The sequence below is a fragment of the Nomascus leucogenys genome, chromosome 14 (genome assembly GCF_006542625.1).
Source record: "Nomascus leucogenys isolate Asia chromosome 14, Asia_NLE_v1, whole genome shotgun sequence".
Lineage (NCBI taxonomy): Eukaryota > Metazoa > Chordata > Mammalia > Primates > Hylobatidae > Nomascus > Nomascus leucogenys.
In genome coordinates this window covers 9398006-9542184 of record NC_044394.1, presented here as the reverse complement: position 1 = coordinate 9542184, position 144179 = coordinate 9398006, and the positions used below count along the sequence as shown (strand labels likewise).

The 144179-nt window shown below is 42.1% G+C and overlaps 2 protein-coding genes and 3 pseudogenes across 4 annotated transcripts; 3 read left to right on the top strand and 2 right to left on the bottom strand.

The window, feature by feature from the left end:
• Nucleotides 1-23940: 23940 nt before the first annotated feature.
• On the top strand, nt 23941-105634 carry APPBP2 (amyloid beta precursor protein binding protein 2). Of its 2 annotated transcripts, XM_030828144.1 has the most exons (14): nt 24241-24385; nt 47972-48060; nt 52073-52101; nt 53835-53986; nt 69164-69287; nt 82075-82243; nt 84405-84494; nt 86443-86510; nt 86589-86694; nt 87725-87849; nt 92423-92508; nt 94320-94510; nt 96771-96936; nt 100951-105634. In XM_030828144.1, the coding sequence occupies exons 4-14, from the start codon at nt 53866-53868 to the stop codon at nt 101202-101204; spliced, it is 1500 nt and encodes a 499-aa protein (XP_030684004.1). In that variant the 5' UTR covers nt 24241-24385; nt 47972-48060; nt 52073-52101; nt 53835-53865; the 3' UTR covers nt 101205-105634. The 2 variants fall into 2 exon arrangements, with proteins under 2 accessions (XP_003278515.1, XP_030684004.1); XM_003278467.3 differs by lacking the exon at nt 52073-52101 and having other exon boundaries at nt 23941-24385.
• Nucleotides 27172-36905, bottom strand: LOC105739052 (annotated as a pseudogene).
• Nucleotides 105635-113102: 7468 nt separating the features above from the next.
• Nucleotides 113103-113462, top strand: LOC105739069 (annotated as a pseudogene).
• An 809-nt stretch (nt 113463-114271) lies between these two features.
• On the top strand, nt 114272-115041 carry LOC100589016 (annotated as a pseudogene). The gene has a single exon (XR_001114933.2). The product of XR_001114933.2 is annotated as a 60S ribosomal protein L12 pseudogene (transcript).
• Nucleotides 115042-117215: 2174 nt separating this feature from the next.
• C14H17orf64 (chromosome 14 C17orf64 homolog) lies at nt 117216-126192 on the bottom strand. Its single transcript, XM_030828143.1, has 6 exons — nt 126050-126192; nt 122796-122897; nt 122344-122519; nt 121842-121941; nt 119084-119279; nt 117216-117456 (listed from the first exon to the last, which is right to left on the bottom strand). Exons 1-6 carry the CDS (start codon nt 126098-126100, stop codon nt 117371-117373), a joined length of 711 nt encoding a protein of 236 aa, XP_030684003.1. The 5' UTR covers nt 126101-126192; the 3' UTR covers nt 117216-117370.
• Nucleotides 126193-144179: the final 17987 nt, after the last annotated feature.

Genomic DNA, 144179 nt, shown 5'->3' with positions numbered 1-144179 from the left:
GCCAGGCATGGTGGCACGTGCCTATAGTCCCAACTACTCAGGAGGCTGAGGCAGGAGAATAGCTTGAACCTGGGAAGCAGAGGTTGCAGTAAGCAGAGATCACGCCACTGCTCTCCAGCCTGGGCGATAGAGCAAGACTCTGTCTCAAAAAAACAAAATGAAGCAAAAACAAAAATTGGCTGGGGATGGTAGTGTGCACCTGTAATCCCAGCTACTCAGGAGGCTGAAGCAAAGAGAATCACTTGAACCTGGGAGGCGGAGGTTGCAGTGAGCCAAGATCGTGCCATTGCACTCCAGCCTGGGCGACAGTGCGAGACTCTGTCTGACAAAAAAAAAAAAAAAGGCGGGGGGGATACGGTACTTCTAATCCCAGCATTTTGGAAGGCTGAGGCAGGAGGATCACTTGAGGTCAGGAGTTCCAGGCTGCAGTGAGCTTTTTTTTTTTTTTTCTTGAGACAGTCTCCCTCTGTCACCAAGGCTGGAGGGCAAAGGCACAATCTTGGTTCACTGCAACCTTTGCCTTCTGGGCTCAAGTGTTCCTCCCATCTCAGCCTCCCGAGTAGCTGGGACTACAGGCATATGCCACCACACCTGGCTAAATTTTTTGGTATTTTTTGTAGAGATGGGGTTTTGCCATGTTGCCCAGGCTGGTCTTGAACTCCTGAGCTCAAGCGATCCGCCTGCCTTGGCCTCTCAAAGTGCTGGGATTACCGGCGTGAGCCACCACGCCCGGCCTGGAAGTGAGCTTTGACAGTGGCGCAGCAATCTAGCATGGGCGACAAGAGCAAGACCCTCTCTCTTTAAAGAAAGAAAAAAAAATCCACTTAGTCAAAGTCAAAGACTTTTCTTTCCAAGGAAAAGAAAGAAAGCAAGACTATACAATGAGTGGAAAGTGTAAACCATGATGGCCGAAAGTGTAAACATGGCTGAAGCAAAATCAGATATACCAATTATTAATACATGGAAGAGTTTAATACTTTTATTAAATGGCAACAACTGTCAGATTTAGCATTTGCCAAAAAAAGATACAACTATATGCTGTTTTGACCACAAAAATGAGTGGAATTGTTGAGAGTAGAAACAATTCTACTCTCAATCGAAGTCAAAATTTTACAATATTGTCTTTCTGGGAACAAAGCATGTCCCTCCTTTCATTAAAATCCTCTTTTACCTCCCCGTTGTCTTGTAGCTTTTCCACACAGGTCCATTGCATTTTTTTGTTGGCTTTATTCTTCCACATTTTATGTTTTTATTGCTTTTATAATCTTTCCTTCCATTATATTTTTAACTTGTCTATATGTTTTATATATAGTATATATACTGTGTGCTTATATATGGATGTGTTTGTATATAGGAAAATTACTGCCACTACTGGAAGAAATGTAAATGAGTAGAGTACAACATACTAAGATAAAAATTTGGTCAAAAATGATTGTATCTTTCCATATAATTAGATCTATAGGAAGAAAGGTAAGAGTATCAGCTGTTGTAAATAATTGCTAACGCTGGACACAGTGGCGGTGGCTCACGCCTGTAATCATAGCACTTTGGGAGGCTGAGGTGGGTGGATCACCTGAGATAAGGAGTTTGAGACAAGCCTGGCCAACATGGTCTCTACTAAAAATAAAAATTAGGTGGGCATGATCGTGCACACCTGTAATCCCAGCTACTCAGGAGGTTGAGGCAGGAGAATAACTTGAACCTTGGAGATGGAGGTTGCAGTGAGTCGAGATTGTGCCATTGCACTCCAGCCTGGGCGACAGAGCAAGGCTCCATCTAAAAAAAAAAAAAAAGAAAGAAAGAAAGACAAAAGAAAAAAAATTGCTAAATATACAAGATTCTGTGGCAGGGCGTGGTGGCTCACGCCTGTAATCCCAGCACTTTGGGAGGCCGAGGCAGGTGGATTATCTGAGGTCAACAGTTCAAGACCAGCATCGCCAACATGGTGAAATCCCATCTCTACTAAGAATACAAAAACTAGCTGGGTATAGTGGCAGGCCCCTGTAGCCCCAGCTACTTGGGAGGCTGAGGCAGGAGAATTGCTTGAACTTGCGAAGCAGATGTTGCAGTGAGCCGATCATGCCACTGCACTCCAGCCTGGGCACAGAGCGAGACTCTGTCTCAAAAAAAAAGAAAAGATTGTGTTCTTTCTTGTGATTTACTTAAAAGGCGATGATTCTTTAAAGAAAAGAAAAAACAAAATACTGTAAGAGGAGCTTATAATAAATGTAGAAATAAAAGATATGACAATAGTCATACAATCATACAAAATACAGGAAGGCAGATAAATGTATTTGTAAATTTTTTATTTGTTGTAAAGGTATTTCATTGTGCAGCAGAAAGTGTGAGATAAGTAGAAGGGGGCTTGTATAGAAACTGGGAAGTGTTAATTGTAAAGAGACAGTATTGACTGAATAGAGTCTCTTAAGTTAAGGACACACATTGTTAGCCATGGGGCAGTCTCCAAAAAATAATTTTTAAAAGGTACAACTAAAAAGCTAATAGGAAATAAAATGGAATACTAAAAGTATTAGACCATTACCCATTTAGACAAAATTCTACAACAGGCAAAACTAATCAATAGTACCAGAAATCACATCAGTGGTTGCCTGGGCTGGGGCATTTGTGACAAAAAACTGCACAGGATCACCAGGGAACTTCTTGGGAGATGGGAATGTCCACCTTGACTGGGGGTGGTGGTTACATACGTGTGTACATCTGTCAAAAGTCATCAATGTGTACACTTAAAATGTATCACTTTTATTGTATGTAAATTATGCCTTAAAAGTTGATTTTTTTTTATAGCCGGGCGTGATGGCGTGCCTTGCACCCTGTAGTCCCAGCTACTCAGGAGGCTAAGGCGGAGGATTGCTTGAGCCCAGGAGTTGTAGTCTATAGTGAGCTAGCCTGGGAGATAGAGTGAGACCCTGTCTAAAAAAAAAAAAAAAAAAAAAAAATTTGATTAAAAAAAAAATACTGGCCGGGTGCGGTGGTTCAGACCTGTAATCCCAGCACTTTGGGAGGCTGAGGCGGGTGGATCACTTGAGGTCAGGAGTTCAGGACCAGCCTGACCAACATGGCAAAACCCTGTCTCTAATAAAAAAATACAAAATTAGCCGGGCATGGTGGCGCATACCTGTAATTCCAGCTACTTGGGAGGCTGAGGCAGGAGAATTGCTTGAACCCAGGAGGCGGAGGTTGCCGAGATCATGCCATTGCACTCCAGGCTGGGCAACAAGAGTGAAACTCTGCCCCCAAAACAAAACAAAACAAAAAAACTATCATATCTTTACTTGCAGATAGTTTTTTGGGAAGAAAAACAAAAACCCAACAAGCTATTTTACCTTTGACACTGTAAGTCCCTGTGGTGAATTCAGATATTCGTAGTTTTTGCTTGCCAGACATTCCTGATCCCATCTTTTGGTAACATCCCCTGATTGTTTTCTTAGGTTATTACCCTTTTTCTAGCTGATGTAGTTTTGGTGAACAATTATATTGACCTGTCCTCTGGCCAAAAGTGGACATGTGACCAAGAGAGCCAAACAGCCTTTCTATCCCTGGAATTTTAATTTTGAGTCGTGTGATCTAAGGACCAAAAAATGCTTAGAGCTGTTTCATCCTGCTAGTGATCAGCATCTGCAAGATGGCCAATGTCTATTTCACCCTTGGCCATGGTCTGTGCCCATCACTGCTGTGCTTTCCTCCTTCTGGATCAGAGAGCTTCTTGACAGGCAGATTTCTCTCTCCTTTCTCCAGGGCACCTTGGAATTGTCAACCCCTGTAACAGGCTGCCAGTGGCCAGTTCGGGAGGCTGCCTAAATTTCCTAAACACACGGAAATCGTTCTGTTTTTCGGAGCAACTCTTGAGTTACCCAAAACACTTCACGGATGCTAGTTACCACCAGATAATTCAAGAGCATCATTGTACAACTCCCATATCATGCTGGGGGGCCCGGAGATGTTGTCTAAGGCCTATCAGCCTGGGCATATCAGGCAGCTGTTCCACTTTGGGTTCCTACTGCCTTTCTCAAATCTTCCTGTGAAAGTAGGTCCTCTGTACTCAGATGCCACAGATCTTTAGTTTTTGATTCCTACTCTGGGATCCATGAGTGGAGGTAGTGGTGGGGTGGTGAGGGGACAGGGTACAGGGTACTTTCTACATAATAAGATTCCTATGCTTTCTACTTTGGGCTTTCTCTCCTTTTCCTTTCTCCTCTCCAGGGAAACTGGCTGGTCTAAGGGATGCAGAAGCTGTATTCATCAAGTTGCTCCCAAATCTACTGCTGTGTCTATGCATATTAGCACTTTCTATTTCCCTGCAGGGGCTAGACTTTTAAACAAAAGGCTCCTGCTTCTCTCTTCTGTGCCCTCTCACTTAAAACAAGTAAACATAGAACAACAATAGCTGTTGTCTCAAAGCGGGGGAGGGGTTGCAGAGTAACTTCAGTTCACAATTAAAATGGTTATGTTAATCGGGCATGGTGGTGCACACCTGTGGTCCCAGCTCCTCAGGAGGCTGAGGTGGGAGGATCAACTGAGCCCAGGGAGGTTGAGGCTATAGTGGGCCGTGATTGTGCCACTGTGCTCCAGCCTGGGAAACAGAGTGAGACCCCGTCTCAAAAACAAACAAACATACAAACTGGTATCTTACCACACAAACAAACTGTATAAACAGCCTCATACATAATCTATTTGAAGATGTGAGAAAACATCTATAAAACCAGTTGAACATTTTTAAGTTTCCTAATATGTTTGCCTAAACATTTTCTAATGTAACTTTAGTGTCTTCAATTCTAAACTTAATAGGCTTTTCTTATTAGGCTAGCTCACCCTTCTGTGGATTTTGTGAGACAAAATTTTAAAAATGTATTTTAATTAATTAGAGACAGGGTTTTGCTCTGTCACCCTGGCTGAAGTGCTGTGGTGCAATCACCACTCACAAGTGCAGTCTTGACCTCCCAGGCTCAAGCGATCCTCTCACCTCAGTCTCCCAAGTAGCTGGGATCAAAAGCATGCACTACCGCAACTGGCTACTTTTTAAAATTTTTTAAAAAATTCTGTAGAGATAGGGTCACTATGTTGCCCAGGCTGGTCTTCAACTCCTGGGTTCAAGTGATCATGAGCCACTACCCAGCCTTTTTTTTAAGAGACAGAGTCTCTGTTGCCCAGTTGCCCAGACTGGAGCACAATGGTGCAATTCTACCTCACTGCTGCTCTGAACTTCTGGGCTCAAGTGATTCTCTCTCACTGGCCTCCCAAAGTGCTGGGATTACAGGCATGAGCCACTGCACCTGGCTAGAAAAATATTTTAATACCACTTCACACCCATTAGAATATTATTTTATTTATTTATTTTTATTTTTATTTTCTTTTTTTAAATTTATTTTTGAGAAAGAGTCTTGCTCTGTTGCCCAGGCTGGAGTGCAGTGGCCTGATCCTAGCTCACTGCAACCTCTGCCTGTTGGGTTCCAGCGATTCCCCTGCCTCAGCCTCCTGAGTAGCTGGGATTATAGGCATGCACCAACATGCCTGGCTAATTTTTATATTTTTAGTAGAGATGGGGTTTCACCATGTTGGGCAGGCTGGTTTTGAACTCCTGACCTCAAGTGATCCACCCTCCTCAGCTTCCCAAAGTGCTGGGATTACAGGCATGAGCCACGGACCCAGCTTTTTTTTTTTTTTTGAGATGGAGTCTCGCTCTGTCGCCCAGCTGGCATGATCTTGGCTCACTGCAACTTCCACCTCCAGGGATCAAGAGATTCTCCTGTCTCAATCTCCCAAGCAGCTGGGATTACAGGCACTCGCCACCACACTTGGCTAATTTTTGTATTTTTAGTAGAGACAAGGTTTCACCATTTTGGCCAGGCTGGTCTCAAACTTCTGACCTCAAGTGATCCACCCGCCTTGGCCTCCCAAAGTGATGGGATTACAGGCGCGAGCCATCGTTCCCAGCCAGAATAACTATTATTTTAAAAAAGGAAAATAACAAGTGTTGGTGAGGATGCTGAGAAACTGGAACACTTGCACATGGCTAGGGGGAATATAAAATGATGCACATGCTGTAAAACAGTTTGCCAGTTCCTCAAAAAGTTAAACATAGAATTACCATATGGTCCAGCAATTCTACTCCTAGATATATTCCCCAAAGAATTAAAAACAGGGACACAAACAAACACTGTACACTGATGTTCACTGCAGCATTATTCACATTTGCCAAAAGACGAAAATAACCCAAATGTCCATTGACCAATGAATGAATAAATGAAATGTGGTATGTACATACAATGGAATATTAAGCCTTAAAAAGGAGTGCAATTCTGATACATGCTACAGCATGGATGAACTTGAAAACATTATGCTAAGTGAAATAAGCCAGACACAAAAGGGCAAATATTGTATAATTCTACTACATTAGGTACCTAAATAGGCAAATTCAGAGACAGACAGTAGAAAGGTGGTTGCCAGGGCCTGACTGTGAGGACAGGGGAATGAGGAGTTATTGTTTAATAGGTACAGGCTTTTTGTTTGGGATGATGAAAATTTTCTAGAAATAGATAGTCGTGATGGTTGCACAACATTGTAAATATACTTAATGGCAATGAATTGTACATTTAAAAATTGTTAAAATGGGCTGGATGTGGTGGCTCACACCTATAATTCCAGCACTTTGGGAGGCTGAGGCAGGTGAATCACTTGAGTCCAGGAGTTTGAGACCAGCCTGGCCAACATGACGAAACCCCATCTCTACTAAAAATACAAAAATTATCCAGGTGCAGTGGCGCACACCTGTAGACCCAGCTACTCAGGAGGCCGAGGCACAAGAATTGCTTGAGCCCAGGAAGCGGAGGTTGCAGTGAGCCATGATCGTACCACTGCACTCCAGCCTGGGTGACAGAGCAAGACTCTGTCTCAAAAACAAAACAAAACAAAACAAACAAACAAAAAGATTAAAATGGTACATTTTATGTTATAGTACAATTTTTTTAAAAAGGGAAGAAAATTATTTTTCTTTTTTTTTTAAGAGATGAGGTCTTGCTGTGTTACCCAGGCCAGAGTACAGTGGCTATTCACAGGTGCAATCACAACTAACTAGAGCCTCGAACTCCTGGGCTCAAGTGATCCTCCTGCCTCAGCCTCCTGAGTGGCTGGGATTACTGTTGTGCACCACCACATCCAGCAGGAAAAAATATTTTAAAGTGTATGTTTTTGCTACTTTGGGTTTTACAGAAAGCAAATGTTTTGCGATGCAGCAAACACCTACATAAACACCTATGTGCAAAATGTGCTTTTCCCCCCTAGAGAAAAATAAGAAGGATCTTTCCTTTTCATCCAGTTATTAAATACTCATCCTATATCTGCACTATGCTTGGTACCTGAAATACATATTTATGTTTCTGTCCTCAAGATGCTTATGAGGGCTGGGCACGGTGGCTCATGCCTGTAATCCCAGCACTTTGGGAGGCCAAGGCAGGCAGATCACCGAGGTCAGGAGTTCAAGACCAGCCTAGCCAACATGGTAAAACCCTATCTCTACTAAAAATACAAAAATTTGCCGGGTGTGGTGACACACGCCTGTAATCCCAGCTACTCAGGAGGCTAAGGCAGGAGAATTGCTTGAACCTGGGAGGCGGAGGTTGCAGTGAGCCGAGATTGTGCCACTGCACTCTACCCTGGGGGACAGAGCGAGGCTCCATCTCAAAAAAAACCCAAAAAACTTATGGACCAGTTTGGGAGATAAGGCATCCATATATAGCAGTCCCTCCTTTTCCGTGGCGGATACATTCCACGACTCTCAGTGGATGCCTGAAACCTCAGATAGCATCAAACCCTATATATAGCATATTTTTTGATATACAGTAATGGGTGTATACAATGTAGACATACTGTACAAAAAGATGATTCATGTCCTGGGCAGGACAGAGCAGAATGGAGTGGGACCATGTGAGATTTTTTTCACACTACTCAGAATGATGGGCAATTTAAAACTTATGAATTTATTTCTGGAATTTTCCATTTAATATTTTTGGACCCCAGTTGACTGTGAGTAACTGAAACTGCAGAAAGTGAAATAGCAGATAAGGGGTGACTACTGTATATTACACTATAATATAAATTATAACATCATTATAAGAGATCTTGGGGGCAGATTATAATGTGATCTCTTTTTCTTTTCTCTTGAATTACACATTTGTCTTTGTCCATTTTCTGTTGCTACAACTTAATATCTGAGATGGGGTAATTTATAAGAAAAATAAATTTACTTTGTACAGCTCTGGAGGCTGGGAAGTCCAAGGTTGAAGGCTACATCTGGTGAGGGTCTTCTCGCTGGTGGGGGCTCTCTGCAGAGTCCTGAGGCAGCACAGGGCAGCATGTGGCTAGGGAGCTCAGGAGAGAGAGTCAACCTGGCTTTTTATAACAGACCCACTCTCATGATAACTAACCCACTCCCATGATAATTCATTAATATATTAACACATGAATAGATTAATCTATTCATGAGGTCAGAGCCTTCATGACCCAATCACCTTTTAAAGGCACCACCTCCCAACACTGTTACACTATGGATTAAGTTTCTTTTCATTTTTTTTCCATTGAGACAGTCACTCTATCATTCAGGCTGGAGTGCAATGGCATGATCACAGCTCACTGCCGCTGCAAACTCTTGGGCTCAAGTGATTCTCTCACCTCAGGCTTCCAAGTAGCTGGGACTACAGGTTTGTGCCACCACACTCAGCAAATTTTTAAAATTTTTTGTAGAGACAGGGTCTTACTATGTTGCCTAGGGTGATATTGAACTCCTGGGCTCAAGAGATCCTCTCACCTTGGCCTTCCAAAGTGCTGGGATTACAGGCATGAGCCACTGCCCAGCCTAAGTTTCAACATGAGTTTCAGAGGGGACAAACATTCAAACCATAGCAATATTCTTTCTCTCTTTTGATATACTATACTTTCTTATCTGTACCTGTCAACAATTATCAGGTTATTTTCCTAGTCTTAAAGTTTTTTCCCATGTCTTCCTGAACATATATATGTGTGTGGGTATATGTATACATAATATATATTTTGTATATATTATAATGTATTATACATAATGTTATATATTATGTATTATGTATATGTAATTGCATATATTATATGCATACACACATATATATCATGTATAATACATATTATATATTATGTATAATACATAATATATGCATACACACATATATTATGATGTATAGTACATATATTATATATAATGTATCACATATAATATATATGTGTGTGTGTGTGTGTATGTATGTATTTATTTATTTATTTTAAGAGATGGGGTCTTGCTGTTTCCCAGGCTGGATTAAAACAATTCAGCTCAAGAAATCCTCCTACCTCTGCCCAGCTTCCAGAGTAGCTGGGGCTAGAGCTACCTGAACATCTTATAGATACATCTACCTTAATAAATAAAAAGTTGGACCCAAATTCTTATTTGTTAAGCTCAGTAGACGGCCTCACCATATATGTTGCATTCTAAGTTAAAAATGTGTCATTTGCACATTTTAAATAAAATGTTTGGTGGGAGGTTGGCGGTATATGGGATCACTTAGGATAATGGTATTTCTACCAGATGGCTCAAGAGTTATCATTATTATATGACTATATTATATTGCCTATAGTTTTCCTTGTTCTTATTTTTTCTTTTCTTTCTTTTTTCTTTCCTTTTTGTTTTTTTTAAGACAGGGTCTCACTCTGCTGCCCAGGCTGGAGTGCAGTGGCACAATTATGGCTCACTGCAGCCTTGAACTCCTGGGCCCAAGCAATCCTCCTGCCTCAGCCTTCCAAGTAGCTGGGACTACAGATGCACACTACCATGCCTGGCTAATTTTATTTTTCTTTTGTAGAGATAGGGTATCACTATGTTGGCCAGGCTCATTTTGAACTCCTTTTAAATTTTTTTCCTGATGCATGATCTTTGCTATTTTCTATCTCATTGAAAAAGTCATAACTTTTCACCATCACAAATAAAGAACTACAATTTTTTTTTTTTTTTTTTTTTTTTTTTTTTGGAGACAAGGACTCACTGTGTCACCCAGGCTGAAGTACAGTGGCGTGATCTTCGCTCACGGCAACCTCTGCCTCCCAGGTTCAAGGGATTCTCCCCTCAGCCTCCTGAACAGCTGGGATCATAGGTGCACACCACCATGCCTGGCTAATGTTTAAAAAATTTTTCAAAGAGACAAGGTTTCACATGTTGCCCAGGCTGGTCTCAAACTCCTGAGCCTGAGCAATCTAGCCACCTCAGCCTCCCAAAGCATTGAGATTACAGGTGTGAGCTCCCACAGCCAGCCAAGAACCACAACTTTGATTCACAAACTTCTATGTATTTTATACATTCTGATAATTAGAAAAGATTCCAGAAAATTTTACTAGGTGCAATGTCAAGGTGAAAATGAACCCACATTAAAAAAAAAAAGAAAGAAAATGAACGCACTTATAATTGCCCAAGTAAATCTGTTCCATTGTTATTTTCCTATGAGTTTCATTGCAACTAAAAATACTTGAGCAATGACCTATATTGGAACTGTTACAGCATTATTACAACCCAAAACAAGTCATTATCTCCTCCTCTGTGTTCCCGTAAGATTTTGTGCAAACCCTATCACAGACTTTTCACAATGAATTATCATTGGTTACATATCTGTCTTTCCATATATGATCCTTAAGCCTTTATTCCATACATTAAAGCAGCCTTGGCAGCACAAATCCAGAACTACTCAGTCCTTCTATGCTGGGTTTCTACTTAAGATTATCAAGTAGGCAGACTGTGTGTGCACAATCTTACCTCCCAGGCTCAAGCAATCCTCCTGTTTCAGCCTCAGGTAGACTTCTTCAAAATAAGGCCTGGCATAATCAGAGGCTATACCCTGTTTTGCTTCTTAGAGCAAAATAGGGATGATGGTTTTTTTTGTTTTGTTTTGTTTTGTTTGAGATGGAGTCTTGTTCTGTCGCCTAGGCTGAAGTGCAATGGCACGATCTCAGCTCACTGCAACCTCCGACTCCCGAGTTCAAGCGATTCTCCTGTCTCAGCCTCCCAAGCAGCTGGGATTACAGGGGTGCACAACCATACCCGGCTAATTTTTGTATTTTTAGTACAGTCGGGGTTTTGCCATGTTGGCCAGGCTGGTCTCGTTCTGGCCTCAAGTGATCCACCCTCCTTGGACTACCAAAGTGCTGGGATTACAGGCGTGAGTCACCGTGACCGGCCTGTTTTTTTTTTTTTTTGGGGGGGGGGCGGGGAGGTCTTGTTCCATCACCCAGGCTGCAGTTCCATCACCCAGGCGCAATCACAGCTCGCTGTAACCTTGAACTCCCAGGCTCAGGTGATCCTCCCACGTCAGCCTCCCAAGTAGCTGAGCCTACAGGTACGCCACCACACCCAGTTTATTTTTGTATTTTTTTGTAGAGATGGGGTTTCACCATGTTGCCCAGGCTGGTCTCGAACTCTGGAGCTCAAGTAATACCCCTCTCCTCTGCCTCCCAAAGTGGTGCAATTACAGGTGTGTGCCACGGCAGCTGGCAGGGATAGTTTTTTTTTTTTTTTTTTTTGAGACAGGGTCTGCTCTGTCACCCAGGCTGGAGTGCAGTGGCACGATCTCGGCTAACTGCAACCTCTGCCACCTCCAGAGTTCAAGCGATTCTCCTGCCTCAGCCTCCCAAGTAGCTGGGATTACAGGCATACGCCACCACGCCCGACTAATTTTGTATTTTTAGTAGACATGAGGTTTCACTGTGTTGGTCAGGCTGGTCTCGAACTCCTGACCTCGTGATCCGCCTGCCTCAGCCTCCCAAAGTGCTGGGATTACAGGCATAAGCCACCGCGCCCAGCCAGGGATAGGATTTTTTTGAGACAGGTTCTCGCTCAGTTGCCCAGGCTGGAATGCAATGGTGTGAACCCTGCTCACTGCAGCTCTGATCTCCCGGGCTTCAAGCAATTCTCCTGCATCAGCCTCAGCAAAGTAGCTGGATGCACCCCACCACATTTGCGTAATGTTTTACAAAAATTTTTTGTAGAGATTGTGTCTTGCCATGTTGCCCAGGCTGGTCTCTAACTCTTGGGCTCAAGTGATCCTCCTGCCTCAGCCTCCCAAAATGCTGGGATTACAGATGTGAGCCAACACACCCAGCAGGGAGGTGTTTATGTTAGTGGAGACGGTAAAGATGAAGAACAAGGGAACAGCCTAGCAGGTAGCAGTTTGGATTAATTTTGGCCATAGGATCTATGTCTAACAAGCAGGGTGAATTTAAAGGGGCCAAGACAAGATGGATGGTAACTGTGAACATGTTCAGAAAACTCTTTAGTTTTCTGCAGATATGGGTGATGAGGGATGATGAGAATTAGGCTGGATTTAGGCCAGGTGTGGTGTTGCACACCTGTCATCCCAAGACTTTGGGAGGCTGGCAGATTGCTTGAGACCAGGAGTTTGAGATCAATCTGGGAAACATGGCAAAACCCTCTGCCTACAAATATATATATTTAGCTGGGCTAGTGTCATGTGCCTGTAATCCCAGCTACTCAGGAGGCTGAGGTGGGAGGATCACTTGAGCCCAGGAGGTCAAGGTTGCAGTGAGCTGTGATGGTGCCACTACCCTTCAGTCTGGGCAACAGAGCAAGACCTTGTCTCAAGACAAGCAAACAAAAAATAATTAGGCTGGATTTCTTATCTGCATTGTTTTCTTGGATGACCACAACTTGCTGACAAAGACTTGCTTTGATTTTTGGTAGTTTCAAGTTACATGAGTCATTACAGAATGACCTAGTCATTTAACTTATATGATGTGTGGTGCCATAGGTGTGCCATGACAAGACCCTATTTATTTGATGGGCAACGAATACATGCATTTTAGACTTGGAGGGCTCTGAAAAAGACTTCAGATTTAGGACAAAAATTGTTGTCTCCATTTTCACACTCTGTGACTAGGCAGTTCACTTTTTTTTTTTTTAGATGGAGTCTTGCTCTGTCACCTAGGCTAGAGTGCAGTGGCACGATCTCGGCTCACTGCAAGCTCTGCCTCCCGGGTTCACGCCATTCTCCTGCCTCAGCCTCCCAAGTAGCTGGGACTACAGGCGCCCGCCACCATGCCCGGCTAATTTTTTTGTATTTTTTTAGTAGAGATGGGGTTTCACTGTGTTAGCCAGGATGTTCTCCATCTCCTGACCTCGTGATCCGCCCACCTCGGCCTCCCAAAGTGCTGGGATTACAGGCATGAGCCACTGCGCCTGGCCCAGTTCACTCTTTAAAGTGTAGCAGAGTCATAGTCTGTAAATTATGAAAGTTGTCTAGTATAGGCTACGAATCCTATCATTTTCTTTTCTTTTCTTTTTTTGAGATGGAGTCTCACTTTGTTACCCAGGCTGGAGTGCAGTGGTGCGATCTCAACTCACTGCAACCTCCGCCTCCCAGGCTCAAGCGATTCTCCTGCCTCAGCCTCCCAAGTAGCTGGGATTACAGGCATGTGCCACCATGACTGGCTGATTTTTATATTTTTAGTAGAGACAGGGTCTCACTATGTTGGCCAAGCTGGTCTTGAACTCCTGACCTTGAATGATCCACCTGCCTCAGCCTCCCAAAGTGCTGGGATTACAGGTGTAAGCCACTGCACCCGGCCTGAATTTTCATTTTCTTGAATGTATCCACATGCTTAGTGACATGTATCCCTGAAAATGAATAGGTTATTATGGAGTCTAAGACAATGAGTTCCTGGGAACTTTAGAGGATTGGGATAGGGTGTTCCAGTTATCTATTTTGGCATAACAAACCACCCCCAACATTAGTGATATAAATGAACCACCATTTTATTATGCTTTTGTGAGTAAGGAATTCAAACAGAGGACAGCAGAGATGCTTGTTTCAGCTCCATGATGCTAGGCCCTCATCTAGGAAGACTGAAGGTATAGGGTCTCCCAGTTTCCCCCACTTTCTGTGTCCTGACCAAAATCAGAGTTCCTTGACCGCTCTGTGACTCTGCCAGCTGTATGTTTTTCCCAGCAAGCTTGAATTCAAACTGGGGCCTTGAATGTCCCCAGGTCCTGATAAAGGTATTTAGGTTTACTAGAAAGAAACTGGCCCCAGCACTGAGTCAAATTCCTTAAACCCTCATGTAAACTCTATGCTTTGACCCCTTTGCTGCAGACATACCCGGGTAGAACATTCTTTTTCTCTTGCCCTCTGTCATGAGGATATGAGGCAGCACTCTGCATCTAAGTTCCACTAATAAATGCTTTGGACTGATCACCCTGGCATTTTGTGCTTCTTTCTTGTGAATCCCAACCAGCCCCATCTTGAGACGGTTTGGAGCACTTCGTGGGAACATTCTTGCCTCCACTTTTGGGGTGACCCAAGCTATAGGTTCGGTGGGACAAAATAAAGGGTGACTCAAATGTCTTACAGTTGGAATCGTCTGAAGGTTCTTTACTTAAACATCTGGTAGCTGGGCTGGGATGACTCAAGGGCTGTACTCTGGAGCTGTTGACCAGAGTGTTTACATGTAGCTTTCCACGAGGCTTGGGCTTTGTCAGGGTATGTATGAGTAGAAAAACAAACTTAGTTTTTCCTACTATACCCTCATAACATGCTTGTGACACCAGCATGTGTGGATTTTTTCCCCCTACACATCAAGCAATCAATCAATTCTGCAGCAGACACCAGCTGGGTATCCTCCAGGTATCTACTTGGAGAAAGCATTAGATCCCACACGTTGAAAGCTCAGTCCCACAAGACTGCCCCCAACTTTTGACGCCAACAAATGCCAATTGCAAGCCCCAGGCTGTTTTACCTGTGCTTCTGATGGACTGGCTATAAATCAGGGTCTTCATGTCGCTCTTCTTGGGTTTGATTAATTTGCTAGAGTGGCTCACAGCTCAGGGGAATGCTTACTTACATTTACCAGTTTATTATAAAGGAATTTTTTTTTTTTTTAATTGAGACAGTCTCACTCTTGTTGCCCAGGCTGGAGTGCAATGGCACGATCTTGGTTCACTGCAACCTCCAACTCCCTGGTTTAAGCAATTCTCCTACCTTAGCCTCCCGAGTAGCTGGGATTACAGGTGCCTGCCACCATGCCCAGCTAATTTTTGTATTTTTTTTTAGTAGAGATGGGGTTTCGCCATGTTGTCAGGCTGGTCTCAAACTCCTGACCTCATGTTGTCCACCTGCCTTAGCCTCCCAAAGTGCTAGGATTACAGGCATGAGTCACCGTGCCTGGCCAGGATATTTTAAAGGGTACATATTGTAAAAGAAAATAAAAACAAGACCCTGTAAATTTATTATGCCACGTAAAAACTCCTGGAGGCTGAGTCACATGGCATGTTTGCAAGTTCTGCTTCTTAGATTACAGATTAACTCTCTTCCCCATTGTTCTTGTTTTATAAATGACTAAGGGAGACCACAGCCCCTTCCCTTCCAATCACTCATCTTTGTTATAGATTAACTGCCTCCTTTATTGTTGTGTACCTAACTCAGAACAGAGGGCACAAAAGACCCCACAACTGCTACATCTTCAGTGTGCAGTGTTAAATATACCTTTCCTGAAAGAAAAAGACCACCTGACTAATCAGATTGTTGTAACTATGCATTAAGCCTTATATAGAGCTGGATGTAGTGGTTGGCACCTGTAATCCCAGATACTCAGGAGGCTGAGGTAGGAGGATCCCTTGAGCCCAGCAGTTAGAAGCTGCAGCGAGCTATGATTGTACCACTGGACTACAGCCTACACAAAAAATAAGACGCTGGAGAGAGATGTTGAAATTCTGTTAAGCTTCCCCAATCCCTGTCTATATAAACAGTCCAAACTTCACATTCACAAAACACTGACTTCCATCCTTTGGAATCTGTGTTTCCCAGGAGGCTGTCCTCAAACTTTGTGCTTGAATAAACTCTCTTTAAACCAGACTCTGGCTGGGTGAGGTGGGTCACACCTGTAATCCCAGTGCTTTGGGAGGTCAAAGTGGGAGGATTGCTTGAGCACTCCAGCCTGGACGACACAGCAAGACCCTGTCTCAATAAATACATAAATAAACTAGATTCTCACCCTTTTGACAATTTTAGGTTGACAAAATGAACAGCCAGATTAAGAGATACATAGGGTGAGGAGGTCTGGAAGGGTCTCAAGTATAAAAACTTCCATCCTCATGAAGTTGGGGTGAACTGCCTTCAGACACGTAGATGTATTTTTCTTCAACTTCTTGGAAGCCCACTGCACTCAATCCTTCTGGTTTTTATGGAGGCCTCATTACACAGTCACGACTGATTAAGTCATTGGCCATTGGTGGCCTTTAGTCCCTCTTCTCTCCCTGGAAGTGGAGGGTAGGGCTATGAGTTCCAACCCTCTGGGCACTTGGTTCACGTTTGGTTTATTTAACCAATGCCCTCTTTGGCTATTATATCCAAAATTGCTGCTTTCCCTTCAAAGTTAACCTGTCTCTGGTGATACCCTTTCACTTATTCCCCACTTCACCCAGTAATAATCTTGTCTGGGCACTTCTTCAGAATATCTGCGAGCTTTAGGGCAGGAAGGTACTCTGATCTGATCTGATTGATGACTTAGAAAGAAAAACTGACATGTAGTGTGAGACTGTTTTGGGACTAGAGGCTGTAAATGAGGGTTATTCTTTAGAATTGCTTCCCTATCATTCTCCCATTTTAAATAAGCATCCCTTGATGTGGAAATATATATATATTTTAGACAGAGTCTCACTCTGGAGTCTCCCAGGCTGGATTGCAGTGGCACCATCTTGGCTCACCGCAACCTCTGCCTCCGAGGTTCAAGCAATTCTCCTGTCTCAGCCTTCCAAGTAGCTGGGATTACAGGCATGAGCCACTGCGCCTGGCCCAAAAAAAAGATTTAAATTTTTAATTTTTGTGGGTACATAGTATATATGCTTTTATGGGGTACATGAGATGCTTTGATACAGGTATGCAATGTGAAACAATCACATCATGGAGAATGGGGTATTCATCTCCTCAAGCATTTATCCTTTGTGTTACAAACAATCCAATTACGATCTTCTGGTTATTTAAAAATGTACAATTGTTATTATTGACTACAGTCACCCTGTTGTGCTATCAAATAGTAGGCTTTACTCATTCTTTCTAGTTTTTGGTAGCCTTTAACCATCCCCATCTCCCTCCCAACCCCCCACTAACATTCCCAGCCTGTGGTAACTATCCTTCTACACTCTGTGACCATGAGTTCAATTGTTTTGATTTTTAGATCTGACAAATAAGTGAGAACACGTAATGTTTGTCCTTCTGTGCGTGGTTTATTTCAGTTAACACTAATGATTTCCTGTTCCATCCATGTTGCTGAAAATGACAGGATTTTTTGTTGTTGTTGTTGTTGTTTTTGAGATGGAGTCTCCCTCTGTCACCAGGCTGGAGCCCAGTGGCGCAATCTCAGCTCACTGCAACCTCTGCCTCCCACGTTCAAGTGATTCTCCTGCCTCAGCCTCCCAAATAGCTGGGACTAGAGGCGTGTACCACCACGACCAGCTAATTTTTGTATTTTTAGTAGAGACGGGGTTTTACCATGTTGGCCAGGATGGTCTTGATCTCTTGACCTTGTGATCCGCCCACCTCGGCCTCCCAAAGTGCTGGGATTACAGGTGGGAGCCACTGCGCCTGGCCTGGATCTTTTTTAAGGCTAAATAGTACTCTATTGTGTATATGTACCACATTTTCTTTATCCATTCATTTGTTGATGAACACTTAGGTTGCTTCTAAATCTTAGCTATTGTGAATAGTGCTGCAACAAACATGGGAGTGCAGGTATCTCTTTGAAATACTGATTTCCGTTCTTTTGAGTCTATACCCAGCAATGGGATTGCTGGATCACATGGTAGCTCTAGTTGTAGTTTTCTGAGGAACCTCCAAACCATTCTCCATAGTGGTTGTACTAATTTACTTTCCCACCAACAGTGTATGAGGGTTCCCTTTTCTCTACATCCTTGCCAGCATTTGTTATTGTCTGTCTTTTGGATAGAAGCCATTTTAACTGGAGTGAGATGATATCCCATTGACTACTCCTGCTCTTTTTTTGGTTTCCATTGGCATGGAATATCTTTCTCCAACCCTTTATTTTTAGTTTATGTGTGTCTTTATAGGTGTAGTGTGTTTCTTGTAGGCAACAGATCAATGGGTCTTGTTTTTCCACCCATTCAGCCACTCTTATGTCTTTTTATTGAAGAGTTTAGTCCATCTACATTTGATATTACCATTGATAAGAACTTATTCTTGCCAGGAGCGGTGGCTCACGCCTGTAATCCCAGCACTTTGGGAGGTCAAGACAGGTGGATCATGAGGTCAGGAGTTCGAGACTGGCCTGGCCAACATGGTGAAACCCTGTCTCTACTAAAAATACAAAATTAGCTGGGCTTGCTGGTGCATGGCTGTAATTCCAGCTATTCAGGAGGCTCAGGCAGGAGAATCGCTTGAACCCAGGAGGTAAAGGTTGCAGTGAGCTGAGACTGTGCCACTGTACTCCAGCCTGGGCAACAAGAGTGAAATTCTGTCTCAATAAAAAAAAAAAAAAGAACTTATTCCTGTCATTTTATTTGTTTTCTAATTGTTTTGTGGTCTTGTTTCCTTCCTGTGTTTTCCTCTACTAAAAGTGATTTTCTCTGATATTATTTAGTTTCTTGCCTTTTATTTTTTGTGTATCCACTGTATGTTTTTTGGTTTGAGGCTACCATGAGGCTTGCAAATACTATCTTATAACCCATTATTATAACCTGATAACAATTTAACACTATTTATATAAACAAACATGCAAAAAAAAAAACTAATAAAAACTCTGTCTTAACTTCATCCCTGTTTTTTAACTTTTTGCTATTTTCTTATATAGTCTATGTCTTGAAAAGTTGTCACAGTTATTTTTGATTGGTTCGTCATGTAGTTTTTCTGCTTAGAATAAGTAGTCTCTACACCACGGTTATAGTGTTATAATGTTCTGTGTTCTTCTGTTTACGTCCTATTACCAGTGATTTTGTACCTTCAGATGATTTATTGCTCATTAATATCTTTTTCTTTCTCATTGAAGTACTCCCTTTAGTATTTCTTGAAGGACAGGTCTGGTGTTGAAATTCCTCAGCTTGTGTCAGGGAAACCTCTATTTATCCTTGACCTTTGGGAGTTTGATTATTGAATGCTTTGAGGTAGTCTTCTTTGGGTTAAATCTGTTTGGTGTTCTATAACCTTCTTATACTTGGATATTGGTATCTTTCTCTAAGTTTGAGAAGTTCTCAGTTATTATCCCTTTGAATAAACTTTCTACACCAATCTCTTTTTCTACCTCCTCTGTAAGGTCAATAATTCTTAGATTTGCCCTTTTTAGGCTATTTTCTAGATCCTGTAGGCATGCTTCATTATTTTTTATTCCTTTTTCTTTTGTCTCCTCTGATCATGATTTTCAAATAGCCTGTCTTCAAGCTCACTAATTCTTTCTTCCGCTTGAACAATTCTGCTATTAAAAGAGATGAGGCTGGGTGTGGTGGCTCACACCTGTAATCCTAGAACTTTGACAGGCTGAAGCAGATACATCACTTGAGCCCAGGAGTTCAAGACCAGCCTGGGCAACATAGCAAAACTATATCTCCACAAAAAAACACAAGCCAAGCATGGTGGTACACACCTGTAGTCTCAGCTACTCAGGGGACTGAGGCAGGAAGACTGCTTGAGCCTGTGAGGCTGAGGCTGTGGTGAGCTGATATCCTGCCACTGCACTCCAGCCTGGGTAACAGACTATGGTCTTGCCTCAAAAAAAAACAAACAAAAAAAGATTCTGATGCTTTCTTCAGTATGCTAATTACATTTTTCAGCTCCAGAATTTCTGCTTCTTTTTAATAATTTCAACTTATTTGTTAAGTTTATCTGATAGAATTCTGAATTCCTTCTTTCTGTTATCTTGAATTTCTTTGAGTTTCTTCAACATGGCTATTTTGAATTCTCTGTCTGAAAGGTCTCATATCTCTGTTTCTCTAGGACTGGTTTCTGGTAGTTTCTTTAGTTCATTTGGTGAGGTCATGCTTTCCTGGATGGTGCTGATGCTAGAGGTTCTTCAGTGTCTGGGCATTGAAGAGTTGGACATTATCAGAATCTCCAGTGTCTGGGCTTGTTTGTACTCGTCCTTCTTGGGAAGGCTTTCCAGATATTTCAAAGGACTTCACTACTGTGATCTAAGCTGTATCTGCTTTAGGGGGCACCCCAAGCCTAGTAATGCTGTGGTTCTTGCAGACTTGTAGAGGTACCACCTTGGTGTTCGTGGGTAAGATCCAAGGGAATTCCCTGGATTACCAGGCAGAAACTCTTGTTCTCTTCCCTTACATTCCTTAAACACACAAAGTCTCGCTCTCTGTGCTGAGCTGCCTGGAGCTGGGGGAGGGATTACCCCAAACCCAATAACACTGTAGTTCTCTGAAGTTCTTGCAGACTCTTAGAGGTACCACCTTGATGGTCAAGGACAGCATCTGGGAGAAATTCTCTGGATTACCAGGCAGAGACTCTTGTTCTCTTACCTTACTTTCTCCCAAACAAATGGAATTTCTCTCTCCGTTCTGAGCCACATAAAGCTGGGAGTCGAGTGAGAGAAGTACCCCTGTGGCCACCACCACTATAACTGGACTGGGTTAGAGATGAAGCCAACATAGCATTGGGTCTCACCCAAGACCTGCTGTAATCACTCCTTGGCTACTGCTTATGTTCACTCAGGGCCCTGGGGCTCTACAATTAGCAGGTGGCAAAGCTATCCAGGCATGTGTCCTTCCCTTCAGGGTAGCGAGTTCCCCCAGGCCCTGGGTAGGTCCAGATGTACACTCCACGAGTCAGGGACTAGAGTAAAAAAATCTCAGAAGTCTACCTGGTGTTCTACTGTACTGCAGCTGAGCTGGCTCTCAAACCATAAGACACAGTCCTTCCTACTCTTCCCTTTCCTTTCCCAATGGAGACTAGCCTCACTCTGTAACCACCATCACCACGGGCCACAGGGAGTACTGCCAGACTACCACTGATGTTTCCTTAAGGCCCAGGGGCTCTCAAGTCAGTGTGTGGTGAATGCTGTCTGGCCAGAGACTCCACCGTCAGGGCAGCAGGCTCTACTCTGGACCAGGGCAGGTCAGAAATGCCGTTTAGGAGTCAAGTCCTGGAATCAGGAACCCCAAGGGCCCACTTGGTGCTCTACCCCTCTGTGGCCATGCTGGCACCTGAAGCCAGCAAGTCTCAGAGGTTCACCCAAGGTCCTCAACATAGCATCTGGGTATATCTGCCGGTCATTTAGGGCCCAAGGGTTCTTCAGTTAGAAGGTGATGAATACTGCCAGAACTAAGTCCTTCTCAGGGGACTTATCCTTTCTGGCAGTTTATCTGCCCTTGGTCAGGACCTCCTAGTCCATCCTACACATCTGAATAACTTTCAGTCTGAAAGCAGTGAAGAAGGGATCAAGAGGCCCTTCCATCCAGAGTCCTTTGTGACTATATACATTTTTTAATGTCTAACTCAGTCTTATGGTTTGGCTGTGTCCCCACCCAAATCTCATCTTGAATTGTACTCTGATAATTCCCACATGTTGTGGGAGGGACCCAGTGGGAGATCACCGAATCATGGGGGCGGTTTCTCCCACACTGTTCTTGTGGTAGTCTCATGAGATCTAATGGTTTTATAAGGAGAAACCCTTTTTGGTTGTCTCTTTTTGCCTGCTGCCATCCACATAAGATGTGACTTGCTCCTCCTTGCTTTCCACCATGCTTGTGAGGCCTCTTCAGCCATGTGGAACTGTAAACCCAATAAACCTCTTTCTTTTATAAATTGCCCAGTCGCAGCTATGTCTTTATCAGCAGCATGTAAACGGACTAATACACTCAGCATCTAAGGTCCATAAAGCAATCAATATGTGTGTCTGACACACCTTTACCTGTTTACAGGACTTTAATACAGGTCCTGATTAGCCAAAATGTCCAAGAACATGTGCATTCAATTTTAGGGGATTCATGGATCCCTTCAGGTATGATTGCTGGATAAAATACAGGTGTCCAGTTAAATGTGAATTTCAGATGAACAACAAAGTTTTTTGTTGTTGTTGTTTTTTGAGACAGGGTCTCACTCTGTCACCCAGGCTGGAGTGCAGTGGCATGATCATGGCTCACTCAACATCCTGGGCTCAAGTAATCCTCCTGCCTCAGCCTCCTGAGTAGCTAGGACTACTGGTGCACACCACCACACGTGGCTATTTTTGTAGAGATGCGGTCTTGCTATGTTGCCCAGGCTGGTCACAAATAAGTTTTTAGTATAAGTATGTCCCCTGCCATATTTGCAGAGATACTAATTATTCTTTTATGTGGGGCAGGGATCCTGAGCTTCAAAAGCGCCAGTGTCTAAGAAGTGATGAAGGATTTGCTGAATGAACTGATACACTTGAGTGGCTCCGAAGGCATGAGCAAAACTATTGCATGGAACATACTTACATTTCAAAACCATTTGTTGTTTATCTGACATTAAGATGTGACTGGCATTTGTATTTTTTTTTTTTTTTTTTGAGAAGGAGTCTCACTCTGTTGCCCGGGCTGGAGTGCAGTGGTGCGATCTTGGCTCACTGCAAGCTCCACCTCCCGGGTTCATGCCATTCTCCTGCCTCAGCCTCCTGAGTAGCTGGACTACAGGCGCCCGCCACCACGCCTGGCTAATTTTTTGTATTTTTAGTAGAAACGGGGTTTCACCGTGTTAGCCAGGATGGTCTCGATCTCCTGACCTCGTGATCCACCCACCTTGGCCTCCCAAAGTGCTGAGACTACAGGTGTGAGCCACCGCGCCCAGCCTTGTATTTTTTTACTTGCTAAATCTGGCAATCTGATCTTGAGGTCATCCCCAGCTTTCCTAGGTTCATAGTACAGAGTAAGAATTTATATAGACTGAAGAAGATTAAGAGTGTTTCTTTATTTTTTGTGGAATTATTTAACCACTTAACACTGAAGTACCAGGTGAAGGGTAAATTGAAAGAACTCTTTCCACTTCTTTCAGCTCTAAATATCAATCAGGACATTATTATTATTGCTGTTTTCTGGACTTACATCGTTATAGAGTGACTATGAGTTTGATAGTGTCACCAACAATTATAGCCAATAATTTCCATGTTAAATTCCTAGAACAGAAATATGTTGCATCAAATTCTTGAAATCGCAGACTTAGGAAATTAAGTTACATAAACTGCAGATGTTCAGGCTGAGGAAGGAAAGAAGCTGAAACAAGTACTCTCAATTATTTAACAATTCCTTGAAGCCGCCACTGTAACTCTGGGAATTGAAATACCACTAAGTCCTATCACGGCCACCACTTAGACTTTTTTCTCTTACTATTATTTGTAATTCCATAATCAAGCTAGTTTTCCTACGAAGTTCTGGGGCAGGAGTTTTCTTTTTTCGGAAATTTCATTTGGATAAAGAAACATGGTCAAAAAGTTACAACGGTGCAAATGGTTATACAAAGAAAAACAAGTCTCTCTTCTATCGTTACCCCTAGTTCCTGGACCGCGGGTTCTTAACTTGGGTTAGGAACTGCAGTCTAAGGGTTTCTAGCGTAATGTGAATTTTCTCAATGCATAATTTTCAATGTACAGATAATTTTGCTCGTTTGTAGGGAGAGGATCCAAACTTTTACCTGAGCCTCAAAAGGGTCCATGATGCAGAGAACCTGCTGAAGTAACCGATGCGCCCGAGTGACTCGGAAAGGGGGTGGTGCAGATATCCTGTAATAATTTGTCCCCGTGTGAAAAGTCTACCCCTATCCACTCCGCTCCACTCCGGGGCCGCTTGGAAGCGACGCTCTCCGTGGGGTGCAACCAGCTCTTCCTAAGTTTTCCTCCTGCCGCATTCCTCCCCTCCGGCGCGTCGGCGTGCGCTTACGTCATGACGCCGCACACGCAGCCCCGCCCCTGCAGAGATCGGCGCTGGGACGGAACCCGGGTTCCTCTCAAACCGGGTTTGCGACGCTTTGGCCTGGCTGGCCGTTGTTCTCCGTCCCACTTTTTATTCGGGCCTGCGTCCGCTGCCGCCGTCCCTCAGTTTGCCCCCGGAGGAGGCAGGGCGGCCCTGCGTTCTGCCGTGCGCCCGCGTGGCTGCCACCGCCCCTCCGAATCCTCCGGGGCCGCAGAGGGGTTCGCTACGGAGGGAGGCGGGGGCCTTCGGGAGGAGGAGGCGGAGGAGGCGGAGGAGGAGGAGGGAAGGAAGATGGCGGCCGTGGAACTAGAGTGGATCCCGGAGACTCTCTATAACACCGCCATCTCCGCTGTGGTGGACAACTACATCCGCTCCCGCCGAGACATCCGCTCCTTGCCCGAGAACATCCAGTTTGATGTTTACTACAAGGTATGCGCCGTGGGCCTGCTCTCTGCTCTCCTCCAGCAGCCCCGGGGCCGCACCCCCTTCCACGTCTGCGAACCCCTGCAGTTAACCCCTCACCCTTCGCAGCAGGCTTGCCTCTCGAAACGTCTGGTGCGGTGTCTGCATTGCCAGTGGAGAAGCACCGCGTCTCTCTGTGCCCTGTCTCTTAAGCTTTGGGGCCTTGAAATAATCTTCCTGAGGAGTCTTGCCCCCTGTTGGTGTTCGTTCCACACAGTGGCCCTCTTGGGTAGGCCTTTTGCGTGGACTTCCTCTATCGCGCACCTGTCCCACCTAGTCCTTTCCTTCTAGCCCGTATCTTCAGGATATTTTCCATCCTCTCCTTCCAATTAAGTGTCAGCATCAGCTGGACTTTTTTCCGTGCTCCTCCCACCACCCCTTCCTACTTTCTCATCTCGCCGCCTTCCTTCCCCGGGTGTTTTGGGGTTTTTGCTTCGTGTTTCTTCGTTTCTCCTTTCTTTTCTCAATTGCGAAGGAGTTAGGGATTATTGGAAATAATCTGTGTTTTATTTGCATATTCTTTAAAGCTTTGATTTTTTTGTGGGAGAGGAGGGGCTCTGTACTTGATTTAGGGATTTTGTGAAAATGGGAGTGCTGATCAACTGTTTGAAGAGGACAGGGAGAGATCTTTACTGAAAGAAAAAAATACTTTAGATTATGTTCCTGTGTTTGAAAGTTGCAATCTTGCAGCATTCTTAAATCACTCCCCCTCAAAAATCTGAACAGCAAGTCTCCCAAGCCACTCTCCAAGGAGTTTCAAGGGTAAGTGTCCTTAGATGTGGACTATTTTTGCAGTGTTTTCAGAGTGTGGAGAACTTTATGGACTCAGAGCCTGCCTTTTTCTCTCCCCCACATTTGAATGTGAACACTGGATTTATTATTCAGTCCTCCTTGTCTTGAATCCGCGTCGATAACTCCTAGTGTCCAGTAGCCACCCATGCAAAATGTGATTAGAAGTAGAATGTAATTTATTTTTTAGACCTTAAATACTTCCTCTTGATCTGTAAGTTGGCTGGAACAGTGTAAACTGATATTTTAACAGATGTTTATGTTCTTATGTATGTACGGTGTTTTATGGCAGTTTTATTGGGAAGATTGCCTGCTTTCTCCACCCCTAGAATTTTTTCTTTTTTTTCAGAGTTAGCAGTTGATGGGCTGCATTCTACTAAATCCAGCTGCTTTGCACCAATTCTAACAATTAAAGTGGGGTTCCCCCTTAAATATTTGGAGAAGATTCATTTAGGTCATGCGTATTATTATTTTGGATTTCGAGAAAAAGCTCCCTTTATTCCTAATCCCTTTGATACATTGATTTACTTTTGTGTATTCTAAGGAAATTTTGTTCACTTAAGATACATTCCTCCCCAGGAAGGACAAATTAGATTTGTCTTTCTCAGCCTGGGAAACTGCAGCTTTGTGTGTGCTCTCTGTCCATTTTATTAAATCATATGTAATCTTGTACCTCATATGTAATCTCTCAGAGGAAATCATTGGGAATGTAATCCAAGTGTATTTACTAGTTGAATTCGTTCAAAATGCTTGAATATCTTCTAGTAACTTTCACTTGTAATTGAAACTTTTCATTTGAAGATTATTAATATGAATAGATGGTGCTTTTGTCAGAATTTCTGTTTCACATAATTCACACAGTTTTAATATTGCTCCTTTTTGGTAAACTTTTACTTCTTAATAGTTGTATGCTTATTGGGAGTATGGCACTGTGCTAAGATGAGGGAAGTGTTAAACATGTGCCTGTAACTATGTTAAGTGCTTTTCAGTGTTATCTTGTTTAATCTTCAGAATTAAACTGTGAAGTGGAGTACAGTATAACCCTGCTTTATTGGTGAGAAAGTTAAGTAGTTTAATTAAGGTCTCAAACCTGATATTTAGTTCCTGAGTTCCTTGCTCTTTTCCTTAGATGTCTATCTTAAGATAGTAGGTTATTTTAATGAAAGATATTATAACACTAATTTTTTTATTAGCTTCTATAGGAGTGGAGTGAAAGTCAGTCCCTGGACTCTATTTTAGTCTTTAATGGAGATATAAGAAGAAATTATTCTTTTTATTAAAATTAAAAAAAAAATAGAGATGGGGTCTCGCTGTTTTGCCCAAGCTGGTCTTGAACTCCTGGGCTCAAGCTATCCTCCTGCCTCAGCCTACTGAGTAGCTGAGACTACAGGCATATGCCACCGCACCTGGCTTTTCTTCCTTTTAAACACTATTAGCATATACATATAAGAAACTTTTTTTGTGGAGACAGGATCTTGCTCTGTTGCCCAGGCTGGAGGGCGGTCGTGATCATAGCTCACTGCAACCTTGAACCCCTGGGCTTAAGCAATCTTTCCATCTCAGCCTCCTGAGCAGCTGGAACTACAGGTGCATGCCACCCATGCCTAGCTAATTTTTTTTTTTTAATTTTTAGTATAGATGAGGTCTTGATATATTGCCCAGGCTGGAAAAACTTTTTAAAGCAATATAAGTGCACACATAAATCTAAGATACCTCCCGCCCAGCTTGTGAAAATTTTAGGAAGCTTACTGTTTACAATTTCCAATTTTCTGCACTTTAAAGCCAAGGAGAATCTCGTAATTACAGCTCTCTTGCAGTCCAAATTACCATCAGTAGGCATAGTCATAGACAAAATTGTAGTATTTGTGGAATCATAAATTTCCCCATTCTGCTTGTTTGGTGTAGTACAGTATGACTGTGTTAATTTTTGTAATAGCTTCAGATAAAGGCACAATCGTAAAGCATTAGGAGATGGGGTTATGAAATGAGTGGAAGGTAAAGAAGTAGGAATGTTGACTGCTCCCTAAGCAGGGAAGGGAGAGCATAGAAAGGGTAAAATATGAAATGTTTTTTGTTTTCTTTTTTTAAAAAGAATGGAAGACATTAGAATATATTTGTTGGCTGAGTGGCGGAAACCGAGAGAGTGAGGTTGAGTATCCAAGTGTGGTGGGAAATAAGTTACGGAGCAAGGTCCCTCAGCAGGAACATGAGTTGATGAGTCTTGCCTGTTTTTGGTCTTTCCTCCTTCACCGTGCATAAATTAAGGTATTATCCTTATATTGGAGTTGGGGAAAGAACTCTTCTTCTAAGATCGGAACAAAAGAATTAAAGATGTAAAGGTGCAGGGCTCACACCCATAATTCCAACACTTTGGGAAGCTGAAGCAGGCGGATTGCATGAGCACAGGAGTTCGAGACCAGCCTGGGCAACATAGTGAGACCCCTTCTCTACAAAAAGTAGAAAAAATTATCCAGGCATGGTGGTGCATGCCTGTCATCCCAGCTACTCGGGAGGCTGAGGTGAGAGGATTGCTTGAGATCAGGAGGTCAGAGCCTGCAGTGAGCTGTGAATGTGCCACTGCACTCCAGCCTGGGCAACAGAGGGAGATCCTTTCTCAAAACAAAGCAAGTCGTTAATATAGGTAGGTTTGTAAGAATGATTGTCACGAATTAGGAGGTGAGTTCATTTGCTGAGGGTAAGTGATAGGAGTGGTAGCTTTTATATAGGAAGTCTAAACAGAAGTTGGGAATGTCTACTGAGGTGTATGAGAAGGGAAGATGACTAAAAATAAGTAAAAGAATAGACAGTTCAATAAAAATCAGAACCCTACACAATACAGACATGTGTTGCTTAATGACGGGGATATGTTCTGAGAAATGCATTGTTAGGCAATTTCATGCTTGTGGGAACATCAGAGAGTATATTTACACAAGCCTAGATGGTATAGTCTACTACACACCTAGGTTATATGGGATAGCCTATTGCTCTTAGGCTACAAACTCATATAGCATGTTACTTTACTGAGTACCGTAGGCAGTTGTAACACAATAGTGAGTGCTCGTGTATCTAAACCAGGGGCGTCCAATCTTTTGGCTTCCCTGAGCCACATTGGAAGAAGATAAATCGTCTTGGGCCACACATAAAATACACTAACGATAGCTGATAAGCTGAGGAAAAAAAAAATCTCATAATGTTTTAAGTTAACGAATTTCTTTCGGGTCTCATTCAAAGCTGTCCTGGGGGCCAGGTGCGATGGCTCATGCCTGTAATCCCAGCTCTTAGGGAGACAGAAATGGGAGGATAGCTTGAACTCAGGAGTTCGAGACCTGCCTGGGCAATAAAGCGAGACCCCATTCTTCACAAAAAGAAAAAAAAAGTGTAACTCAAAGCTGACCTGGGCCACATGCAGCCCGCTGGCTGTGCATTGGGCAAGCTTCATCTAAACATAGAAAAGGTACAGTATAAAAGATAAGAAATGGTACATCTGTATAGGGCACTTACCGTGAATGGAGCTTTTAGGACTGGAAGTTGCTCTGGTAAGTCAGTGAGTGAGTGGTGAGTGAATGTGAAAGCCTAAGACATCACTGTACACTACTGTAGATGTTATAAACAGTGTATACTTAGACTACTCTAAATTAATGTTAAAAAATAAAGTAATTGGACTACAATGTCACTAGGCAATAGGAACTTTTCAGCTCTATTATAATCTTCTGGGGCCACCTTTTTGTTTGCAGTTGGTTGTTGACTGAAACTTTATGTGGCATGTGATCGTAATGCTTGGATTCTGAAAGTTTTCTCTCCAAGGGCGTGCAACCATTTTGGTATAAAAGCGGGTAAGATGAAGTGAAAGAATTGTAAGGCAGATGGAGTGATATATGCCTGTAGTCCCATCCTAGCTACACAGGAATCTGAGGCAGGAAGATGGTTTGAGCCCAGAAGTTGGAGGTTGTAGTGTGCTAGCTGCGGTCGTGCCTGTGAATACTGCACTCCAGCCTGGGCAACACGATTATCTCTTAAAAGAAAATTCTAGAACTCTATACAGAGTGAAAGGAAATAGAGACAGGGCTGTGTTCTTATTCTAAAGAATGAAGTTTATGGCCAGGCGTGGTAGCTCACATCTGTAATCCCAACAGTTTGGGAGGCTGAGCCGGGAGGGTCTCTTGAGTCCAGGAGTTCAAGGCTGGCCTGGGCAATGTAGTGAGACTCCATCTCTTTAAAAAAATGAAGTTTATGATCTTTTTATTTTAACTATTGAAGGTCTATTTTGTGCTTTTTCCAAATACAAAGTGTGCCATAGAGTTAAACTTTGTCTGGGTGAAGTGTTTCAGCAATGTGTTCTATGTATTGTTTTCACAATCTTAATTTTTTTTTTTTTTTTTTTTAAACAGAGTCTTGTTCTGTTGCCTGGGCTGGAGTGCATAGGCACAATCTCGGCTCACTGCATCCTCTGCCTCCCAGGTTCAAGTGATTCTCCTGCCTCAGCCTCCCAAGTAGCTGGAATTACAGGCGCCTGCCACCACATCCAGCTAATTTTTGTATTTTTAGTAGAGATGGGGTTTTACCATGTTGGCCAGGCTGGTCTTGAACTCCTGACCGCAGGTGATCCGCCTGCCTGAGCCTCTCAAAGTGCTGGGATTACAGGAGTGAGCCACTGCGCCCAGCCTCCTTAATGATTTTTTTAAAAATTAAAGTATTATGCTGAAAAGAAAAAACAAAATAAAAATAAATACCATGCTGAAAACCATACTAATTAGGTTCTGATTTAGGATCAGAGTTAATTTTTTCTTTTTCTCTGTGTATTTCAGTTGTATAGCTACATACAGCCTGAACTAACATTCAGTTTTCTGAGAATTTAAAAAAATTCACTGATGGCCAGGCATGGTAGCTCATGTCTGTAATCTCAGCACTTTGGGGCCATGGTGGGAGGATTTTTTTTGAGTCCAGGAGTTTGAGACCAGCCTGGGCAACATAGTGAGATCCCATCTCTAGAACAAAGAAAGAATTAGCCATGTGTGGTGTTGCGTGCCTATAGTCTCAGCTACTCAGGAGGCTGAGGCAGGAGGATTGCTTGAGGGGAGGCTGAGGTTGCAGTGAGCTGTCATTGCATCACTGTACTCCAGCCTGGGTGACAGGGTGAGACCTTGTCTCAAAAAAGAAAAAAAATTAAATTTGGCTACTAAAATTATAAAAGTATCAGAATAAATTATTGGGTCAATATTCTGCAATGGGAAATGACCAAAATTTCTTCTTTAAAGAAATTGTTTTTCTTTCTTTTTTAAGAGACAAGGCCTCCCTCTGTCTCCCAGGCTGTAGTACAGTGGCATAATCATATCTCACTGCATCCTTGGACTCTTGGCCCCAAGTGATCCTCCTGCCTCATCGTCCCTTGTAGCTAGGACTACAGATGCATGCCACCACACCTGGTTAATTAAAAAAAAAATTTTCTCCTTCCTGTAGGAGATAACAACAAAAAAAACCTTAAAATTTTTTTTTTTTGTAGAGACCGACCGTATCTCACTGTGTTGCCCAAGCTGGTTTTGAACCTTAGCCTCAAGCAGTCTTCCCACCTCAGCCCTGCAAAGTGCTGGGATTACAGGTGTGAGTCACTGTGCCTAGCCTAAAAAAATATTTTTAAGGTAATGTACAAATTATGAAAATGTCAAACACTATAAAAATAAGTGGCCAGGAGCAGTGGCTCATGCGTGTAATCCCAGCACTTTGGGAGACCAAGGCGGGAGGATTGCTTGAGCCCAAGAGTTTGAGACCAGCCTGGGCAACATAGGGAGACACTGTCTTTACCAGAAAAAAAAAAAAAAAATTTATTCAGGCATGGTGGTGCATGCCTGTGGTCCCAGTTGCTTGGGAGGCTGAGGTGGAAGGATCATTTGAAGCTTGGCAAGTCGAGGCCACTCAGTGAGCTGTGATTGTGCCACTGCACACTAGCCTGGGCAACACAGTGAGAACTTGTCTCAAAGGGAAAAGAAAAAAAGTAATATAAAAATAATTTAAAAATCTATCTTTACCTCTTGTCTTATCTTGCCAACACTGTAATGCCATCTTGGCATGAAGAAGGCATTTCTAGGAATGAAACCAAAGCCCAGAAGGAAAAAAAAGAGATTGATGTGTTGGAATGCATTAAAAAGTAGAGCAGGGAGCAGTGTCTCACTCTTGTAATCTGAGAACTTTGGGAGGCCAAGGTGGGAGGATGGCTTGAGCCTAAGAGTTCTAGACCTACCTGGGCAACATAGGGAGACCCTGTCTCTACAAAAAAATTAAAAATTAGCCAGGCATCGTGGCACATGCCTGCGGTCCCAGCTACTCAGGAGGATCGCTTGGGCCTGGGAGATTCAAGGCTGCAGTGAGTGGTTATCATGACACTGCACTCTGAACCTCCAGAGTGAGACCCTCTCTCTCTCTCTCTCTCTCTCACACCACCACACACACACACACACACACACACACACACACACACAAAAAGCTGGGCATGATAGCTCATGCCTATAATCCCAGCACTTTGAGAGGCCAAGGCAGGCAGATTGCTTAAGCCTAAGAGTTCAAGACTAGCCTGGGTAACATGGCAAAATGGTGTCTCTACCAAAAACAATAAAAAATTAGCTAGGCATGGTGACATACACCTGTAGTGCCAGTTACTTGGGAGAATTGCTTGAGCCCAGGATGCGGAGGTTGCAGTGAGCCAAGATCATGCTACTGCACTGAGAATGAGACTGTCTCAAAAAAAAAAAAAAAAAAAAAGGAAATTGTAAGCACACTTTAAAAAAACACTATGCAGATGACAGCATTTGACAGATGAAGGGCATGTTTTCTAATACAGAAAGATCTAATGCTAATCAGTTTGAAAAAGGCAGCTAAGGCAACTAATTCATGTCCCAAAAACCAGCTTACAGAAGAGGAAATATGAATGGCCAATGAACATTAAAAGATACTCAACCGAAATACAAATTCAAATGCAAGATGAAGCCAGATGCAAGGTAATCATGATGATGAAGAAAGAAAATCTGGAGGAATTCAACTTGTTACCTGGCTATAACAATTAAGGTAATATGATATTGGCACATGGATTGACAAACAGACCAATGGATCGAAATGGACAGTCCGGAAACAGACTGACACATATACTATCACTTGTATTATGATAAAAGTGACACAGCACTATGATAGGGAAAGTCAAAGTAATGGTATTGGTTAATTAATTTCTGTATCAGGGAAGAAAGTATCTTGACTTTACCTCACACCACACACAAAAGTCATTTCCAGATAAATTGCTGACCTAAATATGAAAAAAGTTTTTTAGAAAAGAATTTTCTTTATGTCAGCAAAGATTAATTTGGATCTCAAAGTGGTTAAATATAAAGGAAGTGTGATAAATTGGTGCTATATTAAGATCAAGAACATCTCATCAAAAGATATCATTAAGCAAGTGAAGAGTCAAGCCACAGAGTGGGAGAAGATATTTGCAGTACCTGTATCTGACAAAGGACTCATTGTACACCTAAAGAACTGTACGTTAATAGCAGAGAAAAGGCCGAGCATGGTGGCTCACGCCTGTAATCCCAGCACTTTGGGAGGCCAAGGCAGGTGGATCACCTGAGGTCAGGAGTTCAAGACCAGCCTGGCCAACATGGTGAAACCCCATCTCCACTAAAAATAAAAAAATTAGCCAGGCATGGTGACAGGCACTTGTAATCCCAGCTATTTGGGAGTCTGAGGCAGGAGAATTGCTTGAACCCAGGAAACGGAGGCTGCAGCGAGCTGAGATTGCGCCATTGCACTCCAGACTGGGCGACACAGTGAGAAAAATACTCAGTTTTTTTTTCGTTTGTTTGTTTTTTGAAGAGAATTTGAATAGGCATCCCAAAAGAGAATTTTCAAAAGGCCAAACATTTAGAAAGAAACTCAACCTTATTTTGTCTTCAGAGAAGTACTGTTTTACTGTATACCCATCACAGTGACTCAGTGAAAATGTTAGCAAGGATATGGAGAAATAAAAAACTCTTCATACATTGTTAATGGGAATATAAGTTGATATGCCGTTTTGGAAAAGTAGCATTATCTACTAAAACTGATCATAATAAACATACCCTGTAATCCAGTAATGCTACTTCAAGATATATACACTTGTGAATGTTCATAGCACTGCTATTCATAATAGCCCAAAGGTGGAAACTGTCCAAATACCCATCAATAGAAGAATATTAATAAGTAGTGGGATAGTCATGTAGTAGAATATTACACAATGAAAATGAATGAACAGCAGCTACTTGAAATAATATGAATGAATTTTGCAAATGATAATTAGTGAAATAAACCAGTCACAGGAATATATACCAGAGGTTCCTAAACTTTCTCCCTTTATAACCCTTGGTTCATGGCAACCCCAGGCCAAAAGAAATACCTGACAGTTCTGTTTATTAAGTAGTTAGATCCAAAAAAACTTCGTATTATTTATGTCCTAACAACTTAAGATCTGTTTTTTAAAATGCACAAAAATTGAAAGAAAAAAACTTTCATTCTTAGACAACCACATTAACTGATGGGATGTTTGTTTGTTGGGCACTGTACAGCATCTCAAACCTTGGAATCAGATTGGATACCACCACTCTCATCTTTTTTTTTTTTTTTTTTTTTTTTTTTTTTTTTTTTTTGAGAGGGAGTCTCACTCTTTTGCCGAGGCAGGAGTGCAGTGGCATGATCTCTGCTCACTGCAACCTCTGCCTTCTGGGTTCAAGCAGTGCTGCCTCAGCCTCCCCAGTAGCTGGGATTACAGGTGTGCACCACCACACCTGGGTAATTTTTTATATTTTTGGTAGAGACGGGTTTTCACCATGTTGGCCAGGCTGGTCTCCAACACCTGACCTCAAGTGATCTGCCTGTCTCGGCCTCCCAGAGTGTTGGGATTACAGGCGTGAGCCACCGCGCCCAGCTTCATCTGATGTTCCATATTGACTTTTGCATATTACTCTTTTTATCACAGCAACCACTGAAAACACAGCTTCATAAAGATGTCATTGAAAGCAATGTAGTATACCAGTCTAGTAGTTGGTATAGTGCATTGCAGATGTTGAATGTTGTTTCTCTCAAATTAAGAATATCTTGCAGTGCCTCAGGGCACCTTGGTGCACAGTTTGGAAACTGGATGTATAATATATGATCCCATTTATATGAAGTTCAAAACAGGCAAAATTTAGTTGTTGGAAGTTGGGAGACGCTATTCTTGGACAGGAGTGGCGAGGCAGGGAGAGATGTGAGGGGAGGCTTCTGAGATTCTGGTTATACTTTTTTTATTATCTGAATGCTGGTTACAAGTGAAAAATTTATCAAGCTTCACATTTAAAATATGAGTTGTTCGCTCTTCTGTATGCGTGTTATACTTTGATTTAAAAATGTTAAAATGGGCTGGGCGTGGTGGCTCATGCCTGTAATCCCAGCACTTTGGAAGGCCAGGGTGGGTGGATGGCTTGAGTTCAGGAGTTCGAGACCAGGCTTGCCAACATGGTGAAACCCCGGGTCTACTAAAAGTACAAAAATTAGCCAGGCATGGTGGCTGGTGCCTGTAATCCCAGCTACTTGAAAGGCTGAGGCAGGAGATCTGCTTGAACCTGGGAGATGGAGGTTGCAGTGAGCCAAGATCGCGCCACTGCACTCCATCCTGGGTGACAGGGTGAGACTCTGTCTCAAAAAAAAAAAAAAAATTAAAATAGGCCAGGCGCAGTAGTTCATGCCTGTAATCCCAGCACTTTGGGAGGCCGAGGTGGGTGGATTACTTGAGGTCAGGAATTCGACACCAGCCTGGACAACATAGTGAAACCCCATCTCTACTAAACATACAAAAATTAGCTGGGCATGGTGGCGGGTACCTGTAATCCCAGCTACTTGGGAGGCTAAGGCAGAAGAATCACTTGAACCTGGGAGGTGGCAGTTGCAATGAGCTGAGATTGCACTGCTGCACCCCAGCCTAGGCGACAGAGTGAGACCCTGTCTCAAATAAAAAATTAAAAAAAAAAAAGTTTTAAAATGACATCAGCCTTCACCTATCAGATCGTCATGCTTTAAAAATTCAAATCACTCATACCTTTTAACCAACAATACAATTTAAGGAATTTTTCCTGCAGGAATACTTGTTGAATGTGTGGAAAATCCTATTAGAGGATATTCAGTGTTTGTTCATAAACACCGTTGTTTATGATGGCAAAAATTGAAAACAACCATATGCTAATCAGGAATGGAATATCATAGTGCATTTATAAAGAACGAGTATTCTATATGTACTGGAGTAGAGATGCCAGAACATAGAGCAAGTAGGGAGAATAAAAAGTTTGTTACAAAGTAGTGTGAATAGAATCATCTTATGTGTGTGTTTTGTTTTTGGTTTTTTTGGTAGAAACGGGATCTGGCTCTGTTGCCCAGGCTGGTCTTGAGTTCCTGGCGTTAGGCGGTCTTCCTGCCTTGGCTTCCTAAAGTGCTGGCATTATAGGTATGAGCCACCTTGCCTAGCCTCCACTGTGGGTTTTTTTTTTGTTTGTTTTGAGACAGGGTCTTGCTCTGTTACCCAGGCTGGAATGCAGTGGTGCAATCACCACTTACTACGACCTCTACCTCCTAGGCCCAAGTGATCCTCCCTAGTAGCTGGGACTTACAGGTGTGTACTGCATGCTCAGCTACTTTTTGTATTTTTTGTAGAGATAAGGTTTTGCCGTGTTGTTCAGGCTGGTGTTGAACTCCTGGGTTCAAGTGATCTTCCTGCCACAGCCTTCCAAAGTGTTGGGATTATAATGGTGTGAGCCACCATGCCTGGCTGTGTGTGTGTGTGTTTTTTTTTTTAATGTGGGGAAAATATGTATATTTATGTGTTTGCATTGAAAGAAGAATATAGGGGAACACAACAAAATTTTAATGGTGTTTACTCAAGGGGTAGGATTGCAGTTGCTTTTTACTTTGTACATATATGCTCTATTTTTTTTTTTTTTTTTTTTTTCTGAGACGGAGTTTCACTCTTCTTGCCCAAGCTGGAGTGCAGTGGCATCTGCAACCTCTGCTTCCCAGGTTCAAGCGATTCTCCCACCTCAGCCTCCCGAGTAGCTGGGATTACAGGCGCCTCCTACCATGCCCGGCTAATTTTTTGTATTTTTAGTAGAAATGGGGTTTCACCATGTTAGCCAGGCTGGTCTCGAACTCCTGACCTCAGCTGATCCTCCCGCTTCGGCCTCTCAAAGTGCTGGGATTACAGATGTGAGCCACCGCACCCGCCCTCAAAATAAAAATGTAGAAAACATTGATTTTGGTGGATCTATCTTGACAACCATATTTCTCCATGAGAAGCTTCAGCTGTTCCTCCTTCTTTGTGTCCGTCTTCTGAAATGCCCTGTTGGCATTATAGTACAAAACTACAAGTTATCTGTCACAAAAATTGAATCCCGATAGGTGATCACAAGCATTCTTGGCAACAAAAATGTCTTCATAGACCACATAAGCCGTTCCTCTAGTTTCAGGTGTGTTCTCCACTCTGATTTGATGAATAGTTCCATATTTCCCAAATATACATTGATGCAGCTGTGATTGTGTATGGCAAATTTCTTATATATAATATCTGATTTACTTCAGGTGGAAGTTGAATGCTTGCCCTCTTGGCCGCTTGCATTGCTGTCTTGGCAGGCTGATGAGGTTACTGTAGCAAAAACTGAAATTCTTCTGGACACCTTCCGAGCTCGCTGGGCTTTAGGCGCTGCACGGCGTCAGGGGCAGGATGTCAACACCCAAGCCCAGCTAATTTTTGTATTTTTAGTAGAGACGGGGTTTCACCATGTTGGCCAGATGGTCTCGATCTCCTAACCTCATGATCCACCCACCTCGGCCTCCCAAAGTCCTGGGATTACAGGCGTGAGCCACCGCGCCCAGCAGAAAGTGTTTTCTTATAGCTATACTGCCCTCTCCTTCTGTCTCATGGAAACACTTCTGATTTTCACCACATATTGATAGTGAAGCTTCAAGAAGAGAAGCTGAGAAACTTATCCCAAATATAGAGATTGCTGGTATATATTGTGTTATGTATGACTGGTTATTGCTGGCTAGGCCTTACATCTAACTAGATTTTTGTTTTGAACTTCCATTTGTGCTGTGGTAACATCTCCTACCACTAACAAAATCATACTATCTTGAAAATTATGCCATTGACCTATAAAGTGAGGTATAGAGTTGGAGCATCTGGGTAAATACACATAAGTTCATTCTTTTAACCATTGGGGGGAAAAAACTCTTAATTTCTTGTTTCATTGATGATTGACCTAGTGACACCACCATCATAAATGGACAGCATATGTAAGTTTTAGTAAAGGGTTGCCCTTTTATTTGAATATTATCTGAAATGACACTTTAATGAAGCAACAGATAAAGGACATTAAATGTAAGGTATAAAGTACAAAGAAAAGGAATATCAGTATTCTAATATAATTTTTTTCAGAGTACATTTCAGATGATTTTTTTTCCCCCAGAAACAGGATCTCACTTTGTCGCCCAGGCTCTGGTGTAGTGGAGCAATTATGGCTCACTGCAGCCTCAACCTCCCAGGCTCAGGCAAACCTCCCACCTCAGCCTCCCAAGTACCTGGGGCACATGCCACCATGCTTGGCTAATTTTTTTATTTTTTGTAGCGATGGGGGTCTCCCTACGTTGTCCAGGCTGGCCTTAAACTCCTGGGCTCAAGCAGTCCTCCCACCTTGGCCTCCCAGAGTGCTGGGATTACAGGTGTGACCCACCACGCCCAACATCAGATGAGTTTTTTACTTTTTAAAATTATTTGTTTTGAGACAGGATTTTGCTGTGTTGTCCAGGCTGGAGTGCAGTGGTATAATCATGACTCACTGCAGCCTCGACCTTCAGGGCTCAAGTGATCCTTCCACCTCAGCCACCCAAGTAGTTGGGACTACAGGTATGTACTACCACGTCTGGCTAATTTTTTATTTTTTGTGGAGATGAGGGTCTCACTACATTGCCCAGGCTGGTCTCAAACTCCTGGTCTCAAGCAATCCTCTCATCTCGGCTTGCCAAATTGCTGGGATTACAGGTGTGAACCACTGTGCCAGCCTTCAGATGAGTTTTGAGATCAGAGGATAATGATAAATGAATCATGTAAATGATGATAACTCATGTGTGTCAAATGAAACATATTCTTTTATGTTAGAGGTAAAGGATACATTTACAAGACTTTCTTTTTTAAAAAATTAAATACATACAAAAATGGAATAGAATAATGGATTCCTATGTCTATCACCTAGCTTTAACAGTTACCGATTCTTGGCCAGTCTTGTTACTGAATCTGTTCTCCCATTCATTTTCCCCTTCCATGTGATATTTGGAAGCAAATCTAGACATCAGATGATTTCTTTTTTGTTGTTGTTTTTTGTGTTTTTTAAGACAGAGTTTCACTGTTGTTGCCCAGGCTGGAGTGCAATGGTCCAATCTTGGCTCACCACAACCTCTGCCTCCTGGGTTCAAGCAATTCTTCTGCCTCAGCCCCCCGGGTAGCTGGGATTACAGGCATGCGCCACCATGCTCAGCTAATTTTGTATTTTTAGTAGAGATGGGGTTTCTCTGTGTTAGTCAGGCTGGTCTCAAACTCCCAACCTCAGGTGATCCACCTGCCTAGGCCTCCTAAAGTGCTGGGATTACAGGCGTGAGCCACCACGCCTGGCCAGGTCATTTCATCTAGAAATGTTTTAGTAACTACCTTACTATTATAACACCTGAGGAAAATGAATGGTAATTCCTTAATGTTCTTAAATGTACAGTCACTGTTCAAATTTTCAGTTATTTCAAACGTGTATTTTTTTTTTTTTTTTTTTTTGAGACGGAGTCTCGCTCTGTCGCCCAGGTTGGAGTGCAGTGGCGCAATCTCGGCTCACTACAACCTCCGCCTCCCAGGTTCAAGCAATTCTCCTGCCTTAGCCTCCTGGTAGCCGGGACTACAGGCACGCACCACCATGCCTGGCCAATTTTTGTATTTTTAGTAAAGACAGGGTTTCACCGTGCTGGCCAAGTTCGTCTTGAACTCCTGACCTTGTGATCCACCTGCCTCAGCCTCCCAAAGTGCTGGGATTACAGCCATGAGCCACCATGCCTGGCCTCAAATGTGTATATTTTTATAGTTTGCTTGTTTGGATCAGGATGCAGGTAAGTTCCACATGTTAGCATTTTCTCAATACACCTCTTGAGTCTCTCTTGATCTATAGTTTACCTTTCCTTCTGTTTTATTTTCTTTGCAATTTACTTGTTAAGAAACAGATTCATTTGTCCTGTAGACTTTAAAGAGTTTCCTGAAGTCTAGATTTTGCTGATCAGTATATACAGCATTTTCATCTCCCCTCAGAAACACTTCGATGTTTTTGCATTTGTCTGTCTGGGGACTTCATGGGTTTCACTGGTTTCAGGCCAGTTTTTAATGCCAGATTCTGAGTTTGGGGTCTGTAAATCATCTAGGTAGTATCAATTTGGACTAGGTACCCATGTGTGTCCTGGGCTGGAGGTTTCAGTTTTTCATAGGAGACTTGCTAGGGCTAGAGGAGATATTCTAGACTTCTTTAGGCAGGTAGTTAGACTTCTTTAGGCAGGTAATTAATCTCCACGTCTCTTTGCTTACAGGATATGCTGCCTCAGCTCCTTTCTGGTCTTTGATACTCTAGCTTGAAAGTATTCAGAGGTATAAACTACTCTGTTTTCCTTCTTTCCTAGCTGCTTTCAAGTTTGTGTTTTCTTAATTTTTGGCAACTGTGGAGTTTCTATGCTTGGTTTCAATTTAGCTATTTATCCAAAAGTTATTTTGTGATTTTTTTTTTAATATATATCCAGCCTTTCTGTGTCCGAAAAAGGGTCAAAAGGTTAGCATCTTTGTCAGTGCTATGTGCCATATTGCTAGAAGTGTTACTAGGAATTCCTCTGCATCTGAAGTTGTTGGAGTGGATATTTTATCTGTATTCTTAAAGCAGTTTGCCTGCCTTCATCATATAATCTGTGAACATTGTTTTTCTGTTCTGAAAGATTCTAAATTTTTTGAAATCAGAGAACAGTTCTACCAAAAAATACACAAATTAGCCAGGCATTGGTGGCTCGCACCTGTAGTCCCAGCTACTCCGGAGGCTGAGGCTGGAGAATCGCTTGAGCCCAGGAAGCAGAGGCTGCAGTGAGCTGGGATTGCACCACTGCACTCCAGCCTGGGTGACAGAGTGAGACCCTGTCTCAAAAAAAAGAAAAAAACAACTTGGCTGGGTGTAGCAGGGTGTGTCTTTAGTTGTAGCTACTTGGGAGGTTGAGGTAGGAGAATCTCTTGAGCCCAGGAGTTGGAGGCTGCAGTGAGCTATGATCACGCCACTGCACTCCAGCCAAGGTGACAGTGAGACCCTGATTCAAAAAAATGAAAATGAAAGGTGCTTATAGTCTGATTGGAGAGGCAGTAGTCAACTGTGTGAAACTGAGGTTTTTCCCAAAGTATCAAATTTACCAACCGGATTAATCTGGACAATTTCAGTAAATAAGGATGTAATATAATAACAATACTAAATAATTGATTCCCTAATTATAAACTCCAGAGTAGAGACTGTGTCTTGAATTTTTTTGTGTCTTCTGAGGTTCTGAGTTCCATCCAAAGTAAGTAAGTACCAATTTGGGTTATTCATTTAGAAAATATTTAATGGGGCCAGGCATGGTGGCTCATGCTTGTAATCCCAGCACTTTGGGAGGCTGAGGTGGGCAGCTCACTTGAGGTCAGGAGTTCTAGACCAGCCTAGCCAACATGGCAAAATCCCATCTCTACTAAAAGTATAAAAATTAGCCAGGTGTGGTGGTACACGCCTGTAATCCCAGCTATTCAGGAGATTGAGGCACGAGAACCACTTGAACCCAGGACGCGGAGGTTGAAGTGAGCCAAGATTTTGCCACTGCACTCTAGCCTGGGTGACGGAATGAGACTCTGTCTCAAAAAAAAGAAAAAAGAAAAATATTTAATGGGGCAAGGGTTGAAAAACTACTTACTGGGTACTGTTTCGCTACTTGGGTGTGGGTTCAGTTGAAGCCCACACCCCAGCATTATGCAATATAACTCTGTAACAAGCCTGCACATGTACCCCTGAATCTAAAATTTTTGAAAAGAGAGGAAAGAAATTTTTTTTTTTTTTTTTTTTTTTTTTTGAGATGGAGTCTCACTCTGTCGCCAGGTTGGAGTGCAGTGGTGTGATTTCAGCTCACTGCAACCTCTGCCTCCCAGGTTCAAGAGATTCTCCTGCCTCAGCTTCCCGAGTAGCTGGGACTACAGGCACCCGCCGTCACGCCCAGCTAATTTTTGTATTTTTAGTAGAAACGGGGTTTCACCATGTTGGCCAGGATGGTCTCGATCTCGACCTCGTGATCTGCTCGCCTCGGCCTCCCAAAGTGCTGGGATTACAGGCGCGAGTCACTGCGCCCAGCTGAAAATATTTTTTTTTTTTTAAATATTGAATGTATATCTTGTACTAGGCACTGTGCTAGATATTGGGAATATAATGGTGACTGTAGTCACCTCATAGAATGTAGAGTGTAATGGAATAATATATTTAACAAATCACTGTTTAAGTGAATGCATGCATGTCTTAATGCTACTGTGGAGGTAAAAAAACAGTGTGTCATGAGAAAGTTTAACAGGACACAATTTAGATTGCCGAGTCAGGGGAAGAGCTCTGTGAGGAAGTGACATAGTGTAGTTGAGAGGATTTGGATGGGTTATAAACTAACCAGGCAAAGAATTATGTTACCAGTGTTTCATGTAAAGGTAGTAGCATATGTGTGCAAAAGTTATGAGCCAAAAGAAAGCTAAGGTAGCAGGAGTGTAGGAGACAGGGAGAAACAGTAGTAAACGATGAAGTCAGAAATGTAGGCAGGCGTCAAGGCCAGGGGCAGTGGCCCAGGCCTGTAATCCCAGCACTTTGGGAGGCCTAGATGGGAGTATCTCTTGAGCCCAAGAGTTTGTAGACCAGGCTAGGCAACATAGTGTGACCCCATCTCTACAAAAAAATGGAAAAATTAGCCAGGCATGGTTGTGCATACCTGTAGTACCAGCTCTATCTGGGGCTGAGGTGGGTGGATTGCTTGAGCCCAGGAAGGAGATTGAGGCTCCATTGAGTCATGATCATGCCACTGCCCTCCAGCTTGTGAGACAGAGGCCAGACTGTCTCCCAGAGAAAAAAAAAAAAAAAAAAAAGACCAGGCATGGTGGCTCACACCTGTAATCCCAGCACTTTGGGAGGCTGAGGCAGGTGGATCACCTAGGTCAGGAGTTTGAGAACAGCCTGGCCAACATGGTGAAACCCCATCTCTACTAAAAATACAGAAATTAGCTGGGCATGGTGGCGGGCACCTGTAATCCCAGCTACTCGAGAGACTGAGGCATGAGAATTGCTTGAACCCGGGAGGCAGAGGTAGTGAGCTCAAGTGGCACCACTACACTCCAGCCTGGGTGACAAGAGTGAAACTCCATCTCAAAAAAAAAAAAAAAAAAAAAAAAAAAAAACACAAGGGTCAGGTGGCTTTTAGGATCTCAGAGGTAACATTAAAGATTTTGGATTATGGGCCGGGCACGGTGGCTCACACCTGTAATCCCAGCACTTTGGGAGGCCGGCGGATCACAAGGTCAGGAGATCAAAACTATCCTGGCTAACATGGTGAAACCCCGTCTCTACGAAAAATACAAAAAATTAGCCGGGCATGGTGGCAGGCGCCTATAGTCCTAGCTACTCGGGAGGCTGAGGCAGGAGAATGGCGTGAACCCAGGAGGCGGAGCTTGCAGTGAGCCGAGATCGTGCCACTGCACTCCAACCTGGGCGACAGAGCGAGACTCCATCTCAAAAAAAAAAAAAAAGATTTGGATTATGTTCTACATTGGGGGTGCCATTTAAATAAAGGTTTTAAACAAGAGAATGGCATGATATGAGTTACTTTTTTACAAGATTATTCTGGTTACTGTGTGGACAGTAATTTTGAGGGAGACAAGAGTGGTAATAGAGAGACTAATTCTATCAAACCTTTACAGTAATCTAGGTGAAATATTTGAGATATAAATCCTATACCATATATATAAACGTTGTATTATTTCAGATTTTTATATGGATGCATATATAATGTAGATATACAATTTAGAAGCAAAAGTGGAATTTTATTACACTTTTCAGGAACTTGTTCACTTCATATAACATAGTCATTTTTCCTTGATAACAACCCCTTTTCATTTCTGAAGTTTTTTAAAGACTCTCTGAGAAAGTTCCAAACATGAATGAGATGCACAGGTTTCATTGGTATATGTGAGTGTGTGCATGCAATTATGTGCCTTCAGTTTTTCTTAGAAAATGGTGTTTTTTGGTTGGTTGGTTGGTTTTGAGACAGAGTCTCAGTGTCACCCAGGCTGGAGTGCAGTGCACAATATCAGCTCATTGCAACCTCCACCTCCTGACTTTGAGCAATTCTTGTGCCTCAGCTTCCCAAGTAGCTGGGACACATAACCATGCCGGGGCTAATTTTTATATTTTTGGTATAGTCAAGGTTTCGCCATGTTGGCCAGGCTGATCTTGAATTTTACCTGTGATGTAATGCTTAGGAAAGCAATGTTAGCAGGTAGCTTTTAATACTGCTATGATATAATTTTTTTTACCATTTAAAACTTTGATAAATCTGGAATTCATGTTTGTTACATTTTATCAGGTAGGCATCTTTGTTTACCCATTTTTATGCACTCTTTATTAAGTAATTTTTTTCTTTCCTCAGTGATCTTAAAATGCTTCTTTTGTCATACGTTGATTTTTATATACACTAAGGTCTGTTTTTGAACTTTGCATTTTATTCTGTTGGTTGGTCTATCTTCATAACTGTATAATACTGTTTTAATTGTATTTTATTATCTGTTTTTATATCTGGTGGGAGGTAATTTGCCTACATCTAGAAATAAGCTTGTTTTCCCTTTCTTTAAGGTACCAACAGCTAAAAGTAGTTGATATAGCCCTTTAATAGCTTCATTATGCTACGGGTACATAATATAAACACTGTAATGAACTAAAATAAGTTTTAAAAATCTTATATGAGAATCATTACCGGAATAAAAAGCATCAGTTTCCTCTCTTCTAAGCTCTGTTTCATAAGATGTATGAATCTATGAGGGGAGTAACCTTTAAATCTATCATTTCTATAAAAATATATTAAATTGTCCATTTAATGCTTTTAAAAATTTCCTTTTATATTATCTTCAAGAGGCAATATAGGTTAAGTTGTTAAGAACATGAATGTAGGGACAGACTGCCTGGGTCAGATTCGTGCTTTGCCCATCCTAATTGTGTGATTTTGAGAAGGTTATTTAACTGTATATGACTCAGTTTCCTCATCTGTAAAAGGATAAAATGAATAATTTATGAAAAGCACTGAGAACAGTGCCTGACACATAAAAGATCTCTGTATGATTAGAAGTTATTTTTATTCTGGATTGGTATCCAAAAACCCCTTTAATTCATAAGATGTATTAATTTCAGGCCGGGCATGGTGGCAGACACCTATAATCCCAGCACATTGGGAGGCTGAGGCAGGCAGATCACCTGAGGTCAGGAGTTCAAGACCAGCCTGGCCAACATGGTGAAACCCCATCTCTACTAAAAATACAAAAATAAGCTGGGCGTGGTGGCGGGCGCCTGTAATCCCAGCTACTCCAGAGGCTGAAGCAAGGGAATCACTTGAACCTGAGAGGTGGAGTTTGCAGTGAGTCAAGGTCACGCCACCATACTCTAGCCTGGGCAACAAGAGCAAAACTCTGCCTCAAAAAAAAAAAAAAAAAAAAATTACTTTGCATTTTTTAGATAAACTTGGTAAGGATGAGTTGAAACGAATTACCCTTTCCCAACAATTTAAATGTGAGTGCATTTTAACTAGAGAAACTCATGCCTGTAATCCCAGCACTTTGGAAGGCTGAGGCGGGCGGATCATGAGGTCGAGAAATCCAGACCATCCTGGCTAACATGGTGAAACCTTGTTGCCACTAAAAATACAAAAATTACCTGGGCTTGGTGGCCCGCGCCTGTAGTCCAGGCTATTTGGGAGGCTGAGGCAGGAGAATCACTTGAACCCGGGAGGTGGAGGTTACATTGAGCTGAGATCATGCCACTGCACTCCAGCCTGGCAACAGAGTGAGAGACTCTGTCCCAAAAAAAAAAAAAAGAAAAAATTTAAACGGCCAAATATAGACTCTCATTTAGTAGGATACACCAGTTTCAGTCATTAAAGGAATACAGTGAGTTGTAAGATAACATAAAATTTTGTTTTTAGGCAGAGTAGTTGTGTAACTTGTTTTTGTTTATTCTTTTTTTGTTTTTTTTTGAGACAGAGTTTTGCTCCGTCACCCAGGCTGGAGTGCAGTGGCGCGATCTTGGCTCCTTGCAACCTCTGTCTTACGAGTTCAAGCGATTCTCTCCCAGCCTCCCGAGTAGCTGGGATTACAGGTGCCTGCCACCATGGGCCTGTTTAATTTTTATATTTTTAGTAGAGACAGGATTTCTCCATGTTGGCCAGTCTGGTCTCGAACTGTTGACCTCAGCTGATCCACCCCCCTTGGCCTCCCAAAGTGCTGTGATTACAGGCGTGAGCCACCATGCCCAGCCTGTTTATTCTGTTTTTAAAAAGAAATTCTAAGCCTTAAGTTTGATAATGAAGAGTCAGTCATTTTGGTAAGAAGCTAAGATTGTTGTCTTAGTGTTTTTGGAGTGTGTGTTTGTATTTATTTTGATAACTGTTCTGTCGCAAATCAGAAATTTATCACCTTAAGCCCATGTTATAAGAATGTGGTCGTAAGTTCTCAGCTTTATTTTCCCTGAGTTATTCTGTTTTGGTTGTCAAGTAAATAAGACAGCAGTTAATAGGAGTGAATTTTACAGCATGCATTCCCAGAAGCTCTTACTTTTCTATAGCAGAAAACAGAGTCCTCTATAAGGATAGCAAATATAGGCTGAACGCAGTGGCTCACACCTGTAACCCCAGCACTCAGAGAGGCTGAGGCAGGAAGATCACTTGAGCCCAGGAGTTTGAGACCGAGTGCTGCATTGAGCTATAATTGTGCCACTGTACTGCAGCCTGGGTGACAGAGTAAGCTTAACCATTAAAAAATAAATAAATTAAATAAATAAATAGAAATAACAAATCTTTCCTGATGAAGGTTTTAATGTCAACATAAATGTCTAACTATTACATGAAGATAACATTTCCTCCTTTCCTTCCTGAGCATGTGGTGGCCCCTGTCCCCTCTCCTGTCCAGCAGTTACAGATTTTTTTGAAGCAGTCATTATGGATTTGGGTTAATATATTTACCTAATTTGACCTGACCTCCATTGTGACTAGTGATTTATGCCCAGGAGTGTGCTGAGGTTTTATTATGTTTTCCATGCACCAAGTAAACTAGCCCATTTGGAGAGTGACCTTGTCTTCTTTATGAAACCCATGTTCTCATCAACTGAGCTGTGAAGTGCCTGTAATATAGAGTCAAATAAATCCTGCTTTCTAAGGCACTGTATTATTTATATAGCATATGTAAATTCAGAAGCATTTGGTCTTGAGGTCAGGAGTTCAAGACCAGCCTGGCCAACATGGTGAAACCCCTTCTCTACTAAAAATACAAAAAAAAATTAGGCATGGTGATGCATGTCTGTAATCTTAGCTACTAGGGATACTGAGGTGGGAGGATTGCTTGAACCCGGGAGGCAGAGGTTGCAGTGGGCCGAGATCGCACCACTACACACTCCTGGGTATTGTATCGCCTGGGCAACAGAGCAAGACTGTGTCTCAAAAAGCATTTGGTGACATTGAGGCGGGGTTGCAGGGAGGGACAATAGTATTTGTCATTCTGTTTATTTATTTATAATCTTTTTGAGACAGGTTCTCACTCTCACCCAGGCTGTATTGTTGAGAGAGGGTGTCACTATGTTGCCCAGGCTGGTCTCCAGCTCCTGGGCTCAAGCAATCCCCTTGCCTCAACTTCCCAAATAGCTGAGACTACAGGTGCATGCCACTACACCTAGCGAATTTATTTATATTTTATAAATAGGGTCTTGCTATGTTGCCCAGGCCTGTCTCAAACTCCGGCCTCAAGCAATACTCCCTCCTTCGCCTCCTTAGTAGCTGGAATGACAGGATCAAACCACAGCGCCCAGCCTTAAAATGTTATTTTAAATTGTAGTTCTAAAAAGTCAGAATGTATAAACAATTATGACATGATTAGAAATCCTGCCATCCTGTATTACTATTGACATCCCTCTACTATTGGTGTGTTTTTGATGTGTTATACCCAGGACTGAACTGAGATTTTTGAGGTGGCCATATTGACCAGCTCTGTTTTCTGGACATTATCTTTGCTATTATTTTGATAATTTTACATTGACTCTCCAGTTTTGCCTAAGTTAAAAGGTTAACAGTTAACATGATTTTTATCTGTATTTAATAAATACATAATTATACAGCACTTTGTAGTACTTGCCATGTTCCAGGTACTGTTCTAGGTGGTTTACAAATACCAAGTTGTAACGATTATATACAACTATTAAAATATTTTTATATGAATTGTAGAAATTTGTTAGTATTACATTTCTCTTAACATAAGCATCTTTCCTGAAATTAATCAAATTACATTTATCAAATATGATTAAAGTAAAAACAATAATTAAATTGCAAAATTTTTAAGTCATAATTACTTGTTTTTTATTTCAGCTTTACCAACAGGGACGCTTATGTCAACTGGGCAGTGAATTTTGTGAATTGGAAGTTTTTGCTAAAGTACTGAGAGCTTTGGATAAAAGGTAAATTCTTTTTTTAAAAATTGTAAAATATACGTAACATAAAATTTACCATTTTAACCGAATTCAGTGGCATTAAGTATATTCACATTGTGGGCTGGGTGCTGTGGCTTACGCCTGTAATCCTAGCACTTTGGGAGGCTGAGGTGGGCATATCACGAGGTCAGATCGAGACCATTCTGGCTAACATGATGAAACCCTGTCTTTACTAAAAATACAAAAAATTAGCCAAGCGTGGTGGTGGGTGCCTTAGTCCCAACTACTTGGGAGGCTGAGGCAGGAGAATGGCGTGAACCTGGGAGGCGGAGCTTGCAGTGAGCCAAGATCGCACCACTGCACTCCAGCCCGGGCGACAGAGCAAGACTCCGTCTCAAAAAAAAAAAAAAGTATATTCACATTGTGCAACCATCAACACCATTCATTTCCAGAACTTTTTCATTACCCTAAACAAAAACTCCTTACCTACTAAATAGTAACTCCCCATTCTCTCTTTCCCTTATCCTGTGTAGCCACCATTGTACTTTAGATGAGTTTCACTTCTCTGATTTCCCATATAAGTGGAATCCTTATAATGTTTATCCTTTTGTGTGTATTGTATTTCATTTAGCATAATGTTTTTAAGGTTCATCTATGTTGTAGCACAAGTCAGAATTTCATTTCTTTTTATGGATAGATTATATTCCATTGTGTGCATATACCACATTTTGTTTATCTATTCATCTGTCAATGGATATTTGGGTTCTTTCTACCTTTTGGCTAGTGTGAATAATACTGCTGTGAACATGAGTTTAGAAGTATCTCTTCAAGCCCCTGCCTTCAGTTATTTTGGTTATATACTCAGAAGTTGAGTTGCTGGATTATATGGTAATTCTACTTTTATTTGTTTATTTTTTAAGAGACTTATTTTCACTATGTTGTACAGGTTCGAACTCCTGGGCTCAAGGGATCCTCGTTTTTCAGCCTCCCTGCTAGCTGGGAGTGAAGGTGCCATGCCACTGCACCCAACTCTTATTTCCAATTTTTTTGAGTAACTGTCTTACTGTTTTCCATACTGTTTTGATTTTGATACGGGGTCTTGCTCTGTTGCCAGGATGGAGTTCAGTGGCATGTTCGTAGCTCACTGCAAACTCAAACTCTCCTTGGCTCAAAGCCATCCTTCCACCTCAGCCTCCTGAGTAGCTGGGACTGTAGGCGCATGCTACCACACCCAACTAATTTTTTTTATTTTGAGTAGAGACGAGGTCTCACTATGTTGCCCAGGCTGGTCTCGAACTCCTGGGCTCAGGTGATCCTCTTGCCTCAGTCTTCCAAAGTGCTGGGACATAAATTCAGTCTTCCAAAGTGCTGGGACATAATTCATTTTTAAGTTACTTGTTTTTTAAAATTCCATTATACCTCATTTTAATGCATGAAGTTACATTTATTTTTGACTGATTTCTTATGTGATTTAGAAATTATTTCATAAATATGATTATATGAGAAAATTTAGAGTGGATAAAATAATTTTGCCTCGTAAGTATAGTACCAATATAAATCTATAAAATTGTTTCATTGAGAAATTGTCTTAATTAGTTTTTCCATATACCTGGTATTATTTCACTATGAATTGTGTTTATTTGCAGTTGTTACCAGAACCCCTGTCTTGTCTTTTTCCAGTCACTACTTCCCCTCCCCTAGGGTAACCACTAGATTCATTTTATGTATTTTAGAACATATTAAATAAAATGATACAGTTTGTGCCCTTTTGTGTCTGGCTTTTTTTTCCCCCAGTATTGTCTTATGAGAATCACCTATGTTATGTGCAATTACAGTGTGTTCATTCTTGTTGCTGTATATATATATGGTGTTTTATTATATGAATATAGTATTATTATTCATTCTATTATTGATGGACATTTGGGCTGTTTCCAGTTTTTAGCTATTATAACTCTTGCTGCTCTGAACATTCTTGTAAATGTTTTTTGGTGAACATATGTATGCATATCTATTAGATGTATACCTAGAAGTAGAATTTGAAATCAATTTAAGACAACTCAAGGAGTCTTTGCCAGCATCATAGAGAATATAGTAAAAATATTGTGGCAGTAATTGTACAACCCAAACAGAAGCTTGGTGACAAAGAGAAGATAATTTGTTCTGCCTCCTTCTATCCCCTTTGGAAAGTTAACACTTTGGTAGTTTAGCTGTTTGAGTTCAAGAAAGGGAGACTGAATTCATTTTCCCTTTTCCCGTTGTAAGTATCATCATGTAGTAGTAGTAGCTACAAATCTGGCTTTTCATTGTACTTGCTGTTCTTTTTTTTTTTTTTTTTTTTTGGAGCCAGGGTCTCACTTCCATCACCCAGCCTGGAGTGCAGTGGCAAGATCATGGCTCACTGTAGCCTCGACTTCCGGGGCTCAGGTGACACTCCCAAGTAGCCGGGAATACAGGCATGCACCACCATACCTGGCTAATTTTTTGTATTTTTAGTAGAGACGGGGTTTTGCCATGTTGCCCACGCTGGTCTCAAACTCCTGAGCTCAAGCCATCTGCCTGCCTTGGCCTCCCAAAGTGCTGGGGTTACAAGTGTGAGCCACCATGCCTGGTCTGCTTGCTGTTCTCTTTAGTGTTCTTCCCTAAGTTTAACTGCCGTTTTATTTCCTAATCCACATTTCTAGGAAAATAAGAATATAGTTTCACAAAATACTGCTGATCTCTAATAAGAATCTTACCAAGTTGTTAGCATTTATTCAACAAATTAAATAAATACTTGCTGAATGCCTAATATGTTCCAGGTACTGTTTTATTTTATTTTTATTTTTATTTTTAAGTTTTTGGGGGTACATAATACATACATATTAGGTTCATATATTTATGGGTTACTTAAGATACTTTGATACAAGCATGCAGTGTCTAATAATCACATCAAAATAAATGAGGTGTTCGTCACCTCAAGCATTTATCCTTTGTGTTACAGACAATCCAGTTATATTCTTTCAGTTATTAAAATGTAGAACTAAATTATTTTTTACTATAATCCTGTTGTGTTAGCAAATACTAGATTTTATTCATTCTTTCTATTTTATTGTACTCATTAACCATCTTCATTTGCCCGCCTCTCCCAGTTACCCTTCCCAGCCTCTGGTAACCATCCTTCTCCTCTCTATATCCATGAATGCAATTATTTTAATTTTTAGCTCCCACAAATAAGTGACTACATGCAAAGTTGTTCTTTCCTTGGCTGGCTTCTTTTACTTACCATACAGTTCCATCCATGTTGTTGCAAATGACAGGATCTCATTCTTTTTTATGGCCGAATAGTACACCACTGTGTATATATAGCACATTTTCCAGATACTGTTTTAGATGCTGGGGCCATAGCAGTGAGTAGGATCCACAGGGTCCCTTCTCATGGAGTTTGTATTTTAGAGAGGGATGATAAGATAATAAACAAGTAAGTCGGCTGGGCGTGGTGGCTCACGCCTGTAATCCCAGCACTTCCGGAGGCCAAGATGGGTGGATCATCTGAGGTCAGGAATTCAAGACCAGCCTGGCCAACATGGTGAAATCTCGTCTCTACTAAAAATACAAAAATTAGCTGGGCGTGGTGACTCACACCTGTAATCCCAGCTACTCGGGAGGCTGAGGTAGGAGAATCGCTTGAACCCGGGAGGCGGAAGTTGCAGTGAGCCAACATCACGCCACTGCACTCCAGCCTGGGTGACAGAGTGAGGCTGTGTCTCAAAAAAAAAAAGTAAGTAAACAGCATGATTTCAGTGTTCAAGGGTAACTTTGAAATGTGGCCTGTGTACTAAGATTACAGAGAAACTTCTTGATTAGTTGATTAAATTTAGTCTGTAAAAAAAAAATCTAATAAATAAGAACTTCTCATTTTGATTAAAGAAGACTAGAAAAACTTTTAAAAACATTCCTTACTCTAAAGAAAGGATAGCTTTTGGGGATTTGAATCTCTCTAGGTAGTTTTAAACGTGGCTGTTGTAAAGATTTAGTGGAATACCTCTTTTTCATCTCTTAGGTTATCTTTCACCAAGTCCAAATCCTTTGGTAAGTGTTTTATGTATTTGTGAAACTAAAAGCATGTAATTTGACCTTTTTTTCCTTTACCCAAAGCAGTTACTCTTACAATTTTGTTTAAAAGGTTTTTTTCTATTGAAATGTGATTCACACACCGTAAAATTCACCAGTTTAAATTCTACCATTCAACTATTCACAAGATTTTGTAACCATCACCACTGTCTAATTCTAGAAAATTTGGTTACCACAAAAAGAAGTCATTAACAGTCACTCCATTTCCTCTTGGCTGACCATTTCCTCAGTTAACAGTAACTATTTCCTCAGTTTCTAGCTGACCATTAATCTACTTTCTGTCTCTATGGATTTGCCTAGTCTAGATATTTTATGTAAGTTGATTCTTATATAGTCTTTTGTAACTGACACTTTCACTTAGCATAATGTTTTTAAGGTTCATTCATGTTTCCTTTTTTGTGGTTGAATAATTTTCCATTGTAAGGATAATACTGCATTTTGCTTATCCAGTCATCTGTTCATGAACATTTGAGTTGTTTCCACCTTTTGGCTATTATGAATAATGCTGCTGTGAATGTGGTTGGACAGTATTTTGTGTGTGTATAGTCTCAATTCTCTTGAGTATATACCTAGGGTGTATAATATGGTAACCCTATGATTAACTTTTTGAGGAACTACTACACTTTTTCACAGCAGCCATATCATTTTATAATCCCACCGCCAATGTATGAGGGTTCCCGTTTTTTCACCTCATGACAACACTTCAAAAAAAATTATAGCAGGGTGCGGTGACGGGCATCCATAGTCCCAGCTACTCTGGAGGCTGAAGCAGGAGGATCTTAATTGAGACCAGTTCAAGGCTACAGTGAGCTATGATCATGCCACTTCTCTCCAGCCTGGATGACAGAGCAAGACCTTGTCTCTAAAACAAACATACATACATACATACATACATACATACATACATATTTTTAAAAGTTCTATTGGGTGTAAAGGGGTATCTCATTATGATTTTGGTTTGCATTTCCCTAATCATTGATGATGTTGGGCTTCTTATTTCGTGTTATTGGCATTTGTATATCTTTTGTGGAGAAATATCTGTTCATATCAGCTGGGCGTGGTGGCTCATGCCTGTAATCCCAGCACTTTGGGAGGCCGAGGTGGGTGGATCACAAGGTCAAGAGATTGAGAGCATCCCAGCTAACATGGTGAAACCCCGTCTCTACTAAAAATACAAAAAAATTAGTTGGGCATGGTGGCATGCACCTGTAGTCCCAGCTACACGGGAGGCTGAGGCAGGAGAATCGCTTGAACCAGGGAGGTGGAGGTTGCAATGAGCCAAGACCACGCCACTGCACTCCAGCCTGGATGACAGAGTGAGACTCCATCTCAAAAAAAAAAATCTTTTCTATCTTCATTGCCTTTTAAAAATTGGGTTATGTACCTTTTTATTGTGAATTATAATTTGGTTTTTAAAGCCGATTTTAAAAGTTAGCTTCATCCTTCCTTGTCATCAAGTTACACATTGTGTACTTTTCCTGAATGTTGTAGGATCACTCAGTTATCCACTGAGTAAAGAGATTAGGCTAAATTTTGAATTATGGCCTTGCAATTGATAAGGCAAAATGCTTTTTATCTTATTCCATTGTGGAAAGTAATAGTGCTATTATTTAAAAGAGAAGCAGTTAGCACTTTTCTAAAAGGAGAAAAATAAATTATCTCTATAAAATAATCTTTTTCTTTTCTTACAGACATTTGCTTCATCATTGTTTTCAGGCTTTGATGGATCATGGTGTTAAAGTTGCTTCAGTCTTGGCCTACTCATTCAGTAGGCGGTGCTCTTATATAGCAGAATCAGATGCTGCAGTAAAGGAAAAAGCCATTCAGGTTGGCTTTGTTTTAGGTAAGTAATGGTAGAACAGAAGTATTTTGTCCTGTGATGGACTCAGAATTAAATCTGCTAACAAAGAATTCTTCCAGGACTTTCCCAAAGTCTACATAAGAAGGTTATGAGAAGAACATCAGAACCACTTAACCCTGTGCCAAAGCATTATACTATACATGTAAATAGTATCTTTCTAAATCCTCATGACATTCCAACGAAGTGATGGTATTAATAGCATTTTGCAAATGAGGAAACAGACTCAGAAAAGTTGAGTAACTGGCTCAAGTCACATAGTAGTAGAGCTAAGTTTAGATTCCTGTGTCTATGTGATTCCATAATACGTATTTTTCTACCACGTCATGCTGCCACCAGCCTCTTTGACCTGCTTACTGTAGGCTGTGGCAGGGAACTTCATCCTTTTGGAGCCTCAGTTTTCCCATCTCTAAAATGAGGGTTATTCTGTATTTCCTCATGAGGATGTTATGAGGATAGTGAAAACAAATGTAAAAGCAACATAGTGAGACCTTAAAATATGTGATAGGGCTGGGCATGGTGGCTCATGCCTGTAGTTCCTAGCACTTTGGGTTACTGAGGTGGGTGGATCACTGTCAGTAGTTCGAGACCAGCCTGGCCAGCATGGCGAAATCCTGTCTCTAATAAAAATACAAAAAATTAGCCAAGTGTTGTGACGCATGCCAGTAATCCCAGCTACTTGGGAGGATGAGAATTGCTTGAACTTGGGAGGTGGAGGTTGCATTGAGCCGAGATTGTGCCACTGCACTCCAGCCTGGGTGACAGGGAGACTCTGTCTCAGAAAAAAAAAAAAAAAAAAAAAAAAGACTGGGCATGGTGACTCTCACCTGTAATTCTAGCACTTTAGAAGGCTGAGGTGGCAGGATCACTTGAGCCCAGGAGTTCGAGACCAGCCTGGGCAACATAGCAAAACCTCGTCTTTAAAAGAAAAAATTAAAAATAAATGATAAATATAAAAGTAGTTAGAAAAATGTTTTGTGTGCTATACATGTAGAAAAATATTGTTTAATGTATGTATAAAATTTTACATGGTTTTCACAAATATGTTTAGATGTGTGTTTCAGGCAATTTCTTATTAAAGTTTTTGCTACCTTTTTTGTTTATTTTGTTTTATTATTTTATTTTGAGACAGGGTTTCACTGTGTCACCCAGGCTAGAGTGCAGTGGCACAATTATATTAGTCTGTTTTCATGCTGCCGTTAAAGACATACCCGAGACTGGGTAATTTATAAAGCAAAAGAGATTTAATGGACTCATAGTTCCACATGACTGGGGAGGCTTCACAATCATGGCGGAAGGTGGAAGGCATGTCTTATATGGTGGCGGACGAGAGAATGAGAGCCAAGAGAAAGGGGAAACCCCTTATAAAACCATCAGCTCTCATGAGACATTCACTAGCATGAAAACAGTATGGGGGAACCGGCCCTATGATTTAGTTATCTTTCACCAGGTCCCTCCCACAACACATGGGAATTACGGGAACTATAATTCAAAATGAGATTTGGGTGGGGACACAGCCAAATCATATCATTCCACCCTGGCCCCTCGCAAATCTCATGTCCTCACATTTCAACACCAATCATGCCTTCCCAATAGTCCTCCAAAGTTTTAACTCATTTCAGCATTAACTCAAAGGTCCACAGTCCAAAGTCTCATCTGAGACAAGGCAAGTCCCTTCTGCCTGTGAGCCTGTAAAATCAAAAGCAAGTTAGTTATTTCCTAGATACAGTGGGGGTACATGCATTGAATAAATACAACCATTCCAAATGGAAGAAATTGGCCAAAATGAAGGAGCTAAAGGCCCCATGCAAGTCTGGAATCCAGTGGAGCAGTCAAATCATAAAGCTCCAAAATGATCTTTTCTGACTCCATGTCTCACATCCAGGTCATGCTGATGCAAGAGGTGAGTTCCCATGGGCTTGGGCACCTCCGCCCCTGTGGCTTTGAAGGGTACAGCCTCCCTCCCAGCTGCTTTCACAGACTGGTATTAAGTGTCTGTGGTTTTTTCAGGCACACGGTGCAAGCTTTCGGTGGATCTACCATTCTGTGTTCTGGAGCACAGTGGCCCTCTTCTCATAGCTCCACTAGGCAGTGCCCCAGTGGGGACTCTGTGTAAGGGCTTGAACCCAATATTTCCCTTCCACACTGCCCTAGCAGAGGTTTTTCATGAGGGCCTCACCCTGCAGCAAACTTCTGCCTGGACATCCAGGCGTTTCCATACATTCTGAAGTCTAGGCAGAGGTTCCCAAACCTCAATTCTTGACTTCTGGGCACCCACAGGCTCAACACCATGTGGGAGTTGTTAAGGCTTGGGACTTGCCCCCTTGGAAGCTATGGTCTAAGCTGTACATTGGTCCCTTTTAGCTGTGAGTAGAGCAGCTGGGACATGGGGGTCCAAGTCCCTAGTCTGCACATAGCAGGGAGGCCCTGGGCTCAACTCACAAAACCATTTTTTCCTCCTAGGCCTCTGGGCCTGTGATGGGAGGGGCTGCCACAAAGTTCTCTGAAATGTCCTGGAGACATTTTCCCCATTGTCTTGGAGATTAACGTTTGGCTCCTTGTTACTCATGCAAATTTCTGCTGCCAGCTTGCAGTTCTTCTCACAAAATGAGTTTTTCTTTTCTATCGCATCCTGAGGCTGCAAATTTTCCAAACTTTTATGCTCTGTTTTCCTTTTAAAACTGAATGCTGACTGGGTGCGGTGGCTCACGCCTCTAATCCCAGCACTTTGGGAGGCCAAGATGGGTGGATTGCTTGATATCAGGAGTTTGAGACCAGCCTGGCCAACATGGTGAAACCCTATCTCTACTAAAAATACAAAAACTAGCCGGTCCTGTTGGCAGGTACCTGTAATCCCAGCTACTCGGGAGGCTGAGGCAGGAGAATCACTTGAACCTGGAAGGCAGAGGTTGCAGTGAGTTGAAATCGCCACACTGCACTGCTGGGATCACCCCACTGCACTCCAGCTTGGGTGACAAAGCAAAACTTCATCTCAAAAAGATAAAAATAAAAAATAAAAATAAATGAGACAATGCATTTAATAGCACTCCAGTCACCTCTTAAGTGCTTTGTTGCTTGGAAATTTCTTCTGCCAGATACCCTAAATCATCTCCCTCAAGTTAAAAGTTCCACACATCTCTGAGGCAGGGACAAAATGTCACCAGTCTCTTGGCTAAAACATAGCAAGAGTCACCTTTACTCCAGTTTCCAACAAGTTCCTCATCTCCATCTGAGACCACCTCAGCCTGGATTTCACTGTCCATATCATTATCAGCATTTTGATCAAAGCCCTTCAACAAGTCTCTAGGAAGTTCCAAACTTTTCCCACGTTTTTCTGTCTTCTTCTGAGCCCTCCAAACTGTTCCAAACTTTGCCTGTTACCCAGTTCCAAAGTTGCTTCCACATTTTCAGGTATCTTTATACCAGCTCCCCACTCTACTGGCACCAGTTTACTTTATTAGTTCATTTTCATGCTGCTTTTAAAGACATACCTGAGACTGGATAATTTATAAAGGAAAATGAGGTTTAATGGACTCATAGTTCCACGTGGCTGGGGAGGCCTCACAATCATGGTGGAAGGTAAAAGGCACATCTTACATGGTGGCAGGCAAAACAATGAGCCAAATGAAAGGGGAAACCCCTTATAAAACCATCAGATCTCGTGAGACTACCACAAGAACAGTATTAGGGAGACTGTCCCCATGATTCAATTATCTCCCACCAGGTCCCTCCCACAATGTGGGAATTATGGGAGCTACAATTCAAGATGAGATTTGTGTGGGGACTCAGAGCCAAACCATATCAACAATCATAGCTCACTGTAACTTCAAACTTGGGCTCAAGCAGTCTTCCTGCGTCAGCTTCCCGAGTAGGTAGGACAACAGGCATGTGTCAACATATCCAGCTAATTTTTATTTTTGTTGAGACAAGATCTTGCTATGTTGCTCAGGCTGGTCTTGAACTCCTGGGCTCAAGCATTCCTCCCAAACTACTGGAATTATAGGCATGAGCCACTGCACTTGGCTCTTTTTTCTCTATTAAACAAACTTTTTTTGAAGTGACTGTAGGTTCATAGGAAGTTGCAGAAGAGTACCCAGAGTTCTTTGAACCATTCCTCCAGCTTCCCCCAGTGGTCACATATTATATAACTGTAGGGCAATATCAAAACTAAGAAATTGACACTGGTGTTATAGCATTAACTAGACTACTGGCCTTACTTAGTTTTCACATGCACTCATTTGTGTGTATATGTGTCTGTGCAGTGGATTCCACCTAGAGTCGTACAACCACCATCACTATCAAGATACAGTACTATGATCACCACAAACTATTATTATTCGGGGGTTTTTGTTTTGTTTTGTTTTCTGAGATGGAGTCTTGCTCTATCGCCCAGGCTGGAGTGCAGTGGCATGATTTTTGCTCGCTGCAACCTCCGCCTCTTGTGTTCAAGCTATTCTCCTTCCTCAGCCTCCCAAGTAGCTGAGATTATAGGCGTGCGCCACCACACCCAACTAATTTTTGTATTTTTAGTAGAAATGGGGTTTCACCATGTTGGCCAGGCTGGTCTCAAACTCCTGACCTCAAGTGGTCCACCCACCTCTGCCACCAAAAGTGCTGGGATTATAGGCGTGAGCCACTGCACCCAGCCCTACTTTTGTTTTTAACTTCTCTCATTACTGTGTGCATGTGCCATGTATGTGTTTTCTGTCTTAAAGTGTACACACATGCATATACATCCTTTCCAACAAATTTTAATAGTCATTTTCTTTAATCTTTTTTTTTTTTTTTTTTTTTTGGAGACATGGTCTCACTCTGTCGCCCAGACTGGAGTGCAGTGGCATGATCTCAGCTCACTGCAGCCTCCGCCTCCTGGGTTCAAGTGATTCTGCTGCCTCAGCCTCACAGGTAGCTGGGACTACAGGCATGCGCCACCACACCCAGCTAATTTTTGTGTTTTTAGTAGAGATGGTGTTTTATCATGTTGGCCAGGCTGGTCTCAAATTCCTAACCTCAGGTAATCTCTCCGCCTCCGCTTCCCAAAGTGCTGGGATTACAGGCATGAGGCACCGTGCCTGGCCTGTTTAATCTTAGAATAATTCTTTGTAGTAATCAAAGACAGGTTGCTGAAGGGACTTCAGAACATATTTTCTTTTTAAAAGGACCCTCAGCATTTCTTTTTTGTTGTTTGTTTGAGACGGAGTCTCGTACTGTCGCCCAGGCTGGAGTACAATAGTGTGATCTCAGCTTACTGCAACCTCCGTCTCCTGGGTTCAAGCCATTCTCCTGCCTCAGCCTCCCGAGTAGCTGGGATTGCAGGCACCTGCCACCATGCCCAGCTCATTTTTTGTATTTTTAGTAGTGATGAGGTTTCACTATGTTGGGCAGGCTGGTCTCAAACTCCTGACTTCGTGATCCACCCACCCCAGTCTCCCAAAGTGCTGGGATTACAGGCATGAGCCACTGCAGCCGGCCAGCATTTATTTTTTAAATAGTCTTATGGAAATGTCAGTAGCAACAAAGAATTGTCCAAAGAAATTCTCTGAAAACTTGTGATCTTGACTAATGTTAAGGATGATATCCCTTTAGTTCTATATGATCATGTAAAAATGTGTGTGTGAGAGAAATTTAGTATGAAAGAAGATGAAAGGAAGACTAGTGTTCATTGAGGTCCTCTGTCATCTCCACATCTACTAACGCCAGTCTGGCCATTATAATGACCCAACTAGATACCTTGGAGAGAGAAACAAGTCCTGGCAAACTCATAGTTATCAGTCTTAATCCTAAAATTACCCAAGAGAAAAAAGTCATACCAGAAGAGTTTTGCAGACATCACCACAAAAAGTTTTAGAACATTGTTCCCTCCCCAAAAAGAAAACAATACCCATTAGTAGTCACTCCCATTTCTCTCCAATACCAGGCAAACATCATCCACTTTCTGTCTCTATAGATTTGCCTGTTCTGGATATTTTATATAAGTGTACTCTTGAAATACATGGTCTTTGTGACTGGCTTGTTTTATTTACCATAATACTTTCAAAATCCATCCATGTTATACAGACAGAATTTAATATAAATAATATTTTTTGACCTCTGGCACCAGGGCATAGCTGAACAAAAGGCAGCAGAAACTTCTGCAGACTTAAAACATCTCTGTCTGACAGCGGTGAAGAGAGCAGTGGTTCTCCCAGCATGGAGTTTGAGCTCTTAGAACAGACAGACTGCCTCCTCAAGTGGGTCCCTAACCCCCGTGTAGCCTGTGAGACACCTCCCAGTAGGGACTGACTGACACCTCATACAGCCAGGTGCCCCTCTGAGACGAAGCTTCCAGAGGAAGGATCAGGCAGCAATATTTGCTGTTCTGCAATATTTGCTGTTCTGCAGCTTCCACTGGTGATACCCAGGCAAATAGGGTCTAGATTGGACCTCCAGCAAACTCCCAACAGACTGCAGCTGAGGGACCTGACTGTTATAAGGAAAACTAACAAACAGAAAGGAATAGCATCAACATAAACAAAAAGGACATCCACACCAAAACCCCACCTGTAGATCACCATCATCAAAGACCAAAGGTAGATAAAACCACAAAGATGGGGAGAAACCAGAGCAGAAAAGCTGAAAATTCTAAAAACCAGAGTGCCTCTTCTCCAAAGGATCGCAGCTCCTCACCAGCAATGGAACAAAGCCAGATGGAGAATGACTTTGACAAGTTGACAGAAGTAGGCTTCAGAAGGTTGGTAATAACAGACTTCTCTGAGCTAAAGGAGGATGTTCGAACCCATTGCAAGGAAGCTAAAAACCTTGAAAAAAGATCAGACGAATGGCTAACTAGAATAAACAGTGTAGAGGAGACCTTAAATGACCTGATGGAGCTGAAAACCATGGCTCAACAACTTCGTGACACATGCACATGCTTCAGTAGCCGATTTGATCTGGTGAAGACAGGGTATCAGTGATTGAAGATCAAATTAATGAAGTGAGAAGAGAAGTTTAGAGAAAAAAGAGTAAAAAGAAATGAACAAAGCCTCCAAGAAATACAGGACTATGTGAAAATACCAAATCTACATTTGATTGGTGTACCTGAAAGTGACGGGGAGAATGGAACCAAGCTGGAAAACACTCTTCAGGATATTATCCAGGAGAACTTCCCCAACCTAGCAAGGCAGGCCAACATTCAAATTCAGGAAATACAGAGAACACCACAAAGATGATTCCTTGAGAAGAGCAACCCCAAGACACACAATTGTCAGATTCACCAAGATCGAAATGAAGGAAAAAATGTTAAGGGCAGCCAGAAAGAAAGGTCGGGTTACCCACAAAGGGAAGCCCATCAGCCTAACCGTGGATCTCTCAGCAGAAACTCTACAAGCCAGAAGAGAGTGGGGGCCAATATTCAACATTCTTAAAGAAAAGAATTTTCAACCCAGAATTTCATATCCAGCCAAACTAAGCTTCATAAGTGAAGGAGAAATAAAATCCTTTACAGACAAGCAAATGCTGAGAGATTTTGTCACCACCAGGCCTGCCTTACAAGAGCTCCTGAAGGAAGCACTAAAGATGGAAAGGAACAACCAGTACCAGCCACTGCAAAAACATGCCAAATTGTAAAGACCATCGATGCTAGGAAGAAACTGCATCAACTAATGGGCAAAATAACCAGCTAACATCATAATGATAGGATCAAATTCACACATAACAATATTAACCTTAAATGTAAATGGGCTAAATGCCCCAATTAAAAGACACAGACTGGCAAACTGAATAAAGATGCAAAACCCATCAGTGTGCTGTATTCAGGAGACCCATCTCACATGCAGAGACACACATAGGCTCAAAATAAAGGGATGGAGAAAGATCTACTAAGCAAGTAGAAAGCAAAAAAAAGGGGTTGCAATCCTAGTCTCTGATAAAAGAGACTTTAAACCAACAAAGATCAAGAGACAAGGCCATTACATAATGGTAAAGGGATCAATTCAACAAGAAGAGCTAACTATCCTAAATATATATGCACCCAATACAGGAGCACTCAGATTCATAAGGCAAGTCCTTAGAGACCTACAAAGAGACTTAGACTCCCACACAATAATAATGGGAGACTTTAACACCCCACTGTCAATGTTAGACAGATCAACAAGACAGAAGGTTAACAAGGATATCCAGGATTTGAACTCAGCCCTGCACCAAGCACACCTAATAGACATCTACAGAACTCTCCACCCCAAATCAACAGAATATATTCTTCTCAGCACCACATCGTACTTATTCCAAAATTGACCACATAGTTGGAAGTAAAGCACTCCTTGGCAAGTGTACAAGAACAGACATCACAACAAACTGTCTCTCAGACCACAGTGCAGTCAAATTAGAACTCAGGATTAAGAAACTCACTCAAAACCACAGAACTACATGGAAACTGAACAGCCTGCTCCCGAATGACTACTGGGTACATCACGAAATGAAGGCAGAAATAAAGATGTTCTTCGAAACCAAGGAGAACAAAGACACAATGAACCAGAATCTCTGGGACACATTTAAAGCAGTGTGTAGAGGGAAATTTATAGCACTAATAGCCCACAAGAGAAAACAGGAAAGATCTAAAATTGGCACTCTAACATCACAATTAAAAGAACTAGAGAAGCAAGAGCAAACAAGTTCAAAAGCTAGCAGAAGGCAAGAAATAACTGCCTTCAGAGCAGAACTGAAGGAGATAGAGACACAAAAAACCCTTCAAAAAAATGAATGAATTCAGGATCTGGTTTTTTGAAAAGATCAACAAAATTGATAGACCGCTGGCAAGACTAATAAAGAAGAAAAGAAGAATCAAATAGATACAATAAAAAATGATAAAGGGGATATCACCACCGATCCCACAGAAATACAAACTACCATCAGAGAATACTATAAACACCTCTAAGCAAATAAACTAGAAAATCTAGAAGAAATGGATAAATGCCCGGACACATACACCCTCCCAAGACTAAACCAGAAAGAAGTTGAATCTCTGACTAGACCAGTAACAGGCTCTGAAATTGAGGCAATGATTAATAGCCTACCAACCAAAAAAAGTCCAGGACCAGACCGATTCACAGCCGAATTCTACCAGAGGTACAAAGAGGAGCTGATACCATTCCTTCTGAAACTATTCCAATCAATAGAAAGAGAGAGAACTCTCCCTAACTCATTTTATGAGGCCAGCATCATCCTGATACCAAAGCCTGGCAGAGACACAACAAAAAAAGAAAATTTTAGACCAATATCCCTGATGAACATCAATGCGAAAATCCTCAATAAAATACTGGCAGACTGAATTCAGCAGCACATCAAAAAGCTTATCTACCAAGATCAAGTTGGCTTCATCCCTGGGATGCAAGGCTGGTTCAACGTATGCAAATCAATAAATGTAATCCATCACGTAAACAGAACCAAAGACAAAAACCACATGATTATCTCAATAGAGGCAGAAAAGGCCTTTGACAAAATTCAACAACCCTTCATGCTAAAAACCCTCAATAAATTAGATATTGATGGAATGTATCTCAAAATAATAAGAGCTGTTTAAGACAAACCCACAGCCAGTATCATACTGAATGGGCAAAAACTGGAAGCATTCCCTTTGAAAACTGGCACAAGATGGGGATGCCCTCTCTCATCACTCCTATTCATCATAGTGTTGGAAGTTCTGGCCAGGGCAGTCAGGCAAGGGAAAGAAATAAAGGGTATTCAGATAGGAAGAGAGGAAGTCAAATTGTCCCTGTTTGCAGATGACATGATTGTATATTTAGAAAACCCCATGGTCTGAGCCCAAAATCTCCTTAAGCTGATAAGCAGCTTCAGCAAAGTCTCAGGATACAAAATCAATGTGCAAAAATCACAAGCATTCTTATACACCAATAACAGATAAACAGAGCCAAATTATGAGTGAACTCCCATTCACAGTTGCTTCAAAGAGAATAAAATACCTAGGAATCCAACCTACAAGGGATGTGAAGGACCTCTTCAAGGAGAACTACAAACCACTGCTCAACAAAATAAAAGAGGACACAAACAAATGGAAGAACATTCCATGCTCATGAATAGGAAGAATCAATATCGTGAAAATGGCCATACTGTGCAAGGTAATTTGTAGATTCAATGCTATCCCCATCAAGCTACCAATGACTTTCTTCACAGAATTGGAAAAAACTACTTTAAAGTTCACATGGAACCAAAAAAGAGCCTGCATTGCCAAGCCAATCCTAAGCCAAAAGAACAAAGCTGGAGGCATCACGCTACCTGACTTCAAACTATACTACAAGGCTGCAGTAACCAAAACAGCATGGTACTGGTACCAAAACAGAGATATAGACCAATGGAACAGAACACAGCCCTCAGAAATAATACCACACATCCACAACCATCTGATCTTTGACAAGCCTGACAAAAACAAGCAATGGGGAAAGGATTCCCTATTTAATAAATGGTGCTGGGAAAACTGGCTAGCCATAGGTAGAAAGCTGAAACTGGATCCCTTCCTTACACCTTATACAAAAATTAATTCAGGATGGATTAAAGACTTAAATGTTAGACCTAAAACTATAAAAACCCTAGAAGAAAACCTGGGCAATACCATTCAGGACATAGGCACGGGCAAGGACTTCATGTCTAAAACACCAAAAACAACGGCAATAAAAGCCAAAATTGACAAATGGGATCTAATTAAACTAAAGAGCTTCTGCACAGCAAAAGAAACTACCATCAGCCGGGTGCGGTGGCTCACAACTGTAATCCCAGCACTTTGGGAGGCCGAGGCGGGCAGATCACGAGGTCAGGAGATCAAGACCATCCTGGTTAACATGGTGAAACCCCATCTCTACTAAAAATACAAAAAATTAGCCAGGTGTGGTTGTGGGTGCCTGTAGTCCCAGCTATTTGGGAGGCTGAGGCAGGAGAATGGCGTGAACCCAGGAGGCAGAGCTTGCAGTGAGCCAAGATCGCGCTACTGCGCTCCAGCCTGGGCGAAAGAGCAAGTCTCCATCTCAAAAAAAAAGAAACTGCCATCAGAGTGAACAGGCAACCTACAGAATGGGAGAAAATTTTTGCAATCTACCTGACAATGGGCTAATATCCAGAATCTACAAAGAACTTAAACGAATTTACAAGAAAAAATCAACCCCATCAAAAAGTGGGCAAAGAATATGAAGAGACACTTCTCAAAAGAAGACATTTATGCAGCCAAAAGACACATGAAAAAATGCTCATCAGCACTGGTCATCAGAGAAATGCAAATCGAAACCACAGTGAGATACCTTCTCATACCAGTTAGAATGGCCATCATTAAAAAGTCAGGAAACAACAGGTGCTGGAGAGGATGTGGAGAAATAGGAACACTTTTACACTGTTGGTGGGAGTGTAAACTAGTTCAACCATTGTGGAAGACAGTGTGGAAATTCCTCAAGGATCTAGAACTAGAAATATCATTTGACCCTGCAATCCCATTACTGGGTATATACCCAAAGGATTATAAATCATGCTACTATAAAGACACATGTACATGTATGTTTATTACGGCACTTCACAGTAGCAAAGGCATGGAACCAACCCAAATGTCCAACGATAGACTGGGTTAAGAAAATGTGGTACATTTACACCATGGAATACTATGCAGCCATAAAACAGGATGAGTTCATGTCCTTTGTAGGGACGTGGATGAAGCTGGAAACCATCATTCTGAGCAAACTATCACAAGGACAGAAAACCAAACACCACATGTTCTCACTCATAGGTGGGAATTGAACAATGAGAACACTTGGACACAGAGCAGGGAACATCACACACTGGGGCCTGTCCTGGGATGGGGGTCTGGGGGAGGGATAGCGTTAGGAGAAATGCCTAATGTAAATGACAAGTTGATGGGTGCAGCAAACCAACATGGCACATGTAACCTGCACATTGTGCACATGTACCCTAGAACTTAAAGTATAATAATAAAAAATTTTTAATCCTAAAAAATAAAAAAGAATTGTTTTTTAGAAAGGACTGCATTACTAAGTAGGACTATCACCCTGACCATTCAAGCTCTTTTCTGACAGGCCACGTCTTTATTGGGATGAGGCTATTCAAAGGGAAAACTAAACATTTCTTAACAGGAATATGTTTTTAAATGGTTTGGATTCATTTATTTCTTGTTTACAAGTATTTAATTTGATGCTTATAGTCAAGGAACACATTTCTTAAAATTAAGTTTTTAATCGAAGTAGTAACCTGGCTGGGCGCGGTGGCTCACACCTGTAATCCCAGCACTTTGGGAGGCTGAGGCGGGCGGATCACCTGAGGTCAGAAGTTTGAGACCAGCCTGACCAACATGGAGAAACCCGTGTCTACTAAAAATACCAAATTAGCCGGGCGTGGTGGCACATGCCTGTAATCTCAGCTACTCAGGAGGCTGAGGTAGGAGAATCGCTTGAACCCAGGAGGCGGAGGTTGCGGTGAGCCAAGATCACGCCATTGCACTCCAGCCTGGGCAACAAGAGCAAACTCTGTCTCTAAAAAAAAGAAACAGTAACCTATCCTGTGGTTACTGGATTAATGCTTCTAATAACAGCAAATGTCTCACTTCATTTTCAAGCACAAATGGTCATTGTGAGAAGCTGTGACAGCTGCCACAATTGTGCTGTTGTCTTCTTTTCCTAGCTTCTTTTGAAAACAAGGATCTCATTCGTTTTGAACAGAGAAAATAAATTTGGTTCTGGATTTGACTTAGCTGAAGCCCAGCTCTGTTGTAGTATTTTCCTTGAGTTTAGGTGAATTCTAGGGTCAATATTACAAGTTTTGACTTTATCATGTTCTAGAATAAACCTAAATTTTTAGGGATTGTCAAACTAAGAACCAAATGAAATTAAGTACATTGTATAAATTTTCTCCTCAACAAGATGTGGATGAAATAGATGTTATATCTGAATAGTTCATTTCATTAGGCTATAAAATCAATTATCAGTATAAAATATTTATTTATTTAGGAGACAGGGTCTCACTGTGTTACCCAGGCTGATCTTGAACTCTTGGCCTCAAGGGATCCTTCCACCTTGGCCTCCAAAAGTGCTGGAATTACAGGCATGAGCCACTGTACCTGGCCTAATACAAATCATTTTTAACCAGATACTAGAGAACTAAAGAGGCAAAAAGGGAACAGTAGGGTATTATGGACAAAGCAGCTGTGAGAATCAGCTACCATACTTATGGCTTGGGGAACCAAGGAAACAGATTGGAATTATTAAAAATTAGGAGTTGGAGGGGTTTGCCTCATGGAGCTGGGATACTGCTAGGCTGTTACTGGTGCCTCAGAGGTCTGAAAAGAGGGCCCCGTGGGTCTAGGATCTAGACCTCTAGGAGGAGCAGCCTGCATGGCTATTGCTGATGTTTGATGGAGTGCTGTGAAACTGGTTTTGTAAGCATTGGAAAACTGCAACTGGTATTGACTATTATTTAATGGAATGAACTACTACCACCAAAGTAAAGAAGCAAACCCTGGGGTGTTTTTGTCAGCAGGAACCTCACTAACAGATACAGGAAGGAGAGTGTCCTTTGCTCTTCCAGTCTTGCAGCTCGATTCTCCAGTGCCTCCTATTCGCTGAGCCAAACACGGAGCCAGCTAGCAAAGGAGAAGTGTGGTTTGCAGAGTCTTTGCTCAGCATCGTCAAACAGACTCTAGTAGTGTGGGTTTGAAGCTGAGAGACAATATTCTAATAACCAGCACAATATACAATATGTTGGGATGATAAGTAGAATATTGCTTAGTATGAATATGAATAATCTCATTATTCTGCTCAACTTGGTGAGGAACCTAGAAAGTTCCAAAGCACAGTTCTCTCCAATTAATTAAAAAAATGCTTAATTACATGTAGTTTTAATTAAATATAAAACACGAGTCCGAGCAAAATATAATATTTTGTTGACTCAGACATTAATACTGTTAAGACACTATATTTTTTGTGTGCCAAGAAATAGCCACTTACTGTAATATACCATTAATTTTATGACGCACTCTAATTTCAGAGTTTTGTTGTTGTTGTTGTTGTTTTTTGAGACAAGGTCTGGCTGGCTCTGTTGCCCAGGCTGGAGGGCAGTGGTGCGATCTCCGCTCACTGCAGCCTCTGCCTCCCAGGCTCAAGCCATTCTCCCACCCCAGCCTCCTGAGTAGCTGGGACTACAGGCATTCGCCACCACACCTGGCTTACTTTTGTATCTCGTAGAGACAGGATTTTGCCATATTGCCCAGGCTGGTCTCAGATAATTTCAGAGATTTTTTAATGTGCGAAAAAATGTGTTTTAGAACATACCATGATGGTATGTTACTTTGTATTTTCTGGTTATTATAACTAATCCTGAATAGCACTAAGAAATTATTCCTTAATAACTATTGCAGTATAGGGACTACAGACTTAGCCTCTGAAGTCACGTTGCATCTGAATCTTCTCACTTACTGGATTATAAGCTTTGGTTTTTCTGTGACTCAAGTGTTCTCATCTGTTATGTTGGGGGCAGTTATTTAAGTCGAAGGTGTGTTGTGAAAGTTAAATGAGTGAGTTCATGTAGTTATGTAGTTACCACAATACAAAGTGTTTTACATGGTGTAGTAACAGTGTATTAAATGTTAGTCATTTTTAGGAGTCAGAATCCTCAAAAAGATAATATGCTGAGGAAATATTGCCCAGGACAGTAATTTCTTGTTTAAAAAAAAAATAAGGTAATCGATCAAGGATCACAGTCTTTTTTTATCTGTGTATCCTCCATTATGTGCTGCTATACTAAGATTAAGTATATTCAGATTTATCTTCTTTGGGATTGTGTATTGGGAGATGCTAAAGTTATATGTACACTCCAAGATGAAAATAGTAAAATAATTTAGTTAGCTCATTAGCTGGAAAATAACAACTCTTAGGCCGTGGAGTATTCTTAGAAGGTTCAAACTTTTGACTCCCTATTTAAGGTCTTAGCCTGAATCCTCATTCCCCTAGTTCAAAACCTTTACATAAAAATCTCACAGTTCATACCTATGTTTTATGCTAAACACAAGACTTTAATATCATGGGTTTTTTTAAATTTGGGTGATATTCACTGTCAGCATATCATTTTAGCTTTCAGGCTATTTATCAAGTTTTCTAAAATTGGTGTTTCTTATTTTTTTAGGTGGCTTTCTTTCAGATGCAGGCTGGTACAGTGATGCTGAGAAAGTTTTTCTGTCCTGCCTTCAGTTGTGTACTCTACACGATGAGATGCTTCATTGGTTTCGTGCAGTAGAATGTTGTGTGAGGTAAGTTGGAACCTATCCTGTAATTACGTGCTATATGGTATTTAGTGGCTTTTATAGTTTTAGCTCTTATAAGTATATGCCAACATTTGAGTAAATCTCTGAGATGATATTTATATGTCATAGTTTCACTAGTCTGGCATCCTCTTATCTCTAAAATATAGTTAATCTGCTGTAGACAGCTTAGGTTAGATTTGAGTATTACGAACCAGAATGTGTTTCTTTTTTTATTTTTATTTTTTGAAACAGAATCTCGCTCTGTCACCCAGGCTGGAGTGCAGTGGTGCAATCTTGGCTCACTGCAACCTCCACCTCCTTGGGTTCAAGTGATTCTCCTGTCTCAGCCTCCCAAGTAGCTGGGATTACAGGAATGCGCCACCATGCCTGGCTAATTATTTGTATTTTTAGTAGAGATGGGGTTTTGCCATGTTGGTCAGGCTGGTCTCAAACTCCTGACTTCAGGTGATCCACCCGCCTTGGCTTCCCAAAGTGCTGGGATTACAGGCATGAGCCACCACGCCTGGCCCAGAATGTGTTTCTTACGTATCTTTTTGCTTTGTCATAGAGCTTGTTTGTTTATTCATTCAACAAATATTTATTGAATGCTTATGTACTAGGAACTGTGGTAGACACTGGATGCTAGGAAACTCCAGAAGTGTACTTTTTCTTGATTGTTACTTTTGTACCCCCTGCTTTGTTTACATTTCCATAATTGTGCATAACAAGATTAGTGCTTTACTTATGAATAACTTTTCTTTGAGGATACATTTATTACTTTTTTACAGATTTCCTTAAAGTCAAGCAAATCTAGAAGTAACTCTGCTTTATTCTCCTTATTTTTTTCTGCACATGTTACATTTACCTTTAGCTATTTTCATACAGGTTTTCTCTTTGTCCCCCAATTTGATTTGGCATTTCTTAAAAATAATTTTTTGTATAAAACTAAAGGAAAATTAAAATAAAGTCGAAAAATTAAACAGCAGAAATTCTTTATCTAAGTTAACTAAAGTCCAATCAATTTATTGAATTTACAGTCTTCTATTTTTATGGAATTAAGGTTCATATTTCCTAGGTATTTTTTAGATGAGTTAATTGAATCTGAATCCTTTCAAAGCTAGAATATTCTCCTATAAAACCATCGTATTTTTGTTTTGGGTTTTTTTTTAATATATTTTTTACTTTATTTTTATTAGAAATGGTGTTTTGCTGTATCGCCCAGTCTGGTCTCCCAACTCCTGGGCTCAAGGAATCCTCTGCCTGGGCCTCCCAAAGTGCTGGGATTACAGGCATGAGCCACCACACCCAGCCAGATTATTGTTGATTTAAGCTAAAATTGAGTAAAACTCTATTTTTTTTATTTATTTGGTTTTTTTTGGCCAGTTGGATTTCAGTCTTTTGAGGCTGTCATTGACCTTTTTTATACAAGGCTTATCTATGTCAGGCAGACATTCCAATCCTGAAGTTAATTTTGTAATATGCAAACTTAATTATAAATAATATTTTAGAAGGTGATAATTTCCCACATATACTTTAGAAGTGTATGATAAATTATAGGAATATTTGTGTGCAGAAACTGTAAAAGGATTAGTATTTAGCCCTATAATTTATAGTACTCATAAAAATAATCTCTCATTTTTTTTCCCCTCTTCTGCCTATTTTATATTTTTAGGAATAGGAGACTACACTATCCCATATGGGATTTGGGAGGGTAGTTATATATTGCTGTGTACATAAACTGGTTAATTTGGAACAGAAAAGGGATTTTGTATGATTTTTATCATAGATTATTCACTATAGCAGTCTTGACCAAAAGATAAAGCACTTTCTTTTTTGTATGTGCTTTATTTTTTTTATTCACATATTCAGATTTATTTCACCCAAATACCTATGTTTCTTCTGATTTTAAGGTTCCTGTGTAAATTTGGCTTTAGCCTTACCAAAAGGTTTAGTTTTCTCACAAGACAAGTCAGTCTCCTTCTCTCCTTCCTAGTTTGTCATCTGTAGCAAGTAGCTCACATCATTATGGTTGCAAGTGTTAATAGGCAGTAAGAAGAGGGAAGGTCAAAAAGTGCGTGCCAGCTGACTGTTCTTTTTTAAGTCAGAAAAAAATTGCTTTCCCAGAAGTCTAACCCTATCTCTTGGATTACCTGTCTTTTAAACTGGAAACTGGGACACATTCTACACAACTTCTAATCTGTGTAATAAGTATAGTCTGAGGAGCAAAACATTTTTAATTGTGCATGAATGAACTCATGGATGTACATTAAGGAAGAAAACATGAGGAATATTGGGTAGATAACTGGCTGGGTGCAGTGGCTCACGCCTATAATCCTAGCACTTTGGGAGGCCAAGATTTGAGGATTGCTTGAGCTTAGGAATTGGAGACCAGCAAGACCTCATTTCTATAAAAATTTTTAAAATAAATTAAAAACAATAGATAATTAACAATTCAGAACTAGCTGTCTTTTTAGCAAGCACATGTGAAACTAGAATATTGTCTGGACCAAGGAACAAAGCCATTTATAATGCCAGCTCACTGCCTGTATACCAAGACCTTATGTCTTCATGAATTTGAAATTTCGAAATAAAATTTGCCTCTATTCAACTAACCTTGCCAAATTCTTGGCCACTACAGGTGTATTTAATATAATTTATTTGTAATAAGTAATTTTTTTCATCTACTTAGTATTATTTGAAAAGATTATTAAAATTTTATGACTTAGCCTTTTTTTAAGGCAGAGAGAAATTTGGGGTATTAATTGACTATGTGTTTAATTGAATTAGAAAAGAAGTGTTTTGCATAACAGATACTAATCAAATCCTTTGGCCAATCCCAGGGGCTTTGAGCCTGATGCAAGAATAAAAGTATGTTTTTCAATTTAATGTCACAAAGCCAATTTCTAATATGGGGCTAGCATCAAAACATTATACAACAAAGGTCAGAGAACCTTCCTAGCCTTTCTTAATAGAAAGTAGTTAAAACTGGGACCATTTTTCAGTCCTTTTGTATTCTTTGGAGACTCTGCCTATTTCCATTTATTCATTTTCTATTTAATGGCTTTGTTTTTCTTGCTTATACATGTCTGTGGCCAAACACATCCAGAAAATACAGAAAGCTATGAGGAAGAAAATTATTGTCTATAACCCTGCTGCTCAGAAATAACCACAGTTACTGAATTGGCTTGTTCTGGGGGGATGACAAACTGAAAATCACACCTGCAACCCCCTTTTCAGTTTTTTCTTTGGAGCTAATCAGTCCATGTGAGCATGGTTTGTTTAAGGTCAAGAATTCTCTAGAACCTCCAGATAAGGGAACAGAGATTGCTTTTGGGCTTGTGAGAGTTGGGCAGAACAAACTTACTTTTTATTTTAAATCCTTTTCTACTGTTTATTATGTTTTTAAACCATTGGCATGTATTCCTTTGGTGGGTTTTTTTTTTTTTCTTTAAATGATAAAAAGAACTTCTTGAACTACTGGATGGTAGGGTGGGGTTGGGGAACATTTGTGTGTGTGTGTGTGTGTGTGTGTGTAAAGAGTTGAATGTGGATTGAAAGAGAACCCTGGGCAGTTGAATTTCCTGAAATCCAAAGATAAATAGAAATTAGAAGCTAGAAGAAAGTAGCAGTATCTTAGTTACTGAGAGAAAATACTGTACCTCACCAGTTCGAAGGGCAAAAGAAGTAATTTTCAAATACATGAAGACCCAGTATATCTCCATGTACTGTATCTGAGGGAAATAATCGAGGAACTTCTGTAACCAAATGTAAGTTCCAGCGAGGCATGGTACCTCATGCTTGTAATCCCAGCACTTTGGGAGGCCAAGGCAGAAGGATCGTTTGAGCCCAGGAGTTTGAGACCTGCCTGGGCAGTATAATGAGACTATCATGTTATATGTTATGTTATGTTATGTCATGTCTGAGTCATGTTTTTTGTTTTTTGTTTTTGTTTTTTTTGAGATGAAGTCTTTCTCTGTCGCCCAGGCTGGAGTGCAGTGGCGCGATCTCGGCTCACTGCAGGCTCCGCCTCCCGGGTTTAAATGATTCTTCTGCCTCAGCCTCCCAAGTAGCTGGGACTACAGGCGCCCGCCACCACGCCTGGCTAATTTTTTTGTATTTTTAGTAGAGATGGGGTTTCACCGTGTTAGCCTGGATGGTGTCGATCTCCTGACCTCGTGATCTGCCTGCCCTGGCCCCCTAAAGTGCTGGGATTACAGATGTAAGCCACTGCACCTGGCCTCTATTTTAAAATAAAAATTTTAAACTTTTTTTTAAGTTCTTAAATTAATAATAACAAATCCCAAGGTAGGGGAAGATGGTATAAAAACAGTGGTAGGTAATGAAGATTGTAATATATGTCTCACATGTAAATGGAGTTGGAAGAGAATGAAGAACAATTGAGAATAGGACTTAAATGAGGATTCTTTTCAAACCAGAGATGAAAAGGAAATTTCAGAAGTAACAAAAAACAAAAATTTACCACGTCAAACCTATTACAGGTTTAGTGTTCCTAATCCAAAAATTTGAAATCTGAAACATGATTGGTCCCAAACATTTCAAATAAGGATACTCAACCTGTATTTTGAACAACAAAGTAGTATTTAGGAAAGAAATGTTAACCTGAAATTTCAGTTAGTGTTAATGTTAGGAAGCTTTATAGAGACCACCTAGTGAAATTTTCTTTCTAAAGAAGTAATGAGGCTGGGCACGGTGGCTCAATGCCTGTAATCCCAGCACTTTGATAGGCCAGGGCGGGTGGATCACTTAAGGTCAGGAGTTGAAGAGCAGCCTGGCCAACATGGTGAAACCCTGTCTCTACTAACAATCCAAAAAAATTAGCTGGGCATGGTGGTGGGTGCCTGTGATCCCAGCTACTTCGGGAGGCTGAGGGAGGAGAATCGCTTGAACCTGGGAGGTGGAGGTTGCAGTGAGTCAAGATTGCACCATTGCACTCCAACCTGGGCGACAGCAAAACTCTGTCTCAAAAAAAAAAAAAAAGAAAAAAGAAATTTAACAGATTTAGAATTATTCTGGAGGTCATGACCTTATAGTTGTAAGAATTGGATAATTTTATTAACTGGCTTTTTCAAGATTACTTTGAAAAGTAATGGAGTAATTCAGTTCTGGAGATCCTGGATATCTGCTTGCCATAGGAGAAATTGAAAAGCCCAGCAGTCCTAATGCTTTGCAGATGGTTACTGGTAGCTTTGGATTAAATTTCTGGTGACATCATACGGAGATTCAGAAGTACTGGTTTTCAAACAAGTGAAAATGTTTTACTCTAAAAAGCTGTCATTCCAAAGAAGGATTTATTTAAAAGATAAAATAAAAACTGTCAGATGACTCAAATAACTATGGTGATGATGAAGCTAAATGTTTAAGGTTCATGTGAATAATTTGGATAAAGTTTTGTAAATTGTGAGGAGGAAAAGCAATTTTTGAAAATTTAATTTAGATTTTAAATATATAGGTATAACGAAAGATTTAAATGTTATAAATTTTTATTATTTTTGTTTTTAATAGAAAAGGGACCTCAGTATGTTTCCCAGGCTGGTCTCAAACTCCTGGGCTCAAGTGATCCTCCTGCCTTGGCCTCCCAAAGTACTGGGCCTACGGACATGACCACCACACCTGGCCTTAAATATAAATTATAAGTGTTTTAATGTTATCACATATATCCCTAAAACTTGATATATATGAGTTGGCAAAAATATTTTTAGATGGAAAATGGAGGTTCATCTTATATTCAGGCTGTTTTTTAATAGACATATAGCCTATTTTTAAAATATACATTTGGGAGAATGGAGGAGTAAAAGTGTTACAAAGTTCTCATCTTAGTGGGTAGAGTAGGAAAGGGCATCATTATTTAGTTTAAACATTATCAGTGCTAGAGATGGGCATTTGATGCCTTGTATAATAGAAAAGTGTAATAGAACTTCCAAACTAGGGTAATGTGAATATGGGTGAGAATGATTTGAAACTTGACCGAGCTAGATATAAGCAAAGAGAATAGAAGAAAAAACTGATTATAATAAGTGAAAAATAAGATGAAAAGGTTAGACCAAATATAATTATCATCACAATACATGTAAATGGGCTCAATTCTCCTACCTAAAGATGGCAGTTACCAAGAGGGTTAAAAAATTAAAACTAGTGCTATATCATAAACAGGAAACACCCCAAAATAATAATACTAACAATAAGGAAGAATTCAGGGTAAAAGTCATTAGTTAATACAAAAGGGATATTGATAATAGAACGTATAATTCACAAAAAGGTCATAAACCTATGTGTAGCAAATAAGATAGGAGCCACCTACATAAGCAGTGTACCTTAAAAGTACAAAAACTTTGATAAAAAGATAATCAGTACAATGTTCAGGGCCTCCAGGGTAGGTTAATTCTGAATATATAGAGGTTATTAAGGAAGTAGATTTTTTCAATCTGTCTGCTAATTCTTTGTGTACCAGTCATTTCTTTGGCTAGCTCTCCAGTGCTTGTAAGATTGCTTCCATGGTTTGAGGTGTCATGTGCAGATTCCACGTTCTCTAGCAGAAGAAACACTCTCACACTGATGTCCTCCCTGACTTGAAATTAAAACCATACCGGACTAACAAAGAGAAAAAGACAGAAGACTCAAATAACTAAAATCAGAAATGGGACTTGAAACATTACTACCAACCTTCCACAAGTAAAAAGGATTTAAGGAGAATCCTATGAACAGTTGAATACCAGCGAATTAGATAACATAAATAAAATGGACACATTTTTTAGAAATGGACAATTTACCTAAATGCCCTGAGAAGAAATAGAAAATCTTACGAGACCTATAACAAGTAAATAAATCATATCCATAAACAAAAACCTTCCAACAAAGTCCAGGACTGAAGACTTCACTAGTGAATTCTATCAAACATTTAAAGAATTAGCACTAGTTCTTCTCAGACTCTTCCAGGAAATTGCAGAGGAAGGAACACTTCCTAACTCGTTTTGTTTTGTTTTGTTTTTGTTTTTGTTTTATTTCCATTTTCATTTTATTTGCTTTATTTTATGAGACAGAGTCTTACTCCTTTGCACAGGCTGGAGTGCAGTGGCACGATCTTTGCTCACTGCAACTTCAGCCTCCCAGGTTCAAGTGATTCTCCTGCCTCAGCCTCCCAAGTAGCTGGGATTACAGGCTCCCATCACCACACCTGGCTAATTTTTGTATTTTTAGTAGAGACGGGATTTTGCCATGTTGTCCAGGCTGGTCTCAAACTCCTGACCTCAGGTGACCTGCCCACCTTGGCCTCCCAAAGTTCCAGGATTACAGGTATGAGCCACCGCACCCAGCCCCTGACTCATTTTAAAAGGCTAACGTTACCCTGATACCAAAGACCAAAAATGATATCACAAAAAAGACAATTTCAGATGAGTATCTCTTATGAGTGTGGATGAAAAAATTCTCAACAAAATACTAGGAAATTGAATCTAATAGAATATTAAAAGGATTTTACACTATGACCAAGTGAGATTTATCCCAGGAATGCAAGGGTGGTTCAACATAAGAACATCAGTGTGATACACCATGTTAATAGGATGAAGGGAAAAAAAAAACAAAAAACCCAGTTATCTCAGTTGACACAGAAAAGACATTTAGCAAAATCTAACACCTTTTCATGATTAAAAAAAAAATTCACAAAGCAGGAATAGAAAGGAACTTCCTCAATATGATAAAGAGTATTTATGAAAAACTCACAATTAACATCATACTCTATAGTGAAAGACTAGAAGCTTCCCCCATAGGATCAGGAACAAGACATAGTTGCCTGCTTTCAGTAGTGGTATTCAACATTGTACTGGAAGCTTTAGCAGAAGAAATTTGACAAGAAAAATAAAAAGCATCAGTATTGGAAAGGAAGAAGTAAAACTATAGATTTGTTGGACTTAATCAAAATAAAAACTTTTGTAAATCAAAAACATCAAGAAAATAAAAAGACAACCTATGGAATGGGAGAAAATATTTGCAAATCATATGTCAATTAAGATTCTAGTATCCAGAATATATCAAGAACTACAACTTCGAACAACAAAATTTAAAAATGAGGCCGGGCCCCATGGCTCACACCTGTAATCCCAGCAGTTGGGAGTTTGAGGCAGAGAGATCATCTGAGGTCAGGAGTTTGAGACCAGTCTGGCCAACATGATAAAACTCTGTCTCTACTGAAAAAAAAAAAAAAATTAGCCAGGCGTGGTTGTGCACACCTGTAATCCCAGTTACTCAGGAGGCTGAGGCAGGAGAATCGCTTGAACCCAGGAGGCAGAGGTTGCAGTGAGCTGAGATCGTGCCACTGCACTCCAGCCTGGGCAACAGAGCAAGACTCCATCTCAAAAAAAAAAAAAAAAAAAAAAATCCAGTCTGGCCAACATGGTGAAACCCGTCTCTACTAAAAATACGAAAATTAGCTGGGCATGGTGGCAGGCACCTGTAATCCCAGCTACTCTGGAGGCTGAGGCAGGAGAATCACTTGAACCCAGGAGGCAGAGGTTGCAGTGAGCCAAGATTGTGCCACTACACTCCAGCCTGGGCAACAAGAGCGAAACTCTGTTAAAAATTTAATGAATTAATTAATTAATAAAATAAAGAGCAGGCTGGGCATGGTGGCTCACATCTGTAATCCCAGCACTTTGAGAGGCTGAGGCAGAAGGATTTCTTGAGCTCAGGAGTTTGAGACCAGCCTGAGCAAAATAGCAAGACCTTGTCTCTATTAAAATAATTCTTTAAAAAATCAGCCAGGTGTGGTGGCACTGGCCTGTAGTCTCAGCTACTTAGGAGGCTGAGGTGGTAGGATGACTTAAGCTCAGGAGATCATGGCCGTAGCGAGCTTGATCACACAACTGCACTCCAGCCTTGGTGACAGAGTGAGACTCTGTCTCATAAAATAAAAAATGGACAAACTACTTGAATAGACATTTTCCCAAGGAAGATACATAAAAGACCAGTAAGCACATGAAAAGATAGTGTCATTCGGCATTAGGGAAATGCAAATCAAACATAATGAGCTACCACTTTATTCCTACCAAGATGGGTACAATTAAAAAAAAAAGAAAATAACTGTTGGCAAGGATGAGAAGAAATCAAGTGATTCTGCTGAGAGAGCATTTGAAAAAAAAAAAAAGAAATTGGAAACTTTGTGCACTGTTGCTGGGAATGTAAAATGGTGCAGCTGCTGTGGAGTACAGTTTGGCAGTTTGTCAGAAAGCTAAACATAGAATTACTGTATGACTCAGCAATTTCACTCCAAGGTATGTGCCTAAAAGCATTGAAAGCAAGGAATCAAAAGATATTTGTGTGCTACTGTTTATAGCAGAATTTTTCATAAGTCAAAAGATAAAAACAATCCAAGGATCCATCAACAGATAAACAGATACACAAACTTTGGCATTTACATATATACACATACAATGATTCAGCCAGTTTTGGTACATGCTACAACATGGATGAACCTTGAAAATTTTATCCTAAGGGAAATAAGTTAGACACAAAAGGACAAATACTGTATGGTTCCACTTACCTGAAATATGTAGAACTGGCAAATTCATAGAGACAGAAAGCAGATTAAAGGTTACTAGGGACTTAGGCATAAGGCAGAAGGGGAAGCTATTGCTTAATGCTTACAGAATTTTTCTTTGGGATGATGAAAAAGTTTTGAAAGTGGATAGTATTGATGGTTGCATGACATAGTTAATATAATTAATGCCACTGAATTGTATACTTAAAAATAGCTCGTATGGCAAAGTTTTATATATATTTCACCATAGTAAAAAAAAATTATTAAACCCATACCGATCTTTATTTTCGTTATGCAGCTCTCCCCTTTCAAGCTATCGTTTATTTCCAATTTTTTTTTGTTTGTTTTTGTTTTTTTTGAGATGGAGTCTTGCTCTGTCGCCAGTCTGGAGTGCAGCAGCGCGATCTCGACTCACTGCAATCTCTGCCTCCCGGGTTGAAGCGATTCTCCTGCCTCAGCCTCCTGAGTAGCTGGAACTACAGGCACGCACCACCATGCCCGGCTAATTTTTTTTTTGTATTTTTAGTAGAGACGGGGTTTCACCTTGTTGGCCAGGAGGGTCTCGATCTCCTGACATCGTGATCCGCCCACCTCAGCCTCCCAAAATGCTGGGATAAACTAGTTCTAAGAAAAAGACACTTACAAGAAGGAGAGAAATTCTTTTCCTTTAGGTTCACTTTCATTGTATTTTACTTTTGTCATGTCTGGCTGATGAGGCTCTAACTAGTCATGTTCAGTCTTATGGTGAATATATTAGTAAACTAATGACGTACACATTTGTATATTTTTCATTTCAAACAGTGAATAGTACAGTCAAATAGTAATTGCTCTTGACAATAGGTGTTGATCAGGTAGACGTAATTTTATGTTATTATGAAAGTAAAATACTGTGTTTACATGGTAGTGCCACATTTTGAGAACCTGCATTTTCCTTAGGCAGAAGGTTGGGATAAAATTAGGCCGTAATAAGTTGGACCACAAGTTCCTTGGATTCAGTATACTGCTTAGTGTCAGCCCAGATGGACACACAGAACCTAAAGAGTCTCCATACGTTTAATTTGCCCTTTTGTTTAAATAGACATTCAGCAGGGACTGGAGAAAATATCAAGCTGTGCCTTTCTGGCATACAATGTTTATTTTGTTACCTCATCATGTGCCAATTACTAAATAATTTCCACAGATTGTTATTTCAGGAGAATACTTACGGTGAAGGTCTTTGGGAAGGAGATTGTTAGCATTGTGGAAATGAGAAGTAAGCACTGTTCTTTTTATTCTCTAAATTTTCAACCTATGGGTTTCTCATTTTTTTCTCTTTCAACCATTTGGCTATCAAATCTGTGTTTCAAATACTAATCCTTTTTTTCTCAAGGACTTTTTTTTCTGGACTGTTACAATATCTTCTGCCTTGGTTGCTTTGTTTCCCGTCTTGGCTTTGCTATAGCCACAGTGTAGCCAGAGCATTCTTGATAGAGTTGCGTTGTCCCATATGGTAGCCATTAACCATATGTGATTATTAAGTTTAAATTAATTAAAAGTAAAATGTGCCTCAATCACACTAGGCACATTTCTAATACTCAGTAGCCACTGTGGCTAGTGGCCACCAAATTGAGCAACACAAGTGTAGAACATTTCTAACATCTCAGGAAATTATATTAGATAGTGCATAAGTCAAATTACCTCCCTTACTGTTGCAAACAAAACTCCTTTCCACGGCCGGCAAGGTGCTATAAAATCTTGCTTATCTCTCCCTTCTCATTTCTCTTTACATAATCTTTTATTCACTATAGTCTAGATGAATTAGCCTTCTTTCTGTTCCTTTGACTATGCCAGGATTTCCCCCCATCCCTTCTCAGGGGCTATTCCTTCTGTTTTGCTGTTCCTTCTGTTTTGAAACATGCTTCCCCACCAGATCTTCACTTGGCTGGCTACAGTGTCATCATTTAGGTGTCAACTTAAATGTTACTACCTCAGGAGAATTCTTCCCTGTCTACCCTAAATACCTCCTTTCAGAATCTTTTGATCATATTACCCTACTTCTTTATCATCTTTATGGCATTTCTCCTCAAATGAAAGTCTTAACGTATTTGTATCTTTGCCCACGCTAATACCCTTCTCACCACTAGAACATAAGCTGCTTATGGTAATAGATTTTGCAGATAATTGTATGGTGCGTGTTGGGAGGATACACACCGGCGTTGTATAGTAGTCATCACTTTATTGATTAGTCCTGGTTCTTTTGAAGTTAATGTGTTTCCCTGACTATACAAAGGAATGATAGAGATTAAAAGATTGTCTGAATTTTTCTCATTATGGGTTACTAATCTGTTAATATTTGTAGTATAGATAGAAAAAATAAATTTTATGTGTCTGTTGATTTGATGCTCCTGAGGAATACTTAACCTCTCCATCCTTGGTTTTCTTTTAAATAGCTTTTATACCTTTGTTCCTTCTCAGGCTGACCATTTTCCGAAAGTTGTATTGGCTTGATACATGAACATAATGTTCTAGCTAGCATTTAATAAATGAATGAATGAATAAATAAATAAATATTTGTCCAGTCCTAACACTATTTGCCTATTTTGTACAGTCTATATAGATACACAGTCTGTTGCTATCTAGACCAGTCTGATCTAAAGCATTGTACTATTTTGGCATATCATTAAATAGTCAGCATAGTTGTACAGTTAATTTGTTTAAAGAACTCAGTATTTCCACTATAGAGGATAAAGATTTTAAAAGAAATAGTTGACACTACTGCTATTTTCGGTAAATTTATCTTATTGGAAAAAAATGAACATTATGAAGCATCATGAAATAAGTGGTAGCTGATCAAGTGTTAGACTATACTAAAAATAAGAAAAGAAGATATTTTATGTTGATTTTATTTTCTTCATTATTTTCCAAGTTTCTTATACTGAAGCTATATTACTTGTGGATTTGAAACAAAAAGTAAATGTCATTTTTTTAGATGCAGTACATGCTGAGTACATAAAATATATAAAATATTTAGAGAAGATAAGGAATCAACAATTGATGAGATTAATTATGGGAAGCTTTCAAGAAAGAGCATGTACGTCTTTATGGGCATGAGGTCAACTCCAATTTGGGCCACACACATTTTTTCAAATGCTGCCTTGTAATTGCATTTAATTACCTTAAGTCATTCAGGTGATTGGTAAGAGGTCATCAGGTCTGCCAAGCTGGAAATATCAAAAATGAAGCAATGTTATTGGTGTTTTATAGGTTGCTTCATGTGCGAAATGGAAACTGCAAATATCATTTGGGTGAAGAAACATTTAAATTAGCTCAGACATATATGGATAAACTATCAAAACATGGCCAGCAAGCAAATAAAGCTGCACTCTATGGAGAACTGTGTGCACTCCTATTTGCAAAAAGTCACTATGATGAGGTAAGTGTTTTAAGGTACATTTCACTGTGACCAATAAGTACTTATAAAAACAGAGGGTGAATCAAATAGTCTTCTGTTATTTTTCTTTTGGATCTTTTTTACATATTAGGTTTATATAAGGCAGTACACATTTGTAATGGAAAATTCAAAATCAGACAAGCCGAGCACTGTGGCTCATGCCTGTAATCCCAGCACTTTAGGAGGCCAAGGTAGAGGATCACTTGAGCCCAGGAGTTTGGGGCCAGCCTGGGCAACAAAGTGAGACCCTGCCTCTATAGAAAATTAACCGCATGTGTAGCACACACCTGTGGTGGTCACAACTACATGGGAGGCTGAGGCAGGAGGATCCCTTGAGCCCAGTAGGTTGAGGCTGTAGTGAGCCATATTTATACCACTGTACTCCAGCCCGAGTGACAGAGTGAGACCCTGTCTCAAAAAAAATAAAAAATCAGACAAAAGGAGTATTTGTGAGGTGAATTTGAAATATATACATGTATAATTTAGAGCCCTTTCTTTTGTTGTTTTTCTTTTAATTTAACCAAATGTTTGCCTAAATTGTTTGGATGGGCCTCTTGTTGTAGTTTTTGAGACAGGGTCTTGCTTTGTCACCCACACTGGACTCAAACTCCTGGGCTCAAGTGATCTACCTTCCTCAACTTCCCGAAGTGCTGGGATTGCAGGCGTGAGCCACCATGCCCAGCCTGACAGTTATTTTCCTTCTACATTTGGGTTTAGGGGTTTATACTGTGCCTTATTCATGTCTTTGCAGCTCTCAGCACATTCGTGAGGAATGTTGAAGTCTTGGATAATTTTGACAGTTCAGTCTTCTAGTGACAAATAAGCTTTTCACTGATACCTACAGAAAAGTACACAAATCTTACAGACATGGTTTGATGAATTAGCACCATGTTTTTGTGTGCTAGGCTAGGCTATGCAGAGGTAATATCAACCCCACAATAGCTTGGAACAATGAAAGTTTCTTTCTGGCTCATAATATATCCCTGTCTTCAGATGGCTATGGCTGTTCTTAACATTATATCTATGCTTTGATCAAGACACAGTGTGGTTTTGGGTCTATCTGGAACATATCTATCTAGAACATTACCAGCCTGGGCACAGGGGCAGAAACTTCATGGAGAAGTACTGCTGGCTCTTGGACTTTTCTTCCAGAAGTGGCACGTTTCACTTCTCATATTTTAATTGCGGGAAAAAAACACATGGCCACACTTGTCTTTGTTTGTTTATTTGAGACATCGTCTCACTCCATCACCAAGGCCTGCAGTGTAGTGGCATGATCATGGCTCACTGCAGCCTCCACCTCAGCCCCACCAAGTAACTGGAACTGCAAGTGCACATCACCACGCCCAGCTAGTTTTTTTGATTTTTGATAGAAACAAAGTCTCACTATGTTGTAACCCAGGCTGGTTTCAAACTTCTGAGCTTGGTGATCCTCCCATCTCAGCCTCCCAAAGTGCTGGGATTACAGGTATGCACCACCACACCCAGCCTAAGATAACTTATTTTGCCTTTTTTATTTCTTCCACTAAGCACCAGGAGAGGAAGGACATTTTTGGTTTTGTTTCCCACTTCATACCTAGATACTAGCACATTGCCTGCCACTTAACCTCTTTACACCTGTTTCCCCTAATAGGACATATCTTATAGGGCTGTTTTGTCAGGTAAATGTGTTAATGCACATAAAATACTTTGGACAGTAGCTGGGACAAAGTAAGCACTCAGCTAAACAGACAATTCAGACATAAAATAACAAATGTTACAGTAGGAGGATGGAATGTATAGGAAAACACAGGAAACCCTGCAAGACAGATGAGTTTAAGGGGTTGGAGGAAGGGGGAATGTGTTTTAAGGCAGAGGGAACAGTATGTGCAAAGGCTTCTGGGCAAGAGAGAACATACCTTTGATTTCCAGAAAATATGTCATGTATCCACAAGGTCTGATTCAGACAAGCTGTAGATACTAAGAGTAAAAATAATATAACAGATTTATACTTTGAAGAAAGTTTAGCCTCAGAAAATTCTAACTGTAATATTTTGTGTGCATTCTTATTTAAGTGCTTGTAGAAAAATTTTGCAGTCATCTTGTTAAATATTGTCGACTTGATTTACCACAGTTCTGTCTCTTCTATAAATAATTTTTTTAGGCATACAAATGGTGCATCGAGGCAATGAAAGAAATTACAGCAGGCTTACCAGTGAAAGTTGTGGTGGATGTCTTAAGACAAGCTTCTAAGGTAAATATAATGTTAAAATTATTAAATGAATTATAGGATTTATCAGGCTTTAAGTTTGTTTTAATTAACCTGTTATTTAACATTTTAGTTATTTGTACACTCCGTAGACATAGGTGTGTTTTATAAGTTTATGTGCTCATTTTTAGAAATCTGGTTTCTAACTAAAGCTATCACACATAGATTTTTAGCTAATTTTTCTTTACCAAGAAAACCAGTGAAATAATTCATTTTGGTCATTGTTTCAATGCACTAAAGTACAGATCAAAGTAGTATTTGGGTGCTATTCTGGCTTGAGTTTGTTTTTGTTTTTCTTAAATATTTATAGCAACCAGAATTCCTTATGCCAAAATCCTGTGAACTTTGGTCACTTTTCTGCTAAAGGATAGCCTGGTGTTAAATCTCTTTGTCATAGTATTGCAGTCTCACAGCAAGGCAGCTTGCTATACTTGACCTGCTAGGCAGTCCTTACTTGATTTTTCTCTAGTGTTTTCTTATTCTGTAAATAAATGCATTAAATCTTTTACATTTTTATTTTATTTTAAATAGAGACAGGGTCTCACTATGTTGCCCTGGCTGGTCTCAAACACCTGAACTCAAGCGATCGATCCTCCCACCTGAGCCTCCAAAAGTTCTAGGATTACAGGTCCACCACGGTTGGCCTCTTTGAGGACATTTAGTAGTATTTTAAAACTACTGCTTTGGTGCAGTGAGGCCTTAAAGCATTAATGTACTTTTCAGATACACTTTTCTACCCAGAAGTTTTCAGATTTGAATATTTCATTTTGGTTGATTTTATTTATGGAAATTCAACTAGAAAATAGATTCCAAAATTATAGATCTGGAAGAGTCCAATATTTCTCTGAAATTTATTAAATCAGTCATTTTAGAGTAAGTAAACAGCATAAATATTTAAGTTATCAGAGCTAGAACAGGGATATTCTTATGTTTTTAATTAATTGAAATAATTGAATATTAATTTAATATAAAGACAACAATGTTTATGCAAGATTTATATTTCTGTGGGTTTTTTTTGTTTTTGTTTTTGTTTTTTTTTTGAGATGGAGTCTTGCTGTCGCCCAGGCTGGAGTGCAGTGGTGCAATCTCGGCTCACTGCAGGCTCAGCCCCCCGGGGTTCACGCCATTCTCCTGCCTCAGCCTCCCAAGTAGCTGGGACTACAGGCGCCTGCCACCTCGCCTGGCTAATTTTTTGTATTTTTAGTAGAGACGGGGTTTCACCGTGTTAGCCAGGATGGTCTCAATCTCCTGACCTCATGATCCGCCCACCTCGGCCTCCCAAAGTGCTGGGATTATAGGCGTGAGCCACCGTGCCCGGCGCAAGATTTATATTTCTATATGCAAATTATATTTAGAGTTTTAAAAAAATGCCTAGCTATAATCATGGATCAAAATATTTTAAGAAATAACTGAGAGCTATGCACAGTGGCACATGCCTGTAGCCAAGAGTTCAAGTCCAGCCTGGGCAACATAAAACCTTGTCTCTTAAGAAAAGAATTAATAGGAAAACTTGAAATTCAATGCATTTAAAAATTATTAAATGAAAGTAACAAAAGATTGTTGTAAGCCACTCCAGGACTGGGATATAAGGACCTTAGAAAATGCTGTGGTAAATTCTGCCCCCATTGTTTTATTTTAATAATAGGGGAAAATGGGGGTATACCAGCTTTGTAAGGTAACTTTGTTATGACAGATTTGTACTAGGACTGACTGTCAAAATTTTAAACTTTATAATTTTCCCAGCTTATATACAGATGTTTATAATAGAATTTTTAAGTACTTGGAAGGAAAGAAATTACAAATAGAACCTTTGTATTTATGTTTGGAGGGTTTTATTTCTTATTAACTATTATAGCCAGAATATATAAACTACATGTATTTTAGCACACTGATGAACTATTTGAGAGTTAACCGTTTTTCACTTTATCTTTAGGCTTGTGTAGTAAAACGTGAATTTAAGAAGGCAGAACAGTTAATTAAACATGCAGTGTATTTGGCACGGTAGGTGATTATTATTAAAAATATCCTTTTAAATTGTCTCTATACTTTATATCCTAATAATTTTGTGTCTTTTTATAGGGATCATTTTGGATCCAAACACCCAAAATATTCTGATACACTGCTAGATTATGGGTTCTACTTACTCAATGTAGATAATATCTGTCAGTCTGTTGCAATTTATCAGGTATGTTAATAGTTACCCTTTTTTTCTTTCAACCTATATTGACTTGCTGACCTGTATTTGTTTGTGGTGTATAAACCACTCTCTAAAAATGACTTTTTGACAACTACCCCGCCCACCAATATAGGTTGCATACTTATTTTATTAAGTATTACCTAGAAGGTGTGAAAGTTAATGCTTTGGGAATTAAAGAGAATCATTCAGGAAAGGAGTTGTTGGGTTGTGAGCTCATATTTGGGAGTAGTTTTCCATTTTTTATTTACCCATATAATGGCTTGTCTTTGTTATTGATTTAGCAAATGTCACTAAAGCTGCCTTTGTAGTCACAAAGATGGCTGGTAATTATTTTAGGCCTTTCTTACTTATTCTCAGGTAAATGATGTATTATGCCATTGCTGTAGACAAGGCATAGTTGACTTTAAGGTTTACTTTTTTTTTTTTTTTTTTTTTGAGACAGAGTTTTGATCTGTCGCCCAGGCTGGGGTGCAATGGCGCAATCTCAGCTCACTGCAACCTCCGCCTCCCAAGTTCAAGCAATTCTCGTGCCTCGGCCTCCTGAGTATCTGGGATTACAGGCCCGTGCCACAATGCCTGGCTAGTATTTGTATTTTTAGTAGAGAGGCGGTTTCACCATGTTGCCCAGGCTAGTCTTGAACTACTGACCTCAGGTGATCCACCCACCTTGGCCTCCCAAAAGTACTAGGATTATAGGTGTGAGCCACCACGCCTGGCCTAAGGTTCACTTTTGAAGAAGGAAACAGAGAAAAACATTCCCAATGTCTTGATTCTCAAGACATAGGAATAATTATTATTGTTATTATTAAGCCGTGGCCTTTTAAGTCAAACTCTATCTTCAGAAATTCAGGACTTCTAGGTGACTTTCATGTTCTGTAATTTAAATACAGCAGGACTTTCTTGGCTTCAAAATTTTATGGTGTTAGGCGTATAGATGTATATTTAAATTACTAGGATGTTTAATTTAACTAGGTGGTATTTTCTACAGTATTGACAAATATTTTTATGATTCTTTCAGGCAGCCCTTGACATTAGACAGTCAGTGTTTGGTGGCAAAAATATCCACGTAGCAACAGCTCATGAAGATTTGGCCTACTCTTCTTATGTCCACCAGTATAGCTCTGGGAAATTTGACAATGCACTGTAAGTTCCACATTCCATTTCTCTGAAGGAGGAAATACTGTTTTTGTTTTATTTTGTTTTTTCCCATTAGGGAACTATTATTACATTAATAATAGTACTTGATATACTTTATAGATTGAATTTGTCTTCCTGGAGCTTTAACAGAATGCCTAAAATGTTCTTGAAGTCATTTAAAATCATACCAGTTTTCAGGTGCAGAGGCTCTCGCCTGTAATCCCAGCACTTTGGGAGGCTGAGGTGGAAAGATTGCTTGAGCCCAAGAGTTTGAGACCCTGTCTACTCAAAAATTTTTTAAAATTAGCTGGACGTTTTGGTGCATGCCTGTGTTCCCAGCTTCTCTGGAGGCTGAGGCAGGAGAATCGCTTGAGCCCAAGAGGTCAAGGATGCAGTGAGGCATATTCACACCACTGCATTCCAGCCTGGGCAACAGAGTGAGACTCTGTTTCCAAAAATAAATAAATAAAATTATACTAATTTATAGGTTATTCATTTAGCCTTTATGTGATTTAATATTGAGACTTGTATATTTTCGTGTAGAATATAACTTACCTTTTGAGTATTTCCTTCAATAATTTTTGAGTAATACAGTAGCAGACTTAATAACCTAAAAACTTCTTGGTGAGAACACATAGAAATACTGAATAACAATTGTCTTTTTAAATATATAACTGAGCTTGCAAGAGTGAGGGGGAAATCCCCCAAGGGCCAATAATGGACACTAAAATTTAAAGGATTAAGTATGGCCTGTGGTATAACTGCTCTGGGGTGATGGGAAAGTTTAGAGATTTCTATAACCTTAGTTTAAGAAACAGCCTATAGGAGGCTGGGAGTTAGAACTGAAACCCTCACATGAAGCAAAGTCAAGACTACAACCCGGCCAGGCTTGGTGGCTCAAGCCTGTAATCTCAGCACTTTGGGAGGCCAAGGCGGGTGGATCACCTGAGGTCAGGAGTTCAAGACAAGCCTGGCCAAGATGGTGAAATGCCGTCTCTACTAAAAATACAAAAATTAGCTGGGCATGGTGGTGGGCACTTGTAATCCCAGCTACTCGGGAGGCTGAGGCAGACAATTGCTTGAACCCAGGAGGTGGAGGTGGCAGTGAGCCGAGATCACTCCACTGCTCTCCAGCTTAGGCAACAGAGTGAGACTCTGTCTCCAAAAAAAAGAAAAAAAAAGGGACTACAACCCCAGGGAAAGGACAGGTGGACATCTATCTAATTAATAGATGACAGGGAAAGTTGGCCATCTGAGCTTGGTGTCACAGTTGAACCCCAAAAGAAGCCTCACAAAACATAATTATTTACCTGTACCACTCTTGAGTTTAGGGATAATGCATCAGGATCTGCAAACAGAAAAATATTAAAAAGCACTTTGGGGCTGCTGGTTCTCCTGGGATACCTTGTGAGAGAAAATGCAAGACTTGGAAATAATTATCTGTCAACCCAAACTATACAGACATGTCATAGACGAAGCTTTACCTAAAATGAACTCACCATTAAAAATTACAAAACATAAGGAAATATTTCCTCTGAGTCAGCAGACATAATGAACAGGATTAGAATCCCGAAAACTTTAGTTAACAGAACTTTTTTGGCCAGGCGCGGTGGCTCACACCTGTAATCCCAGCACTTCGGGAGGCCGAAGTGGGCGGATCACGAGGTCAGGAGATGGAGACCATCCTGGCCAACACAGTGAAACCCCGTCTCTACTAAAAATACAAAAATTAGCCAGGCATGGTGGCACACGCCTGTAATCCCAGCTACTTGGGAGGCTGAGGCAGGAGAATCACTTGAACCCGGGAGTCGGAGGTTGCAGTGAGCCAGGATCACCACTGCACTCCAGCCTGGCGACAGAATGAGACTCTGTCTCAAAAAAAAAAAAAAGGCCGGGCGCGGTGGCTCACACTTGTAATCCCAGCACTTTGGGAGGCCAAGGCGGGCAGATCACGAGGTCAGGAGATCGAGACCACGGTGAAACCCTTTCTCTACTAAAAATACAAAATAGCCAGGCGTGGTGGCGGGCGCCTGTAGTCCCAGCTACGTGGAGAGGCTGAGGCAGGAGAATGGCGTGAACCCGGGAGGCAGAGCTTGCAGTGAGCCAAGATTGCGCCACTGCACTCCAGCCTGGGCAACAGAGCGAGACTCTGTCTCAAAAAAAAAAAAAAAAAAAAAAGGAACTTTTTTTTGGTTGATGCTATAAAGTATGTGTTCTTTATATGATTAAAGATACAAAATAGGTTGGCAAACTAGGCCTGTAAGTAAATTAAAGTTTTATGTTTTACTGGAACATAGCCATGCTCATTCATTCATGTGTCTTCTATCACTTCTTTCACACTACAGCAGCCAGAGTTCAATAGTTGTAGCAGAGAATGTGTGGCCAACACAACCTAAAATATTTACTATCTGGCCCTCTACAGAAAAACTTTGTTAACTCTAATATAAAAGAAAGAATGAAGAATATTCCCATAAAGAAAACAGGAAGTTTTTTTGTTCTTGTTTTTTTTTTTGTTTTGTTTTTGTTTTTTTGAGACAGAGTCTCTCACTCTGTCGCCCAGGCTGGAGTGCAGTGGCGTGATCTCGGCTGACTGCACTCTCCACCTCCCAGGTTCAAGCGATTCTCCTGTCTCAGCCACCTGAGTAGCTGGAATTACAGGCACGCACCACCACGCCTGGCTAATTTTTGTATTTTTAGTAGAGACAGGGTTTCACCATGTTGGCCAGACTGGTCTCGATCTCCTGACCTCAAGTGATCTGCCCACCTTGGCCTCCAAAAGTGCTGAGACTGCAGATGTGAGCCACCATGCCTGGCTGGAAGAGGGCAGATTTTAAAGTAACTGTTACATGCTACAGCATGGATGAACCTTGAAAACACTGTGCCCAGTGAAAGAAGCCAGTCACAAAGGATCACATATTGTATGATTTCATTTATGTGATATGTCCAGAATAGGCAAGTCCATAGAGACAGAACATAAATTGATGTTATCTAGGCTGGGGAGTTGGAGGGAAAATGGAGAGTGACTACTAATGGGCATAGGTTTCTTTATGGGGTAATGAAAATGTTGTAAAATTGATTTTGGTGATTGGCATACTGCTCTGTGAATACACTAAAAATCATTGAATTGTACACGTTAAATGGGTGAATTGTGTGGTATACTAATTATATCTTGAGCTGTTATAAAAATAAAACAAATGGCTAGAAACGGAAATAGTCACTGACATTAAAACTCAGCAGATGGGCCAAGCGTGGTGGCCCATGCCTGTACTCCCAGCACTTAAGGAGGCCAGGGTGGGTGGATCGTTTGAGACCAGCCTGGGCAACATAGCAAATCCCTGTCTCTTCAAAGAAAATGCAAAAAAATTAGTTGGGCGTGGCAATGTACACCTGTAACCCACCTATCTGGGAGGCTGAGGTGGGAGGATCACCCGAGCCCAGGAGTTTGAGGCTGCAGTGAGCCATGATTGCACCACTGTACTCCAGCCTGGATGACAGAGCAGGATCCTGTCTAAAAAAAAAAACACAAACAAAAATGAAACAAAACAAAAAAAACCTCAGCAGACAAGTTAAACAGAAGATTAGTTACCACAAAAGAGAGAATTAGTAAATTGGAAGACAGATTCGAGAAAACTAGTGGTTACCTGGAGGATGGGGGAGAGGAGGCTTGGCATTGTTTGAAAGGAACTGACAATAAAACAGAAATAGCTTACCTTCTATTTGGTGATATGGGCCATAAACAACCAAACTTGTCAGGCAAGAATACATGTTGTGAAGAAGAGTAAAGTAGGCTAAGAGTTGAGAGAGTGATGGTAAATTTTTTTTTTTTTTGGAGACAGTCTTTGTCACTCATGCTGGAGTGCAGTGTTGCAATCTTGGCTCGCTGCAACCTCCATCTCCCAGTTTCAAGCGATTCTGCCTCAGCCTCCTGAGTAGCTGGGATTACAGGCGTTCACCACCACACCCGGCTAATTTTTGTATTTTTTTAGTAGAGATGGAGTTTCACCATGTTGGCCAGGCTTGTCTTGAACTCCTGACCTCAGGTGATCCACCCAACCTCAGCCTCCCAAAGTGCTGGGATTACAGGCATGAGCCACCGCACCTGGCCAATGGTAAGTTTTTTTAGGGCCTTTTATATGGTCTGTTCTGGAAAGACCTGAGGAGCAAGTCGTGAGAATGTTCAGGGGAAGAGCATTGCAGAGAGGGTAAAGCCAGGGTGAAAACATGCTCTGCATGTTCAGGAAACTGCTAGGCTTGTGTGGCTGGAGGGGAAGGCGGAGAGGGTTGGTGTGAGAATGGCAGGAGATGAGGTCAGGGAAGTAGCAGGCTGAAAGATCATGTAGAGTCTTGTAGGCTGTAGTAAAGACTTCCTCTTTCATTCTGAGGGAAATGGGAGTCTCTGTTGGGTATTAAAAGTTCAGTCTACAACAGATTGGAAATTTAAAACAAAAAGCTGGATCTTTACCACAGATAGTTTTAGAAGTACTTTCTATCAATATTATATTACAGATTGTGATTTTTAAAATTCCTAAATCATTTGTAACTAAAAAGAAATGCCAGACTGTATCTATCTGTATTACAGATTTCATGCAGAAAGAGCTATTGGTATCATTACCCACATCCTACCTGAAGATCATCTTCTTTTGGCTTCTTCAAAGAGGGTGAAAGGTATCCTTTGTAATCTAGTCTCAGATATTTTAAAATAGATGATATATAGTCTAAAATAGGGGTATTTGTTTATTTTCTCAGAGGTTTGGAGGATTTTCTCACAGGATTAGATGGTGTTTATGTATTACTAGATAGCCATTTTACCACAACTCTACTTAAGGGGTTCCAGTGGTTCATAATGAAAGACTGTTTGCATCTCTCATAAAACATTGTTAATAGGCCGGGTGTGGTGGCTTATGCCTGTAATCCCAGCACTTTGGGAGGCCGAGGCAGGCAGATCACCTGAGGTCAGAAGTTTGAGACCAGCCTGGCCAACATGGTGAAACCCCATCTCTACTAAAAATACAAAAATTAGCCAGGTGTGGTGGCGTGCACCTGTAATCCCAGCTGCTTGGGAGGCTGAGGCAGGAGAATCGTTTGAACCCAGGAGGCAGAGGTTGCAGTGAGCCAAGATCGTGCCACTGCACTCCAGTCTGGGCAACAGAACGAGACTCTGTGTCAAAAAAAAAAAAAAATTAATAAGCCATAATTTTTCTTTTCTGTCTCCCTTTTGTCATTCACTCATGCATGCATTAATTTTTTTGAGGATTGCATGGAAGCATAATACAAATGTTTCTACACAACATGGATAGAAGATGGGTTTCATAACTTCAGCTTTGTAGTGCAGGATTCTTATCCTGAGCTTCATATCAGGTTACCCTGAATGTTGCGAGGCTCTTGCCAAATACCCCTATCTTCCATTTCTTATTTTAACTTTTCTTCTGATTGCCACCAAGGCTTTTTCACGTAATGCATTTATTTTGCTAGCATGATTGGGTCACCTATGTGTTATTTCCATGCATGTTGGATATGTTTTACCTTAATTCTGGAACTGAGTTTTTTCTCCCTCTAGATTTGTATTTTTTAAGTTGCACAAGTAATACATGATGTTAGATAGAAAAGAGAAAAAATAAATTGCCTTAAAATCCCACCAATCCTCAACCAACATTTTGGTGAATATTATTTTAGACTTTTCTTACTTCAAATAAGATAATTAAATGAATGATTTTTTTAGTTTTATAATCTGATTTTTTCACTTAATATATTACAAACATTTTTTCGTGTCTCTACATATATCCTTTTTTCTAATGTATTTAACCTTACCTTTATTATTTGACTCTTATAATTGTTTTTAACCTTTTCTTTTTTAAAAATGCTACAGTGAAGTAAATCTCTTTCTTACCTTTGTGTACATAGACAGTTTTCCAATAAATCAAATTATCTGGTAAAATAATATGTATATTCTTAAGACTTTCGATAGAATTTGAAAGTCTTGAATGGAGCTTTGAAATTGAAATGTCTTGCCTGATTTGGTTGGTCAGATGAGTAGGAGGAAATCAGTTCTTTTAGCTGTGTTTGGTTAAAGGTTATGTTTTATAAAGTGTGGTTTCAAAATTTTCAAAAGTACTTAGGTACTCCTTGACACGGTTTCATAACTTTTAAAAACTTTCCCTGTGCTTCCATTTAATTTGAAAAACAAATTCACATCAGCAAAGTATAGCAGTCTATTAAAATAGAAGCTAATTCTGCAAAATCGTTTATACCATTGTTTTTCTTAAATTTGAATATATATATACTGTGCAAAATAGAATGACCGCCAAAAAGTGTACTTTTTTGTTAAAAGTGGAATTCTTTCATCTTGACCAGTTCCAAACCATAATCACATATAAATATATTCAGTAAACATTTTTATTATTTAAGTTTAAATTAGATGTTCTTACTAGCTTTGGTAATGGTTTTGAAGTACGCTAATTTATTGCCTTCTTTTTTAGCACTTATTTTAGAGGAGATTGCAATTGACTGTCATAATAAGGAAACTGAACAGAGGCTGCTTCAAGAAGCTCATGATTTGCACCTGTCTTCACTCCAACTAGCTAAAAAAGCTTTTGGGGAATTTAATGTACAGACTGCAAAACACTATGGAAACCTTGGAAGACTTTATCAGTCAATGAGAAAATTTAAGGTAGAAACATGTTTTTGCTATATTTTTCTCTCTTAAGTAATGAAATAGAATCTTAAATAATAAATCTTAAATAAGCTCAAATAAATTATACACTTATCTTATTCCACAAAGGAATTGAGAAGATAGTGAGTATAAAACAACATAGGCCAAGCACAGTGGCTCATTCCTATAATCCTGGCACTCTGGGAGGCTGAAATGGGAGGGTCCCTTGAGACCAGGAATTTCAGACCAGCCTGGGCAACATAGGGAGACCCTGTCTCTACAAAAATTAGGCAGGTGTGGTGGCACATGCCTGTCTTCCTAGCTACTTGGAAGACTAAGGCAGGAGGATGAGTTGAGCCCAAGAAGTTGAGGCTGCAGTGACTATGATCACATCACTGCACTCTAGCCTGGGTGACAGAGTGAGACCCTATCTCTAAAACAAACAAAAAATAGTCAAAATAGAAATAAAATTTAAAAATCAGGACCATGGGCCAGACACAGTGGCTTATGCCTGTAATCCCAGCACTGGAGTCCAGGGTGAGACAATCACCTGAGGCCAGGAGTTCAAGACTAGCCTGGTCAATATAGGGAAATCCCGTCTCTACAAAAAAGAAAAAGTTAGCCAGACATGGTAGCTCACACCTGTAGTCCCAGCTTCTCCAGAGGCTGAGGCAAGAGGATGGCTTGAGCCCAAAAGGTTGAGGCTGCAGTGAGCTATGATCACACCACTGCACTCCAGCCTAGGTGACAGAGTGAGAGCCTGTCTTCAAAAAAAAAAAAAAAAAAATCAGGATCATGAAAAATTAGGAAACATGTCAAACCAAAAAGATTAATATATGAGGCTGGGCTCAGTGGCTCATGTCTGTAATCCCAGCACTTTGGGAGGCCAAGGCGTGCAGAACACTTGAGGGTCAGGAGTTCAAGACCAGCCTGACCAACATGGTGAAAACCCATCTCTACTAAAAATACAAACATTAGCCAGGCATGGTGGCATGCACCTGTAGTCCCAGCTACTCAGGAGGCTGAGACAGGAGAATTGCTTGAACCTGGGAGATGGAGATTGTAGTGAGCCGAGATCTGCATTCCAGCTTGGGTGACAGAGCGAGCTCCATCTCAAAAAAAAAGATTAATATATGAAAGTAGTACTTGAGATAAGAAAAAATTTTTTAAATAAAAAAAGACAAATATGATTGCTATACTTCAAACAGTTTTTAGTATATAGTTCTTGATATATAATTCTTAGTATATGCTAAGTGTAGCTCTTAGCAGAATGCCTGGCACATGGCAGGTGTGCAAGAAATGTCAGATATTGCAACAAGTATTATTAATTATAGCAATAAATATGACTAACTTCAATGTCTCTTAGAATTTTGAGTTATAATTTTTTTTTTAATAGAGGTTCTTACTCTGTTGTCCAGGCTGTAGTACAGTAGTGTGATCATGGCTCACTGCAGCCTCAACCTCCCTGGGCTCAGGTGATCTTTTCACCTCAGCCTCCCAAGTAGCTGGGAATACAGGTGCACACCACCATACCGCCTAATTTTTGTATTGTTTGTAGAGACAGGGTCTTGCCCTATTGCCCTGTTGCCCAGCCCTATTGCCCAGGCTGATCTCGAACTCCTAGGCTCAAGCAATCTGCCTGCCTCGACCTCCCGAACTGTTGGGATTACAGGCATGAGCCACTGTGCCCAGCCTATAAATTCTTAATATTATTAATTTTGGGATCACAGTAAGGAAAGAGTGAGAGGTCTTCTTTACCTGAAAAGCAACCTATATATCCCTCAATTAGCTTGAGTTTAGTTTGTTGGAATAAAAATTGTCAAAATTCCAAAAAATGAAATGAAAGTGTATGCCCATGTAAATTAACATATTATGATATAGAGCTTGTTAAGAAGGTTCAACTAAATTTTGCACTGTGTTAACCAAAGGAAGTAATTTTTGTTTTAGAATGTTTTGTTAATTTCTTCTAAAAGTTTCTTATAATTTTGCAAATTTCTTTGTTGTGAATTTCTTGTAACAATTTTTTATTACCAGGATAAGTTTTCACTTGTTACTTTTGACATAGGATACTATTGCTGTCATCAGTTTATCTGCAGTTTCCAAAACTCTGTAATGCTTCCCATAGGCAATTTTTGGAATAACATAGTATGTTCTTTGATCTGATTACCTTATGGCATTCATAAGATGTCTTTGGCATTTAGATCAGTTTTGCTCATTGAGTAAGAACTGTTAAGATGAGAAAAAGTATAATGATTGATATGGCATAATTGTTTTTCAGGAAGCTGAAGAAATGCACATCAAAGCAATTCAGATTAAAGAACAACTTCTTGGTCAAGAAGATTATGAAGTAGCCCTTTCAGTGGGACATCTGGCTTCTTTATATAATTATGACATGAATCAGTATGAAAATGCTGAGAAACTTTATTTGCGATCTATAGCAATTGGTATGTTACATTTAAATTTTCTTTAGTCAGTTGATTACAAATCAACATGTCAGCATGTCTTATATGTTGTATAAGGAAAATGTTATTAAAGACTTAAATGGGGCTGGGTGTGGTGGGTCATACCTGTAATCCTAGCACTTTGGGAGGCTGAGGTAGGCAGATCACTTGAGGTCAGGAGTTCGAGACCAGCCTGGCCAACATGGTGAAACCCCATCTCTACTAAAAAATACAAAAAACAAATTAGCTGGGCATGATGGTGCGCGTCTGTAGTCCCACCTACTCAGGAGGCTGAGGCAGGAGAATCGCTTGAACCTGGAAGGCAGAGGTTGTCATGAGATGAGATTGTGCCACTGCACTCCAGCCTGGGCAACAGAACGAGACTCCATCTCAAAAAAATAAATAAAATAAAATAAAATGCTAAAATATTTAATAAAATAAAATAGATTTAAATGGGATAAGTTGCTAAGGATATTCAGGAACCACCCAAAAATCATCTGGAACGTTTTGCTAAAGGTGGTTTTTTTTGATACTGAAGCCAGTAGTAAGAGGTATGACAGTAGAGTGTCATGTGTAGGCAAAAGTAGTTATTTTAAACTATTTGTGCAGTTACTGCCCACTCATTCCTCCCCCTCCCTTCTCCTACCTTTAACATGATAGATCAGGCTTACCTGTTTTTGAACTTGATGAAGTTATACAATGTATATTTTTATGTGTCTGGTTTATTGGTGAACAATAATGGTGAAATCTGTGATGTTGCATATCACTGCCATATGTTGTATTAGAATGTCATCATTTATCCATTCCACTGTTAATGAACATTTGGAACATTTGGATTTCCATTTCAGGACTATTACAAAATCAAAATAAGGAATCTATGGCCATCATCTTATGAAGTGCCTGTTAAAACTCTTGCCCATTTTTATATTGATTTGTCTTGTCATTTTCTTACTGACTTACAGAAGTTCTTTATATGATATGAATATGACAGACCTTCGTTGGTTACATGTGTTGTAAATATCGTCTCTTATTCTATTGCTTGTTTCCTAATGGAGCCTTTTAAATAACAGAACTTCTTTTTTTTTTTTTTTTTTTTTTTGAGACAGGATCTTACTGTGTCACCCAGGCTGGAGTGCACATCAGGGCTCACGGCAGCCTCAGTCTCGTGAGTTCAAGTGATCCTCCTGCCTCAGCCCACCTGAGTAGCTGGGACTATAGATGTGCACCAGCACACCCGGCTAATTTTTTTTTTTTTTTTATTTCAACAGGGACAAGGTCTCACAATCTTGGCCCAGGCTGATGTCAAACTCCTGAGCTCAAGTAATCCTCCTACCTAAGCCTCCCAAAGTGCTGGGAGTACAGGCATGAGCCACTGTGCCCAGCCAGTTCTTAATGTAATCAGATGCATCAGTATTTTATTTTTTCTTTGAGAGGGAGTCTCGCTCTGTCACCCAGGCTAGAGTGCAGTGGCATGATCTCGGCTTACTGCAACCTCCAACTCCCAGGTTCAAGCGATTCTCCTATCTCAGCCTCCTGAGTACCTGGGACTACAGGTGCCCACCACCATGCCTGGCTAATTTTTTGTATTTTTAGTAGAGATGGTGTTTCAGCATGTTGGCCAGGATGGTCTCAATCTCTTGACCTCGTGATCTGCCTGCCTTGGCCTCCCAAAGTGCTGGGATTACAGGCCTCGTGATCCACCGCTTCCAGCCTGCATCAGTGTTTTCTTTTGTGAATAGCACTTTTTGTATTCCGTTTAAGAAATCTTTTCAACCGGGCGCGGTGGCTCACACCTGTAATCCCAGCACTTTGGGAGGCCGAGGCAGGTGGATCACTTGAGGTCAGGAGTTCAAGACCAGCCTGGCCAACATGCTGAAACCCCATCTCAACTAAAAAGACAAAAATTAGCCGGGCGTGGTAGCACACACCTGTAATCCTAGCTACTCGGGAGGCTGAGGCAGGAGAATTGCTTGAACCTAGCAGGCAGAGGTTGCAGTGAGCCAAGATCGCACTGTGCACTCCAGCCTGTGCGACAGAGCGACTCCATCTCCAAAAAAAAGGAAATCTTTTTCTACCCAAAGTAATAAAGATATTTTTCTAGAAAATTATCTTCAGGAAACTTTATTTATATTTAGATCTACAATCCTGAAACTGATTTTTGTTTATGGTATGAAGTAGGGATCATATTTTTTTCCCCATATGGACATAGAGTTAAGCCAAGACCATTTCTTCAAAAGACTGTTTTTTTGGTTTTGTTTTGTTTTGAGACAGAGTCTCGCTGTGTCACCCAGGCTGATATGCAGTGGCGTGGTCTTGGCTCACTGCAGCCTCCACCTCCTGGGTTCAAGCGATTCTCCTGCCTCAGTCTCCCAAGTAGCTGGGACTACAGATGCGCACCACCACACCTGGCTAATTTTTTTGTATTTTTTTAGTAGAGGCAAGGTTTTGCCATGTTGACCAGGCTGGTCTCAAACTTCTGACCTCAGGCAGTCTACCCGCCTGGGCCTCCCAAAGTGCTGAGATTACAGGCGTGAGCCACTGCTCCCAGCCAAAAGACTGTTTTTTTCCCTCTGCTATACTGTCTTCTTCATAAATCATTTATCCATATACATGTGGGTTCCCTATTATCTATAATATATTGACTGACTTGCTCATTCCTCAAGTGCATGTAGTTTGAGCTGCTAACCCATATCGCTGTGAAAAACAGACCTACTACTTAGAGTTCAATATTTCTTTACAGTTTTCCTTTTTCTCTAGCCTGAAGGTAGTATATATTCAGAATACTGTGTTCAAAAGTTACTTGGGATTATTTACACCCCTTTCCTTCAATGTGGTTATGTTATTCTTTTGCAAAACAATTAGGTTTATTTAACATGTTAAATTGTTGCCCCTATCCATCTTTATTTTGTTAATTTTTTTGAGTATGTGAAATATTAATGTACTGTAATTAGAACTATACAGAAAGATATGTCCAGAGACATAATTTTCTCTGATTTCTTCTACCCAGTTCCCACTCACTCACTATGGATAACCAGTCTCATTATTTTCTGGTTTATCATTTTTGTGTGTCTTTTTGCACAATGAACAAATAAATACTTTCTTATTTCCCTATTGTACACAAAAGATAGCATACTATAGATACTCTTTGGTATTTTACTTTTTTCAATCTTAACAATATACCATCAGTCACTCCATAACCGTTACAGAGAACCCAGAAATTTCCCCATCAGTTTGCAGCTACATAATATGCCATTGAGTGAAGGTACCACAGTTGATTAAACCATTCTACGTGTTTTCATTTGTTTCTGTTAATTTGTAATTACAAATACTGTTGCAGCGAATCGCCTTGTGCATGTGTTGTGGTTTTTCATTTGTTGGTTGGTTTTTTTGAGATGGAGTCTCTCTCTGTCACCCAGGCTGGAGTGCAGTGGCCTGATCTTGGCTCACTGCAACCTCTGCCTCCTGGGTTCAGGCAGATCTCATGCCTCAGCCTCTCGAGTAGCTGGGATTACAAGCATGCACCACCATGCCCAGCTAATTTTCGTATTTTTAGTAGAGACAGGTATTCACCATGTTGGCCAGGCTTTCACCATGTTGGCCAGGCAAGTTCCGAACTCTTGACCTCAGGTGATCTACCCACCTTGGCCTCCCAAAGTGCTGGGATTACAGGCGTGAGCCACCATGACTGGCCTGTGCATGTGTATTTTTCTATTGTTGGAGATGCTGCCATTCTTCTTTGAGATCTCTTTAAACAGTTCCTTCAAACCATGAATTTTTATATTCTATTCTAATGAGGCCAATTTCTTTAGACGAGAAAATTTTTTTTAAGTCTTAGTGATAGCTCATGGTTGGGACTGATTTGGGGGATGCTGATACAAGAATTATATCTATTCCTTTCAGGGGAATAAACCTAAACCACCCTGTTTAAACAATTGAACTTGTGTTCATGTTATAGAAATTGCTTCTTATCTCATTATTTGTGCTTTTTTTTTTTTTCCTTTTTCTTTTTTGTTACAGGGAAGAAACTTTTTGGTGAAGGCTACAGTGGACTAGAGTATGATTATCGAGGTCTCATTAAACTTTACAACTCCATTGGAAATTATGAGAAAGTGTTTGAATATCACAATGTTCTGTCTAACTGGAACCGGTTGCGAGATCGGCAGTATTCAGTGACAGATGCTCTTGAAGATGTCAACACCAGCCCCCAGTCCACTGAAGAAGTGGTGCAGTCCTTCCTGATTTCTCAGAATGTTGAGGGACCGAGCTGCTGAGGGAGGACCCCAGTTAACCAATTACCTTTTCCTGGATTCCAGGGAATTCATACTGTGAAATCAAAACCATGTTGTTTTGGGGGGCTGGAATTTGCATTGAAACACTGGTCCAGTCCATTGAAGACCCTATTTTGGGTGATCCCTATCTTGCAGAATGTCTGTAGGAATAACATATATTCAGTTATATTCAGCATGTACCGCATGTGTAAGTAGTCTGGCCCACATTTTCAACCTAGTAGAACAAACAACAGGAAATCTTTTTTTGTTGTTTTTAAAAAATTCATTTTGCAGAAAGCCTGAAAGAAAAAAACATACCCCTAAATAAAACTAAGAGTTTAAAAGAGTTGCATTCTTATTATGTAAGGATGATTTTAACAACTTTTTAATATGTAATTCTTCGATGTGGAGGTATTCAATACTGTAGTGTAAAGAAATTTTATGGGGAAAATCTTTATATGCAGTATAGAAAAGTTAACACAAGTACTAATAAAAGAGGGACATCCCGACTTATGTTTGGCTACCTTGCCCAGATAAGTGGATACAACCACTCTATATTACAAGGAAAGGACTATCAGAGTCATCTGAACTGGACCAGTGTTGATCTGTAATGTAACAGAAAATCTGATAGACCAGCACTTCTGACTTTTTTTTTTTTTTTTGGTACAACAATGCAAGATGCTCTGATAGCATTTGCTAACAGGACCAGGAGGATCTAAAAAGGACCAGCCTAATGTAGAAGGTGGTTATTTAGACCAGAAGCTTTAGATTATTTAGATCCTACATATACTTTTATCAGTAGAATGATTTCATTTAGATGTATAATGAAAAAGGATAATGCAAAAATTATGTAATAGATACCAAATTAGGGAAGTTTGGCAATTTCAATGGCATATTTTTAGTCAAGGTACACAGATGGCAGTGCCATAAGCAAGTCTATAAATATCGGCTGCAGCCATCCCCCTCATTTTAAATGTTGCCCTAATAATCAATGCAGTTAACAAGTATATTGGCTGTGTGTCATGAAATAGTTCATGTTCAGATGGAAATGTTAGGTTACTGTATGGTTTATGGAGATGAATGAAAATGAATGCCCAAAAATAAGTCTTAGAAAATCCTCCATTTTTATGGTAAATAGTAATACAGCTAGGTCATTTCATTTGAAATCTAGGAGTCAAATGGAAAGATCCCCTAATAATACACCTATTTCGCTAACTTGTCTTTCTGTTTATTGGGTTTTGATTTGATTTTTTGTAAGCCAGTCAGGTTATTTAATGATGAGGTAATAATCAAATTTAAGAATTTGTGACGTGTAGCAATTCAAGAAACAAAAAGGATTTTGCTGTTACCTCAATTCTTACTGTAGTAGCCCATCTGATGCTTCTATAGTTAAGAATCTGGGTTCCCCCCCTATTTTCAGGGGTTCATGACTTGGCTGTTAAAGATGTTGCTCCTAGCTAATGCTTGGAGTAGTCTATGGGTGAATGGATGTGTGTCGAATTTTAGTTTTCTTTTAACATGCATGTTGGGTGAGAGGGGAAAAAAATCTAAGCTGTCTGCCACATTGAGTACAGAAAAGTTGTAGATTTCAAATTTTATTAATATTTTAAGCACTTTTTTGAACTTCCCAACCTTGTTTGAAGTTGTTATTTGCAGTCCTATTAGTTTTGAGCCACTGCATTTAAGTTCCCTAGGAGGGGGTTGGTTGGGGGATGTACTGAAAGAGATGAAGCATACCCACACCCTAAAATGGTAACTGTCTGATTTAGAAACCTGAGTTTACTCCTCAAATCGAATTATTTTCTTTTTAAATTTTGGAAAGAGTAAATTGACGTACTTGCAGTTTATGAAGCTGCCCCCCACCCCTCAGTTAATTGCAGTCTAATGTCAAGAGGCACTTCTTTATTAATTACCAAATAGTCTTTGTGACCAAGGACTAACATTTTTAAGTTACTCAGCTCTATCCTCATGGGCCTATATATTTAATTACCTCCAAAGATATTTTCAGGATAGGCTTTGTATACTTTTATTGGTTATTTAGAATCCAGTGGTATGTTTGTGGTATAGGAATGTCATGGTAAATTGTTTTTCAATAAATATTTTGAAACATGTTTCCATATGAAGTTTTTTTTTCAATCTGTATTTTTTGGTTTTGTGCACATACAGCATTTCCTAGGATAAAAATAAACAAATGACTTACAGCCTCATCCTCCCTAACTCAGTTTGAACTCAACTTAGCTCACACTCAGTGATGAAACAACATGATACGTAGAAGCCTAGGATCACAGGGTGATAATGTCAATTGGCAGCCAGTTGTGTTTTTTTGAAACATCATTATTGGCAGTTTCTCCTTATCACCGCTGCTTTAATGTAGTTTTTTTTGTAAATTCATATACTTTAATGCATACACTCTAGCTTAAGAAAACAGATTGCCATTTTTGGTTAGGGATATGACTTACTGTGCTATTATTTCTGGTTCTAATGAAGAATAATACCCTATGACTTTAAGTGTAAGATTCATCCTTTAAGTAGAGACGTTTAGGATAAGTTAGAGAGATGTGTGCCACTATGATTTATTGAGTTTTTAAAAAATCTCGAAGAAAATAAATTTATCTCACAATAAGTTAACTCACACAAACTTTTTACATATGATGAGGTGTGTAAGGAAGCTCTAGCCAACTTAAAGATTTTTCTGGAGGTTCAGCAAAGTCATGTTAAATTAGGGGCCTTTGGTCTCATCCTTCTCTGACTCTTCTACCCAGTCTTTTCCTAAAGTTCGGTGCTACTCCAGTTGGGTGCATCAGGGAGCTCCGTCAGCACTCGCATGTGGCGCTCAGGTGGCCATTCATGCCTGCATTCCATTTAGTAGAGCCAGTTGGAATTTTTAGAGCATAATCTTTATGGATCCTCAAAGCTGACTTTGCCAAAGGGATTGAGACCCTTATTACCATCAAATCTCTGTCTCTGCTTGGTTAAAAATTGGCTCACTTACTGCTTTGTAGTAACCCCTGCCCAGGTATTTTTTCATTTGTGAAAATAAAGAATTTGAGAAAGACCTTTGTTCCTAGCCTGTTGGGAAGAGTTAATATAAATTTTATGAAAATCAGGTACAGAGGCTGCGATCTTAGAAATAATGAAGGTGCCATTTGGCCGCTTCTTAATAGTGCAGACAGAAAACTGCAGTAAACACATGCCAAAACATGATTGAAGCCTTTGGCTGAAACTTTATACATAGAAATAATGATTTGCTCATAACAGGTATTGTTAACTGCCACTTTTTATGTTTTCCCTAGAATTTGTAGCCTTGCTGCTTACTTTTTTTCTGGGTGGCAAAGTTACTACTGGAAAAACACTATAAGTACAAATTTTTTAGAGTTTTATCTTTGCTTTAAAAGTGAATGTGTATTTCACCTCTTGGCTGTGGAGGACCTTAGTTGCCAGGAATTTTTTTTTTTTTTTCAGACGGAGTTTCGCTCTGGTTGCCCAGGCTGGGAGGGCAATGGCACCATCTTGGCTCACTGCAACCTCCACCTCCCAGGTTCAAGCGATTCTCCTGCCTCAGCCTTCCGAGTAGCTGGGATTACAGGCTCCTGCCACCACGCCTGGCTAGGAAATTTTTTGTTGTTAATATGACATTTGGATTAATCTCCAGCTTCAACACTACTTCTTTTGTCCATAAATCTCAGGAATGTTTTAGGCAGAAAACTGGTTTTACCCTGTTGATAATCAGAAGGAGTGTGCTTTAGGATTTATTGCATAATACTATTCTTCAATTGCAATCCTAGGTATCTATAGCATGAGTGGCCTTAGTGAGTTTGTTGAAGTGCACATGTTTTTCAAGAGTAAAATTTAAGATTAAAAATATATGCTATATATAGGTATCTAGAAAACTTGGTTTGTGGTGCACAGTTAAGTGTTGGATCACTAAATAACCATTGCAGGTACCGTTTGTGTAACATTACTCATTTCTGTATATTCCTTTTATGGGAAGATATTCTGCCATGGTAACTAAAACTTTTCAGTTTAGTTCTACTTTTATGATGTGAATGAATGCTATGTTTTACTAAATATTACCAGGTCAGTACTATTTTTATACTTTATTAAGCAACAGGGGATTTTAGTTTAATAGGCTCAAAATAAGTTCTTAATGGAACAGTTAAAAGCAAAACACTAACAATCTTTACGTGAAAATCCCCACTAATAGTGCCACAATAATTTCTATAGAAATATCTAAGGTCATTAAATAGATTTTTGAAGACAGTTCTTCATTGTGTCAGGATGACCTTTCATATCATTCTCACCAACTTGTAGTGCCCACCGTTATTTGTAACTATTAAACCATACTAAGTATGTTTGTAACCAGCATTGTGATATATTCTGTACTTGTATTGCTAAAAATGAATTATTGACCTAATAAATATAGTGTTCCTGCATTCATAGTGTATCTGTTTCCAATTTGGTTTTGATTGCTTTTGGTTGGGATTAAGCTTTGCAGACTGTTTTTATTAGAGAACAGTGTGAGAGAAATTGTTGGAACTAGAACAAAAGTGCTCTTGTTCAAGAAAATTAAGATATGTGGCAGAGGAGGCCCATGGTAACATCTGGAGATTGTGCTGATGAAAAGCACTTGGAAAAAGAGAAAGCACTGCATTAATGCAAAGGGATTTTTCAGTCCTTACAAAAGTATACCATTCTTTTAAGAATCCTCTCACTCTAAAGGCTGAAGATGAATGATGAGACCTGGTAAAGTTCTGCTGGAATAGTGAAGAAAAGCCTAGATTGGAGTTTCAGTTCCAGCTGTCTCTGAACTGGAAGATTCTGAGTTACATCATTCCAGCCCTCTTTGTGTTTTATTTCCTCACATGAATAAGGGGGTAAAATCAGGTCTTTAAAAAACGTCACCATGAAACAGCATAAATCTGAAGTACTCAGAAACCAGTTATAGGAAATGAAGCCATATTTTTAAAGATTAGGAAGAAAATATTGTAGACAAAATCCCACCATCACTTGGAATATAGTCAGCACCAGCTTCATTGCCTGCCACCTTCAGTGATACTGAATTTAAAAATGTTTCTTTTGGCCGGGCGCGGTGGCTCACGCTTGTAATCCCAGCACTTTGGGAGGCCGAGGCGGGCGGATCACGAGGTCAGGAGATCGAGACCACGGTGAAACCCCGTCTCTACTAAAAATACAAAAAATTAGCCGGGCGTGGTGGCGGGCGCCTGTAGTCCCAGCTACTCGGAGAGGCTGAGGCAGGAGAATGGCGTGAACCGGGGAGGCGGAGCTTGCAGTGAGCCGAGATTGTGCCACTGCACTCCAGCCTGGGCGACAGAGCGAGACTCCGTCTCAAAAAAAAAAAAAATGTTTCTTTTTACATCTCCATGACTGAACCTCTGAACATGCGATTTCATCGTCTTTGTGGAATGCCATTTCCTGGATAGTCTTACTCATCTGTGAAGCTCAAAGATCAAGGGAACCCTTCCCTTAAAGTTTGAGTTGCCACTTGGTACTAATGCAGCATTTTAGAGCTTTATGAAAGCAATTACCATATGGCCATATAACTTACAGTGTTAAGACTCTTTCCAACTTGTAAACTTTGCTGATTTGTGTATTCAACATAGAGTTTATCCTGTGACAGATACTGTCCTGAGTGTGTTAGCAAACCACACTCAGTTACTTTAAGCACACATTTCAATAGACAAATGCCCATTAGGATGGCTATTACAGAAAGTAAGTGTTGGCAAGGATGTGCAGAAATGAGAGCCCTTGTGCACTGTTGGCAGGAATGTAAAATGCTGCATCTGCTGTGAAAAACTATCACCTGTGCTCAAAAAATTCAAAACACTGTTACTCTATGATCCAGCAATTCAACTTCTGGGTATAGATCCAAAAGAATTGAAAGGCTCTTGAACAGATATTTATATACCCGTGTAGCAGCATTATTTGCAGTAGCCAAAAGCGAAAGCAACCTAAATGTCTTATCAATGCATGAACAGATAAATACGGCAGGCCAGGCGTGGTGGCTCACATGTATTCCTAACTCTGGGAGGCAGGCCGACGCAGGAGGGTTGTTTGAGCCCAGGAGTTCGAGACCAGCCTGGGCAACAAGGTGAAACGCTGTCTCTACAAAAAATACAAAAAAATAATCAGCTGGGCATGGTGGCAGACACCTCTAGTCCCAGCTACTCAGGAGGCTGAGGTGGGAGGATTGCTTGAGCCCAAGAGGTTGAGGCTGAGTGAGCCATGATCACACCACACTGCACTCCAGCCTGGGCAAGAGAATGAGAACCTGTTGATAAATATGGCATATACATACAGTGGGATACTATTCAGCCATAAGAATATACGAAATTCTGACATAAGCTATAATGTGGACAAACCTTGAAGACATTATGCTAAGTAAAGTAAGACAGTCACAAAGAGTATGATACTATTATATGTTGCATCTAGAGTAGTCAAATTCGTAGAAGCAGAAAGTAGGATAGTGGTTGCCAGGAGCTGGGGATAGGGGAAAATGGGGAGTAGTTGCCTAATGCAGGGGTCCCCAACCCCCGGGGGTCTGTGGCCTGTCACGCACTGGGCCACATGGCAGGAGGTGAGCAGTGGGTGGGCGAACGAGTGGAGCTTCTGTATTTACAGCCCATCCCCATCACTTGCCTGAGCTCCACCTCCTGTCAGATCAGTGGCAGCATTAGGTGAACCCTATTGTGAACTGCACGTGTGAGGGGTCTAGATTACGCACTTCCTATGAGAATCTATTGCCTGATGATCTGTCGCTGTCTCCCATCACCCCCAAGATGGGACCGTCTAGTACAGGAAAACAAGCTCAGGTCTCCCACTGATTCTACATTATGGTGAGTTGTATAATTATTTCATTATATATTACAATGTAATAGTAATAGAAATAAAGTGCACAGTAAATGTAATATGCTTGAGGCCAGGCACAGTGGCTCACACCTGTAATCCCAGCACTCTAGAAGGCCAAGGCAGGCAGATCACTTGAGCTCAGGAGTTCGAGACCTGAACATGGCAAAACCTCGTCTCTACCAAAAAATACAAAAAATTAGCTGGGTCTGGTGGTACATGCCTGTGGTCCCAGCTGCTCAGGAGGCTGAGGTGGGAGGGTTGTTTGAGCCTGGGAGGTTGAGGCTGCAGTGAGATGTGATTGTGCCACTGCACCCCAGCCTGGATGACACAGTGAGACCCTGTCTCAATTTAAAAAAAAAAATGTAATGCACTTAAATCATCTCAAAAGAACGCCACCTCCCCCGGCTTCTGATCTGTGGAAATTGTCTTCCACAAAGCCAATCCCTGGTGGCAAAAAGGTTGGGAACCACGCACTAATGGATCTAGAGTTTGTGTTTTGTGTGATGCAAAAGTTCTGGAGATTGGTTTCACAACACTGTGAAAATTAATACTAGTGAATTTTACACATAAAATGGTTCAGACGGGGCCGGGCGCAGTGGCTCATGCCTGTAATCCCAGTACTTTGGGAGACTGAGGCGGGTTGATCACCTGAGATCAGGAGTTTGAGACCAGCCTGACCAACATGGTGAAACCCCATCTCTACTAAAAATACAAAAATTAGCTGGGTGTGGTGGCGGGCGCCTGTAGTCCCAGCTACTAGGGAGGCTGAGACAGGAAAATAGCTTGAACCCAGGATGCAGAGGTTGCAGTGAGCTGAGATTGTGCCACTGCACTCCAGCCTGGGAGACAGAGCAAGACTCCATCTAAAAAAAAAAAAATTATATATATATATGTATGTATTGTTCAGACAGTAAATTTTATGTGTATTTTACAACTATATATTATATATTACATATAATATATATAGTTCAGACAGTAAATTTTATGTGTATTTTACAACTATATATAACATATATTGTTCAGACAGTAAATTTTATGTGTATTTTACAACAATTTTTTAAAATCGGACTTCACTTTGCACAAGCAGTTAAATATGATGCATAAAGTTTGAAAAAAATCTGTGAATGATCACTTCCAGAAAGTGCCTTGCAAAACCTCTAGTGTAATTTATTTTTGAATTAGAACTTTTGTGTAACAAATGAAAGTTGATTTGCATTTAAATTCTTTCCAAGTACAGAATCAGGCTTTTTCACTCTTGCTGCTCTTTAAATAGTTTGAGTATTTTTCTTTCCTGTTACATAATGACTGATTATTTCTCTCTATGAGCTAAGAATGACCCAGATGTTGCCTCCGGTTTCACTTAGCCATGAGGTGTGTGTTTCCGTTTTGTTTTTGAGACAGGTTCTCACTGTTGCCCAGGCTAGTTTCAAACTCCTGGGTTCAAGCAATCCTTCTGCCTCAGCTTCCTGAGTAGCTGGGATTACAGGCTTGAGCCACTGTGCCTGGCTCAAGAATCGTTATTTTTCATTTCTAAACGTTCTATTTTTTTTTCCAAGTCTGTATACTCTTTTCCTGTCACATATTCTCATGCCTGTAATTCCAGCACTTTCGGAGACCGAAGCAGGTGGACTGCTTGATGTCAGGAGTTTGAGACTAGCCTGGGCAACATGGCAAGAATCCATGTCTACAAAAAAACATTTTTAAAGTTAGCCAGGCATGATGGTACATGCCTGTAGTCCTGGCTACTCAAGAGGCTGAGGCAGAAGCGTCACTTGAGCCCAGGAAATCGAGGCTGCAGTGAGCTATTATCATGTCACTGCACTCCAGGCTGGGTGACAGAGTGAGACCGTGTCTCAAAAAAAAAAAAAAAAAAAGGCTAGGCACCGTGGCTCACGCCTGTAACCCCAGCACTTTGGGAGGCCGAGGCGGGCGGATCAGGAGGTCAGGAGATTGAGACCATCCTGGCTAACACGGTGAAACCCCGTCTCCACTAAAAAATACAAAAAATTAGCCAGGCGTGGTGGCAGGCACCTGTAGTCCCAGCTACTCAGGAGGCTGAGGCAGGGGAATGGCGTGAACCCTGGAGGCGGAGCTTGCAGTGAGCCGAGATCTCGCCACTGCACTCCAGCCTGGCGACAGAGCAAGACTCTATCTCAAAAAGAAAAAAAAAAAAAAAAGCAAATGTCTGTATACAAAAACAAGAAAAATCATAAAAAGAGCATTTTGTGTGGAGGACTCAAAAAGCTTGGGCACTCAGCATCTCAACTCAACTAAGTCGGCCCCTAAGCCCCTGTTTTCTTTTTCTTTCTTCTTTTTTTTGAGACCGAGTCTCGCTCTGTCACCCAGGCTACAGTGCAGTGGCACAATCTCGGCTCACTGCAATCTCCACCTCCTGGGTTCAAGCAATTCTCCTGCCTCAGTCTACTGAGTAGCTGGGATGACATGCACGCACTGCCAAGCCTGGCCAATTTTTGTATTTTTAGTAGAGATGGGATTTTGCCATGTTAGCTAGGCTGGTCTCCAACTCCTGACCTCAAGTGATCCACCCACCTTGGTCTCCCAAAATGCTGGGATTACACATGTGAGCCACCAAGCTTGGCCATAGCCTGTTTTCTTTGTAATGGGGAGAAGGAGTTTCCCTCCCAAGCTTGACACAAAAATCCAGTGAGAATGGATGTAAAACTCTTTGCCATTTCTCTTCAGTTACATATATTTGTGATAATTATTATAAAGAGGAAACTTTAGATGACTCCTGAGAGACTGGGGTGGGAGTGGGTCAGGCAGTAGTTAGTCACTACATTCACGGTTAGGAGCCTCTTCCATTTAAAACTTGAAACCACCATCAGAGTGAACAGGCAACCTACAGAATGGGAGAAAATTTTTGCAACCTACTCATCTGACAAAGGGCTAATATCCAGAATCTACAATGAACTCAAACAAATTTACAAGAAAAAAACAACCCCATCAAAAAGTGGGCAAAGGACATGAACAGACACTTCTCAAAAGAAGACATTTATGCAGCCAAAAAACACATGAAGAAATGCTCATCATCACTGGCCATCAGAGAAATGCAAATCAAAACCACAGTGAGATACCATCTCACACCAGTTAGAATGGCCATCATTAAAAAGTCAGGAAGCAACAGGTGCTGGAGAGGATGTGGAGAAATAGGAACACTTTTACACTGTTGGTGGGACTGTAAACTAGTTCAACCATTGTGGAAGTCAGTGTGGCGATTCCTCAGGGATCTCGAACTAGAAATACCATTTGACCCAGCCATCTCATTACTGGGTATATACCCAAAGGATTATAAATCATGCTGCTATAAAGACACATGCACACATGTGTTTATTGTGGCACTATTCACAATAGCAAAGACTTGGAACCAACCCAAATGTCCAACAATGATAGACTGGATTAAGAAAATGTGGCACATATACACCATGGAATACTATGCAGCCATAAAAAATGATGAGTTCACATCCTTTGTAGGGACATGGATGAAGCTGAAAACCATCATTCTCAGCAAACTATCACAAGGACAAAAAACCAAACACCGCATGTTCTCACTCATAGGTGGGAACTGAACAATGAGAACACATGGACACAGGAAGGGGAACATCACACACCAGGGCCTATTGTGGGGTGGAGGGATGGGGGAGGGAAAGCATTAGGAGATACACCTAATGCTAAATGACGAGTTAATGGGTGCAGCACACCAACATGGCACATGTATACATATGTAACAAACCTGCAAGTTGTGCACATGTACCCTAGAACTTAAAGTATAAAAAAAAAAAAAAAAAACCTAGGAAAAGTCACCAGGTGCGGTGGCTCATGCTTGGAATCTCAGCTATTTGGAAGGCTGAGGCAGGAGGATCGCTTGAGACCAGAAGTCTGAGGCTGCAGCGAGCTATAATCATGCCTCTGCACTCCAGCCCGGGCAACAGAGTGAGACCTCATCTCTTAAAAAAATAAAAGTAAGGCCGGTCGCGGTGGCTCAAGCCTGTAACCCCAGCACTTTGGGAGGCTGAGGCGGGTGGATCACGAGGTCAGGAGATTGAGACCTTCCTGGCTAACACGGTGAAACCCCGTCTCTACTAAAAATACAAAAATTAGCCGGGCGTGGTGGCGGGCGCCTGTAGTCCCAGCTACTCGGGAGGCTGAGGCAGGAGAATGGCTTGAACCCAGGAGGTGGAGCTTGCAGTGAGCCGAGACTGAGCCATTGCACTCCAGCCTGGGCGACAGAGCGAGACTCCGTCTAAGGAAAAAAGAAAGAAAGCAAGCTTCAAAACCAAGTCTTACTTGTTGTCCATTTTTGCCTTTATGCGTCCCGATTGTTCTCAAGGTTGATAAGCGAACCCCTGGCCCCCTTCTCTCCTCTTCATCTTTTGCACACACTGGTTTGCACACGTTGGTTGAAAGAACAAGGCGGTAGAGTCTCACAATTCCTCTAGGTGGCAGTGCTGCCTTGGCTACTGCGGATACTTCGCGTTTTGGACTGTTCCCAGAACAGCCACATTTCTGAAATCTCTTAGGAGTAGAAAACATTGGAAAGCCCGTAGTCATCATGGACACCCTCCAGCCCGACTTCCCCTCTCTCTGAAATCCTCCCTGCTTTGACAAAACTGTCAGGGTCTAGTCAAGCCAGGCTGGCCCCAGGCCTGTGCCTCGGCCGTCTCATCTTGCCACTTCTAGGAGGCAATGACTCTAAGGAAGAAAGAAATGGCGCTTCCTCCCCGCTTCCCCCATTCATGCTTCCCTGAACTCCTTCTTCGAGACTAGATTGATATTCATTTTGGCCTTGTAAGTCTATAACGATACTTACTTCTGAACACAAATCGAGGGAGGGAGGGAGAAGAGTCACACACATCTGCCCTGGCCTCTCCTGCTCCAGAGCGGCCCTGCACCCTATATGCTGCTGCCTCAGGCAGAGCCCTGGAGAATATGTCATTTGTGTTTTTGGGGAATGTTTGGACATACTTACCCTCCTGGAAATGATAAAAGTTCACAAAATTTGGAGGAAGAAGAGGTGAGAATGATCCCCGGACCGAACAAAGCCCTCGCGCCGCTGCATCCTGCCCCCAGTGCCTACATCTCAATGCCATCATCGCCGCCACCATGCCCAAGAGAAATGCTGAAGGGGATGCTAAAGGAGATAAAGCCAAGATGAAGGACGAACCACAGAAAAGATCCGCTAGGTTGTCTGCTAAACCTGCTTTTCCAAAGCCGGAGCCCAGGCCTGAAATGGCCCCTGCAAAGAAGGGAGAGAAGGTACCCAAAGGGAAAAAGAGAAAAGCTGATGCTGACAAGGAGGGGAATAACCCTGCAGAAAATGAAGATGCCAAAACAGATCAGGCACAGAAAGCTGAAGGTGCTGGAGATGCCAAGTGAAGTGTGTGCATTTTTGATAACTGTGTACATCTGGTGACTATACAGTTTGAAATACTATTTTTTATCAAGCTTTATAAAAATGGAGGATTTTATTTTACTTCTTTTTTAAGCTGTGTTGTTAGCACACAGAACACTTCATTGTTGTTTTTGGGGGAAGGGGCATACGTCACTAATAGAATGTCTCCGAAGCTGAATTGATGTGGGGAAAACACCTTTCCCTTCTAGTTTTGAGAGACTTCCTTTTGGCTCCGAGGAGGAGGGATTCCCTGGCTTTGACACACATGGCCACCTTGGCACAAAAGCCTTGCGGTATGGAAAAACAAATTTGTTTTTATGTCCTCTTCTCCCTTTCCATCTTTCAGCATAGACAACTCCCTTAAGCCCAGACATCTGTTGGGACCTGACCCCTAGTCATTGGTTACCAGTGTGTCAGGCAATCTGGACTTTCCAGTGATGCCACTGAGATGGCACCTGTCAAAAGAGCAGTGGTTCCATTTCTAGATTGTGAATCTTCAGATAAATTCTGCCATTTTCATTTCACTTCCTGAAAGTCAATGTCGATTTGTGAAAAGTTAACAACATGCTGAATGTGAAACATCAACCCTCACTCTAAACTTTCCCTGTTCAGAGCATCAGATGAAGACTTCATTGGGTTTTATAGTGGCTTTCTTTTTGGTAGGCCATTGAAGAATCCAGGGAGTTTGAAAGTTGTTGTATACTGTTAATGATTGTCTGCCCATGTCCTGCCTGAAATACCATGATTGTTTATGGAAAGTATCTTTAATAAAGCTGGATACAGTTTGGCTTGGAAAAAAAAAGTTCACAAAATTTGCAGCCTGACGATGCAATGGAAAAAGAAAAACTCGCTCTCGGCTTTCGGCTCGGAGGAAGCCAAGGTGCAACTTTCTTCGGTCGTCCCGAATCCGGGTTCATCCGACACCAGCCGCCTCCATCATGCCGCTGAAGTTCGACCCCAACGAGATCAAAGTAAAGTCGTATACTGAGGTGCACCGGAGGTGAAGTCGGTGCCACTTCTGCCCTGGCCCCCAAGATCGGCCCCCTGGGTCTGTCTCCAAAAAAGGTTGGTGTTGACATTGCCAAGGCAACGAGTGACTGGAAGGGCCTGAGGATTTCAGTGAAACTGACCATTCAGAACAGACAGGCCCAGATTGAGGTGGTGCCTTCTGCTTCTGCCCTGATCATCAAAGCCCTCAAGGAACCACAAAGAGACAGAAACAAACAGAAAAACATTAAACACAGTGGGAATATCACTTTTGATGAGATCGTCAACATTGCTCAACAGATGCAGCACTGATCCTTAGCCAGAGAACTCTCTGGAACCATTAAAGAGATCCTGGGGACTGCCCAGTCTGTGGGCTGTAATGTTGATGGCCGCCACCCTCATGACATCATAGATGACATCAACAGTGGTGCTGTGGAATGCCCAGCTAGTTAAGCACAAAGGAAAATATTTCAATAAAGGATCATTTGACAACTGGTGAAAAAAAAAAAGAAAAAGAAAAACTCATTTTCTGGGGAGAAATTCAAGCTGGCAGCAGAAATTGGCATAAGTAAGGAGGAGCCAAATGCTAATCCCCAAGACAATGGGGAAAATGTCTCCAGGGCATGTCAGAGACCTTCTTGGAAGCCCCTCCCATCACAGGCCCAGAGGTCTAGAAGGGAAAAATTGTTTTCCTGGGCCAGGTCCAGGGCTCGCCTGCTGTGTGCAGGCTCAGGATTTGGTGCCCTGCATCCCAGCTGCTCCAGCACGGCTGGAAGGGTACAGCTTGGGCCATAGCTTCAGAAGGTGCAAGCCACAAACCTTGGCAGCTTCCACATGGTGTTGAGCCTGTGGATGCACAGAAGTCAAGAATTGAGGTTTGGAAACCTCCACTTAGATTTCAGAGGATGTATGGAAATGCTTGAATGTCCAGGCAGAGGTATGCTGTAGGGGTGGAGCCCTCATGGAGAACCTCTGCTAGGGCAGTGTGGAAGGAAAATGTAAGGTGGGAGACTCCACACAGAGTTCCCACTGGGGCACTGCCTGGTGGAGCTGTCAGATGAGGCCCACTGCCCTCCAGACCCCAGAATGGTAGATCCACCAACAGCTCACCATGTGCCTGGAAAAGCTGCAGACACTCAATGCCTGTGAAAGCAGCCAGGAGTGGGGCTGTATCCTGTAAAGCCACAGGGCTGGAGCTGCCCAAGACCATGGGAACCTACCTGTTGCATCAGCATGACCTCAATGTGAGACACGGAGTCAAAAGAGATCATTTTGGAACTTTAATATTTGACTGCCCTGTTGGATTTTGGACTTGTATGGGACCCATAGTCTCTTCATTTTGCCCAATTTCTCCCATTTGGAATGGGTGTATTTACCCAATGCCTGCACCCCCATTGTGTCTAGGAAGTAACTAACTTGGCTTTTGATTTTACAGGTTCATAGGTGGAAGGGACTTGCCTTGTCTCAGATGAGATGTTGGAGTTGAACTTTTGGGTTAATGCTGAAATGAATTAAGACTTTGGGGAACTGTTGTGAACGCATGATTGGTTTTGAAATGTGAGGACATGAGATTTGGGAAGGGCCGGGGCAGTATGGTATGGTTTGGCTCTGTGTCCCCATCCAAATCTCACCTCTAATTGTAATAATACCGACATGTTGTGGGAGGGACCAAGTGGGAGGTAACTGAATCGTGAGGGTGGGTTTTTTTCCATGCTGTTCTCATAAGTCTCTTGAGATCTCATGGTTTTACAAAGGGGAGTTCTCCTGTACACACTCTCTTGCCTGCTGCCATGTAAGATGTGACTTTGCTCCTCATTTGCCTTCTGCCATGATTGTGAGGCCTCCCCAGCCATGTGGAACTGAGTCAATTAAACCTCTTTCCTTTATAAATTACCCAGTCTCAAGTATATCTTTATTAGCAGTGCAAGAAAAGACTAACACATGGGCTCAAGCGATTCTCCCACCTTAGCCTCTCAAATAGCTGGGACTACAGGTGTGCATCACTATGAACAGCTAATTTTTTTGTAGAGATGGGGTTTCGCCATATCGCCCTGACTAGTCTGGAACTCCTGAGCTCAAACGAACCTCCACCTCAGCCTCCCAGAGTGCTGGGATTACAGGCATGAGGCACTATGCCCAGCCTTAAAGTGTTTTAAACAACAAGTAGGACATGACCCAGGACAAACAAAACACATCGGTAGCCTTACTTTAGTGTGCAGGCTGTGGATTTGTGACTGATGGCTCGAGCCACCATGTTAGCTAAGACCATCAGCGTCGTTTCCTCTTTGGTCTCCTGCCTCTAGCCTCACTCACTTCCATGCACCTTGCTCACAGTCACCAGAGCATCTCCCCAGTACCATAGTCACACCCGTTCATTCCACTGCTTGACACTTCCCTTGCCACTGCCCATCCCAAGCTACCCACAAAATGAAGTCCAGACAATGCAGGCGGGCTGCCAGGCTTGCCATTCTCTGACCCCAGGCTCCCTCCCTCCCCACCTGTGCGCTCCACTGGCAAACACCCAGCTCCTCTGTCAACTCCCCGGAGGCCTGCTCCAGTCGCCTGTATTTACCCTGCTGTCGTGTCTTTTCTATGTCTGTCTGCTCCACTAGACTGTGATGGTCCTCCACAAAGTGACCACATCTTATCCATCCGTGCATATGTGGGGCACCTGTCACTTAGAAGGTGGCTGGCAAATATTTTTTAAACAAGTTTAAAATGTACGAATGATGACTGTTGGTCAAATAAGGTAGAACTGTCATAAGAATGTTTATTTCCCACCTCATTTATTCCTAATTAAGACCTGAGAATCCTTTTGATAAGGACAATTGTTTTCCCTTTTTGGTCTCCATTCCCCACGCTCTGGGAGCCAGGACAAGCTGGCCCTTTGTCCCAGCTGGTCTTCTTATGGGTCAGTCTCTGGAGTTTCTGGGGCTTCCTTTATCCTCTTTCTCTTGAGTTTTGGTTTTTGAGAAAGCTCCCTTAAAGAATCTGAAAAAGAGAAGGTCAGAGACAGTCCCAATGACGTCACAAATAGTAAGAATCTCAGTCTGTAATACATGGGGTGTGTTGTAGGGGCAGAGAGGAAGAATAGCAAAATCAAATCTTACTTCCCACCTATATCACTTAGTTTTTTTCTCACAGAAACCCAGTAGAGAGATGGCATTGTCCCCAGTTTACAGATGAGGACTGTCACCCAGGTCCACGGTAAAGCAATGACCTGCCCAAAGTCTTACAGCAAGTTAGGGGAAGAGTCGGGGCAAGACCCAAGTTTCCTTGACCTCTGGCTCCAACCTTTGATTCTTCCTTACTCCTCTCCTAGGCCTCATGACCCAATTCCCAGTACTGTTTGCAAACCCCAATGCCAAGTTTTAATTAAGAACTGACTTTATGGCCAGGCACAGTGGCTCACACCTGTAATCCCAGCACTTTGGGAAGCTGAGGCAGATGAATCACTTGAGGTCAGGCGTTCAAGACTAGCCTGGCCAACATGGTGAAACCCCATCTCTACTAAAAATACAAAAAACAGCCAGGTGTGGTGGCTCATGCCTGTAATCTCAACTACTCAGGAGGCTGAGGCAGGAGAATCACTTGAACTGGGGGGGCTGAGGTTGCAGTGAGCTGAGATCGCACCACTGCACTTCAGCCTAGGCCACAGAGTGAGACTCTGTCTCAGCAAAATAAAAATAAAAAATAAAATAACTGACTTTATTAACATAGTGCCAAAGAAATACCACATACAACATAGGTTATTTTCATTGCAAGGACAGACTCGGTGACTAATCTTAGCCCATTCCCGGTGGGTCCATGAGATATTCTGTGCTCTGTCAGGTAATAATGGGAAGAGCATAACCTCATCTCTTGTGTAGCCTCTAGCCAAAAACATGTTTAATTTGAACCCATGAAGACTTTCAAGTCCTGTTTATAGAGGAACGAGCTAAAAGATGTCAAAAGGAAGCAACAGGGAATAAATCAGGAAGGAGAACATTCTGCTGCATAATAGCCTCATCTTTTCAACAGGTCAGGAATGTAAAAAAAAAAAAAAAGGCCAGGCACATGGCTCACGCCTGTAATCCCAGCACTTTGGGAGACTGAGGCGGGTGGATTGCGTGAGCTCAGGAGCTCAAGACCAGCTTGGGCAACACAGTGAAACCCTGTCTTTACTAAAAGTACAAAAATTAGCCAGGCACAGTGATGGGCATCTGTAATCCCAGCTACTGGGGATGCTGAGGCGGGAGAATCGCTTGAACCCAGGAGGCAGAGGTTGCAGTGAGCCGAGATAGCACCATTGCATTCCAGCCTGGGTGACAGAGCGAGACTCTGTCTGGAAAAAATAAAATAAAATAAATAAATAATAAAATAAAATAAAACAAAAACCTTTCTATAATGAGCACACCTGGGGAAGAGGGGAACTAAAAAGAGAAGAGAAAGTGGAGGAGAAGACAAGACAGACAGAAAGGAAAATGCAGGATGAAGAGAAGATGGAAAGGAGGGAAGAGGAACTTGTCAGGCTGGGGGCAGAGGCTCCTGGCTGCTTGAGTCTACTCTTGGGAAACACCTAGACACCACTCACAAACTCCTGGGTCCAGACATCACCCCAACACCAAATGGGCATTACCTCTCTTGACATGGTCCCGGGATCTTGGCTCCCCAGGCAGGGGGCTTCCTTGACCCGGGGCCTGCATCTTGGACAGCCGCTCCTTCACGCCGCTGATGTTGCTGTGCAGCCCCCAGGCATCGCAGAGTTTGGGCAGACTGTCTTCCTGGTGAGCCAGCAAGGGTCTCTCCAGCGCATCCGAGGCGCAGAATGTCACCTGCCACGGAGCTTCCGTGTTAAGGAGAGTGTTGAGAAGAGGGGGACCTGAACTTTACAGTCCCGGCCCCCCATTTGTTGAGAAATGCTGAGGTCTGCCTGCCCATCACACTTGCCTAACCAAAAGGATGGGGTAGGAATCACAGATGTGGGAGAGAAAAGACTGTGGGGACACGGAGGCAAGCTGCCAATGGTGTCTTCCTGGGTTGTCCTTTATTTTGAGATCATGTCTTCCATCTCTTTGTGGAATTGCAGTGTCTTATTGTTTTTTTGCAATGAAATGATATTTGTTTTAAAGATCTAACTTAGCAAAAATTAAATTGGGAGCCTTACTCGGTTAGCTGAGGCAGAAGAATCCCTTGAACCCTGAAGGCAGAGGTTGCAGTGAGCTGAGATCACACCACTGCACTCCAGCCTGGGCCACAGAGCAAGATTCTGGCTTAAAAAAAAAAAAAAAATTGGGAGCCTTTGTAAGCTTTGAGTCTGTTTTAAAAAAATAAAAATTTTGAAAATGAAATAAATTGAGAGGCTGAATTTTGAAATTAAAATTCAAAGACTATATATATATATAAATTTTTCAGCCTGGTGCAGTAGCTCATGCCTGTAGTCCTAGCACTTTGGGAGGCCAAGGAGGGCAGATCACTTGAGGTCAGGAGTTCAAGACCAGCCTGGCCAACAAGGTGAAACCCCGTCTCTACTAAAAATACAAAAATTAGCCGGGCATGGTGGTGCATGCCTGTAATCCCAGCAACTCAGGAGGCTGAGGCAGGAGAATCGCTTGAACCCGGAGGTGGAGGTTGTGGTGAGCCAAGATCTCACCATTGCACTCCAGCCTGGGGGACAAGAGCGAAACTCTGTCTCAAAAAAAAAAAAAAAAAAAAAAATTCAGGCCAGTGAAATCCAGAAATCTAGAAATCAGTAAAGTGGCAGCTCCTCTTATTCAGAAGAGAAATCACTGAAATTATCCAATCATTACATGTTCAGGGGAAGAAACAGATGCAGAGAGGGAGAGGACCTGGTTAGGGCTGCACGGCGAGAGTGGTGATAGGAGGGCGCAGTTAGAACACGGCTCTCATCCCAGCCAGATAGAGGCTGAACCCTGCCTCTTCCTTCCTACTTGCTATAAAGACTGCGACAAATTACCTTATTTCCCTGTATTTGGGATCTTCATTTACACACTGCAGACAATAATCCTAATTACCATTTAGGGTTACTTTTGAATATGACTTGAAGGAATATAAAGTGCTTGGCACATAGAATGCTTTTACAACTGCTTTATTTATGATTATTATTCCAGACTGGTGGCTCTCAAAGTGTGCTCTGCAAACCCCCAGGAGTCCCTGCAATATTTTGACCTCATGGACCCCCTGAAACCAATGGATTCTAACGAAACCTAGTATGAACATTTCACTGACACGAATCTGAAAAGGCTACATACTGTATGATCCCAACGATACGACATTCTGAGACAGCAAAACTAAGAGACAGTGAACCTAAGATCAGTGGTCGCCAGGGGAGTGGGGGCAGGAAGGCAGGGACAAATAGATGGAGCACAGGGGATTTTTAGGACCATGGCACTCCTCCGTATCATACTGTAATGGTAGATACATGTCATCATACCCTTGGCAAAACCTATAGCCCATACAACATGAAGAGTGGTAGGCTGGGCGCAGTGGCTCACTCCTGTAATCCCAATGCTTTGGGAGGCTGAGGCGGGCGGATCACCTGAGGTCAGGAGTTCGAGACCAGCCTGGCCAACATAGTGAAACCTCGTTTCTACTAAAAATACAAAAATTAGGCACAGTGGTGTGCACCTGTAATCCCAGCTACCCGGGAGGCTGTGGCAGGAGAATCGCTTGAACCCAGGAGGCAGAGTTTGCAGTGAGCCAAGATCACGCCACAACACTCCAGCTTGGATGACAGAGTGAGACTTCATATCAAAAAAAAAAAAAAAAAGGCTAGCTGAAACAGGGAAGGGGTGAAAGCACCTCTCCCTAAGACACACCTACCAATGCTATGTCAGTTTACCATTGCCATAGCAATACTTGGAAGTTGCGACCTCTTCCCATGGCAACAACCCAGAAGTACCACCCTTTTTCTGGTAAATTCCAAATAACCACCCCATAATTTGCAAGTAATTAAAAGTGGGGATAAATATGAGCTCAGAGCTGCCCCTGTGCTTCTACTCTGGGCACACTGCCCATAGGGTAGCCCTGCTCGGCATGGAGGATGCCTCTGCTGCTACCCTACACGGCCGCTTCCGTAAACTTGCTGGGTAATGCCACCAGCTCACCCTTAAATTCTTTTCTGGGCAAAACCAAGCACTTTCCCAGGCCTGCCCCTGCATCAAATATATATGGAGAACTTGATGCTGAGCCTCAGCCTCTTCAGCCCACTCTGCCCAGGGCAGGGGTAAAGGTCAAGCAGCAGAGTTTTGCCCCGGCAGTGATCCCTGGGTAAGACCAGAGGGGCTCTGGGTGTGTCAGTCCCAGGCCTCCCTGCAAGTCTAAGGACACATCAACCAACCCTCACCTGTGCCCGGGCGGAGTGTCTTGTGCCTCACCAGGAACTTGGCCGGCTGGTTGCTCTTGGTGTACTTGTAAAGTCGGCAAAGCTGCTTTGCTTCCAGCTCTGAGAAGAGGGAGACAAACCGCCAGAGCATCCTGCAAAGGGGGAGACCCCAGGCTGGGGAGGCGGAGCACAGCGCTTCCTCCCTCCAGCATTTGTCTCAGGGTCGGGACCCACCTAGGGGAATATGGGCCACATGCCCCTTAGGGGTCTGGGGTTTGGGGTTTGGGGTTTGGGGTTGGGGGAATGGAGGGTTGGGGATTTGCCCAAACTTGAATATCCTATCCTGGTGTTGAGCGCCTGCATGCAGTTGTTCAGTCAGAGACAAGGTGCAATCAGGGCTGTCCTGGGTGACTAGGAGCTGTCTCCACCCCCTCAGGCTCCTGACTCCTCCACATAAAGATGAAGGACTGGGGGATCGACTAAGGCGTCCCCTTGAACGAAGAGGGGGTTACCCAGGAGTAGGTATGGGGAGCAGAGCAAAGAGACTGCCCTACTTTCTCCAGTGTTTGATTTCCCAGTCTCGGCAGTAATGCTGCAGAAAGGTGTTGATGTGGTCCCCTAGGACCACAAGGCTCTGCTTCATGTACTTCAGCTTCTTCTTCTGGGGAACGTCCCTGGGAAGGTGCAACTTTCGCAGGAACTTCTTCAGCGGTCTTAGGTATTCTTTACACTGAGGAGGCAACAGGTGAGGGGAGGGGCCATGGGAGAAAAGAAGAGGCAGATGGGCAGTCCCAGGTACCCAGCAGACTGGTCTGGCCGCAGCCCTGAGTGGCCCAGTGCTGTGTGCTTCGGGAGGTGGCTCCGGTGCACCTCTCACCGAAAGTCCTTCCCAAGAGTAAGACAAGTGGGGCAATGCGCTGTGGGTCTGAGGCCTGCCATTTCCTGACTCAGGCCTCCTGACCAATGAGGAAAAGGGGACAGGGTTCCAGGCTGGCTCTTTACTCACAATTTTGAAGGTGTCCTGATCCAGGCCCTTGGCATGGCGCATGAGCGAGTCTCTAGCAGGGCTGGCGCTGGAGCTTGTCTTCAGGCATGACACATTCGTCACCTGGGAGGAGGCAGGGGGCACTAAGCCGGGGGCTTGGACCATTACTCCTGGGGTCAGTGCTGGGCAGGGACTGACCCAAATGGCAGCCAAAGCCCTTCTCCATTGCCCTCAGACCTTCTTGACCCAGCACGGATGTGAGTGAGCCTTGGGCAAAGAAACCCATCTCTGAAGATCTCTGTTTAGAAAACCTAGAATATTCCACCTCTTTCTTTTATAATAATCACAGCATATTCTACTAGGTAACTTTGCAAAGCACTTGGTAAACATTAACTCATTTTATCCTCCCACAAATTCTGTCAGGTTAGATGTTGTTATAGGACCAACAGGTTTATATGCCTGCTGGACACTCACAGTCCAACATATAGAGACAGCAAAAGTTGCAGCAGACCAGTCTGGGCAATATAGTGAGACCTGGTCTCTACAAAAAATACAAAAATTAGCTGGGCATGGTGGCGTGCACCTGTGGTCCCAGCTACCCAGGAGGCCAAGGTGGGAGGATTGCTTGTGCCCAAGAGTTGAAGGTTGCAGTGAGTCGAGATCATGTCACTGTGAGAAAGAGTTTATTGATTGCTGGGTGCTCAGTGAGAAGATGGAAGGAGATCCTCAAATCTATCTTCCCAAGGAGTTCTGGACTGGGGTTTTTAAGGAGATCATGGAGAGGGAGGGATTGAAAAAACTGGGGCCATTGATTGGTCAGGGTCAGGGGGATGAAATTATGAGGATGTGGAAACTGCATTCTTTGGTGAATCAGGTTTTTGAAGGGTTCTTTAGACCAACTGCCATCTGTAGTTTGAGTGGTGTGTAGGATCTGAAATAATATTTTAAAGAGAAAACTTAATGCTTCATAATGTTCGAGCTGTTATCTACAGAGCAGTTAAGAGAATATCCTTGTAACAGGGTCTATGGAATTCTTTTTTATTATTATTATTCACTCTATCACCCAGGCTGGAGTGCAGTGGTGTGATCTCGGCTCACTGCAACCTTGGCCTCCCTGGTTCAAGCGATTCTCCTGCCTCAGCCTCCCGAGTAGCTGGGATTACAGGCGTGCACCACAACACCTGGCTAATTTTGTATTTTTAGTAGAGACCATGTTGGCCAGTCTGGTCTTGAACTCCCAACCTCAAGTGATCCACCCACCTCGGCTCCCAAAATGCTGGGATTACAGGCACGAGCCACCACACCCAGCTGGGTCTATGGAATTCTAAGGAAACAGGCACCAAAGAACTCCAAGGAAGTGGGTCAGAGAGCAGACTGACCTCATGATTCATGCTGAATGGGCTGCAAGCTCAGTTAATTTTCATTTTTCCCCTCTTTTTTTCTGATTAATTTTATAAAGTTTCTAGGGACGATTTCAATATCATTAACCCTGGTTACAGATGAGAACAATGAGGCATCAAAGGATTTAAGCAACTCCTTGGGGGAATGAACAGGGATTCATTTACTCACTCACTTGGCAAATGTTTACTGACTGCATCAGACTGGGCCCATTTCTTTGCATCCCTAGCCTCTAGCATCATGTCATGTGATATGGTCTGAATGTGTGTCCCCTCTAAATCTCATGTTGAAACGTGATCCCCAGTATTGGAGGTGGTGTCTGGTGGGAGGTGTTTGGGTCATGGGGGTGGATCCTTCATGAATGGGCTTGGTGCCCTCCCTGCCCCAATTAAGTGAGTTCTCACTCTGTCAGTTCATGTGAGAGCTGGTTGGTAACAAGAGCCTGACACGTCCTCCTCTCTCTCTTGCTTGCTCTTTCACCATGTGACAAGCTTGCTCCCCCTTCATCTTCTGTCATGCTTGTAAGCTTCCTGAGGCCCTCACCAGAAGCAGATGCTTCATGTACAGCCTGCAGGACTGTGAGCCAAATAAACCTCTTTTCTTTATAAATTGCCTAGCCTCAGGTATTCCTTTATAGGAATGCAAAATGGACGAATAAACCGTGCATCTAATGACCATTCAGAAAAAGTGGATGATGGTGATGATGAGAAAGAACCTTTGATCACAAAACTGGGGCAAAGAAAGCTCAAAATTAGGCCAGGCCCAGTGGCTCACACCTGTAATCCCAACACTTTAGGAGGCTGAGGTGGGTGGAATGCTTGAGCCCAGAAGTTCAAGACCAGCCTGGCCAGCATGGCAAAACCCAATTTCTACCAAAAATACAAAAACATCAGCTAAGTGTGGTGGTGCATGCCTGTAATCTCATCTACTTGGGAGGCTGGGGCAGGAGAATTGCTGGAACCCAGGAGGTGGAGGTTGCAGTGAGCTGAGACCGAGCCACTGCACTCCAGCCTGGGTGACAGAGCAAAACTGGGCACAGTGGCTCACACCTGTAATCCCAGCACTTTGGGAGGCCGAGATGGGTGGATTACCTGAGGTCAGGAGTTCCAGACCAGCCTGGCCAACATGGCGAAACCCCGTCTCTACCAAAAATACAAAAATTAGCCAGGTGTGGTAGTGCATACCTGTAATCCCAGCTACACAGGAGGCTGACACAGGATAAATTGCTTCAACCCAGGGGGCAGAGGTTGCAGTGGGCCAAGATCATGCCACTGCAGTCCAGCCTAGGTGACAGAGTGAGACTCTGTCTCAAAAAAAAAAGAACAAAGAAAAAAAGAAAGCTGAAAATGAGTGGCAACAAAGTGACTGTGAAATAACACTAGAAGTCAGAACTGGATTTGCCCCTCACCTTTCAAAAGCTTCCTAGAAAAGTATGAATTCTAGTCTGTGTTCGGAGAGAACAAGGAAGATCCTGTCCAGACCGCTCTGAAGGGAAAGGCCAGGGAAAGGGAGGGAGGTGCATGGAGAGGACATGGGACACAGGCTCCTCCAGGTCCTAGAGACAGGACTCTGGCCGATCAACTCCTCCAACACAGCACACACACCACACAACCACACACAGACCACGTGTATACATACACGTACTCTCAAGTCTTCATAACCAACAATAAAAGGCGATCTCTTCCCCATCATCTCGCCAGGAACACAGGTCATGCATAAACTTCTGGATGAATGAACATTCTTGTGCTTTAGGCCTCTTGCTATCTCAGGTACCCTACCATTGTTCTTCTCTTCTTTCCTGAATTTCATGTTCTCTACTTTCCAAACCCAGCCCCTCCGGGACCCTCCTTCCCTCCCTCCCTCACACCCCACTTCACCTTCTCTAGTGGCTTGTCCCCTTCGCTCCCTTGCCCATCTGAGGCCTCCATCTCAGCAGGTGTGCCTGTAGGCTCCAGGGTGGCACTCCCCACTTCCCCTCTGGCTTCTGACCCACTGCTTCTGTGACCTGGCCATCTCAGGGAGTGGGAAGGTTGGCTCCAGAACTCGGAGCAAAGCCATGGCAACCGCCAACACAGAACCCAGCCCCCCACCTCGCTCCCATCTCCTCATTCTTAGGGGTGGCTGCAGCTGGCTCCTCCAGCTGGGATCTGGACTAGGGAACGGAGCAAGATGTGCGGGGTCGAGCGAAGACTTTGGCAGAGCGCACAGCAGGCCAGGAGAGGCTGGCGCCCCTTCTCCCAAGAATACTGTCAGGTGCTGATTCTGACACCACCTGGTAAGGCTTTTGAACTCATTTTCCTGCACGTGTGCCATTCCTGCCTGCTGGGTTACGCCGTGGTGGGGGCTCCCCGAGAGGAAAGCACAGTTTGTAAAATTATTTTCTGATTTGGGACAGAGGTCTAGGGAGCGCTGAAAGGGAGAAGGGACACAGTGAGCCAGCACTGCCCCTGCGGCCTCCAGGAAGTTGTTAATAATAAGCCCTCGGTGCTGGGTGCTGGGTGCTGGGTACTGGGTGGGATGTGTTTTGGGGGTGTATAAAGATCCCCGCCAGTGCCTACGGGCTCTGTAACCCGCCCCGCGGCCTTCCCTGGGGCAGGTACCGCAGCGGCCCCGCTTCACACAGGAGGGGCTGAGACGCGGGCAAGTCCCGTCGCCAGCCTCGTGTCCGCAGCCACCAGGCGGGGAGCCGGGTGTCGGCGAAAGTCCCGCCACCCCGGCTCTTCCTACCCGCGAGCCCTCTAGGGACCCGAGGCCGAAGGCGGAAACGCGGTCGGCATAGTCCGGGTGTAGCCTGAGTCGGCCGGGCAGGGCCGGGAAGTGCTCAGGGGGCCCCGGGACCCTCGCCCCTGGCGCGGCAGCAGCGCCCCCTCGCGTCCCTGGGCGGCACATGGCGGGGTCCCGGCGATGAGAGACCGTTGCCGCCGCAGTTTCCTCACTCGAGCCACCTTTTCTTCCCTGAAACTAGGAATTCCTTCTCCCGGACATTCCTCCGTGTCCTCTGGGCCCGGGGCCCAATTGTCCCCACTCAGTGTGGCCCTGTTCTTCGCCTGCCTTCTCGACAGTGCGGTGGGACCGCCGTCGGCCCGGGCCTCCCCTGCCACCCAGCGGCCACCTCGGGCACGGGAGAGGGGCATAGCGGCTTCAAGTAGGGGTAGCCCGGAGGCCCGGAGCTTTGGAGGAGCACCCTTTGAGTCCAGAAACTTTTTAACTTGTCCTCTATGCCAGCATGTTCAGCAAACGTCTTGTTGTCGTCGTCGTTGTTGTTGTTGTAAGGGGAGGAATAAACCTTCTGATTATCCGCCTCCAAAATGGAAGGTCTGTTTGCTGATAATTAATTCTAGATTATTTTGCGAGTATTAAGAAGGATAATTATATTGGCAAGAGCAAGGGGAAAGGAACCTTTACATACGTTTCTACTGGCAGTGAGATTGGTAAACGATGTATTTTAAAGTGTTTAAATGTGCATGCTCTGTGACTCACCAGTTCTACTTATAGGAGTTAGTCCTAAGGAGAGAAGATAATGAGGACTGTTACGATAGTGACAATTTGGAAACAATTGCAATGTCACTAATAGAATACATAAATCATGGTATATTCATAAAAACATTAAATATGTCACTATATATCTATTTATTGACATGGAAAACAGGAGTCTTTTTTAAAAATCTACTCATAAGGACTAAATAACATCATTAAAAACATTATATAATGCTAAGTTTAAAAACAACATAATTCTGCCGAGTGCGGTGGCTCACGCCTATAATCCCAGCAGTTTGAGAGGCCGAGGTGGGTGGGTCACCTGAGATCAGGAGTCTGAGACCAGCCTGGCCAACACGGCAAAACCCCGTCTCTACTAAAAATACAAAAATTACCCGGGTGCAGTGGTGCATGCCTGTAATCCCAGGTACTCAGGAGGCTGAGGCAGGAGAATCGCTTGAACTCGGGAGGCAGAGGTTGCAGTGAGCCAAGACCATGCCCCTGCACTCCAGCCAGAGCAACAGAGCAAGACTCCGACTCAAATAATAATAATAATAATAATAATAATAATAATAATAATAATTTTTAACCTTGGGTTCAAGGGTACATGTGCAGGTTTTTTATATAGATAAACCTGTGTCATGGAGGTTTGTTGCACAGATTTTTTTTTTTTTTTTTTTTTTTGAGATGGAGTCTCGCTCTGTCACCCAGGCTGGAGTGCAGTGGCGCCATCTCTGCTCACTGCAAGCTCCGCCTCCCGGGTTCACGCCATTCTCCTGCCTCAGCCGCCCGAGTAGCTGGGACTACAGGCGCCCACCACCACGCCCGGCTAATTTTTTTATATTTCTAGTAGAGACGGGGTTTCACTGTGTTAGCCAGGATGGTCTCCATCTCCTGACCTTGTGATCCGCCTGCCTCGGCCTCCCAAAGTGCTGGGATTACAGGCATGAGCCACCACGCCAGGCCTGTTGCACAGATTATTTTGTTACCCAGGTATGAAGCCTAGTACCCACTAGTTATTTTTCCTGATCCTCTCTCTTCTCGCACCCTCCACCCTCCGGTAGGCCCCAGTGTGTGTTGTTCCCCTCTACGTGTTCATGTGTTCTCATCATTTAGCTCCGACTTATAAGTGAGAACATGCAGTATTTGGTTTTCTGTTCCTATGTTAGTTTTCTAAGTATAATGGCCTTCAGCTCCATCAATGTTCCTGCAAAGGACATGATCTCGTTCTTTTTTATGGCTGTATAGTATTCCATGATGGATATATACCACATTTTCTTTATCCAGTCTACCACTGATGGGCATTTAGGTTGATTCCATGTCTTTGCCATTGTGAATAATGCTGTAATAAACATACAAGTTCATGTGTCTTTATGGTAGAACGATTTATATTCCTTTGGGTATATATCCAGTAACAGGATTGCTGGGTTGAGTGGTAGTTCTGTTTTTAGCTCTTTGAGGACTCACCACACTACTTTTCACCATGGTTGAACTAATTTACACTCCTACCAACAGTGTAGAAGTGTTTCTTTTTCTCTGCAACCTTGCCAGCATTTGTTATTTTTTGACTTTTTAATAATCATCATTTTGACTGGTGTGAGGTGGTGTCTCACTGTGGTTTTGATTTGCATTTCTTTAATGACCAGTGATGTTGAGCTTTTTCTCATATGCTTATTGGTTGCATGTATATTTTCTTTTGAAAAGTGTCTGTTCATGTCCTTTGATGGCTTTTTAATGGGGTTGTTTGTTTTTTTTCTTGTAAATGTATTTAAGTTCCTTATAGATGCTGGATATTAGACCTTTGTAGGATGCATAGTTTGCAAAATTTTTCTCCCATTCTGTAGGTTGTCTGTTTACTCTATTGATAATTTATTTTGCTGTGCAGAAGCTCTTTAGTTTAATTAGATCCCATTAGTCAGTTTTTGCTTTTGTTGAAACCGCTTTTGGTGACAACACAATTCTGAGAAGATGTAGTAGAATGCAAAAAAGGAAAAGTTAATAGTAAAAAAAAAAAACAGAGGCCAGGCGCGGTGGCTCACACCTGTAATCCCAGCAATTTGGGAGGCCGAAGCGGGCAGATCGCCTGAGGTCAGGAGTTTGAGACTAGCCTGGCCAACATGGTGAAACCCTGTCTCTACTAAAAATACAAAAATTAGCCAGGCGCGGGGGCTCATGCCTGTAATCCCAGCACTTTGGGAGGCTGAGGCAGGCGGATCACTTGAGGTCGGGAGTTTGAGACCAGCCTGACCGACATGGAGAAACCCCGTCTCTACTAAAAATACAAAATTAGCCGGGTGTGGTAGCACATGCCTATAATCCCAGCTACTAGGGAGGCTGAGGCAGGAGAATCACTTGAACCTGGGAGGCAGAGGTTGCGGTGAGCCGAGATCGTGCCATTGCACTCCAGCCTGGGCAATAAGAGTGAAACTCTGTCTCAAAAAAAAAAAAAAAAAAAAAAAATTAGCCCGACGTGGTGGTGCACGCCTGTAGCCCCAGCTACTCAGGAGGCTGAGGCAGGAGAAACGCTTGAACCTGGGAGGCAGATGTTGTAGTGAGCCAAGATCGTGGTGCTGCACTCCAGCCTGGGCGACAAGAACGAGACTCTGTCACACACACACAAAAAATTTTAAATCAGCTGGGCATGGTGGCTTACGCTTGTATTCTCAGCACTTTGGGAGGCCAAGGCAAGAGAATCTTTTGAGCCTAGGAGTTCGAGACCAGCACGGGCAACATAGAGAGACTCCCACCAAAAAAACAGAACATAAAAGGGTATGTATGCTACACTTCATAAGTGGACACAAATATGCATCAAGACTGGAAGAAAATACAGTAAAAAAGAAAGAAAGAAAGAAAGAAATTTGCCAGGCACAGTGGTTCATACCTGTAATCCCAGCACTTTGGGAGGCAGAGGTGGGTGGATCACCTGAGGTCAGGAGTTCGAGACCAGCCTGGCCAACATGGTTAAAACCAGTCTTTACTAAAAATATAAAAATTAGCTGGGTGTGGTGGTGCATACCTGTAATCCCAGCTACTTAGGAGGCTGAGGCAGGAGAATGGCTTGAACCCAGGAGGGGGAGGTTGCAGTGAGCTGAGATCACACCACTGTACTCCAACCTGCGTGACAGACTGAGACTCTGTCTCAAAAAAAAAAAAAAAAGGAATTGGATATATACATACATATATAAATACATGAATATATGTGTATGTGTGCATGTGTGTGTATATATATCCCCGATTCAATTCAGAAGGAGGAAATAACTGTTAGTACCTCAGAGCTGAGATGTCCCTTCCTGTTCCCTAATCCCAGGCTACCATTTGCCCTGCCAGAGCTTTCAGCAAGCCCTAGGCTTTGGATGACTGCCCTATTCTCATAATGGTTTTATTATCAACCATGGGGAGTGGCCTGAAGAGACAATTGAACCTAACAGCAGTCAGGAATAATGGCTCAACATTAACTAAGACAAAACAAAAATCCATTGCCTTTGGGAGCATTCTTCAAAATTCCATTGGTCAGCATAAAATGACTCTAATAGGGCAAATCAAGTCATTCAATGAAGTAATCCTCCACCACATTTTTTTTTAATCCAAATATGTGCCATACACTTTAGGCATCTGGCAGGTGGGAGGGGTTGTGGGTTGTTAATTTGTCCACCCCCCTCTTTATGCAGGTTGGCATGCTCTTTGATGGCGTACACCTGTTTCATAATCATCATGCTTTACCTCCATCCCCCAGTATATGTGATGGAACTCACGAAATTCTTGTTGTATGTCCTGAATTAAGCATACATAGAAAATAACTCTTAACATCTACTGCTTACACTTCCCCTCATATATATGAAATCTGCCCATCTCTCTTTCTGGGTTGAACAGTGATGTAGAATCCTTGTATTACCCTAAAGAACTCTCCTCTATCCTCTTTTCTTTATAAGAAACCCAAGAGTAAGCCAGGCGCGGTGGGTCACGCCTGTAATCCCAGCACTTTGGGAGGCCGAGGTGGGCAGATCATGAGGTCAAGAGATTGAGACCATCCTGGCCAACATGCTGAAACCCTGTCTCTACTAAAAATACAAAAATTAGCTGGGCGTGGTGGTGCGTGCCTGTAGTTGTAGCTACTCAGGAGGCTGAGGCAGGAGAATTGCTTGAACCTGGGAGGCAGAGGTTGCAGTGAGCCGAGATCGTGCCACTGCACTCCAGCCTGGGCAACAGAGTGAGACTCAATCTCAAAAAAACAAACAAATAAACAAACAAACAAAAAACACCACCAAGCGTATCTTAAAATTGCCAAAAGAGGCTTTTTGTTCTTGCTGCAAATTATCCAATTAGAATTGTATAAAGACTCTAAGAAAAGGAAGGCCATTGAAAACCCTGTCATAGCAGGAGTGCTGGGTCTGAAGAGCATGCCAGCACCTCCCAGCTAAGCCAAGGTGTCCCTACTCCAAGGCCACCTGGATCCGAATCATTACCTAAGACACTGTCTTAATCCACCAATGGGCTTAAGGGAGTCAACAAACCTCTGAAGTGCTATCCAGTGAATTGCACGCAAAGACTCATCAAAGAGGTCTAGCCCCAAAGATATTAGGAACTAAGGATCTAACAAGTCTAACCTAAGCTTGTGGACCATCTCAGCGTGATTCTGGAAGTTAGATGGGTCTTTAACCCATGGAAGCCTTCAAATGGAGACACTGTGACAAACACCAGACACAGGGCTGGTCTTGAGAGCAAAAAGGCAGAGGAAGAAGGCAAGGGGGTTTAAAGCCCAACTAATCACATTCCAGGCCCAAGCCAAGGAACCAGGGAGTAAACAGAAGGCCAGTAAGGTATTTGACCATGTACAGTGAAGTCCTGCGTCTTCCCTGCCAGCAGCCTACATCCAGCCCTCCCCAGTGGACAGGAATCCCCTCTTGTGCTAATACAAGGCATCAGGACCTTCCAAGACAGGCTGCAAGTGAGACTAAGCAAGGACCCTTCTTAGGGACCTGCTGGTTACCACCCTCCCCAAGCATAGAAAATTTATTTTCTTTATAGAGGACTATAAACAGAGGACTGAACTCCAATCACCCATTCTTTGTTTTAAATTTCTTCCTGTAATCCCAGCTACTCAGGAGGCTGAGGCGGGAGAATTATTGCTTGAACCTGGGAGACCATAGGTTGCAGTGAGCTGAGACTGCACCACTGCACTCCAGCCTGGGCAACAGAGCAAGACTCCATCTAAAAAAAAAAAAAAAGAAAGAAAGAAAAGAAAAGAAAAAGAAAAACCTGGAGTTCCTTCTAGGGAAATTCCAGGCACCTAGCTAGCCTGGAGAAGTAAATGAGCAACTTGATGAACAAGAAGGCAATCGTAGTTTAAAACAATAACTGGCTGGGCGCGGTGGCTCGTGCCTGTAATCCCAGCACTTTGGGAGGCCGAGGCGGGTGGATCACCTGAGGTCAGGAGTTCGAGGCCAACCTGACCAACATGACAAAACCCTGTCTCTACTAAAAATACAAAAATTAGCTGGGCCTGGTGGTGGGCGCCTGTAATCTCTGCTACTTGGGAGGCTGAGACACGAGAACAGCTTGAATCTGGGAGGCGGAGGTTGCAGTGAGCCGAGATTATGCCACTGCACTCCAGCCTGGGCGACAGAGCGAGACTCTGTCTCAAAAAAATAAACAAACAAATCAATAAATCAATAAAACAGTAACCAAGGAAGTTAGAGTCAGGAGATATTTTATTCCCTATAGAAACTAAAGATAACATCTTGTCTTGCTCTGTCACCCAAGCTGGAGTGCAGTGGCATGATTTCGGCTCACTGCAACCTCTGCCTCCCAAGTTCAAGCAATTCTCCTGCTACAGCCTCCCGAGTAGCTGCGATTACAGGCACATGCCACCATGCCTAGCTAATTTTTGTATTTTTAGTAGAGATGAGGTTTTGCCATGTTGGCCAGGCTGGTGTTGAACTCCTGACCTCAAGTGATCTGCCCACCTTGGCCTCCCAAAGCGCTGGGATTATAGGCGTGAGCCACCATACCCAGCGGATAACAGCTTAATATATGTCCCTGAGTTGTTTTTCAGAAACTCGGACCCCATCCTACTCTGCTAGCACATAGACCTCAGATAAGGGGGAACAAAGGACTGTTCCCAAACCAACCATTCTTTTTTAAAAATTTCTTCCTGAGGAGCCTGGAGAAGGTCACACTCATGAACCACAGGTAACATTCTTTTTTTTTTGAGACAGAGTCTAGCTGTCACCAGGCTGGAGTGCAGTGGTGCGATCTCAGCTCACTGCAACCTCCGCCTCCTGGGTTCAAGTGAGTCTCCTGCCTTAGCCTCCCGAGTAGCTGGGATTACAGGCACGTGCCGCCACGCCCAGCTAATTTTTGTATTTTTAGTAGAGACAGGGTTTCACTATTGTTGGCCAGGATGGTCTCAATCTCCTGACCTCGTGATCCGCTCACCTTGGCCTCCCGAAGTGCTGGGATTACAGGCATGAGTCACTGCACCCAGCCAGTAACATTCTTTTCTGCTGATCCCAAAGTTTTAGACAAAATCTTTGACTCTTAACCAATCAGAAATCAAAATTTTTTGAATCCACCTGTCCTCCCTTCTTTTTTAAGTCAAAATAGTATATAGCCTCCCTGTACTGGTTTATGACTTTGCCTATAACATCTGTCTCCCTGCCTTTAAAAACCCTTACCTGTAAGCCATCTGGGAGGTCAGGTCTTAAGTATGAGCTGCCAACTCTCCTTGTTTGGCACCCTGCAACAAAGTCCTCACTTTCTTTCACTGCTATCCTGACATCAGCATTCTTTTTGCTGGGCCAGGTGAGTGGACCCCAGTTCTATAACACAGGGATAAGGTCTTTCCCTCCCCCACTGGCAGGATACAGACACATCTCTGCACATAAGTCATGAGCATCTCTCCAACTCCTGCTTCTCCCAAAATAGTTTTCAAAAATATTTGGTACTATTTTCTTCACTCTTATCTGATATTTACTGTAGTTTTCCATTTAATAGACCCCTGGTTGGATTTCACTCTTTTTTTCCCTGTAGCAATGTTTTAATTTGGGCTTCATGTGCTCTAAAAATATCTTGTCAGGGTATCAAAATAACACTGCAGAATGGCAACCTCGGAACTTTAGAGCATGTTTCTAAATAGTCTAATGATATGCAAGCGTCTGTGATCTTGTCAAAATTGCTGGGGCCTAATGATTTCCTCTTGGCTCTTTCTGGAAGATTTTCTTTGCTAACACAGAATTCAGGGAGATAAGCAGGAGAGAACTGAATGAATGTCAATGAATGTTGGAGCTGGGAATGATTTTGGAGAGCAAAAAAATGCATCCCAAATTTTACAGCAATTTCTCCCCAAAGGACTCACTCTCACCACCTTTCTTCCAGGGCACCATATTTCTACCCCACTCCCTACCTCCCTTCAGGCCCAGATTTGGTGAGACTGGGGACTAATATTGGAGTTTTTCAGACAGAAAAATCACCTTGCCTTAGATCTTCAGAATCAGAATGTCCCAGGAGGGTCTGGAAACCAGTATTTTTTTTTTTTTTTTTGAAACAGGATATCACTCTGTCACCTAAGCTGGAGTGCAGTGGTGCAATCATAGCTCACTGAAGCCTTGACCTCTCAGACTCAGGTGATCTTCCTGCCTCAGCCACCTGCTCACCCCCACCCCACCGCCCCCATTCCCCGCTAGTAGCTGGGACTACAGGTTTGCATCACATACCTGGCCACTTTTTGTATTTTTTGTAGAGATAGGAGTTCACCATGTTGCCCAGGCTGGTCTCAAACTCCCGGGCTCAAGCAATCTGCTCCGTCTTGGCCTCCCAAAGTGCTGGGATTACAGGTATGAGCCACCACACCTGGCTTGGGGATCAGTATTTTCATAAATATCCTAGGTAATTATGATCATCAGGCAAATTTGGAAAATGCTGGTGTGGTGAGCTTGAATTCCAAGTTGGGCTTGTTGGGTCCAGTCAGGTAAATTACAGATTCTCTGATATTTTGCTAGAGCTGGCTCTAACAGGCTCATCAGAGCTGATTATTAAGTTTTTGCAATTTTGCCAGCTATTTGCTAAACAGAAGCATTATGAAATATTAAATTATATTGAATGCAGGGACTCAAACAGATACTTGTATACCAATGTTCACAGCAGCATTCTTCACAATAGCCAAAAAGTGGAAACAACCCAAGTGTCCATCAATAGATGAATGGATAAAAAAATGTGGTATATGCATGCAATAGAATATTATTCAGCCATAGAAAGAACGAAATCCTCATATATGCTACAGCATAAATGAATCTTAAAAACTCTACTAAGTGAAATAAGCGAGACACAAATGAACAAATACATAATTCCACTTATATGAAATATCTAAAATAGGCAAATTCATAGAGACAGAAAGTAGAATAGGAGCTGTACATGGTGGTGCATGCCTGTAATCTCAGCTACTCTGGAGGCTGAGGTGGGAGGATCACTTGAGCCCATTAGTTTGAGACCAGCCAAGCGAACACAGTGAGACCTCTCTCTCTAAAACAAATAAATAAATACAAATTAAAATTAAATTAAAAAAATAGTGACAGACTCTCACTTTGTCACTGAGGCTAGAGTGCAATGTTACAATCACGGCTCAAACTGAAGCCTTGACTCTTGGGCTCAAGTGATCCTCCCACCTCAGCCTCCTGAGTAGCTGGGACTACAGGCATGCACCACCATGGCTGGCTAATTATTTATTTATTTATTTTTGAGACAGTTTCACTTTTATTGCCCAGGCTGGAGTGCAATGGGGCAATCTCGGCTCACTGCAACCTCCGCCTCCTGGGTTCAAGCGATTCTCCTGCCTCAGCCCCCAAATAGCTGGGATTACGGGCACGCACCATGCTCTGCTAATTTTGTATTTTTAGCACAGACAGGGTTTCTCCATGTTGGTCAGGCTGGTCTTGAACTCCCAACCTCAGGTGATCCACCTGCCTCGGCCTCCCAAAGTGCTGGGATTACAGGTGTGAGCCACCGTGCCTGGCCTGGCTGGCTAACTTTAAAAACTTTTTTTTTTTTTTGTAGAGGTGAAGGTCTCATTATGTTGTCCAGGCTGGTCTCCTAAGTAGCTGGGACTACAGGCATGTGCCACCAATGCCTGGCTAATTTTTGTATTTTTAGTAGAAACAGGGTTTCACCATGTTGGCTAGGATGGTCTCAATCTCTTGACCTCGTGATCCCCCCGCCTCAGCCTCCCAAAGTGCTGAGATTACAGGCGTGAGCCACTGCACCCGGCCAACAGTTTCTATTTCTAACCTATGTTGTGTGCTTTTGACTCTTGTGATTTATATATTATATACTATAGAGACTGCATTTGTTTTTGTTTGCTTTTGCTTCTCTAATTCTTTCTTTCTTTTTTTGAGATGGTATCTCACTCTTTGGCCCAGGCTGGAGTGCAGTGGCACGATCTTGGCTCACTGCAAGCTCTGCCTCCCGGGTTCACGCCATTCTCCTGCCTCAGCCTCCCGAGTAGCTGGGACTACAGGCGCCTGCCACCACGCCCGGCTAATTTTTTGTATTTTTAATAGAGATGGGGTTTCACTGTGTTAGCCAAGATGATTTCAATCTCCTGACCTCGTGATCCACCTGCCTTGGCCTCCCAAAGTGCTGGGATTACAGGCGTAAGCCACTGTGTCCGGCTGAGGCTAGGGTTTTTAAAGGATACTTTGGAGGGCAGGAGACTAGGGAATGGGGAATGCTGATTGGTTGGGTCAGGGATGAAATCATAGGGGGTCAAAGCTGTCTTCCTGCACTGAGTCAGTTTCTGGGTGGGGGTTACAAGACCAGATGAGCCAGTTTCTTCCTATGTGTTACTGGGGGTTACCAGACCAGATAGCCCATCAGAATGCAGGGTCTGGAAAATACCTCAAACATCAATCTTAGATTTTACAATAGTGATGTTATCTATAGGAGCAATTGGGGAGATTACAAATCTTGTGCCCTCTGGCTACAGGACTTCTGAATCATAATTTTAACTTTGTAGCTAGTTTGTTAGTTTTTCAAAGGCAGTTTTAGTCGCTGAACAAGGAGATGGTTAGTTTTGGGAAGGGGCTGTTTTCATCTTTGTTTTAAACCAAGCTTGTCCAACCCTTGACCCATGGGCTGCATACAGTCCAGGACAGCTTTGAATGTGGTCCAACACAAATTCATAAACTTTCTTAAAATATTGAGGGTTTTTTTGCGATTTTTTCAAGCTTATGAGCTATCATTAGTGTTAGTGTATTTTATGTGTGGTCCAAGACAATTCTTCCTCTTCCAATGTGACCTAGGGAAGCCAAAAGATTGGACACCCACCCCTCTTTCAAACTATAAATTCCTCCCATAGTTAGTTTGGCCTATGCCCGGAAATGAACACGGGTGGCTTTGAGGTTAGAAGCAAAATGGAGTCAGTTAGGTCAGACGTTTTTTCACTATCATACTTTTTCTATGTCAGATTTATCTCACTTGTAATTTTTGCAAAGGTGGTTTCAAAGCCACTAAGCTTGTGGTAATTTTTTACTGCAATAGAAAACTAATGCATTAGGTAACCCTCTTTTTTTTCCCTCTGATTGCTTGCTCTGGGGTAAGCCAGCTGCCATGTTGACTTTTTCATTTTGTTACTGAGCAATCAATGGGCTCACTGCCCGATGTGCATAGAGGCCAATACTGTGGCACTAGTTTTTGAGAAAAGTTTTGTTTTTGTTTTGTTTTTTTTCTGAGACGGAGTCTTGCTCTGTGGCATAGGCTGGAATGCTGTGGCACGATCTCGGCTCACTGCAACCTCCGCCTCCTAGGTTCAAGTGATCCTCCTGCCTCAGCCCCCCTAGCAGCTGGGATTACAGGCACGTGCCACCATGCCCAGCTAATTTTTGTATTTTTAGTAGAGACAGGGTTTCGCCATGTTGCCCAGGGTGGTCTCGAAGTCCTGACCTCGGGTGATCCACGCATCTCGGCCTCCCAAAGTGCTGGGATTACAGGCATGAGCCACTGTGCCCGGCTGAGAAAAGTTTTACTGTGAGTCAGCTGGCAAGGAAACAGGAGGAAATGCTCAACTATGTCTCCCCAAGCTGGGGTCTGGGTCATGTTTTATAAGCATAGGGTAATGAGGTATTATCTGATTGGATCTTGCAATGAGGTGATGCCAGAAGGCATGATCTGACTGGATCCTGGCATGGGGTGATGCCAGAGTTTGATCTGATTGGATCCTGGATCAAACTATGTGGGGTCCACTTAGTTCTGTCTCTGCTCCTTGGTCTCAGCACTTAGATTCCCCCTATCGTTACATGCTTGCTTCATCTGGGCATGCTCAGGTTACATAGCCTTCAACCTGGGGAGTCCATAGCAACTGAAAACTCACAACTTTGTTATATAAAAGTTGAGCCAGATTGGCCGGGCATGGTGGCTCACACCTGTAATCCTAGCACTTCGGGAGGGCGAGGTGGGCAGATCATTTGAGGTCAGGAGTTGAAGACCAGCCTGGCTAACATAGTGAAACCCCATCTATACTAAAAATACAAAAATTAGCTGGGCGTGGTGGCATGCACCTATAATCCCAGCTACTTGGGAGGCAGAGGCAGGAAAATCAATGGAACCTGGGAGGCGGAGCTTGCAGTGAGCCAAGATCGTGCCACTGCACTCCAGCCTGGGGGACAGAGTGAGACTCTGTCTCAAAAAAAAAAAAAGTTGAGCCAGATTGATATGATGTGGTTGCAAGTTCAGATATTGTATTTTTCACCACTAGAAGTTCCATTTGGTTCTTTTTTCTATCTTCTTTCCTCATTATATTCATGTTTTTCCTTAAATATAGTTATAATAGCTGTTTCATCATTCTTATCTGCTAATTCTATAATCTCTGTCATTTCTGGGTCCATGTCTGTCACCTGATTTTTCTCTTGGTTTTTCCCCCCTGCTTCTTGGTATAAATAGTAATTTTTTATTGGATCCCAGGATGTCATGTTGTTTTTGTTTGTCTTTTTCTTTTTTTTTTTTTTTTTGAGGTGGAGTCTCGCTCTGTGCCCCAGGCTGGAGTGCAGTGGCGACATCTCGGCTCACTGCAATCTCCACCTCCCAGGTTCAAGTGATCATCCTGCCTTAGCCTCCCTAGTAGCTGGGATGATAGGCGCTCGCCCCCACGCCCAGCTAATTTTTATATTTTTAGTAGAGATGAGGTTGCACCATGTTAGCCAGGCTGGTCTCGAACTCCTGACCTCAGGCGATCCACCTGCCTTGGCCTCCCAAAGTGCTGGAATTACACGCGTGAGCCACCGCACCCGGCCTTTTTCTGTTTTTTGTTTGTTTGTTTGTTTTTGAGACAGAGTCTTGCTCTGTCGCCCAGGCTGGAGCACAGTGGCTTGATCTCGGCTCACTGTAACCTCCGCCTCCTCGGTTCAAGCAATTCTTCTGCCTCAGCCTCCTGAGTAGCTGGGATTACAGGCACGGACCACCACGCCTGGCTAATGTGGATGTCACATTGTTGAATGTCTGTATTTTGTAGTCTTCCCTTAAAGAGTATAGGTCTTTGTTGTAGCAGGTTGTTGACTTACTTTTGGATTAGTTTGGTGTTTTTGAGGCTAGTTTTTAAGCTTTGTTAAGCAGTTCTATCGTGTACTTTACTCTAGACCTAGTTTAGACCTTTTAGTAAGGTTTATCTCTGCTGCAGTCTCTCCTGAACATCTTGGGAGGTCACTAAGTTATTTCTACTCCAATTGGTCATAATTTGAATGTTTCCTAGCTGTGGGAATTGTTCAGTTACATCTCTTCAATTGTTCTTCGCTCAGTCTCCTGGAACTTAGCTCTACTTTACGGCTGCCTTAATATTCAGCAAAGACTCAAGATCCTATGCAAATTTCTGAAGCTTTTTGCATACCTTCTTCCTTTTTGGAATTTTGCACAGCAACTTCCAGCTGCCTCAGGTTCCATGAAGTCCAATCTGTGTGTCCTCAGCGAGATTGCCACGTTCTGATTTTATGATCCAGATTGCACCCCTAGGCAAAAAGCTAGGAAAATCACAGAATTTACCTAATTTGTTTTCTTTCTCTCAATGACGTCAGTTCTGCACTGCCAATTGTCCAACGTCTGAAAAGAGTTGTTCTGTATGTTTTGTCTAGCTTCCTAGGTGTGTATGGCAGAAGGGTTAATCTGGTCCCTTTTAACTCCATCATGATCAGAAACAAAAGTCCTCTGTTTCACTGAGATTTGATTAGCATGTCAGTCTTTGAGCAACCTTACAAAATGGAGTTTGAAAAAAGAAAGAAAGAAAGAAAGAAAGGCCAGGCGTAGTGGCTCACATCTGTAATCCCAGTGCTTTGGGAGGCTGAGGCAGGTGGATCACGAGGTCAGGAGTTTAAGACCAGCCTGATCAACATGGTGAAACCCTGTCTCTACTAAAAATACAAAAATTAGCTGGGCGTGGTGGCGTGTGCCTGTAATCCCAGCTACTCAGGAGGCTGAGGCAGGAGAATCGCTTGAATCTGGGAGGTGGAGGTTACAGTGAGCCGAGGTCATGCCATTGCACTCCAGCCTGGGTGACAGAGCGAGTCTCCCTCTCAAAAAAGAGACAAAAAAGCAAAAGAAGAACTTCAACGTAGAATTTCGGAATAATGGGCCAGGTGCAGTGGTACATGCCTGTGACCCCAGCACTTTAGGAGGCTGAGGAGGGTGGATCACTTGAGGCCAGGAGTTTGAGACCAGCTTGAGCAACATGGCAAAACCCTTTCTGTACTAAACATACAACAATTAGCTGGGCATGGTGGCACGGGCCTGTAGTCCCAGCTATTCGCAAGGCTGAGGCAGGAGAATCACTTGAACCCAGGAGGCGGAGGTTGCAGTGAGCTGAGATGGTGCCTGGATGACAAGAACAAGACTGTCTCCAAAAAAAATTTTTTTTTCAGAATAATAAGCTTTTTTTTTTTTTTTTTGAGACAAGGCCTTGCACTGTCACCTAGGCTGGAGTACAGTGGTATGATCATGGCTCTCTGCAGCCTTGACCTCCTGGGCTCAAGCGATCCTCCCAACTCAGCCTCCCAAGTAGCTGAGAATACAGGTGTGCACCACTACACCTAGCTAAATTTAAAAAAGACATTTTGGAGAGGTGGTGTCTAACTATGTTTTCCAGGCTGGTCTCAACTCCTGGGCTCAAGCAATCCTCCCACACTGGCCTCCCAAAGTGCTGGATTACCGGAGTGAGCTTCTGCACCCAGCCAAATAATAACCTTTGAAAGAATAAAATTCTATGCACGATGGTTATGGATGAATTTATTAAATGGCCCTGAGGTGCCTTTTATTTATTTATTTATTTAATTTTATTTTATGTTTTGAGACGGGATCTCACTCTGTTGCCCAGGCAGGAATGCAGTGGTGTGATCATGATTCACTGCAGCCTCCACCTCCCCAGGCTCAGGTGATCCTCCCACCTTAGCCTCTTGAGCAGCTGGGACTATAGGCAACATGCCACTAGGCCTGGCTAATTTTTGTATTTTTGTAGAGATGGGTTTTGATATGTTGCCCATGCTGGTCTCGAATTCTTGGGCTCAAGCAATTCAACCGCATGATTTTAAAAATACTAACAGCTTCAGCTGGGCCCAGTGGCTCATGCCTGTAATCCTAGCACTTTGGGAGGTCGAGGCGGGTGGACCGTCTGAGCTCAGGAGTTCGAGACCAGCCTGGGCAACACGGTGAAACCCCATCTCTACTAAAATACAAAAAAATTAGGTGGGCATGGCGGTGTGTGCCTGTAATCCCAGCTACTTGGGAGGCTGAGACAGGAGAGTTGCTTGAATCCAGGAGGTGCAAGTTGCAGTGAGCCGAGACTGAGCCACTGCACTCCAGCCTGGGTGACAGAGCGAGACTCTGTCTCAAAAACAAAAACAAAAACAAAAAACTAACAGCTTCTATTTTTTGTTCTTTTTTTTTTGAGACAGAGTTTTGCTCTGTCGCCTAGGCTGGAGTGCAGTGGCACGATCGTGGGTCACTGCAACCTCTGCCTCCCTGGTTCAGGCAGTTCTTGTGCTTCAGCCTCCCGAGTAGCTGTGCAGCACTATACCGGCTAATTTTTGTATTTTTATTAGAGACGAGGGTTTCACCAAGTTGGCCAGGCTGGTCTCCAATTCCTCACCTCAAGAGATCCGCCCGCTTCAGCCTCCCAAAGTGCTGGGATTACAGGCGTGGAGTCATCGCGCCCACCCAAACAGCTTCTAAAATAGGACATTTAGTAGTGATTACTCCTTGGTTGTCTGGAGATTGTGACACTGTTAAGTAAAAAGACCAGCCTTCTATTTAAGTGTCCTTTTCATACAGGAAAGATGAGAAGGTTGTTTCTCAGCAGCCACTATTTTTAGAATTTGAACTCTGGGAACACAATGATGGTTCTTCAAGGCAGCTAATCCCAGTCTCTTTTGTTTCAAGGAGGCTGAGGTGCACTCTTCTACAATTTCCCTATAAACCATACATAGCTTCAAGATGCCTTTAGTGTGGTAGGTTATACAAAGATAATTGAAAAGTTGAGGATCATTATGCCAAATCTCCTCTCTCAAAGAGGGTTTCTCCTAGAACTAGTTCTTTTAGGAAATGAGGTCTGCCTTCTTGTAGAAATCCGGGCAAAGGAGGAACTAAAGGGTTGGTATAACAATCAAGTCGGGATTTGCCCTGGAATTAAAAATATCAAAATATTTAAAGCTCAGAACCTCTTCCATGTGCATCACATTAAAAAAAATTTTTATTTGGAAATAATTTCAAGCTTACAGAAAAGTTGCAAAAACAAGAATAGCACAAAGAACACTTGCATATACCCTTTATTCAAATTCACCTATTAACATCTGCTCAATTTGCTTTATTATTTGCATTCTCTCTCCTTCTCCCCCACCTCTCTCTCCCTCTAAAACCTAGCCTCAAATGTAACAGTATCACTTCTGCTACATTCCATCATTGAAGCAGTCATACAGTTCTGCCCAAGCTCAAGGGATAGGAAGTAATCTCCAGAAATATGTGTGTGTGCGCATATTTCTTTTTTTCTTTTTCTTTTTTTTTTTCGAGGCAGGGTCTCGCCCTGTCACCCAGGCTGGAGTGCAGTGATGTGATCACGGCTCACTGCGGCCTTGACTCCCAAGCTCAAGCAATCCTCTTACTTCAGCTGCCCAAGTAGCTGGGACCCACAGGCATGTGCCAACCTGCCTGGCTAATTTTTTAATTTTTTGTAGAGATAGAGTCTCACTATGTTACCCAGACTGGTCTTGAACTCCTGGGCTCAATCAATACTCCCGCCTTGGCCTCCCAAAGTGCTGGGATTATAGGTGGGAGCCACTGCTCTCGGCCCATGTTTCTGTATGTATATAGTCTTCAAATATATATGTGTTAAAAAATATATAGTTTGTCCCTGAACCATTTAAAAGTAAGTTCAATACATCACGACCCCGTTTCCTTAAATAAACTCATTGTATACTAACTAAGAGCAGGTGTTCAAGTCAAAAGGCATTGTATTTGAGGAACCACACCTGAGGAGCGTTAGTGCCCCGGACCTGATCTAGATGATGA

Bases quoted from the DNA above. Each gene is read 5' to 3' on its own strand.
- APPBP2 (XM_003278467.3), top strand. From the start codon at position 24,248: ATGGCGGCCGTGGAACTAGAGTGGATCCCGGAGACTCTCTATAACACC. The intron at 48,061-53,834 runs GTAAATTCTTTT...CTTTTCTTACAG, and splicing joins CTGAGAGCTTTGGATAAAAG to ACATTTGCTTCATCATTGTT. The intron at 94,511-96,770 runs GTAGAAACATGT...ATTGTTTTTCAG, and splicing joins AGTCAATGAGAAAATTTAAG to GAAGCTGAAGAAATGCACAT.
- C14H17orf64 (XM_030828143.1), bottom strand. From the start codon at position 126,100: ATGGAGGCCTCAGATGGGCAAGGGAGCGAAGGGGACAAGCCACTAGAG. The intron at 122,898-126,049 runs GTGAAGTGGGGT...GCCTCCTCCCAG, and splicing joins GGGACAAGCCACTAGAGAAG to GTGACGAATGTGTCATGCCT. The intron at 119,280-121,841 runs GTGAGGCACAAG...GCTCCGTGGCAG, and splicing joins ACCAGCCGGCCAAGTTCCTG to GTGACATTCTGCGCCTCGGA.